At 46.5% G+C, this 144,179-nt stretch overlaps 1 protein-coding gene across 4 annotated transcripts; it reads right to left on the reverse strand.

Moving 5' to 3' along the window:
- Positions 1-28,222: 28,222 nt before the first annotated feature.
- On the reverse strand, positions 28,223-117,599 carry LOC144692865 (choline/ethanolamine transporter flvcr2b-like). 4 transcript variants are annotated; one of them, XR_013579414.1, is made up of 8 exons: positions 117,042-117,599; positions 87,116-87,257; positions 82,090-82,230; positions 75,952-76,019; positions 65,925-66,028; positions 64,269-64,312; positions 29,084-29,269; positions 28,242-28,337 (listed from the first exon to the last, which is right to left on the reverse strand). XR_013579414.1 is itself a non-coding variant. In XM_078561925.1 (7 exons), exons 1-6 carry the CDS (start codon positions 117,570-117,572, stop codon positions 64,282-64,284), a joined length of 1,017 nt encoding a protein of 338 aa, XP_078418051.1. In that variant the 5' UTR covers positions 117,573-117,599; the 3' UTR covers positions 28,225-28,337; positions 64,269-64,281. The 4 variants fall into 4 exon arrangements, 2 of the variants coding, with proteins under 2 accessions (XP_078418050.1, XP_078418051.1); XR_013579415.1 differs by lacking the exons at positions 29,084-29,269; positions 64,269-64,312 and adding an exon at positions 70,420-70,511 and having other exon boundaries at positions 28,225-28,337; XM_078561925.1 differs by lacking the exon at positions 29,084-29,269 and having other exon boundaries at positions 28,225-28,337.
- Between the last annotated feature and the right edge of the window lie 26,580 nt (positions 117,600-144,179).

Consider the following 144,179-nt stretch of genomic DNA (forward strand, 5'->3'; position numbering starts at 1 on the left):
TGGAGAGGCAGTTGGGAGATTGAAAACAGTGCGAGAGGAGAGTCAGTTGGGAGACTGAAAACAGCGCGAGAGGAGAGTCAGTTGGAACTGAGAACAGCGCGAGAGGAGAGACAGTCGTGTGATTGAAAACAGCGCGAGAGGAGAGACGGTCGGAAGATTGAAAACAGAGCGAGACGAGAGGCAGTCGGGAGATTGAAAACAGCGCGAGAGGAGAGACAGTCAGGATATTGAAAACAGCGCGAGAGGAGAGACAGTCGGGAGATTGAGAACAGCGCGAGAGGAGAGACAGTCGGGAGATTGAAAACAGCACGAGTGGAGAGACAGTCGGGAGATTGAAAACAGAGCGAGAGGCAAAGCAGTCGGGAGACTGAAAACAGCGCGAGAACACAGGTGATCGGGAGATTGAAAACAGTGCGAGAGGAGAGTCAGTCGGGAGATTCAAAACAGCGCGAGAGGAGAAACGGTCGGTAGATTAAAAGCAGCGCGAGAGGAGAGTCAGTCTGGAGATTGAAAACAGTGCGAGAGGAGATGCCGTCGGGAGACAGAAAACAGCGCGAGAGGAGAGTCAGTCGGGAGATTGAAAACAGCGCGAGAGGAGAGACAGTCGGGAGATTGAAGACAGCACGAGAGGAGAAGCAGTCGCGAGATTGAAAACAGCGCGAGAGGAGAGGCATTCAGAGGATTAAAAACAAAGCGAGAGGAGATTGAAAGCAGTTAAGAGCAGAGGAAGTTGGGAGATTCAAAACAGAGCGAGAGGTGAGTCAGTCGGGAGATTGAAAACAGCGCGAGACGAGAGGTGATTGGGAGATTGAAAACAGCACGAGAGGAGAGACAGTCGGGAGATTGAGAACAGCGCGAGAGGAGAGACAGTCGGTAGATTGAAAACAACGCGAGAGGAGATTCAGTCGGGAGATTGAAAACAGCGCGAGACGAGAGGTGATTGGGAGATTGAAAACAGCACGAGAGGAGAGACAGTCGGGAGATTGAGAACAGCCCGAGAGGAGAGGCAGTCGGGAGATTGAAAACAGCACGAGTGGAGAGGCAGTCGGGAGATTGAAAACAGCGCGAATGGAGAGGAAGTCGGGAGATTGAAAACAGCGCGAGAGGAGAGACAGTCGGGAAATTGAAAACAACGCGAGTGGAGAGGCAGTCGTGAGATTGAAAACAGCGCGAGTGGAGAGGCAGTCGGGAGATTGAAAACAGCGCGAGAGGAGAGGCAGTCGGGAGATTGAGAACAGCGCGAGAGGAGAGGCAGTCGGGAGATTGAGAACAGCGCGAGAGGAGAAGCAGTCGCGAGATTGAAAACAGCGCTAGAGGAGAGACAGTCGGGAGATTGAAAACAGCACGAGAGGAGAGGCAGTCGGGAGATTGAAAACAGCGGGAGAGGAGAGGCAGTCGGGAGAATGAGAACAGCGCGAGGAGAGGCAGTCGGGAGAATGAAAACAGCGCGAGTGGAGAGGCAGTCGGGAGATTGAGAACAGCGCGAGAGGAGAGACAGTCGGTAGATTGAAAACAACGCGAGAGGAGATTCAGTCGGGAGATTGAAAACAGCGCGAGACGAGAGGTGATTGGGAGATTGAAAACAGCACGAGAGGAGAGACAGTCGGGAGATTGAGAACAGCCCGAGAGGAGAGGCAGTCGGGAGATTCAAAACAGAGCGAGAGGAGAATCAGTCGGGAGATTGAAAACAGCGCGAGAGGAGAGACAGTCGGTAAATTAAAAGCAGCGCGAGAGGAGAGACAGTCGGTAGATTGAAAACAGCGCAAGAGGAGAGTCTGTCGGAAGATTGAAAACAGCGCGAGAGGAGAGACAGTCGGGAGATTGAGAACAGCGCGCGTGGAGAGACAGTCGGAAGATTGAAAACAGCGCGAGAGGAGAGGAAGTCGGGAGATTGAAAACAGCGCGAGAGGAGAGACAGTCGGGAAATTGAAAACAACGCGAGTGGAGAGGCAGTCGTGAGATTGAAAACAGCGCGAGTGGAGAGGCAGTCGGGAGATTGAAAACAGCGCGAGAGGAGAGGCAGTCGGGAGATTGAGAACAACGCGAGAGGAGAGGAAGTCGGGAGATTGAGAACAGCGCGAGAGGAGAAGCAGTCGCGAGATTGAAAACAGCGCGAGAGGAGAGACAGTCGGGAGATTGAAAACAGCGCGAGAGGAGAGGCAGTCGGGAGATTGAAAACAGCGCGAGAGGAGAAGCAGTCGCGAGATTGAAAACAGCGCGAGAGGAGAGACAGTCGGGAGATTGAAAACAGCGCGAGAGGAGAAGCAGTCGCGAGATTGAAAACAGCGCGAGTGGAGAGGCAGTCGGGAGATTGAGAACAGCGCGAGGAGAGGCAGTCGGGAGAATGAAAACAGCGCGAGTGGAGAGGCAGTCGGGAGATTGAAAACAGTGCGAGAGGAGAGACAGTTGGGAGATTGAAAACAGCGCGAGAGGAGAGGTAGTCGGGAGATTGAAAGCAGTTAAGAGCAGAGGAAGTTGGGAGATTCAAAACAGAGCGAGAGGAGAATCAGTCGGGAGATTGAAAACAGCGCGAGAGGAGAGACAGTCGGTAAATTAAAAGCAGCGCGAGAGGAGAGACAGTCGGTAGATTGAAAACAGCGCAAGAGGAGAGTCTGTCGGAAGATTGAAAATAGCGCGAGAGGAGAGACAGTCGGGAGATTGAGAACAGCGCGCGTGGAGAGACAGTCGGAATATTGAAAACAGCGCGAGTGGAGAGACAGTCGGAAGATTGAAAACAGCGCGAGAGGAGAGACAGTCGGGAGATTGAAAACACAGCGAGACGAGAGGCAGTCGGGAGATTGAGAACAGCGCAAGAGGAGAGACAGTCAGGATTGAGAACAGCGCGAGAGGAGAGTCAGTCTGGAGATTGAAAACAGTGCGAGAGGAGAGGCCGTCAGGAGACAGAAAACAGCGCTAGAGGAGAGACAGTCGGGAGATTGAAAATAGCACGAGAGGAGAAGCAGTCGCGAGGTTGAAAACAGCGCGAGAGGAGAGGCATTCAGAGGATTAAAAACAAAGCGAGAGGAGATGTGATTGGGAGATTGAAAGCAGTTAAGAGCAGAGGAAGTTGGGAGATTCAAAACAGAGCGAGAGGTGAGTCAGTTGGGAGATTGAAAACAGTGCGACAGGAGAGACAGTCGGTAGATTGAAAACGACGCGAGAGGAGATTCAGTCGAGAGATTGAAAACAGCGCGAGAGGAGAGTCAGTCGGGAGATTGAAAACAGCGTGAGAGGAGAGACAGTCGGGAGATTGAAAACAGCACGAGAGGAGAAGCAGTCGCGAGATTGAAAAAGCGCGAGAGGAGAGGTATTCAGGCGATTAAAAACAAAGCGAGAGGAGATGTGATTGGGAGATTGAAAGCAGTTAAGAGCAGAGGAAGTTGGGAGATTCAAAACAGAGCGAGAGGTGAGTCAGTCGGGAGATTGAAAACAGCGCGAGAGGAGAGACAGTCGGGAGATTGAAAACAGCGCGAGTGGAGAGGAAGTCGGGAGATTGAAAACAGCGCGAGAGGAGAGGCAGTCGGGAGATTGAGAACAGCGCGAGAGGAGAGGCAGTCGGGAGATTGAGAACAGCGCGAGAGGAGAAGCAGTCGCGAGATTGAAAACAGCGCGAGAGGAGAGACAGTCGGAAGATTGAAAACAGCGCGAGAGGAGAGACAGTCGGGAGATTGAAAACACAGCGAGACGAGAGGCAGTCGGGAGATTGAGAACAGCGCAAGAGGAGAGACAGTCGGGATTGAGAACAGCGCGAGAGGAGAGTCAGTCTGGAGATTGAAAACAGTGCGAGAGGAGAGGCCGTCGGGAGACAGAAAACAGCGCTAGAGGAGGGACAGTCGGGAGATTGAAAATAGCACGAGAGGAGAAGCAGTCGCGAGGTTGAAAACAGCGCGAGAGAAGAGGCATTCAGAGGATTAAAAACAAAGCGAGAGGAGATGTGATTGGGAGATTGAAAGCAGTTAAGAGCAGAGGAAGTTGGGAGATTCAAAACAGAGCGAGAGGAGAGTCAGTCGGGAGATTGAAAACAGCGTGAGAGGAGAGACAGTCGGGAGATTGAAAACAGTGCGAGAGGAGAGTCAGTCAGCAGATTGAAAACAGCGCGACAGGAGAGACAGTCGGGAGATTGAAAACAGCGCGAGAGGAGAGTCAGTCGGGAGATTGAAAACAGCGCGAGAGGAGAGACAGTCAGGAGATTGAAAACAGCGCGAGAGGAGAGACAGTTGGGAGATTGAGAACAGCGCGAGAGGAGAGACAGTCGGGAGATTGTAAACAGTGCCAGAGGAGAGTCAGTCGGGAGATTGAAAACAGCGCGCAAAGAGAGTCAGTCGGGAGATTGAAAACAGTGCGAGAGGAGAGACAGTCGGGAGATTGAGAACAGCACAAGAGGAGAGACAGTCCGGATTGAGAACAGGTCGAGAGTAGAGTTGGACGGGAGATTGAAAACCGAGCGATAGGAGAGATAGTCGGGAGATTGAAAAGAAAACGAGAGGAGGGACAGTCGGGAGATTGAAAACAGTGCAAGAGGAGAGTCAGTCGGGAGATTAAAAACAGTGCGAGAGGAGAGTCTGTCACGAGATTGAGAACAGCACGAGAGGAGAGTCGATCGGGAGATTCAAAACATCGCGAGAGGAGAAACAGTCGGTAGATTGAAAACAGCGCGAGAGGAGAGACAGTCGGGAGATTGAAAAGAACGCGAGAGGAGAGACAGTCGGGAGATTGAAAACAGCGCGAGAGGAGAGACAGTCGGGAGATTGAAAACAACGCGAGAGGAGATTCAGTCGGGAGGTTGAGAACAGCACGAGAGGAGAAGCAGTCGCGAGATTGAAAACAGCGCGAGAGGAGAGGCATTCAGGGGATTAAAAACAAAGCGAGAGGAGATGTGATTGGGAGATTGAAAGCAGTTAAGAGCAGAGGAAGTTGGGAGATTCAAAACAGAGCGAGAGGAAAGTCAGTCGGGAGATTCAAAACAGCGCGAGAGGAGAGACAGTCGGGAGATTGAAAACAGCGCGAGACGAGAGTGAGTCGGGAGATTGAAAACAGTGCGAGAGGAGAAACAGTTGGTAGATTAAAAGCAGCGCGAGAGGAGAGACAGTCGGTTGATTGAAAACAGCGCTAGAGGAGAGACAGTCGGGATATTGAAAACAGCACGAGTGGAGAGGCTGTCGGGATATTGAAAACAGTGCGAGAGGAGAGACAGTCGGGAGATTCAAAACAGCGTTAGTGGAGAGACAGTCGAAAGATTGAAAACAGCGCGAGAGGAGAGACAGTCGGGAGATGGAAAACAGTGCGAGAGGAGAGGTGATTGGGAGATTCAAAACAGCGCGAGAGGAGAGACAGTCGGGAGATTGAAAGCGCGAGAGGAGAGACAGTCGGGAGATTGAAAACAGCGCGAGAGGAGAGTCAGTCGGGAGATTGAAAACAGCGCGAGAGGAGAGACAGTCGGGAGATTGAAAACAGCGTGAGTGGAGAGTCAGTCGGGAGATTCAAAACAGCGCGAGAGGATAGGCAGTCGGTAGATTGAAAACAGAGCCAGACAAGAGGCAGTCGGGAGATTGAGAACAGCGCGAGAGGAGAGACAGTCGGGAGATTGAGACCAGCGCGAGAGGAGAGTCAGTCGGGAGATTGAAAACAGAGCGAGACGAGAGGCAGTCGGGAGATTGAAAACAGCGCGAGAGGAGAGAGAGTCTGGAGATTGAGACCAGCGCGAGAGGAGAGACAGTCGGGATTGAGAACAGCGCGAGAGGAGAGTCAGTCGGGAGATTGAAAACAGAGCGAGAGGAGAGACAGTCGGACGATTGGAAAGAAAACGAGAGGAGAGACAGTCGGGAGATTGAAAACAGCGCAAGAGGAGAGTCAGTCGGGAGATTGAAAACAGCGCGAGAGGAGAGTCAGTCAGGAGATTGAAAACAGCACGAGAGGAGAGTCGATCAGGAGATTCAAAACATCGCGAGAGGAGAAACAGTCGGTAGATTGAAAACAGCGCGAGAGGAGAGACAGTCGGACGATTGGAAAGAAAACGAGAGGAGAGACAGTCGGGAGATTGAAAACAGCGCGAGAGGAGAGACAGTCGGGAGATTGAAAACAACGCGAGAGGAGATTCAGTCGGGAGGTTGAAAACAGCACAAGAGGAGAGACAGTCGGGAGATTGAAAACAGCGCGAGAGGAGAGACAGTCGGGAGATTGAAAACAGCGCAAGAGGAGAGTCACTCGGGAGATTGAAAACAGCGCGAGAGGAGAGTCAGTCAGGAGATTGAAAACAGCGCGAGAGGAGAGACAGTCGGGAGATTGAAAAGAACGCGAGAGGAGAGACAGTCGGGAGATTGAAAACAGCGTGAGTGGAGAGACAGTCGGGAGATTGAGAACAGCACGAGAGGAGAGACAGTCTGCAGATTGAGAACAGCGCGAAAGTAGAGTCAGTCGGGAGATTGAAAACAGTGCGATAGGAGAGTTGGTCGGGAGACTGAAAACAGCGCGAGAGGAGAGTCAGTCGGGAGATTGAAAACAGTGCGAGAGGAGAGTCAGTCAGCGGATTGAAAACAGCGCGACAGGAGAGACAGTCGGGAGATTGAGAACAGCGCGAGAGGAGAGACAGTCGGGAGATTGAAAACAGCACGAGTGGAGAGACAGTCGGGAGATTGAAAACAGAGCGAGAGGCAAAGCAGTCGGGAGACTGAAAACAGCGCGAGAACACAGGTGATCGGGAGATTGAAAACAGTGCGAGAGGAGAGTCAGTCGGGAGATTCAAAACAGCGCGAGAGGAGAAACGGTCGGTAGATTAAAAGCAGCGCGAGAGGAGAGTCAGTCTGGAGATTGAAAACAGTGCGAGAGGAGATGCCGTCGGGAGACAGAAAACAGCGCGAGAGGAGAGTCAGTCGGGAGATTGAAAACAGCGCGAGAGGAGAGACAGTCGGGAGATTGAAGACAGCACGAGAGGAGAAGCAGTCGCGAGATTGAAAACAGCGCGAGAGGAGAGGCATTCAGAGGATTAAAAACAAAGCGAGAGGAGATTGAAAGCAGTTAAGAGCAGAGGAAGTTGGGAGATTCAAAACAGAGCGAGAGGTGAGTCAGTCGGGAGATTGAAAACAGCGCGAGACGAGAGGTGATTGGGAGATTGAAAACAGCACGAGAGGAGAGACAGTCGGGAGATTGAGAACAGCGCGAGAGGAGAGACAGTCGGTAGATTGAAAACAACGCGAGAGGAGATTCAGTCGGGAGATTGAAAACAGCGCGAGACGAGAGGTGATTGGGAGATTGAAAACAGCACGAGAGGAGAGACAGTTGGGAGATTGAGAACAGCCCGAGAGGAGAGGCAGTCGGGAGATTGAAAACAGCACGAGTGGAGAGGCAGTCGGGAGATTGAAAACAGCGCGAGAGGAGAGACAGTCGGGAAATTGAAAACAACGCGAGTGGAGAGGCAGTCGTGAGATTGAAAACAGCGCGAGTGGAGAGGCAGTCGTGAGATTGAAAACAGCGCGAGAGGAGAGGCAGTCGGGAGATTGAGAACAGCGCGAGAGGAGAGGCAGTCGGGAGATTGAGAACAGCGCGAGAGGAGAAGCAGTCGCGAGATTGAAAACAGCGCTAGAGGAGAGACAGTCGGGAGATTGAAAACAGCACGAGAGGAGAGGCAGTCGGGAGATTGAAAACAGCGGGAGAGGAGAGGCAGTCGGGAGATTGAGAACAGCGCGAGAGGAGAGGCAGTCGGGAGATTGAGAACAGCGCGAGAGGAGAAGCAGTCGCGAGATTGAAAACAGCGCTAGAGGAGAGACAGTCGGGAGATTGAAAACAGCACGAGAGGAGAGGCAGTCGGGAGATTGAAAACAGCGGGAGAGGAGAGGCAGTCGGGAGATTGAGAACAGCGCGAGGAGAGGCAGTCGGGAGAATGAAAACAGCGCGAGTGGAGAGGCAGTCGGGAGATTGAAAACAGTGCGAGAGGAGAGACAGTTGGGAGATTGAAAACAGCGCGAGAGGAGAGGTAGTCGGGAGATTGAAAGCAGTTAAGAGCAGAGGAAGTTGGGAGATTCAAAACAGAGCGAGAGGAGAATCAGTCGGGAGATTGAAAACAGCGCGAGAGGAGAGACAGTCGGTAAATTAAAAGCAGCGCGAGAGGAGAGACAGTCGGTAGATTGAAAACAGCGCAAGAGGAGAGTCTGTCGGAAGATTGAAAACAGCGCGAGAGGAGAGACAGTCGGGAGATTGAGAACAACGCGCGTGGAGAGACAGTCGGAAGATTGAAAACAGCGCGAGTGGAGAGGAAGTCGGGAGATTGAAAACAGCGCGAGAGGAGAGACAGTCGGGAAATTGAAAACAACGCGAGTGGAGAGGCAGTCGTGAGATTGAAAACAGCGCGAGTGGAGAGGCAGTCGGGAGATTGAAAACAGCGCGAGAGGAGAGGCAGTCGGGAGATTGAGAACAACGCGAGAGGAGAGGCAGTCGGGAGATTGAGAACAGCGCGAGAGGAGAAGCAGTCGCGAGATTGAAAACAGCGCTAGAGGAGAGACAGTCGGGAGATTGAAAACAGCGCGAGAGGAGAGGCAGTCGGGAGATTGAAAACAGCGCGAGAGGAGAGGCAGTCGGGAGATTGAGAACAGCGCGAGGAGAGGCAGTCGGGAGAATGAAAACAGCGCGAGTGGAGAGGCAGTCGGGAGATTGAAAACAGTGCGAGAGGAGAGACAGTTGGGAGATTGAAAACAGCGCGAGAGGAGAGGTAGTCGGGAGATTGAAAGCAGTTAAGAGCAGAGGAAGTTGGGAGATTCAAAACAGAGCGAGAGGAGAATCAGTCGGGAGATTGAAAACAGCGCGAGAGGAGAGACAGTCGGTAAATTAAAAGCAGCGCGAGAGGAGAGACAGTCGGTAGATTGAAAACAGCGCAAGAGGAGAGTCTGTCGGAAGATTGAAAATAGCGCGAGAGGAGAGACAGTCGGGAGATTGAGAACAACGCGCGTGGAGAGACAGTCGGAATATTGAAAACAGCGCGAGTGGAGAGACAGTCGGAAGATTGAAAACAGCGCGAGAGGAGAGACAGTCGGGAGATTGAAAACACAGCGAGACGAGAGGCAGTCGGGAGATTGAGAACAGCGCAAGAGGAGAGACAGTCAGGATTGAGAACAGCGCGAGAGGAGAGTCAGTCTGGAGATTGAAAACAGTGCGAGAGGAGAGGCCGTCGGGAGACAGAAAACAGCGCTAGAGGAGAGACAGTCGGGAGATTGAAAATAGCACGAGAGGAGAAGCAGTCGCGAGGTTGAAAACAGCGCGAGAGGAGAGGCATTCAGAGGATTAAAAACAAAGCGAGAGGAGATGTGATTGGGAGATTGAAAGCAGTTAAGAGCAGAGGAAGTTGGGAGATTCAAAACAGAGCGAGAGGTGAGTCAGTTGGGAGATTGAAAACAGTGCGAGAGGAGAGACAGTCGGTAGATTGAAAACAACGCGAGAGGAGATTCAGTCGAGAGATTGAAAACAGCGCGAGAGGAGAGTCAGTCGGGAGATTGAAAACAGCGTGAGAGGAGAGACAGTCGGGAGATTGAAAACAGCACGAGAGGAGAAGCGGTCGCGAGATTGAAAAAGCGCGAGAGGAGAGGTATTCAGGCGATTAAAAACAAAGCGAGAGGAGATGTGATTGGGAGATTGAAAGCAGTTAAGAGCAGAGGAAGTTGGGAGATTCAAAACAGAGCGAGAGGTGAGTCAGTCGGGAGATTGAAAACAGCGCGAGAGGAGAGACAGTCGGGAGATTGAAAACAGCGCGAGTGGAGAGGAAGTCGGGAGATTGAAAACAGCGTGAGAGGAGAGGCAGTCGGGAGATTGAGAACAGCGCGAGAGGAGAAGCAGTCGCGAGATTGAAAACAGCGCTAGAGGAGAGACAGTCGGAAGATTGAAAACAGCGCGAGAGGAGAGACAGTCGGGAGATTGAAAACACAGCGAGACGAGAGGCAGTCGGGAGATTGAGAACAGCGCGAGAGGAGAGACAGTCGGGATTGAGAACAGCGCGAGAGGAGAGTCAGTCTGGAGATTGAAAACAGTGCGAGAGGAGAGGCCGTCGGGAGACAGAAAACAGCGCTAGAGGAGGGACAGTCGGGAGATTGAAAATAGCACGAGAGGAGAAGCAGTCGCGAGGTTGAAAACAGCGCGAGAGAAGAGGCATTCAGAGGATTAAAAAGAAAGCGAGAGGAGATGTGATTGGGAGATTGAAAGCAGTTAAGAGCAGAGGAAGTTGGGAGATTCAAAACAGAGCAAGAGGTGAGTCAGTTGGGAGATTGAAAACAGTGCGAGAGGAGAGACAGTCGGTAGATTGAAAACAACGCGAGAGGATATTCAGTCGAGAGATTGAAAACAGCGCGAGAGGAGAGTCAGTCGGGAGATTGAAAACAGCGTGAGAGGAGAGACAGTCGGGAGATTGAAAACAGTGCGAGAGGAGAGTCAGTCAGCAGATTGAAAACAGCGCGAGAGGAGAGACAGTCGGGAGATTGAAAACAGCGCGAGAGGAGAGTCAGTCGGGAGATTGAAAACAGCGCGAGAGGAGAGACAGTCAGGAGATTGAAAACAGCGCGAGAGGAGAGACAGTTGGGAGATTGAGAACAGCGCGAGAGGAGAGACAGTCGGGAGATTGTAAACAGTGCCAGAGGAGAGTCAGTCGGGAGATTGAAAACAGCGCGCAAAGAGAGTCAGTCGGGAGATTGAAAACAGTGCGAGAGGAGAGACAGTCGGGAGATTGAGAACAGCACAAGAGGAGAGACAGTCCGGATTGAGAACAGGTCGAGAGTAGAGTTGGACGGGAGATTGAAAACCGAGCGATAGGAGAGATAGTCGGGAGATTGAAAAGAAAACGAGAGGAGGGACAGTCGGGAGATTGAAAACAGTGCAAGAGGAGAGTCAGTCGGGAGATTAAAAACAGTGCGAGAGGAGAGTCTGTCACGAGATTGAGAACAGCACGAGAGGAGAGTCGATCGGGAGATTCAAAACATCGCGAGAGGAGAAACAGTCGGTAGATTGAAAACAGCGCGAGAGGAGAGACAGTCGGGAGATTGAAAAGAACGCGAGAGGAGAGACAGTCGGGAGATTGAAAACAGCGCGAGAGGAGAGACAGTCGGGAGATTGAAAACAACGCGAGAGGAGATTCAGTCGGGAGGTTGAGAACAGCACGAGAGGAGAAGCAGTCGCGAGATTGAAAACAGCGCGAGAGGAGAGGCATTCAGGGGATTAAAAACAAAGCGAGAGGAGATGTGATTGGGAGATTGAAAGCAGTTAAGAGCAGAGGAAGTTGGGAGATTCAAAACAGAGCGAGAGGAAAGTCAGTCGGGAGATTCAAAACAGCGCGAGAGGAGAGACAGTCGGGAGATTGAAAACAGCGCGAGACGAGAGTGAGTCGGGAGATTGAAAACAGTGCGAGAGGAGAAACAGTTGGTAGATTAAAAGCAGCGCGAGAGGAGAGACAGTCGGTTGATTGAAAACAGCGCTAGAGGAGAGACAGTCGGGATATTGAAAACAGCACGAGTGGAGAGGCTGTCGGGATATTGAAAACAGTGCGAGAGGAGAGACAGTCGGGAGATTCAAAACAGCGTTAGTGGAGAGACAGTCGAAAGATTGAAAACAGCGCGAGAGGAGAGACAGTCGGGAGATGGAAAACAGTGCGAGAGGAGAGGTGATTGGGAGATTCAAAACAGCGCGAGAGGAGAGACAGTCGGGAGATTGAAAGCGCGAGAGGAGAGACAGTCGGGAGATTGAAAACAGCGCGAGAGGAGAGTCAGTCGGGAGATTGAAAACAGCGCGAGAGGAGAGACAGTCGGGAGATTGAAAACAGCGTGAGTGGAGAGTCAGTCGGGAGATTCAAAACAGCGCGAGAGGATAGGCAGTCGGTAGATTGAAAACAGAGCCAGACAAGAGGCAGTCGGGAGATTGAGAACAGTGCGAGAGGAGAGACAGTCGGGAGATTGAGACCAGCGCGAGAGGAGAGTCAGTCGGGAGATTGAAAACAGAGCGAGACGAGAGGCAGTCGGGAGATTGAAAACAGCGCGAGAGGAGAGACAGTCTGGAGATTGAGACCAGCGCGAGAGGAGAGACAGTCGGGATTGAGAACAGCGCGAGAGGAGAGTCAGTCGGGAGATTGAAAACAGCGCGAGAGGAGAGACAGTCGGACGATTGGAAAGAAAACGAGAGGAGAGACAGTCGGGAGATTGAAAACAGCGCAAGAGGAGAGTCAGTCGGGAGATTGAAAACAGCGCGAGAGGAGAGTCAGTCAGGAGATTGAAAACAGCACGAGAGGAGAGTCGATCAGGAGATTCAAAACATCGCGAGAGGAGAAACAGTCGGTAGATTGAAAACAGCGCGAGAGGAGAGACAGTCGGACGATTGGAAAGAAAACGAGAGGAGAGACAGTCGGGAGATTGAAAACAGCGCGAGAGGAGAGACAGTCGGGAGATTGAAAACAACGCGAGAGGAGATTCAGTCGGGAGGTTGAAAACAGCACAAGAGGAGAGACAGTCGGGAGATTGAAAACAGCGCGAGAGGAGAGACAGTCGGGAGATTGAAAACAGCGCAAGAGGAGAGTCACTCGGGAGATTGAAAACAGCGCGAGAGGAGAGTCAGTCAGGAGATTGAAAACAGCGCGAGAGGAGAGACAGTCGGGAGATTGAAAAGAACGCGAGAGGAGAGACAGTCGGGAGATTGAAAACAGCGTGAGTGGAGAGACAGTCGGGAGATTGAGAACAGCACGAGAGGAGAGACAGTCTGCAGATTGAGAACAGCGCGAAAGTAGAGTCAGTCGGGAGATTGAAAACAGTGCGATAGGAGAGTTGGTCGGGAGACTGAAAACAGCGCGAGAGGAGAGTCAGTCGGGAGATTGAAAACAGTGCGAGAGGAGAGTCAGTCAGCAGATTGAAAACAGCGCGACAGGAGAGACAGTCGGGAGATTGAGAACAGCGCGAGAGGAGAGACAGTCGGGAGATTGTAAACAGTGCGAGAGGAGAGTCAGTCGGGAGATTGAAAACAGCGCGCAAGGAGAGTCAGTCGGGAGATTGAAAACAGCACGAGCGGAGAGGCTGTCGGGAGATTGAAAACAGCGCGAGAGGAGAGACAGTCGGGAGTTTCAAAACAGCGTGAGTGGAGAGACAGTCGGAAGATTGAAAACTGCGCGAGAGGAGAGACAGTCGGGATATTGAGAACAGCGCGAGAGGAGAGACAGTCGGTAGATTGAAAACAGAGCGAGACGAGAGGCATTCGGGAGATTGAAAACAGCGCGAGAGGAGAGACAGTCGGGAGATGGAGAACAGCACGAGAGGAGAGACAGTCGGGATTGAGAACAGCGCGAGAGGAGTGTCAGTCGGGAGTTTGAGAACAGCCCGAGAGGAGAGATAGTCGTGAGATTGAATACAGCGCGAGAGGAGAGACCGTAGGTAGATTGAAAACAGCGCGAGTGGAGAGACAGTCGGTAGATTGAAAACAGCGCGAGAGTAGAGACAGTCGGGATATTGAAAACAGCGCGAGAGGAGAGACAGTCGGGAGATTCAAAACAACGCGAGTGGAGAGACAGTCGGAAGACTGAAAACAGCTCGAGAGGAGAGACAGTCGGTAGATTGAAAACAGCGCTAGAGGAGAGACAGTCGGGATATTGAAAACAGAGCGAGAGGAGAGTCAGTCGGGATATTGAAAACAGCTCGAGAGGAGAGTCAGTCGGGAGACTGAAAACAACGCGAGAGGAGAGTCAGTCGGGAGATTGAAAACAGTGCGAGAGGAGAGTCAGTCAGCAGATTGAAAACAGCGCGACAGGAGAGACAGTCGGGAGATTGAAAACAGCGCGAGAGGAGAGTCAGTCGGGAGATTGAAAACAGCGCGAGAGGAGAGACAGTCAGGAGATTGAAAACAGCGCGAGAGGAGAGACAGTTGGGAGATTGAGAACAGCGCGAGAGGAGAGACAGTCGGGAGATTGTAAACAGTGCCAGAGGAGAGACAGTCCGGATTGAGAACAGGTCGAGAGTAGAGTTGGACGGGAGATTGAAAACCGAGCGATAGGAGAGATAGTCGGGAGATTGAAAAGAAAACGAGAGGAGGGACAGTCGGGAGATTGAAAACAGCGCAAGAGGAGAGTCAGTCGGGAGATTAAAAACAGTGCGAGAGGAGAGTCTGTCACGAGATTGAGAACAGCACGAGAGGAGAGTCGATCGGGAGATTCAAAACATCGCGAGAGGAGAAACAGTCGGTAGATTGAAAACAGCGCGAGAGGAGAGACAGTCGGGAGATTGAAAAGAACGCGAGAGGAGAGACAGTCGGGAGATTGAAAACAGCGCGAGAGGAGAGACAGTCGGGAGATTGAAAACAACGCGAGAGGAGATTCAGTCGGGAGGTTGAGAACAGCACGAGAGGAGAAGCAGTCGCGAGATTGAAAACAGCGCGAGAGGAGAGGCATTCAGGGGATTAAAAACAAAGCGAGAGGAGATGTGATTGGGAGATTGAAAGCAGTTAAGAGCAGAGGAAGTTGGGAGATTCAAAACAGAGCGAGAGGAAAGTCAGTTGGGAGATTCAAAACAGCGCGAGAGGAGAGACAGTCGGGAGATTGAAAACAGCGCGAGACGAGAGTGAGTCGGGAGATTGAAAACAGCGCGAGAGGAGAAACAGTTGGTAGATTAAAAGCAGCGCGAGAGGAGAGACAGTCGGTTGATTGAAAACAGCGCTAGAGGAGAGACAGTCGGGATATTGAAAACAGCACGAGTGGAGAGGCTGTCGGGATATTGAAAACAGTGCGAGAGGAGAGACAGTCGGGAGATTCAAAACAGCGTTAGTGGAGAGACAGTCGAAAGATTGAAAACAGCGCGAGAGGAGAGACAGTCGGGAGATGGAAAACAGTGCGAGAGGAGAGGTGATTGGGAGATTCAAAATAGCGCGAGAGGAGAGACAGTCGGGAGATTGAAAGCGCGAGAGGAGAGACAGTCGGGAGATTGAAAACAGCGCGAGAGGAGAGACAGTCGGGAGATTGAAAACAGCGTGAGTGGAGAGTCAGTCGGGAGATTCAAAACAGCGCGAGAGGATAGGCAGTCGGTAGATTGAAAACAGAGCCAGACAAGAGGCAGTCGGGAGATTGAGAACAGTGCGAGAGGAGAGACAGTCGGGAGATTGAGACCAGCGCGAGAGGAGAGTCAGTCGGGAGATTGAAAACAGAGCGAGACGAGAGGCAGTCGGGAGATTGAAAACAGCGCGAGAGGAGAGACAGTCTGGAGATTGAGACCAGCGCGAGAGGAGAGACAGTCGGGATTGAGAACAGTGCGAGAGGAGAGTCAGTCGGGAGATTGAAAACAGCGCGAGAGGAGAGATAGTCGGACGATTGGAAAGAAAACGAGAGGAGAGACAGTCGGGAGATTGAAAACAGCGCAAGAGGAGAGTCAGTCGGGAGATTGAAAACAGCGCGAGAGGAGAGTCAGTCAGGAGATTGAAAACAGCACGAGAGGAGAGTCGATCAGGAGATTCAAAACATCGCGAGAGGAGAAACAGTCGGTAGATTGAAAACAGCGCGAGAGGAGAGACAGTCGGACGATTGGAAAGAAAACGAGAGGAGAGACAGTCGGGAGATTGAAAACAGCGCGAGAGGAGAGACAGTCGGGAGATTGAAAACAACGCGAGAGGAGATTCAGTCGGGAGGTTGAAAACAGCGCAAGAGGAGAGACAGTCGGGAGATTGAAAACAGCGCGAGAGGAGAGACAGTCGGGAGATTGAAAACAGCGCAAGAGGAGAGTCACTCGGGAGATTGAAAACAGCGCGAGAGGAGAGTCAGTCAGGAGATTGAAAACAGTGCGAGAGGAGAGACAGTCGGGAGATTGAAAAGAACGCGAGAGGAGAGACAGTCGGGAGATTGAAAACAGCGCGAGAGGAGAGACAGTCGGGAGATTGAAAACAACGCGAGAGGAGATTCAGTCGGGAGGTTGAAAACAGCGCGAGAGGAGAGACAGTCGGGAGATTGAAAACAGCGCGAGAGGAGAGACAGTCGGGAGATTGAAAACAGCGCGAGAGGAGAGTCAGTCAGGAGATTGAAAACAGCGCGAGAGGAGAGTCAGTCAGGAGATTGAAAACAGCGCGAGAGGAGAGACAGTCGGGAGATTGAAAAGAACGCGAGAGGAGAGACAGTCGGGAGATTGAAAACAGCGCGAGAGGAGAGACAGTTGGGAGATTGAAAACAACGCGAGAGGAGATTCAGTCGGGAGGTTGAGAACAGCACGAGAGAAGAAGCAGTCGCGAGATTGAAAACAGCGCGAGAGGAGAGGCATTCAGGGGATTAAAAACAAAGCGAGAGGAGATGTGATTGGGAGATTGAAAGCAGTTAAGAGCAGAGGAAATTGGGAGATTCAAAACATCACGAGAGGAGAAACAGTTGGGAGATTGAAAGCAGCGCGAGAGGAGAGGTGATTGGGAGATTGAAAACAGCGCGCGAGGAGAGACAGTCGGGAGATTGAAAACAGCGCGAGAGGAGAGGTGATTGGGAGATTGAAAACAGCGCAAGAGGAGAGTCAGTCGGGAGATTCAAAACAGCGCGAGAGGAGAGTCAGTCGGGAGATTGAAAACAGCGCGAGAGGAGAGGCTGTCGGGAGATTGAAAACAGCGCGAGAGGAGAGACAGTCGGGAGATTTAAAGCAAAGCGAGAGGAGAGGCATTCGGGGGATTGAGAGCCGCGTGAGAGGAGAGACAGTCGGGAGATTGAGAACAGCGCGAGAGGAGAGGCAGTCAGCATTGAGAACAGCGTGAGAGGAGAGACAGTCGGGAGATTCAAAACAGCGCGAGAGGAGAGTCAGTCGGGAGATTGAAAACAGCGCGAGAGGAGAGGCTGTCGGGAGATTGAAAACAGCGCGAGAGGAGAGACAGTCGGGAGATTTAAAGCAAAGCGAGAGGAGAGGCATTCGGGGGATTGAGAGCCGCGTGAGAGGAGAGACAGTCGGGAGATTGAGAACAGCACGAGAGGAGAAGCAGTCGCGAGATTGAAAACAGCGCGAGAGGAGAGGCATTCAGGGGATTAAAAACAAAGCGAGAGGAGATGTGATTGGGAGATTGAAAGCAGTTAAGAGCAGAGGAAGTTGGGAGATTCAAAACAGAGCGAGAGGAAAGTCAGTCGGGAGATTCAAAACAGCGCGAGAGGAGAGACAGTCGGGAGATTGAAAACAGCGCGAGACGAGAGTGAGTCGGGAGATTGAAAACAGTGCGAGAGGAGAAACAGTTGGTAGATTAAAAGCAGCGCGAGAGGAGAGACAGTCGGTTGATTGAAAACAGCGCTAGAGGAGAGACAGTCGGGATATTGAAAACAGCACGAGTGGAGAGGCTGTCGGGATATTGAAAACAGTGCGAGAGGAGAGACAGTCGGGAGATTCAAAACAGCGTTAGTGGAGAGACAGTCGAAAGATTGAAAACAGCGCGAGAGGAGAGACAGTCGGGAGATGGAAAACAGTGCGAGAGGAGAGGTGATTGGGAGATTCAAAACAGCGCGAGAGGAGAGACAGTCGGGAGATTGAAAGCGCGAGAGGAGAGACAGTCGGGAGATTGAAAACAGCGCGAGAGGAGAGTCAGTCGGGAGATTGAAAACAGCGCGAGAGGAGAGACAGTCGGGAGATTGAAAACAGCGTGAGTGGAGAGTCAGTCGGGAGATTCAAAACAGCGCGAGAGGATAGGCAGTCGGTAGATTGAAAACAGAGCCAGACAAGAGGCAGTCGGGAGATTGAGAACAGCGCGAGAGGAGAGACAGTCGGGAGATTGAGACCAGCGCGAGAGGAGAGTCAGTCGGGAGATTGAAAACAGAGCGAGACGAGAGGCAGTCGGGAGATTGAAAACAGCGCGAGAGGAGAGACAGTCTGGAGATTGAGACCAGCGCGAGAGGAGAGACAGTCGGGATTGAGAACAGCGCGAGAGGAGAGTCAGTCGGGAGATTGAAAACAGCGCGAGAGGAGAGACAGTCGGACGATTGGAAAGAAAACGAGAGGAGAGACAGTCGGGAGATTGAAAACAGCGCAAGAGGAGAGTCAGTCGGGAGATTGAAAACAGCGCGAGAGGAGAGTCAGTCAGGAGATTGAAAACAGCACGAGAGGAGAGTCGATCAGGAGATTCAAAACATCGCGAGAGGAGAAACAGTCGGTAGATTGAAAACAGCGCGAGAGGAGAGACAGTCGGACGATTGGAAAGAAAACGAGAGGAGAGACAGTCGGGAGATTGAAAACAGCGCGAGAGGAGAGACAGTCGGGAGATTGAAAACAACGCGAGAGGAGATTCAGTCGGGAGGTTGAAAACAGCACAAGAGGAGAGACAGTCGGGAGATTGAAAACAGCGCGAGAGGAGAGACAGTCGGGAGATTGAAAACAGCGCAAGAGGAGAGTCACTCGGGAGATTGAAAACAGCGCGAGAGGAGAGTCAGTCAGGAGATTGAAAATAGCGCGAGAGGAGAGACAGTCGGGAGATTGAAAAGAACGCGAGAGGAGAGACAGTCGGGAGATTGAAAACAGCGTGAGTGGAGAGACAGTCGGGAGATTGAGAACAGCACGAGAGGAGAGACAGTCTGCAGATTGAGAACAGCGCGAAAGTAGAGTCAGTCGGGAGATTGAAAACAGTGCGATAGGAGAGTTGGTCGGGAGACTGAAAACAGCGCGAGAGGAGAGTCAGTCGGGAGATTGAAAACAGTGCGAGAGGAGAGTCAGTCAGCAGATTGAAAACAGCGCGACAGGAGAGACAGTCGGGAGATTGAGAACAGCGCGAGAGGAGAGACAGTCGGGAGATTGTAAACAGTGCGAGAGGAGAGTCAGTCGGGAGATTGAAAACAGCGCGCAAGGAGAGTCAGTCGGGAGATTGAAAACAGCACGAGCGGAGAGGCTGTCGGGAGATTGAAAACAGCGCGAGAGGAGAGACAGTCGGGAGTTTCAAAACAGCGTGAGTGGAGAGACAGTCGGAAGATTGAAAACTGCGCGAGAGGAGAGACAGTCGGGATATTGAGAACAGCGCGAGAGGAGAGACAGTCGGTAGATTGAAAACAGAGCGAGACGAGAGGCATTCGGGAGACTGAAAACAGCGCGAGAGGAGAGTCAGTCGGGAGATTGAAAACAGTGCGAGAGGAGAGTCAGTCAGCAGATTGAAAACAGCGCGACAGGAGAGACAGTCGGGAGATTGAAAACAGCGCGAGAGGAGAGTCAGTCGGGAGATTGAAAACAGCGCGAGAGGAGAGACAGTCAGGAGATTGAAAACAGCGCGAGAGGAGAGACAGTTGGGAGATTGAGAACAGCGCGAGAGGAGAGACAGTCGGGAGATTGTAAACAGTGCCAGAGGAGAGTCAGTCGGGAGATTGAAAACAGCGCGCAAGGAGAGTCAGTCGGGAGATTGAAAACAGTGCGAGAGGAGAGACAGTCGGGAGATTGAGAACAGCACAAGAGGAGAGACAGTCCGGATTGAGAACAGGTCGAGAGTAGAGTTGGACGGGAGATTGAAAACCGAGCGATAGGAGAGATAGTCGGGAGATTGAAAAGAAAACGAGAGGAGGGACAGTCGGGAGATTGAAAACAGCGCAAGAGGAGAGTCAGTCGGGAGATTAAAAACAGTGCGAGAGGAGAGTCTGTCACGAGATTGAGACCAGCACGAGAGGAGAGTCGATCGGGAGATTCAAAACATCGCGAGAGGAGAAACAGTCGGTAGATTGAAAACAGCGCGAGAGGAGAGACAGTCGGGAGATTGAAAAGAACGCGAGAGGAGAGACAGTCGGGAGATTGAAAACAGCGCGAGAGGAGAGACAGTCGGGAGATTGAAAACAACGCGAGAGGAGATTCAGTCGGGAGGTTGAGAACAGCACGAGAGGAGAAGCAGTCGCGAGATTGAAAACAGCGCGAGAGGAGAGGCATTCAGGGGATTAAAAACAAAGCGAGAGGAGATGTGATTGGGAGATTGAAAGCAGTTAAGAGCAGAGGAAGTTGGGAGATTCAAAACAGAGCGAGAGGAAAGTCAGTCGGGAGATTCAAAACAGCGCGAGAGGAGAGACAGTCGGGAGATTGAAAACAGCGCGAGACGAGAGTGAGTCGGGAGATTGAAAACAGCGCGAGAGGAGAAACAGTTGGTAGATTAAAAGCAGCGCGAGAGGAGAGACAGTCGGTTGATTGAAAACAGCGCTAGAGGAGAGACAGTCGGGATATTGAAAACAGCACGAGTGGAGAGGCTGTCGGGATATTGAAAACAGTGCGAGAGGAGAGACAGTCGGGAGATTCAAAACAGCGTTAGTGGAGAGACAGTCGAAAGATTGAAAACAGCGCGAGAGGAGAGACAGTCGGGAGATGGAAAACAGTGCGAGAGGAGAGGTGATTGGGAGATTCAAAACAGCGCGAGAGGAGAGACAGTCGGGAGATTGAAAGCGCGAGAGGAGAGACAGTCGGGAGATTGAAAACAGCGCGAGAGGAGAGTCAGTCGGGAGATTGAAAACAGCGCGAGAGGAGAGACAGTCGGGAGATTGAAAACAGCGTGAGTGGAGAGTCAGTCGGGAGATTCAAAACAGCGCGAGAGGATAGGCAGTCGGTAGATTGAAAACAGAGCCAGACAAGAGGCAGTCGGGAGATTGAGAACAGCGCGAGAGGAGAGACAGTCGGGAGATTGAGACCAGCGCGAGAGGAGAGTCAGTCGGGAGATTGAAAACAGAGCGAGACGAGAGGCAGTCGGGAGATTGAAAACAGCGCGAGAGGAGAGACAGTCTGGAGATTGAGACCAGCGCGAGAGGAGAGACAGTCGGGATTGAGAACAGCGCGAGAGGAGAGTCAGTCGGGAGATTGAAAACAGCGCGAGAGGAGAGACAGTCGGACGATTGGAAAGAAAACGAGAGGAGAGACAGTCGGGAGATTGAAAACAGCGCAAGAGGAGAGTCAGTCGGGAGATTGAAAACAGCGCGAGAGGAGAGTCAGTCAGGAGATTGAAAACAGCACGAGAGGAGAGTCGATCAGGAGATTCAAAACATCGCGAGAGGAGAAACAGTCGGTAGATTGAAAACAGCGCGAGAGGAGAGACAGTCGGACGATTGGAAAGAAAACGAGAGGAGAGACAGTCGGGAGATTGAAAACAGCGCGAGAGGAGAGACAGTCGGGAGATTGAAAACAACGCGAGAGGAGATTCAGTCGGGAGGTTGAAAACAGCGCAAGAGGACAGTCGGGAGATTGAAAACAGCGCGAGAGGAGAGACAGTCGGGAGATTGAAAACAGCGCAAGAGGAGAGTCACTCGGGAGATTGAAAACAGCGCGAGAGGAGAGTCAGTCAGGAGATTGAAAACAGTGCGAGAGGAGAGACAGTCGGGAGATTGAAAAGAACGCGAGAGGAGAGACAGTCGGGAGATTGAAAACAGCGCGAGAGGAGAGACAGTCGGGAGATTGAAAACAACGCGAGAGGAGATTCAGTCGGGAGGTTGAAAACAGCGCGAGAGGAGAGACAGTCGGGAGATTGAAAACAGCGCGAGAGGAGAGACAGTCGGGAGATTGAAAACAGCGCGAGAGGAGAGTCAGTCAGGAGATTGAAAACAGCGCGAGAGGAGAGTCAGTCAGGAGATTGAAAACAGCGCGAGAGGAGAGACAGTCGGGAGATTGAAAAGAACGCGAGAGGAGAGACAGTCGGGAGATTGAAAACAGCGCGAGAGGAGAGACAGTTGGGAGATTGAAAACAACGCGAGAGGAGATTCAGTCGGGAGGTTGAGAACAGCACGAGAGAAGAAGCAGTCGCGAGATTGAAAACAGCGCGAGAGGAGAGGCATTCAGGGGATTAAAAACAAAGCGAGAGGAGATGTGATTGGGAGATTGAAAGCAGTTAAGAGCAGAGGAAATTGGGAGATTCAAAACATCACGAGAGGAGAAACAGTTGGGAGATTGAAAGCAGCGCGAGAGGAGAGGTGATTGGGAGATTGAAAACAGCGCGCGAGGAGAGACAGTCGGGAGATTGAAAACAGCGCGAGAGGAGAGGTGATTGGGAGATTGAAAACAGCGCGAGAGGAGAGTCAGTCGGGAGATTCAAAACAGCGCGAGAGGAGAGTCAGTCGGGAGATTGAAAACAGCGCGAGAGGAGAGGCTGTCGGGAGATTGAAAACAGCGCGAGAGGAGAGACAGTCGGGAGATTTAAAGCAAAGCGAGAGGAGAGGCATTCGGGGGATTGAGAGCCGCGTGAGAGGAGAGACAGTCGGGAGATTGAGAACAGCGCGAGAGGAGAGGCAGTCAGCATTGAGAACAGCGTGAGAGGAGAGACAGTCGGGAGATTGATGTGTACTGTTTCCCATAACTGAGGGGTCAATTACCAGGTGGCTTAGATTTAAGGTGATTGGTAGAAGGATTAGAGGGAACATGAAGAAAAGCTTTTTCACCCAGAGGATGGTGGGTGTCTGGAATTCACTGCCTAAGCTGGTGGTTGAGGCTGATACGCTCAACTCATTTAAACGGTATCTGGATCTGCATCTGAAGTGCTGTAACCTGTAAGGCCAAGGACCAGGTGCTGGAAAGTGGGATTAAAATGAGCGGCTAGTTTCTTTTTCATCTTTTCCTGGTCGGCACAGACATAATGGGCTGAATGGCCTCTTTCTGCACCGTAACTTTTCTATGGTTCCATCGCTAGAACTTTAATTGCAGATTTTTATTAACTTCAAATTTCACCGTCTGCCATGGTGGGATTTGAACCCAGATTCCCAGAACATTACCCTAAATCTCTAGGTTACTGGTCCAGTAGCAACACCACTATGCCACCATGAGGTTCTTCGATGTCTAAATTAGGGCAACGGTTTAAACCGGTACCGAGAAACTATCAAGTGCGTTATTAAATTTACAACTTAGCTTAATTAATAAAATTTCAATCAAGATAAGTATAACAGTAAGTGAATTAAGAACAATATTAGAGCACAGCACATCTAGAGGTATTAATTAAAATCAATCAAGGTACTCTAGATTTTTTTTTATTCGTTTATGGGATGTGGGTATTGCTGGCTAGGTCAGCATTTATTGCCCATCCCTAATTGCCCTTGAGAAGGCGGTGGTGAGCTGCCTTCTTGACCCGCTGCAGTCCATGTGGTGTAGGTGCTGTTAGGGAGGGAGTTCCAGGATTTTGACCCAGTGACAGTGAAGGAACAGCGATATATTTCCAAGTCAGGATGATGAGTGGCTTAGAGGGGTACTTCCAGGTGGTGGTGTTCCCACCTATCTGCAGCCCTTGTCCTTCTAGATGGTAGTGGTCATGGGTTTGGAAGGTGCTGTCGAAGGAGCCTTGGTGAATTCCTGCAGTGCATCTTGTAGGTGGTACACACTGCTGCTACTGTGCGTTGGCGGTGAGTGAGTCAGTGTAAGTCTGCACTGGATAGCTGTGTTTGGCTGCAGTTGAGTGCTTCATTTGGAGTTTGGTGACTGAGGGAGTTCGGTGAGAAGGGAGGAGGTGATCCTTTCCTTTTCTACTGTTGCTCAAAGAAGAGCGACAGCCTTGTTAAGTAGGAACTGGTGAGTAAATTAGAAAAATATAATATTTTTAAAGTTCCTACACTTGGATTTAACTGCAAAGCACCAGGAATAAGGGAAATTTAGGGCCAATATAATAAAGTAATATAAATAATCCAAAGTAGAATAAAGTTGACATAAGAGAAGTAGAGTTAATTCATGGCAGAGCAGCTCAGTCAAGTGGAATGCATGTCCTGTAATATGTGGGAAGTCATGGACGCTACCGGTGTCCTAGACGACCACATGTGCAGGAAGTGCTGTCAGCTGCAGAAACTTGAGCTCCGGGTTTCAGAGCTCGAGCGGCGGCTGGAGTCACTGTGGCACGTCCGGGAGGCTGAGAGCTACGTGGATAGTGCGTTCAGAGAGGTCACACCGCAGCTTAAGGGCCGTTAGAGAATACGTGACCACCAGGCAGTCCAAGAGAAATAGGCAGGTAGTGCAGGAGTTCCCTGAGGTCCCACTCATTATCGGTTTTCTGTTTTGGGAGCTGATGAGGGCGCTGGTTCCTCAGAGGAGCGCAGTCAGAGCCAGGTTTGTGGCACCACGAGCGGCTCGGCTGTACAGGAGGGGAGGAAGAAGAAAGAAAAAGCTAGAGTGATAGGGGATTCATTGGTTAGGGGAACAGGCAGGTGTTTCTGTGTCTGCAGACATGACTCCAGGATGGTATGTTGCCTCCCTGGTGCCAGGGTTAAGGATGTCACAGAGCAGCTGCAGGACATTCTTCTGGAGGAGTGAGATCAGTCAGAGATCGTGGTCCACATTGGTACCAATGACTTAGGTAGGAAGGGGGATGTGGTCCTGCAATCAGCATTTAGGGAGCTAGGTAGAAAATTGGCAAGCAGGACCTCTAATGTAGTAATCTCCGGATTACTCCCAGTGCCACGTGCCAGTGAGCACAGAAATAGGAGGATAAGGCAGATGAATGTGTGGCTGAAAAGATGGTGCAGGAGAGAGGGCTTTAGATTCCCGGGACACTGGGACTGGCTCTGGGGGAGATGGCACCTGTACAAGCCGGACGGGTTGCTCCTGAACAGAGCTGGGACTGAGTTCCTTGCGGGGCGTTTTGCTGGTGCTGTTGGGAGGGCTTTAAACTAACGCGGCAGGGGTGTGGGAACCAAAAGAAAATATTAGAGAGGAATACCAGGGTGCACAAAATACGGGAAGAGACAGATAGCACTAGTATAGAGAATAGTAAGTTAATAGGTAAAGTCGGGGTAAGGGAGAAAATAGCAAAATCTATATCAGGGTTGCTATGCATGTATGTGAATGCACGGAGTACAGTAAATAAGATTGGGGAGTTACAGGCACAGATTGCCATGTGGAAATATGATGATGTGGTGATAACAGAGACCTGGCTCAAGGAAGGGCAGAACTGGATGTTAAATATTCCCAGGTACAAGGAAGAGATAGGATAGGAAGGAAATGAGGAGGGATGGCGGTATTGGTTAAGGAGAGCGTTGCAGTGCTGGAGAAAGAGGGTGTCCCAGAGGGTTCAAGGACAGAATCTATTTGGCTCAAGCTAAGGAACAAAAAGGCTGCAATTACGTTGCTCGGTGTAGTCTATAGACCGCCACATAGTTTTGGAAGGTCTAATACAGGCAGGAATTATACAGTAAATGGCAGAACCCTTAAGTGCATCGACGGGCAGAGGGATCTGGGTGTACAGGTCCACAGGTCACTGAAAGTGGCAACGCAGGTGGATAAGGCAGTCAGGAAGGCATATGGCATGTTTGCCTTCATTGGCAGGGGTATTGAGTATAAAAGCTGGGAAGTCATGCTGCAGCTGTATAGAACCTTGGTTAGGCCACACTTGGAATATTGCGTGCAATTCTGGTCGCCACATTACCAGAAGGATATGGAGGCATTGGAGAGGGTGCAGAGGAGGTTTACCAGGATGCTGCCTGGTCTGGAGGTTATTAGCTATGACGAGAGGTTGGAGAAACTCGGTTTGTTCTCACTAGAGCGACGGAGATTGAGGGGCGACTTGATAGAAGTTTACAAAATTATGAGTGGCATGGACAGAGTAGATAGTCAGAAGCTTTTTCCCAGGGTGGAAGAGTCAATTACTAGGAGACATAGATTTAAGGTGAGAGGAGAAAACTATAGAGGAGATGTATGGGGCAAGTTTTTTACGCAGAGGGTAGTGAGTGTCTGGAATTCGCTGCCAGAGGAGGTGGTGGAAGCAGGTACGATAGTGGTGTTTAAGAGGCAGCTTGACAAATACATGAATAGGATGGGAATAGAGGGATACGGACCCCGGAAGTGCAAAATGTTTTAGTTGACGGGCAATATGATGGGCGCAGGCTTGGAGGGCCGAAGGGCCTGTTCCTGTGCTGTACTTTTCTTTGTTCTTTGTTCTAGTGAGAAGGATGTAGAAGAACAAATCTACAGGGAAATTACAGAGAGATACAGGCATTATAGAGTAGTTATAATGGGGGACTTTAATTACCCGAATGTAGACTGGGACAGTGGTAGTGTAAAGGGTGGGGAGGGGCAAAAGTTCCTAGATTGTGTTCAGGAGAATTTTCTCCAGCAGTATGTATCCAATCCAACAAGAAAAGACACACTGTTGGATCTGGTTCTTGGAAATGAGGTGGGCCAAGTAGATCAAGTGTCAATGGGGGATCATTTAGGAGACAGTGATCATTGTATTGTACGTTTTAGAATGATAGAAAAGGACGATAGGCAATCCAGAATAAAAATAATTAACTGGATAAGAGCCGACTTCGATGGGGCAAGAACGAAACTGGGCCAGATAGACTGGAATGAAAGATTGTCAGGAAAAACTGTGTCTTAACAATGGGCTACCTTCAAAAAAGAATTGGTTTGGGCACAGTCAAGGTATCTATTGAAAGGGAATGGCAGGGCAAACAAATCCAGAGCTCCCTGGATGAAAAAGGAGACAGAAATTAAGATAAACAAGAAAAAGTGCACTTATGACAGGTGTCAGGTAGAAAATACAATTGAGAACCAAGAGGAATACAGAAGGTTCAGAGGGGAGGTGAAAAAGCATATTAGAGAAGCGAAGAGGGATTGTGAGAAAAGACTGGCAGCCAACATAAAGGGGGATCCCAAAGTCTTCTATAGACATATAAATAGTAAAAGGGGTGGTAAAAGGGGAAGTGGGGCTGATTAGAGACCAAAAAGAGAATTTACAAATGGATGAAGGGGCCATGGCTGAGGTATTAAATGAATACACTGCATCCGTCTTTACCAATGAGGTAGATGCTACCCAGGCCATGGTGACAGACGAGAAGGGATCATAATTGATAAGGAGGAAGTGTTGAATAGACTGTCAGTACTTAAAGTTGACAAGGTTGACATGGTGGACAGGCTTTGGGGAGTTAGGGGGTGAGTTATTTGTCACAGGATTCCCAGCTTCTGATCTGCTTTTGTAGCCACTGTACTTATGTGGCTAATCCAGTTCTGTTTCTGGTCAATGTTAACCTTCAGGATGTTGATGTTGATTATAAAGGAGGGATTGGAGACATTTCCTTTGATCATGAATGAGCAGCTGAGATCTGCTGCTTGCAAATCCTGCCCCATCTGGTAAGATCAGGATGCTTCATATATCCGGGGAGAGCACATGTGGAGGACGTGTCTCCAGCTGCTCCAGCTCCAGCCCTGGATCTCCGAGCTTGAGGAGCAGCTGGAGTACCTGTGAAGCATCAGGCGGAATGAGAGTTTCCTGGATCCAGGAGGTGGTCACCCCACAGGCAGAGAGAGTTCAGGATAGTGGAGGAGTGGCTATCTGGAAGAGTAGAAAGAGGCAGGAAGTACAGGAGTCCTCAGGGTGTGTGCCACTCCCAGACAGATACTCAGCATTGGAGACTGCTGCACGTGCCAAAACCTTGAAGGAGTGCAGTCCAAAGCATGGCACCAATGGGTAAGAGGCTGTACAGGAAGGAACAGCAAAGAATAGAAATACAGTCATTATAGGAGATTCCATAGGCAGGGAAACAGACAGGCATTTCTGTAACTGTCATTGTGAATGCCACGTGGTGCATTGCGTCTCTGGTGCCCGGGTAAAGGACGTTATGGAGGAAGTGCAGAATATTCTGTGGGGAGAATGAGTGAGCCACAAGTTGTGGTACACGTCAGGAGCGACGACGTACAGAGAGCAGGTACTGAGGTTCTACGGGAAAATTCAGGAGCTAATGTGTAAGTTAAAAAGTAGGATTCCAAAGATGGTAATTTCTGGATGAGGCATGATGCAAGAGGGAGGGCTTCAGATTCTTGGAACTTTGGGATCCGTTCTGGGGCAGGAGGCACCTATTGAAAATGGATGGACTGCACATCAACAGGACCAATGTGCTTGCGGCAAGCTTTACCAGTATAGCTGAGGAAGATTTCAACTAAATTAGCAGGGGGTTGGGAACCAGTATATAGCAGAAGAGAAGTTAATAAGGTGCATAAAGGAGTGAGTGTGTTGGACAGTACGAGAGAAGGAAGCAGTACTATGTTAGATACTGGCAGAATAAGAAGGAGCATGAGGAATACAAAGACAGCTTTACAATGCGTGTATGTAAACACACACAGTGCGGTGAATGAGGTCGATGAGCTGCAAGTGCAAAAAGCCGTGGGGGAATATGATGTTGTAGCAAGAATAGAAACACGGCTTAAAAATGATGAGAACTGGACACTTAATATTCACGGATACAAAACCAGCGCGAGGAAAGTAGTAAGTGAAATTGGAAGGCAGCAGAAACAAAGCCAGCATCAAATAGGGTCAAAAACTTCAAATTCTCTCTGTTCTATTAATCTATAATCCAACAGAGTAAAAACAATATTACTACTCACCCTAGTAACCCAGCAGTCACAAAGACAACCCACAGGTGACCCAGGTTAAGGGTGAATGTGAAGGCCACCATCCCTGCAAAGGCCAAGAAGTAAACGGCCAATGTGGTCTGTCTAAGAGAAAAGGTAAAAGAGAAACAGTTTAAGATTATTGCTGTTTTATTGGCTAACCATATTTAACAATGGTGTTAATATCAATTAACTTCTGTCATTTTCCACAGGTAAAATACATCACTGATGGTTACTTGCCCACCCATTCTTGCTAGAATTATTTTGTGGGTTTAACATTATCTGTAGATCTCCCATTTTAAGCAGGAGAGATATAGAGCAGATGCACTGGGCATGAAGTGGTCTGGATCTGCTTCATCAAATGTTAAGTTAACTTAATTAATCCCAATGATAAACTGCAGTTGAGTTCCCTTGTGTTTCCTTTCTGCAATGCTCATCAGTGATAGTAATTACCCCTGGAGCCTTGCCCTTTTAAAGAGAGCTGCCACATTCAGTTTTATTTCATCAGCAATATTATTGTCAAGTGAATGAACATTAAAGCAGACGTCATCAGTTGACATGAGCCACACAAACTATCCTAAACTACGCAAACAGTTAAAAGAAGCACATTATTCTGGTCCAGTCAGTCCAGCCAGCAAAGCTCTGCTTCTGTCTACTCTGACTTCATGCAGCCAACAGCTCATGGTTGTGCAGAGCAGGGGATGCTTGTGTTTAATATCTGGGGCAGTGCATTCAAACTGAGGCTGAGATCTCACACTCGACTTTTTCAAGGAAATCCCTGATCAAGATGTTAGCAGCATCAGCATTGCTTTGTTACATGAAAACATTCGGCTGCCTCGCTGTGTACCAACGTGCTGCTCCGCGGAGTAGTAGGCTGCAGGTTCGTGCACTGTGATTCTCCACAAGTCGAATTCCTGATCTCAGCCGGACCACCAAAGGCAAAGGCACCAAGTAGAGAAGAGGGAACAATCGAGGAATCAACTCAGGCTGCTCTTGTGGTCCTTCTAGCCCCCAGTTACAAAGAGGATGGAACTGTTCTAACAAGAAAGAATAATCTATGTTACACTGAGTCCCATGAGTGGGACCTGCTACGAAGCAGCAATTAACCCCAAGAAACACTGCAGAGGCTTTGGATGGAGGTGGCTTCTCTGCCCAACCTCTCTCAGCCAAAGAGTGGACTTGGAAAGGGGAAGAAAAGGAGGCCTAAGAAGGGAAAGAAACAGAAATAAATGTCATTGAGCAGTTCCCATCAGAGTTAGCAAGCAGACATTCCCCACCACAGCAAGTGGTCAGCCTCCCCTAGCACCCATACTGAGTAGTCATCCCACAGCAGAGTGACCACGTGGTATATATCCTGCTGTACTCAGCAGCTTCCCGCACAAGGGAATGAATATCAGCCATCCCTGTCCAGCCCCCCTAACCCCCGACATTACAACGAGTGTTCAGCCAACCCCCACCAGATTGAGCAAGTGATCGGTCATGCTGAATTCTGCAGTGTCCAAACTGTGTAAGTCATAAATGGTTTCACACAGATGCCATGGGACAATGATGCTGTCAGTCCCTGTTAAACAGAGGAAGCATAAAACACTCAAAAGCTAAGTGTTAGTGGCACATTCAGAAATATATAGACACCTAGTTATGCAAGAAGATTTGAGCAATAGGTATAATACACAATGAAGCAAATTTTCATTTTATTCACCATATTTAATGGTAGATTCAAACCTTCATAAAGTAAAAACTCCAATTGTTACACACCAGTGTAATGTCGAGCATCAACTTAAATTCGATTTAAAACTAACCTAATAAACGAGCATGCCAAAGCAGGACATCTTAAATGGTGTGCACATAAATTTAAACAGGAGCATCAAAGTAAGAACTGCTTTTAAAAGTAGTTCAGCTCAGTGGGTAAATGCTTTAGCAATATAGGAGAAAACCCAAAGTGTCAGCGTGGTCCAGGCTCAGTCCTAATTTGTGCTGATAGCTGATCTCGTGTCCAGGTGGAAAAGGCTCCAAACACAATCCTATTCTGTATTAAATTAGCTGATCTCAATTGAGGGAGAAGATAGAACTACAGGAGGACTCAGAATCTGCAGGATGGGGGTAGGGAAGAGGAACAGCCAGGAAAGCCATTGGTCTCTGTGATCCACTGATCTCCACTGAAATAAGCAGATGTGTGTATGAGTAGAGGACAGGGTCTGATGTCTCTGTCAGTCTCAATACTTTTCCCTTACCACCCTTAAACATCCTGCTGACACTCAGTCTAGCAGATAAAAGAATGGATGAAGGCACCAGTGAGTGACTGGTGCCTGTGGAACTGCAGCACGACAGAGTCATCACCTTCAGGGAGGAGAAACAGGAGAAATTATTAACTTGAATATTTTGTTTAATAAATGAGTACTGATGAAATTGCACCGTTACTGATTCATGACTTGGGGAGTTGAACAATAGTCTGATGATGGCAAAGTACTATTAGTTAACATATCTAATAATTTAATCCAACTACTTAACAGAGTAAACCTTTTTAGTAATTGTTCCAATATTATATGGAGATACTGGCTTCAATTAAAACACTTCTAAAAATATATATGGAAGGATTGTATCAAAAGTAGGATGATCTCAATTCAAATGAAGTACAGTGTAATTGGTTTACAGTGAAAAGATTCATGTACACCATTAACATTACACAATGTCTAGTCAAAGAGGTCGAATCAGGCTTATTTGTCTATCACAGAATGGAAGACTGAGGTAGAAGATCATCAGAGGATGGAGACAGACTTTTTTTTCTTCATTTACAGGATGTGGGCTTCGCTGGCTGGGCCAGCATTCTTCATTGCCCATCCCTAGTTGCCCTTGAGAAGGTGGGGGTGAGCTGCCTTCTTGAACCGCTGCAGTCCCTGTGGTGTAGGTACACCCACAGTGCTGTTAGGGAGGGAGTTCCAGGATTTTGACCCAGTGACAGTGAAGGAATGGCAATATATTTCCAAGTCAGGATGGTGAGTGGCTTGGAGGGGAACTTCCAGGTGGTGATGTTCCCATCTATCTGCTGCCCTTGTCATTCTAGATGGTAGTGGTCGTGGGTTTGAAAGGTGCTGTCTAAGGAGGCTTGGTGAGTTTCTGCAGTGCATCTTGTAGATGGTACACACACTGCTGCTACTGTACATCGATGGTAGAGGGAGTGAATGTTTGTGAATGGGGTGCCAATCAAACTTTGTCGTGGATGGTGGTGAGCTTCTTGAGTGTTCTTGAGTGTTGTGGGAGCTGCACTCATTCAGGCAATTGCAGAGTATTGCATCACACTCCTGACTTGTGCCTTGTACATGGTGGACTGGCTTTGGGGAGTCAGGAGGTGAGTTACTCTCCACAGAATTCCTAGCCTCTGAGCTGCTCTTGTAGCCACAGTATTTATATGGCTAGTCCAGTTCAGTTTCTGGTCAATGGTAACCCCCAGGATGTTGATAGTGGGGGATTCAGTGATGGTAAAGCCATTGAATGTCAAGGGGTGATGGTCAGATTCTCTCTTGTTGGAGATGGTCATTGCCTGGAACTTGTGTGGCGTGAATGTTACTTGCCACTTGTCAGCCCAAGCCCGGATATTGTCCAGGTCTTGCTGCATTTGGACATGGACTGCTTCAGTATCTGAGGAGTTGCGAATGGTGCTGAACATTGTACAATCATCCGTGAACATCCCCATTTCTGACCTTATGATGGAGGGAACGTCATTGATGAAGCAGCTGAAGATGGTTGGGCCGAGGACACTACCCTGAGGAACTCCTGCAGTGATGTCCTGGAGCTGAGATGATTGACCTCCAACAACCACAACTATCTTCCTTTGTGCTAGGTATGACTCCAACCAGTGGAGAATTTTCCCCCTGATTCCCATTGACTCCAGTTTTGCTCGGGCTCCTTGATGCCACACTCGGTCAAATGCTACCTTGATGTCAAGGGCAGTCACTCTGACCTCACCTCGGGAGTTCAGCTCCTTTGAAATTTACATCAAAGACTTAGATGAGGGGAGTGAAGACATGGTAGCTATATTTGCAGATGACACAAAGATAGGCCGGAAAATATGTTGTGAAGAGATTGCAGATGGATATAGATAGGTCGAGTGAGTGGGCAAAGATCTGGCAAATGGAGTTTAATGTGGGAAAATGTGAAGTTTTTCACTTTGGCAGGAAGAACAAAAAAGCAGAGTATTACTTAAATGGAGAACGGCTGCATAATTCTGAGGTGCAGAGGGATCTTGGTGTACTAGTATATGAGTCACAAAAAGTTAGCTTCAGTTATACAGGGCATTGGTGAGACCGCACCTCAAACACTGTGTGCAGTTTCGGTCTACTTATTTAAGGAAGGATGTAAACGCATTGGAGGCGGTTCAGAGGAGGTTTACTAGATTGATACCTGGAATGAGTGGGTTGCCTTCTGAGGAAAGATTGGACAGACTGGGCTTGTTTCCACTGGAGTTTAGAAGAGTGAGGGGTGATTGGATTAAAGTGTACAAGACCCTGCACGGCCTTGACAAAGTGAATGTGGAAAGGATGTTTCCTCTTGTGGGTGAGTCCAGAACGAGGGGTCACTGTTTTAAAATTAGGGGTCGCACTTTAAGGTCAGAGATGAGGAGAAATTTTTTCTCTCAGAGGGTTGAGCAACTTTGGAACTCTCTGCCTCAGAAGGTGGTGGAAGGGGGGTCATTGAATATTTCTAAGGCAGAGGTAGATAGATTCTTGTCAGGCAAGGGAATCAAAGGTTATCGGGGTTAGATTGGAATGTGGAAGTCGAAACACTCCTGTTCCTATTTCTTATGTTCTTATGTCCATGTTTAGACGAAGGCTGTAATGAGGTCAGGAGCTGAGTGGCCCTGGCAGAACCCAAACTGAGTGTCAGTGAGCAGGTTATTGCTGAGCAAATGCCACTTGATAGCAATGTTGATGACCCCTTCCATTACTTTGCTGATGATGGAGAGTAGACTGATGGGGTGGGAATTGACCAGGTCGGATTTGTCCTGATTTTTGTGTACAGGACGTATCTGGGCAATTTTCCACATTCCTGGGAAGATGCCAGTGTTGTAGCTGTACTGGAACAGCTTGGCTAGGGGCGCGGCAAGTTCTGGAGCACAAGTCTTCAGTAATGTTGCCGTGATGTTTTCAGGGCCCATAGCCTTTCAAGGGTTTGAATGGTTGGGTTTGCTGTTTCTGGTGCCTAGGTCAATGCCAGGTGGTCTGTCCGATTTCATTCCTTTTAGGCTTAATTGTGTTTGATACAACTGAATGACTTGCTAGGTCATTTCAGAGGGTGGTTAAGAGTCAACCACAATTGTTGTGGATCTGGAGCACTTCAGAAATTTCAGAAATTGCTCCCCTGCCTTTCCCTTTACACTAACATTATGTCAATCGATATTTGGGTAATTAAAGTTCCCCATATAATCTCTCTATAGTTCTTGAGAGAGGAGGATCAGAGAGTTGGGAGACGCACCACTCGGGGGAGCGAGAGTCTGAGATAGAGACACACCATTGTTGGGGGAGAGTGTGAGACAGAGGAGTACCACTATGGGGGCAGAGCTTGAGATAGAGGAATACCACTGTAGAGGGGGGGGAGAGTGTGAGATAGAGGAATACCACTGTGGGGGCAGAGTGTGAGATAGAGGAGTACCACTGTGGGGGCAGAGTGTGAGATAGAGGAGTACCACTGTGGGGGCAGAGTGTGAGATAGAGGAGTACCACTGTGGGGGAGAGGCTGATATTTCAACAATACAGAGTGAGGAGAGTTTGAGATAGAGTAGTATTAGAGGGTGTGCAAACAGACCAAGTAATAAATATAAACACAAACACAAAAAATGATGGAAAAACTCAGCAGGTCTGACAGCATCTATGGAGAGAAAGATAGAGTTAAGGTTCTGAGTCCGTATGACTTCTTCAGAGTGAACAAGAATCATATGGACTCGAAACATTAACTCTGCCTTTCTCTCTCCACAGACGCTGTCAGACCTGCTGAGCTTTTCCATCATTTTTTGTTTTTGTTTCAGATTTCCAGCATCTGCAGTATTTTGACTTTATTTAAGTAATAAATATACTTATGTTATCGTATTTGGTTTGGAATATGTAATCAGCCTGGATCACCCAATTTTATATGCCGCACCCATTGAACATAATGTGCTGATTTTGACTTTTAAAAGATCCTCTTGTGTGTGTAGAATGGAAGACAGAACAGGGAAGGCAGTAAAAACAGCAACATTTAAGATGATAGAGTATAAGGGTTGAAAATAGTAGAGTATAAGAATTGAAAACAGTAGAGTATGAGGGTGAATCTGTGATCTGATGCTTCCAAGAATGTTAGAATAATTCAAACTAATTGCAGAAAAATGCAGTGCTTGGTGCCAGTGATTTTCTAAGATGAACTTGCTATGAATGCTACAAAGCAAAATTACTGTTAAAGAATACAAGTCAGAAATAAATGCATAGAGCTTAAACAAATGATGAAAAAAGGCTTAAAAAAGACAGGCAGACCAGAAATGAAGTTTTACATTTCTCAGTAAGCATGAAGTATATATTTATGATTGGCTTTCTAAATACATGATAGCTATTGCTAACTTCATATTATGTTTCCTGTATTTGGGCATTTTTTTGCTCATATTTTGCAAGCTGAATGTTTTAAGAATCATGATTGATGCAGCAAGCACAGACTTCCCTGGTGCTAGCAATATTAAGCTTAAAGGTTACGTATTTTGATGCTTAACTGTTCTGTGAGTTATGATGCACCCTCTTGTGAAGACAAAAAAATTTCCTTCTCTTTCACAGTGATCTTTTAACCCAGTAGAAAAAAAGACACTTGGTAAACATTTTCATGTGGAAAATGCCCATTTAAATTAAAAGCAAATCCCCGCATTTACATATCAGGCACGAGGAGATGCCTGTGTGGTGATGATAGTTGAAAAATCCACTTCTTGTGGCGATGGATCCCCCAGCTCTGTCACAGGTAGAAATCATAGAATAGTGGGGAGGCGGGGTATCCCAGGGTGTGGGTGGGGGCACATATTGATCTGTGTAAGTGGCCTCAAGAGGGTGAGGGATGAGGAGGCAGTCTCCAGAGGAGATGAGGCCAGATGGAGATGTGAGGGTGTGTGTGTGAGAATGGGTGGTGATGTCCCTTGAGCTGGCAGTGAGTGAGATGCCAGTAACTGTGTGATGGCCTTGTGAGTTTAGAGTGATAAGATGGTTGCCTTACCCTGGCAGCATGGATGAAATCATTCATCCTCTTTTGCACTGGATGGCCAACCTCTTCTGTGCAGTATTGGCACTGATCACCACTGCCACCTCTTCCCAAGCCCGAGTGGTGAGATTGCTGCCCCTCCTGTGGCCAGAGCGGGGGTGGATGACATCACGGTGGGGCCTTCGAAAGGCATTCCAATGACGGGTCACTGAACTCTCCTTGGCTTTCAGGGCCATGTCTTGACTGGAGCAGTCCTGGGATGCAGACATTGAGAACTGTGTGCACGGCTGCAGTTTAGATATGGCACTCAGAGTGAGGAGGCAGTGAGGTAACGGTGTGGAGGGCGATTCAGAGGCTACCCGCCAGCGCGATGGCGTGTTTCCTGTGGTTGCATAATTAATGAGGTGGGAAGCCGACTATATGGCTCAAATACCCGCCATTGCGGCTGGCAAATAAAACGTCGTTTTTCATGCCCGCTATCGCACTTTGTGCAATTCTGGAACGACTCCACCCTGGATGTGTACCAAGGATGGTTCCACCAGTGAACCTCTCCTCAGCTCCCACTACTCCCATCCTTCCTACATACCCTACTGTGCACTCCTACACCCTACCCACATTCCAGTCACTCTTCCCCAACTCCCAGTCTCCCTCCAATCCCTGCCCTCTTCTGCTCCCCTCCACTTCCACTCTCCCCTTCCTCCCAATTACTCCCCCGTCTTCCCTCTCCTGTCTCAATTCCCACTCTCCCCCTAATTTTTCCAGTCTTATCTCCATGTTCCCCTTCCTCTTCACTCATGTCTCCTCCATCCTCCCAATAACTACCCACCTCTTACCCGCAACTTCTACTCTCAATCTTCCCTATTCCATATCCCTCCACTTCCCCACTACACTTAACAAGCCCTCCCACTCTCCAGTTTTCCACTCCCCCTTATTCCTCTTCCCTGCCCCCTCCACTCTTACTCTCTATCCTCCACCCCTCTCATCAAATCTCCTTCCCCTCCTCTCCCCATTTCTCCTCCTCACCCTCTCACTCTCCCTATCTCTTCCCCCCACCCATTGTCTCTTGACACCCAGGTCCCCAGTATCCCTGACTGTCCTTCCCTCCACTTTCTCCATCTCTCCCATCCCTCTCTGACACCCATACCCCAGTCTTCCTGTCTGCCCTCCCTCGCACTCGTTCTGTCTCTCCTTCGTCCCCATTCTCCTTCCCCACCTCTCTTCCCAACCAGCTAGCCACAAACAAGTATCTCTGGAACCTACTTTAAAATGTATGACATTTTTATGTAAGATCTATTCCAGATGTACTTTCAGTTTTAAACTGTTGAACTTGCCAAGTCACTCTGCCGTACTGACTTCAAAGTCCTCAAGGAATCTGAATGTGCTATAAAAACTGCATCGCAGGTCCATTCATTTAGGTGAAAATTTTGAAACACAGCTCCCTTCTTTATTTAATAATGTTGAGTTACTCTCTTAATAGCTCTTTCATTGCTCTGATACTAATTTATTGTTACCGTCAACTTCCTTGGCTACCCTGAATCCTATGGTGCTCTTTTCTCCAAGTATGTTTAATTTAACCTGTTTCAGTACAGGTGGTAAAGCTGATTCCAGTATAGAAACTCTAGCACCTCCCCAGGATTATAGCCCCATCTCTGATTCACACTTCCCCACCATTTAATTGCTGTTGTGTTTATCCTAAACATGTGCTCAGTTGCTAAGTAACTCGACAATTAGCGGAAACAATTTATCATTTATCGTTTCAGAAGTAATCAAAATCTTGCAATAACAAGAGCAGAAAGAGTTACTGGACCACACTAAAGTGTTACTGGGCCAGACGAAAGAGTTTCTGGACCAGATTAAGGAGCTACTGGACCAGATTAAGGAGCTACTGGACCAGATTAAGGAGTTACTGGACTAGATTAAAGAGTTACTGGACCAGATTAAGAGGTTACTGGTCCAGTTTAAGAAGTTATTGGACTAGATTAAAGAGTTACTGGACCAGATTAAGGAGTTACTGGACCAGATTAAGAAATTACTGGACCATATTAAGAGGTTACTGGACTAGATTAAGAAGTTACTGGACTATATTAAAGAGTTACTGGACCAGATTAAAGAGTTACTGGACCAGATTAAGAAATTACTGGACCAGATTAAGAGGTTACTGGACTAGATTAAGAAGTTACTGGACTAGATTAAAGAGTTACTGGACCAGATTGAGAAATTACTGGACCAGATTAAGAAGTTACTGGACCAGATTAAGAGGTTACTGGACTAGATTAAGAAATTACTGGACTAGATTAAAGAGTTACTGGACCAGATTAAGAAATTACTGGACTAGATTAAAGAGTTACTGGACCAGATTAAGAAATTACTGGACTAGATTAAAGAGTTACTGGACCAGATTAAGAAATTACTGGACTAGATTAAGAAATTACTGGACTAGATTAAAGAGTTACTGGACCAGATTAAAAGCACACAAAAAAATGAAGAAATGATGGTACTTGATAAACTTTCCCTCTGTAGTTTCCACTGAGGAATTTTCACAGGAGGAGGTACACAATGAATGCAGTCGATGGTCACATTAATTAAAACATACAGATTTTCCTGAAATGAATTTTTAGAGGGTGTGGAGATTAAAGTTTGTGGAATATGGCACCCATTTCAAATGAGTTTTAAAGGACACATAGATTCCCATTTGTCAGGAGGAGGATTTTAGTAGCTGTGTCCATTTGCTTTAATGGAAGGCACAGTCATCAATGGGTTTGCTCTCAGTGTCCTCTCTGACTGCATTTAATGGAACTGGATAATATGTCAGCAGAGATGGCCTTTCTTCACCTGCATCTATACCAGTCACTGTAGTTACAGGACATTTAGCTGAAGATGTTACTCAGCAACATTGTTTCCCTCCAACTTTCTGCCCTTCCCTTTGAAGTTGCTGACCCATTAGGCTGAGGAACCCTCTGGTACTTCACCCAATAGTCATTCTTTATATATATATGTTATTAATTGGATGTGGGTATCACTGGCCAGGCCAGCATTTATTACCCACTCCTAGTTCAGAGGGCATTTAAGAGTCAACCACATGCTGTGGGTCTGGAGTCACATGTAGGCCAGACCAGGTCAGGATGACAGATTTCCTTCCCTAAAGGGCATTAGTGAACCAAGTGGGTTACTATGACAGTGGACAATGGTTTCATGGTCATCATTAGACTTTTAATTCCAGATTTTTATTGAATTCAAATTCTACCATCTGCTGTGGGGGGATTCAAACCCCAGTTCCCAGAGCATCACCCTAGGTCTCTGGATTACTAGTCCAGACAATACCATTATGCCATCACCTCCCCTTGGGGCAACCAGATAATGTGGTGAAACAATTAACGAATGCAGGGACGCAGAGCCAGAACTGCAGAGTTCAAGCCCACAGAAGATACGTGAAGGTTTGATGTACACCTGCTGGGACAGCTCTTTGGCTGTGCTCACAATATTCCACAAAATGATCTCCATGTGCTGATGAAAGCAGCAATAAGACTGATCCCAAAGCAAAGAGAATGAGAGCTGAGAGGAACGAATACTTTAAGTTCTACAGTCTAGAAGGTCAATGCTTAAGGATGGACCATATCAGCATATTAACTATTATATTAAAAGTTAATGAGATGTTAGAAAGATGAGCCGTTTGTGTTTCTTTCCCATCCCTGATTTTTCTTATCTTCTAGATCTTTAATTTTTGACTACAACCCTACCTCATGGGGCAATTGTATTTGGGTTGCTCCAGGATCTGAAAGGGTAAATAGGGAGTTATGTGTACATTTCCTGATGTCTCTGTTCCTATGTTGTCTCTAACTATCAGCTGGAAAACAATAAACATACAAACTTTGGAGAACAGCAAGTTAAAAAATACCAGCCCGATGAAGGGATACATTAACACACCGAGAAACGCAACTGAAAAATAGGCTGCTGCATTACATTTTTTTAAAAACAGAGTAACTTTAACCCAACCATGGAATAGCTAATTCTCTATAACCAGTGAAGCCATCTCCCACTTGTTTACAATGTGAGACTTGGTAATGTAATCTTCTGGGAACCCTTGTTTTCTTTACACAAAGACTGTTACTTGAAAACCAAAAGTTAACACATCTAGTTGGGAGCCCCATCCATCACAATGTGAAGTCTTATCTCCTTCTTTATCAGTCAGTGCTGGCACTGGCCTTAGGTTATTCAGGCCTGAATTTTCACTCCCAAGTCGGGAGTGCAGAGTCAGGAAAACTCTCAGCTCCGCAAACCCCTCTTGGGACAAAGTGCCCTGGAAGGTCTTATTTTCATTCTGGGTGAGGGGTATGGATGTTAAGGAGAGTCAGGCCCGCTGACCCTGGAAACAGTGTGGAGGCAGCCACAGGGACAGCCGGCTCCGGAGGTAGGCTGTGTGAAAGGCCCTCCTCAGTGATCCGACACTCTGCCCCAGCTAACAGCCCTCCAACCCTTATCCCCCCACCTAACACGCCCACACACTCCCCATGCCCATCCATGCCAACCCATGCCACCTCATGTTCCCACGCAGCATCCCCATGGCCCCTCATACCCTCCATGCAAACCTATGCCCTTCTACCCAACCCCCATGGCCCTTTTTAGCCCTATTCCAACTTAGTGCCAATTCATTCCAACCCATGGCCCCAACCCACCACCATTTGTCCTTACACCCTTAATGCCAACTCGCCTCGTATTTACCATGGGCAGACCTCAGGACCCAGGCTGAGATGAAATAAAATAAGGTTCTAAGTATCTATTGATGACTTCATTTTAAAAAAAACACTCATTCATAAAAACCCATTCACTACATTTACATTCCTTCAAGTGCTTAAACCCTTATAAAAACAAACATTTCATTCAAGTTCTTAATCCCTTATAAAACAAGCATTTTTATTCAGAGCCCCACAAAGACTTTATAACCACTTGGAGATGTCAAACTATGAACTGACAGGCACCACACTGATAATGATAGGGTGTGTAATCAGTCATGCAGCACAAATCTTGTAATGATAACCCTCAGGCTTATGTCAACAGACAGAGTGAAATAGCAAGCACTTATTTTTTGTTTTAAATTGCAGACTGCTTTATATAGTCAGGAGATTTAAATACCTTGAATCTTTAAAGTTCCAATAAGTTCATGTGCTTTTTACACACATTCATGACCTCTCCCAAAGGTGTCCCTGGACCTAACCAAAAGCTTACTTTACCTCTGGAAATAATTCCAACAGCTTCAGACCTTCTGAAAAGTGTAAAGCCCTCTAGTGAAAAATAGATCTGTTTGAAGGCAGCTGCACACGTTGAAGTGCAGCAACCTCTGTGAACCACAGATGTGCAACCTACAACCTGCGCCCCCTCCCCCCAGAACCCCATCCCCAGCAAAAATGGTGGGTGCCAGTGGGTGGGGGGGGGGGTTGGCTCGACCTCCAGTATCGGGGCTAAACCAAAGACCCTGGCTGGGATTTTCCTGGCTGGTCTCTCAAATATTCTGGCATGACGGTTCCCACCACGGGCAGGACCACAAAATCCCAGCACCTCTCTGTCTTTGTGAAAATTCAGGCCCAAGTGTGAGTTAATTGCAAATGGGGATTACTTGTACCTAGAATGGAAGCTTGTACATTGTTACTTTCAGATAGAAATTCAAGTAAAAGATAAAGATTACATCTTAGAATATAAACTCAAAGGAATACCACAGATGTATACTGCTGCACAAGTATTAGTGACTAAGCAGGTCACTGATCTTATCACTCAACTGCATTCAGAGCTAAACTTGTTGGAGGAGATGTTATAACACAAGAGTTTCTGAAGTGCATTTAGGAGAACTTTCTAGATCAGTGAGTTTCTAGTCCAACAAAGAGGCATGAAACAAAAACAAAAATTGCTGGAAAAACTCAACAGGTCTGACAGGATCTGTGGAGAGGAAGACAAAGTTAATGTTTTGAGTCTGTATGACTCTTCATCATACGGACCCGAAACGTTAACCCTGTCTTTCCCTCCACAGATGCTGTCAAACCTGCTGAGTTTTTCCAGCTATTTTTATTTTAGTTTCAGATTTCCAGCATCCACAGTATTTTGCTTTTATAGTAAGGAAAGAGGCATTGCCGGATGTGGTGGGTCAAGTGCCAGTAGGGGAACAGTTAGGGGACAACGTTGATAGCATCATAAGGTTTAGGCTCGGGATGAAAAAGGACAAGGAGCAATCCGGGGAGAATTAATGTTACAGCCCTTCCCCCACCCACTCAACCCTGGGGCAAATTTATTTTAATTTATTGTTTCATGGGATGTAGGTGTCATTGGAAAGGCCAGCATTTGTTAAGGACAGCAGATTTTCTTCCCTAAAGAACATTAGTGAGCCAGGTGGGTTTTTACAACAATCACTGATAGTTTCATGGTCACCGTTACTGAGAATGGTTTTCATTTCCAGATTTATTAATTGAATTTAAATTCCACCATCTGCTATGGTGGGATTTGAACTTGTGTCCCTGCAGCATTAGCCTGGCCTTCTGGATTACTAGTCCAGTGACCTCACCACTACACCACCAGCTCCTCACAAGGGCAGGCTGAATGGGGGGGTGGGGAGAGTGCCTGTCTGTCATTGGACCAATCGAGGCCCTTTGGTGGCCAATGAATGGCCATTTCTGGGCCTCCTCCCACAGCCACTGGAATTTAACCCGTGGCAGGAGAGACCCATGCCAAGTGTTAAGTCTGGCAGCTTTCCCTGCTCGGGCTGGTAGCTGGTCAAGGGAGGGGGGTGGGGTGGTACCTCCTTTATTGGCCCTCTGTGCCCATTGGAGACCATCCCCAAGGTCTTTGCACCCCCCCTCCCCCCCTCACCCCCACCCAGGTTTCCTTCCCCCATGCCCATACTTGCCCCCCACATTCCCTCTAGCTGGGGCCTGCCAGCCTGCCCCTGGTGAGATCCCAGACTTACCTTCAAGTTCGGGATCCATCACAGCACACTTCCCTCAGGCCTGCTGCAGTTCCAGCAAAGGCTACCACTCCTGGTGGCACTGCAAGAACCAGACAGCTGCTGGCAACTTGACTGGCCAGCAGCTCTTCGAGGCAGGACTTCCTCCCCACAGGGGGCAGAAGTCTTGGGTCAAGCCAATTAACGGCCCTGCAAATGTTAAATAATTACCGGGCGAGCCAGCCAAGGTTTACCCGTGACCTTTACGCCAGCCCATCCCCACCCCAGCCCTTAAGACCCAGCCCAGCCAATTGGGTGGGAATGGATCTGGCCTGGGTAAACTGGAATCAAAGATTGGTGGGCAAAACTGTAATTCAACTTTAGAGAGAAGGTGGTTCAGCTACAATCAAGGAATATTCCTATGAGTGGGAAAGCCACTGTGGGAGTGGGAGAGCCCCCTGAATGATGGAAGAGACACTCAGTAAAATGAAGCAGGGAAAGGGAGTGGATGACTGATGTCAGGTTGATAGGTTTACAAGAATGGTTCCAGGATGAGAAACTTCAGCTATGAGAATAGATTGGAGAGGTTGGGACTGTTCTCCTTGGAGAGGAGAAGGCTGAGAGGAGATTTGATAGAGATGTTTAAAATCATGAAGGGGCTGGACAGAGTAGATAGGGAGAAGCTGTTCCCACTTGTAAAAGGATCAAGAATGAGAGGGCACAGATTGAAAGTGATTTGCAAAAGAAGCAAACGTGATGTGAGAAAAAACTTTTTCACACAGCGAGTGGTTTGGGTCTGGAATGCGCTGCCTGGAAGTGTGGTGGAGGCAGGTTCAATCGAGGCATCCAAGGCAGAGGACATTAGATGATTATTTGAATAGAAACAATGTGCAGGGGTACAGGGAAAAGGCAGGGCAATGGCACTAGGTCGTAATGCTCATTTGGAGAGCTGGTGCAGACACAATGGGCCAAATGGCCTCCTTCTGTGCCATTAAGATTCTGTGATTCTGTGATAATACAAGTGAGAAATCCACTGAATATAGAAAATTCAGAGGGAAAAAGAGATTATGAGAAAAGACTGGCAGCCAACATAAAAGGGATTCCAAAAGTCTTCAATAGGCAAATAAATAGCAAAAGCGTAGCATAAGGAGGAGTAGGGACAATTAGGGGGCATGGCTCAGGTACTAAATGAGGACTTTGCATTTGTCTTTACCAAAGAAGAAGATACTGCCCAAGTCATAGTGAAAGAGGAGGCGGCCGAGACACTAGATGGACTTAAAGTTGATAAAGAGGAGGTATTAGAAAGGCTGGCTGTAAATTTGCTAAGTCACCATGACCACTTCAGGTGCATCCAATGATAAGGGAAGCAAGGATGGAAATTGCGGAAGCACTGGCCATAACCTTCCAATTCTCCTTAGATACAGGAGTGGTGCGAGGACTTGGGAATTGCAAACGTTACACTTTTGATCAAAAAAGAATGTAAGGATAAACACAGCAACTACAGGCCAGTCAGCTTAACTTCAGTGGTGGTAAGGCATTGAGAAATGTGCAGGCGGCTGCAGTTTCAATATAATGCCTGGTGTGAGGAAGCGGCATGGCAGGCAAATTGGAGGCTGCCCACCAGCGAGGTGGCACGTTTCCTGTGAATGTATTATTAATGAGGTGGGATGGGGACGATATGGCACGAAAACCCGCCATTGCGGCCAGTGGGTAAAACGTGGTTTTTCATGCCCACTACCTCACTTTGTGTAAATCTGGGACAATTCTGCCCAGAATCATAGACTGGTCACAACACAGAAAGACACAGTTGTCCTCTGGTTCTTGGTCCTTCCATTAATGGAAACAGTTTCTCCCTAAAGGGAAGTTAAAACAAACAAAAGGCAGATAAAACTGTGCTGTTGCCTAGCAACAGGGGTCTAGAGAGAGGGACCCACATAGACAGAGAAACCAAAAGCAGTTTGAGTTCAGTTGGTCATTATGCTGTAAATTGAAGGAAGCAGTTTAAGTCTCTCTCTAGCTGCTCGTACTAGCAGACTGCTGAGGGAAATAAGTCTAAGAATCTTAGATGAGTTGCTCTAAAGTTAAAATAACAGTGAATGTCAAGTGAGTTCTGGATTTCAAGGGAGATACCAAGTTGTCAGCAGTCTACTGGGAGAGGGAACTGTAGGGAGCAGGTCCTAAAAGAATAAGAGAAAGGCCCCAAGAATCCCTTTAAGTTAAATCAAATGACAAGGACAGGAATCTAGAACAAGACCCTGCTCAGTGGAAGTGAAAGCAAGGAACAGAGCGCAAGGCTCCCTGAGTTTAAAGAGAGAAAGCTGCAGGAAGCAGGCTCAGGGCAAACTAGGCTTGTAAGGAGACAGTCAAGGTTTATGACTCCTTCCTATGGCATGTGAAGCAGTGGTGTTCTGTTGGCAAGGCTGAGTCTGAGAGAGAGTGCGTGGAAAGCATGTGGCGATCCAGGAGAGAGGAACATTGGAAGGAGAGTAAAGGCCCTGGAGGCGGACCCTTGTCTGAGAGAACGACCCTTGTCATTTGGGAGAAGATTCCAAAGCAAGTTCTTCGAGAGTGGAGATTGGAAACCCTCGTGTGAAAGACGGAGTTCAGTGAGACCGGTTGGCTCACAGGGTGAGTTGATGAGGCATCCGTAGCATCTGTTTGGGGTGGCATCTGTCACTGGGCTCAGAGTGCCTGACCGCAGGTCATCTATTGGTTTACATGGACTGTGTACTTACTGTGAACATGAGAGTATAAGGTATCTTTTGTAACTTGTGTTATCCTTATGAATCTGTATATATTTGTAAAGGTATAGTTGTGGGAGGAGGAGTATTGTATTATAGTTCATCTTTTCTTGTTTAATAAATGTCTTATTCTTTTATTAATAGTTCACCATCTGACTCCCGTGACTCTGTTCAGTAGCTGCCCTCCACATCTCTAAAATAAAAGTTAGGATCTATCGAGCCAGGTTCCACCCTGGGATCTGGCTTCTCCAGTAGTAACATCAGCTGGGAGCATAAGATCTCCTCCACCCTTTCTCCCTCCTCCACCCTTACTCCCTCCTCCACCCTTACTCCCTCCTCCACCCTTACTCCCTCCTCCCCGCAGACACCTTCCACCCCAGGACACCTTCCCCCACTGAACTCCCTCCCTTATACCTTCCTCCCTCCCCTTACGCCATCTCCCCCCTTGCAACATTTTCCCCCATTACACCCTCCTCCCCCCAGACTACTTTGACCCCCCCGCCCAACCTCACACCCTGGATACCTTCACTACCCCCCACCCCACCAACATCATCCCCCTTGGTACACCTTCCTCTCCCACTGACAGCTGGAACTTCCTCTCCCCTCCATCGCCAATCATCCATAGCAGTCCATGGCCAAGACCGTGCTGTTCCAAAACAGGCCCGAAGCATCAACGGAGACCTCCCACCTTCTGAGAGCTGCTTCGCGGCGGAGCGATGTGCACGAGGATCTACCCAGCATGCGATGCACGTGTTCCTCCAGGGTCTGGTAGCTGTAGGGTTCCAGCATCATCTTCTCCTCAGGTGGCCATGATCTGAGCAAGGTCCTAATGATAAGTCCCAACTTCTGCACGTTACACTTATCCAGACGTGTTCTGGGCTGGGGCGTTTTCCCTCCATCATAACAGTAAATCGGGCGTGGGGGGGGTGGTGGGGGGTACAATTCCAGTTGGGCCTTACTTTGCATCCCATTACTGGGATGCAAATTGCGTTTGTGCCGGCCTCCAGCGGGATTCACGGTCCACACCATCAGGTGACCCTACTGTACTTTCACACTGGCATGAAACCAATTTCCTCCCCACATGCTGAATTCTAACTCCCCCCACTCACCATGACGTCCACCACCAATGGGACCATAAGATATAGGAGCAGAAATTAGGTCATTCGGCCCATCGAGTCTGCTCCGCCATTCAATCATGGCTGATAAGTTTCTCAACCCCATTCTCCCGCCTTCTCCCCGTAACCTTTGATCCCCTTACCAATCAAGAGCCTATCTATCTCGGTCTTAAATATACTCAATGACCTGGCCTCCACAGCCTTCTGTGGCAATGAATTCCATAGATTCACCACTCTCTGGCTAAAGAAGTTTCTCCTCATCTCAGTTCTAAAAGGTCTTCCCTTTACTCTGAGGCTGTGCCCTCGGGTCCTGGTCTCTCCTACTAATGGAAACATCTTCACCATGTCCACTCTATCCAGGCCTTTCAGTATTATGTAAGTTTCAATCAGATACCCCCTCATCCTTTTAAACTCCATCGTGTATAGACCCAGAGTCCTTAAACGTTCCTCATATGTTAAGATTTTCATTCCTGGGATCGTTCTCGTGAACCTCCTCTGAACCCTCTCCAGGGCCAGCACATCCTTCCTGAGATACGGGGCCCAAAATTGCTCATAATATTCTAAGTGTGGTCTGACCAGAGCCTTATAAAGCCTCAACAGCACATCCCTGCTTTTATATTCTAGTCCTCTCGAAATAAATGCAAACATTGCATTTGCCTTCCTAACTACCGACTCAACCTGCAAGTTAACCTTAAAAGAATCCTGGACTAGGTCTCCCAAGTCCCTTTGCACTCCAGATTTCTGAATTCTCTCCCCATTTAGAAAATAGTCTATGCCCCTATTCTTCCTACCAAAGTGCATGACCTCACACTTCCCCACGTTGTATTCCATCTGCCACTTCTTTGCCCATTCTCATAACCTGTCCAGACGATTCCGCCTTCTGTAGAAAGAGATTCAAAAAACTGAGGCTCTTTTTCTCAGAGTGAAGATTATGAGGGGATAAATAGGTATTCAAAATTCTAAAGATTTTTGTCGTGCAAAAATCAGGAAAAAGTATTTCATTGGATGTTGAGTGAGCACAGACAACATGAATTGATGAAAATCTTCAAAAGAATGAAGAGGGAGGTTATTGTTTGGAAATATAATGCCTAACTAGAAGTAGTGACAAGAGCAGCATCTAAATAACTTTTGAAAGGGAAATGGATAAACACTTGAAAGGAAAAGGTGTGGGGCCGGTGGGGAGGAATGGGGCTAAGTGAATAGTCTTTTCAAAGAGTTGTCTTGGGCATCAGTGCTTTAAAATTCTATGGTTCAATGAGGCTCTGAAATCTGTAGGACTGGATACTTATATTGCTTGGTATGGAGATGTATTGAGTGTACTGGACTTCAGAGGTTAGACACATTTGCCATCCTAATTAGTAATGTCTTGTATAAATTAACTGTCACTTCCTTTGAAACATGAAATGGTTTACTTTGTCATGAGATGTCTTGATCATCTTTCACAGGATTTAGAGTTGAAGGATAGTCAAAATTAATCTCATCCCACATTTCACATTTTGCAGAGCAGGCCATTGCAGCAGCATAGTATCCCTAGATAACTCGGTTTGTAATTTCAGCTTCAATCAGCTTCAGTGATCCTTGGAAGCCCATACCTCACTCAGGTTAGTCCTCACTCTTGAACAGGCAGAGAATTGCAACAGGCAAGGTCAGAGGAACTCACACCTCCCTTCCCATGTGGCATTCAATCTTACAGCTTTCATATAGCTCATCAATTGAAGAAGCAAGTGTAAGTGATGGGCAGTCCTGGGACTGAAATGTACAACCTTCCAGTCAATTCGAATTGATGTGGATTTTTAAAGATACACTCAGATCCCCAGCACCACAATGAGGAAGCAGCCAGTCAACTCAATGCCTGGATTAAGTGAAAGAAACATCCTCACATTCCAGTTTTGAGATACACATCCAATTCTGTTAACTTTAGCAAACTCCTCACCATCTTTTGAGGCATGCTGTCAGCCAGATGACTAAAAGCAGTACAAGTAGGTCGTGAGGAAAGGCACACATGGTTGAAGAATGTGGAATGAATAGCATGCACACAATTTGAGTAGTTTTGAACAGAAGTCTATCCAGCATTGCCAACACTTACGATTCACAGATGGTTTTAATGCTTTTGATTCTTGTGAGAAACTGAAAATGCAGCAATGTACGTGAATTAACTGGGAGGCACCGGCAACACTGTGTGCCATTTATTCACAACATTCTAACACAAAATAAAGTGAACTCATTTGCAGTTATAAGAGTCAGAAAATAAGTTGTTGAAGATTAATTATAAGCTCTTGATGTCCACCAATAATTCAATACCATTTAAGTACAACGGTCGACTGTCCTAAGGGTTCACAATGACCAAGAAGGTCCCCACAGTACTGGAATGTCATTTACTGCAGCTAATGGAACACAGTTGCTACAGAATACAGATAGCCAGCCTAGCTAAACCTATCAACTAACATTTCATGTACAGTTAGCAAACTGCAAAGATTACACAGCTTCCACAACATGGCTCTTCTGGGCTAGCAGACCTAGCCCACAGTCATTGTTCAATTTCCGATTGCACTTTTCCAAACATAAAAATAAAATTCTTACCTGCACGGCTTTCCAAGGCAATCCTTTTTGCAAGCAAACAAACAAAAAACTAATAATCATTCTGTACAATGCAATAAGAACAATTAAAGTAATCAGTAATCAGTAATCAGAATAAATACAATGGCAATTAAAAAGTAATTCACTTTTTATAATTTTCTTTGGCAGAACAGAATTTAGAAAGAAAAGATTAAAAATTTAAATAGTGGTCATTTAACTGGCCACTAAGATAGCAGAAGATATTGATACAGGAGCAACCTGCTAACCTTCCTTAAGGCAACTGCGCAAGTAGGAAAATAAATTACAGATTTAAAAAGGAGCAGAACAGGGAGAGAGTCCCAGGGATCGAAAAGAACAGCGGATAAAAAGACAGCAGCCAAAATTGACAATTCCTTTGAATCCTTTTGTGTGGCTTATCTCAGGGAATATCAGACTGTGTTGCAAGGAATATCGCAGTTTGTGTGTGAAGTACTTAAAAAGGCATCACCTTCTCTTGCACAATCCGCAATGGGCGATATTCGCTGGCCTTGCCAGCGACGCCCACATCCCACAAACAAAATTAAAAATCCCATACCTAGCAATTTAATTGGAAATTAAGCAATTATGGATGGGGAGGTGGGATTCCAGATCGGCATACTTGTGTATGGAATGAAGAGCCACATGCACTTACCTGGATATACAGCACAGAAACAGGCCATTCAGCCCATCCAGTGTTTATGCTCCACTCTAGCCTCTTCCTATATTTCCCCATCTAAATCTACCATTGGAACCCTCTATTCTCATCTCCTTTGTGTGTGTGTCTAGCTTCCCCTTAACTGAATCTATAACATTTGCTTCACCTCTCCCTGTGGTAGTGAGTTCCACATTCTCACCACTCTTTGTGTAAATTAGTTTCTTCTGAATTCTCTATTGGATTCCTTGGAGACTATCTTGTATTGATGGCCTCTACTTAGGCTCTTCCCCACAAGAGGGAACATTCTCTCTGTGTCCAGTCTGTCAAAACCTTTCATTGTTTCAAAGACCTTTATTAGTCACCTCTCAGCGAGAGAAGTGAGCCAGCCTGTCAATCCTTTCCTAATATGCATTTCTTGTGTCATCCTTGTCAATCTTCTTTGCACCCTCTCTAGTGCCTCTGTGTCCTTTTTATAATATAGAGACCAGAACTGCACGTAGTACTCTCTAAATCTAATGTAATAAGGGTTTGATACAGGTTTAGAATGATGTTCCTACTTGTCAATGCTGTCCCTCTAGAAATAAAGCCCAGTGTTTGGTTTGGTTTTTTTAATCGCCTTGACTAACCCTGTGATGCAACTTTAATGATTGATGAATTTGTAGTGCGAGATCCCGTTGTTCCTCCTCCTCACCTAAGCTCTTACCTTCCTAGTAAAAAGTGACCTCTGTGTTTTTCTTACCAAAATGTACAACCTCACATTTATCTGGGTTGAACTTCATTTGCCAATTGTTTGCCCATTCTGTAAGTTTATTAACATCCTCCTGTCCTCCTCACTATTGACTATTTCACCCCAATTGTGTTGTCTGCAAATTTAGAAATTGTGTTTTTAATTCCAAAGTCCAAATCATTAATGTAAATTGTGAACAGCAGTGATCCCAGTGAAACACCACTTCTCACCTTGTAAAATAACTGCCCTTTACTCCCACACTCTGCTTTCTGTCTTGAAACCAGCTAGCAATCCGTTCTGCCACTTGTTCCCTGACTCCACATTCTCTGATCTGATTCATTAGTCTGTTATGGGGCGCCTTATCGGAGGCCTTTTGAAAATCAGGTAAATTACATCTATTATATTACCATTGTCTACTCTCTCCGTTACCTTCTCAAATAATTCAATAAGGTAGGTCAAGCAACATGTTACCTCTTGAAATCTATGTTCTTTTTTCTCTCCTTTAGTGAAGAATCCATTATTTTTCCTACCACTGATGTTAAGCTGACTGGTCAATAATTCCCTGGACATTTTCTGTCCCACTTTTTAAATATAGGAATTACATGAGCTATCCGCCAGTTGTCTGGAACCACTTCTTTTTCTAACAAAAGTTAAATACGAATAATGCCCCTCTGCTATTTCTTCCTTAGATTCTTTTAAAATAACGTGGATGCAATCCATCCAGACTAGGGCCTTTATCATCTTGGAGTTTGTTTAGTTTATTCAATACAAAGAACAAAGAACAAAGAAAAGTACAGCACAGGAACAGGCCCTTCAGCCCTCTGAGCCTGCGCCCATCATATTGCCCGTCAACTAAAACATTTTGCACTTCCGGGGTCCGTATCCCTCTATTCCCATTCTATTCATGTATTTGTCAAGCTGCCTCTTAAACACCACTATCGTACCTGCTTCCACCACCTCCTCTGGCAGCGAATTCCAGACACTCACTACCCTCTGCGTAAAAAACTTGCCCCGCACATCTCCTCTATAGTTTTCTCCTCTCACCTTAAATCTATGTCCCCTAGTAATTGACTCTTCCACCCTGGGAAAAAGCTTCTATCTACTCTGTCCATGCCACTCATAATTTTCTAAACTTCTATCAAGTCGCCCCTCAATCTCCGTTGCTCTAGTGAGAACAATCCGAGTTTCTCCAACCTCTCCTCATAGCTAATAAACTCCAGACCAGGCAGCATCCTACTAAACCTCCTCTGCACCCTCTCCAATGCCTCCATATCCTTCTGGTAATGTGGCGACCAGAATTGCACACAATATTCCAAGTGTGGCCTAACCAAGGTTCTATACAGCTGCAGCATTTCTTCCCAGCTGTTATACTCAATACCCCTGCCAGTGAAGGCAAGCATGCCATATGCCTTCCTGACTACCTTATCCACCTGCATTGCCACTTTCAGTGACCTGTGGACCTGTACACCCAGATCCCTCTGCCCGTCAATACACATAAGTGTTCTGCAATTTACTGTATAATTCCTGCCTGTATTAGACCTTCCAAAATGCATTACCTCGCATTTGTCCGGATTAAACTCCATCTGCCATTTCTCCGCCCAAGTCTCCAACCGATCTATATCCCGTTGTATCCTTTGACAATCCTCTTCACTATCTGCAACTCTTCCAACCTTAGTGTCATCTGCAAACTTACTAATTAGCCCAGTTACATTTTCCTCCAAATCATTTATGTATACCACAAACAGCAAAGGTCCCAGCACTGATCCCTGCGGAACTCCACTAGTCACAGCTCTCCATTCAGAAAAGCACCCTTCCACTGCTACCCTCTGTCTTCTATGACCAAGCCAATTCTGTATCCATCCTGCCAGCTCACCTCTGATCCCGTGCGACTTTACCTTCTGTACCAGTCTGCCATGAAGGACCTTGTCAAAGGCCTTACTGAAATCCATGTATATAACATCCACTGCCCTTCCATCGTCGATCATCTTTGTCACTTCCTCCAAAAACTCGATCAAGTTAGTGAGACACGATCTCCCCTTCACAAAACCATGCTGCCTCTCACTAATATGCCCATTTGCTTCCAAATGGTAGTAAATCCTGTCACGAAGAATCTTCTCCAATAATGTCCCTACCACTGACGTAAGGCTCACCGGCCTGTAATTTCCTGGATTATCCCTGCTACCCTTCTTAAACAATGGAACAACATTGGCCATTCTCCAGTCCTCTGGGACCTCACCCGTAGCCAGTGAGGATGCAAAGATTTCTGTCAAGGCCCCAGCAATCTCCTCCCTTGTTTCCCTCAGTACTCTGGGGTAGATCCCATCTGGCCCAGGGGACTTATCCACCTTAATATTCTTCAAGATGCCTAACACCTCCTCTTTTTTGATCTCAACATGATCCAGGCTATCTACACACTCTTCCCTGGACAAATCGACCGCTAAGTCCTTCTCTTTGGTGAATACTGATGAGAAGTATTCATTTAGTATTTCCCTTATTTCTTCCGGCTCCACACACAGATTCCCACCTCTGTCCCTGAGTGGGCCTACCCTTTCCCTGGCTACCCTCTTTCTTTTTACATATGTATAAAAGGCCTTGGGATTTTCCTTAATCCTGGTTGCCAGTGACTTTTCATGACCCCTTTTAGCCCTCCTGACTCCTTGCTTAAGTTTCTTCCTACTTTCTTTATATTCTCCACGGGCTTCATCTGTTCCCAGCCTTCTAGCCCTTACGAATGCTTCCCTTTTCTCTTTGACTAATCTCACAATATCCTTCGTTATCCAAGGTTCCTGAAACTTGCCATGATTATCCTTCATCCTAGCAGGAACATGCCGGTCCTGAATTCTTATCAACTGACGTTTTAAAGCCCCCCACATGTCAGTTGTTGATTTGCCCTCAAACATCCGCCTCCAGTCTAGATTCCTCAGTTCCTGCCTAATATTGTTATAATTAGCCATCCCCCAATTAAGCACCTTAACCCGAGGACTCCTGTTATCCTTATCCACCAGTACCTTGAAACTTACTGAATTATGGTCACTTTTCCCGAAATGCTCTCCTACTGAAACTTCGACCACCTGGCCGGGTTCTTTCCCTAAATCCAGGTCTAGTATTGCCCCTTCCCTAGTTGGATTATCTACATATTGTCTCAGGAAGTCCTCCTGGATGCACGTTACAAATTCTGCACCATCCAAACCCCTAGCACTAAGTGATTCCCAGTCAATATAGGGAAAGTTAAAATCACCCACCACAACAACCCTATTGCTTTTACATCTTTCCAAAATCTGCCTACATAACTGTTCCTCAATCTCCCGCCGGCAATTGGGCGGCCTATAGTAAACCCCCAACATTGTGACTGCACCCTTCCTATTCCGGAGCTCTACCCATATTGCCTCGCTGCATGAGCCCACCGAGGTGTCCTCCTGTCGTCCAGCTGTGATATTCCCCTTAACCAGCAGTGCAACTCCCCCACCTCTTCTACATCCCTCTCTATCCTACCTGAATACATCTCCCTTTTTATTTTACTTGCACTTTTGCTCATCACATCATTCAATGTCATGTCTACTTGTTCTATCTCCCTGGGAAATATCGAAGCAAAATAAATATTTAATATTTCTGTCACCTCTCCATTGTTACCTGTGGTAATTATCCAGTTCTTCCCTTAATGATCCTGCTCCTATCATAACCTTCATTCTTTTATTGATGTGCCTGGAAAAGATTTTACTATTTTGTTTTTATGTTCCTTGATAATCCTTTGTGCCTTCCCCATTGATTTTTTTTGACTCCTCTCCTAATCTCTTTTAACCTGCATTCCTCCTCTCTTTTACTTAATGTTTGCCCCCTTTCCTAACCCTCAATTGTTCCCTTATGTCTTTATTCATCCCTGAAGTCCCACTTGTGTTTAGTTTGTTCTTTCTGTTTAGCGGAATATATTTTCTTCCTCTGTGTTGAACACCATTTCTAAATGTTTCTCGTTGTTTCACATTGTTTTTTTGTCCCATTTTATTTTCCCAAGTTCTATTCTCAGCCCCTCAGACAACTTTTCTCCAATCCATTCACCTAGTTTTCATCATTTTTATGTCGTTCCCTATCATCTTAAAGTGTTTTATTTTATGGTCACTTGTCAGCATCAGCTGTCCTTCAGTTTGAGGATGATGTCTGCTCAGGGTCCTCCCTGCCTGACACGGGTCTTCATGTGACTGAGCCGATTCCCAACCTGCCGATCTTTGGGTGCATGGGGAAGAATGACCCACAAGTTAGTGGGATCGGGAGTACAGGAATTGCTTCCTTTTCGTTCCTTCTCTGCCACTGCTCTGCCTCATCATTACGAGATGATGACTCAAAGTGTGATGCAGCTTGATGGACGAGTTATCACCAAACTCCTCCCAGTCATTAGTGTCATTGCTGCTGTGCTTTTTTTTCATTCATTCACGTGGGCTTCACTGGCTGGGCCAGCATTTATTGCCCTTGAGAAGGTGGTGGTGAGCTGCCTTCTTGAACCGCTGCAGTCCATGTAGTGTAGGTACACCCACAGTGCTGTTAGGGAGGGAGTTCCAGGATTTTGACCCAGCGACAGTGAAGGAACGGCCGATATATTTCCAAGTCAGGATGGTGAGTGGCTTGGAGGGGAACTTCCAGGTGGTGATGTTCCCACCTATCTGCTGCCCTTGTCCTTCTAGATGGTAGTGGTCATGAGTTTGGAAGGTGCTGTCTAAGAAGCCTTGGTGAATTCCTGCAGTGCATCTTGTAGATGGTACACACACTGCTGCTACTGTGTGTCAGTGGTGGAGGGAGTGAATGTTTGTGGATGTGGTGCCAATCAAGCGGGCTGCTTTGTCCTGGATGTTTTTAAGCTTCTCAAGTGTTGTGGGAGCTGAATTCATCCAGGCAAGAGGGGAGTATTCCATCACACTCCTGACTTGTGTTTTATAGGTGGCGGACAGGCTTTGGGGAGTCAGGAGGTGAGTTACTTGCTGCAGGATTCCCAGCCTCTGATCTGCTCTTGTAACCACATTATTTATATGGCTAGTCTAGTTCAGTTTCTGGTCAATGGTAACCCCCAGGATGTTGATAGGGGATTCAGTGATGGTAATGCCATTGAATGTCAAGGGGTGATGGTTGGATTCTCTCTTGTTGGAGATGGTCATTCCCTGGTACTTGTGTGACACGAATGTTACTTGCCACTTGTCAGCCCAAACCTGGATATTGTCCAGGTCTTGCTGCAGTTGGACATGAAGCATTTTCTTTGACCTCCCCTGGAAAGTTGGCCATTTGATATCGGGGTAAGTAAAATCCCCCATGATCATTATTCTATGTTTTTTGCTGAATTCTCTTAATTATCTGCATATTTCTTCCTCCTCCTCCCTTCCACTGTGAGATGGCCAGTAGAGAACACCAATTAGTGTGATTGATCCTGTATTAACTTTTATCTCTATCCATATGGATTCTAGCTTTCTCTTGCTGATAGCTGTGTCCTTTTGTTCTGCTGCCAATATGTTATCCTGAAGAAATAGTTATTCCCTTTCTTTCATTTCCAGCCCTGATTTTTCTGTCGCTGTGGGCTGAATGTTACATGGAGACATTCCCCCCCCCCACGATCCACATCCACCACCCAGCTTTCATTGATTCAGAGTGGGATTTCCACCCGGTCTGGGAGAAGTCCCACCCTAGAGAACTGTCAGCCAACCTGATTGGCTGGCAGCACTGTAGTCCCAGCAGTGCCAGGATCGAGTGGTGGCCACTGCTGGAACTGCAGGCAGTGCCCAAGGAAGAAGTGTCATGAAGCCCGGGCTTCAGGTAAGTCTCTGGTTTTTGGATGGGCCTGCCTGGCAGATGCCAGCAAGGGAGGGGAGGGGAGAGGAGTGGGGGTGGTTTTTGGAGGTAGGGGAGACGTTAAAGGGAGGGGATTGAGCTTGGGGGTTTACCTTGATGGGAATAGGGAACCCTCAAAGGGAGTACCCCTACTTGCTGCCCAATAGCAGCTGGTGCAGTGAAAGCTGCTGGACTGCCTGGCCTTGCCTCTGCCTTCCCCCTGCCACAGACCGGGGGGTTGGGCAGGAAGGTGGTGGGAAGGCCACCCCATGTTATTCTAATGCACTGGCAGGGGATGGTGTAAATTCCAACCCCACGTCTCAGTAATCCCTTCTATGTCTGGTCACTCTCAACATTTGATCACCTCGCGCTCCCCTGTTTTATCACGAACACTGTGTACATTACTGTACAGACATGTTAACTCATTTTTAATAGGATTTATTTTCATTTTATGTTTAATCACCTTTGTACACTCTTGTTCTAGAACTCTATTTATTCCCTTGACATCATTGTCTTCCCTCACTTTATTCTTTCCTACATTCTCCTGCATTGTTCTGTTTACACTGAGGCTGCTTACGTTTCTCGTGGATCCCTCCCCACCTCTTACTAGTTTAAAGCCTTTGCCACGTCCCTGTTTACACTTTCCACCAGGGCACGGGTCCCATCCCAGTTCAGGTGGAGCTCATCCCATCAGCGCAGCTTCCTCCTGTCCCAGGACTGGTGCCAGTGGCCCATGTAGAGGAGTTCCTCTTTCCCACACCAGCCCTTTAGCCACGTGTTAATGCTCCTGATCTGTTTCTTTGCCATTTTGCACATAACTCAGTCAGTAATGCAGAGAGTATTACCCTTGAGACCCTGCTTTTTAATTTGGAACCTAACTCCTGATACTCTTTCAGCAGGACCTCCTCCCTCTTCCTACCTATGTCCTTTGTTTCTACATGGGCCATGACAACTGGATTTACCCCCTCCCTTTCCAAGTTCCTTTCCAGTCACCATGAGCTCTCCTTTACCCTGGCACTGGATAAGCAACACATCCTTTGGGATTCTCGCTCTTGGCTGCAGAGGACACTCTCAATCCCCTAATTATAGAATCTCCCATTGCTGCCACATTTCTATTGTGCTTTCCACCGCCCCATCCTCCTGGACAGCCTTCTAAGCCATGGTGCCTCGGCCTGTATTATTGTGACTATTCTGCCTGTAGTCTATCTTCTGGCCCTCACAGGTAGTGAGTAAACCATACCCACTGGACGGGAGTAGTGTATGTCAGACCTCCTTCTCAATCTTTCCCAAAATCCCTCTACCCAGTGCCTTCCCTTCCCTGAGCCTGTGTTTTCCCCTGGAGTATTGACTGTATCCTGGATGAAACTGTCCACAAACTCCTCCCCTCCCTTATGTATGGAAGTCTCTCCAACGTGCACTCCAACTCACTGACTCTGAGCTGGAGAGATTCAAGTCTAATACATTTTGTGCAGACCTGTTTGTTTGGGACAGTTTTGTCCTGCACAAACTCCCACGCTCTGCAGTCCAGACACATAACCTGCTCTGCCATATCTTAGACTAGCGTTATTTTATTTATTTAATTGAAGTCTTTATTCAACAATTATTTGTTGTTCTGTCAAGCAGTTTAATCAGTTAAGCTATAAATTTAACACACTGCTTATACTACCCTGGTACTAATTTGAACTACTTCTCTAGTTTAAAGAGGAAAAATACCTTAAAACTCAACAACCAATCACCTACCTGTTTCTCTAATTAATCCCTCTCGAGTTCAGTTTTCAGGTCTCACTGTCTCTTGCTCCATCTCTTGGACCACAGTAAAGGACTAGAACAGCATTTCTTCCCTCATATGCAAAACTCACTCAGTCAATCAATTAATCAATTCCCTGATTTACGTAATTACTCCACTGGACTGCATGCTACTTATTTTGTGCTAAGCAAAGCCTCCTGTATTTACCCCAGGTGGAATTCCAAAGACCTGAGCCGGGCCTGGTTGTCCAGGGAACAGGTTCTAAGCAGCCACCGATGAACTAACTGTGCAGCTGCCACTAGTCAGAAACTTATTTCCCACTGACTAAGACTGAAAGAAACTACAAGTTCATGTTAAAGTTCAGTTCAATGCTAAAATGCAAATCTTGACAAGATTTTAGAAAGAGATCAACCCTTCAAATTCCATTACCCACAAATTCCCCAAGTTGAGTAAGTACTCTGCTGAGCTGGACTTTATGTATTTATCTCATTCAAAGCTTAACGTTCTTTGGTGCTTGGTCTGACTGAGCTGGAGCTTATTATTCTCCAACTAGGCAGTGAGCAAACAAAAACAGGAAATGCTGGAAAAGTTCAGCAGGTCTGGCAACATCTGCGGAGAGAAAAACACAGTTAATGTTTTGAGTCCATATGATTCTTGTTCAGAAGGGTCTGAAGAGTCATACGGACTCGAAATGTTAACTTTGTTTCTCTCTCCGCAGACCCTGTTAGACCTCCTGAGTTTTTCCAGAATTTTCTGTTTTTGTTTCAGATTTCCAGCATCTATAGCATTTTGCTTTTATCTTAGGCAGTAAGCAAAGTGCCTTGCACTGTGTAAAGAGGGATCTGGTGTGATATGTATTTCACAATCATGTTGATATTCGTCACTGTTCTACCCGTTGATGACCATGAAAATATGAAAAATGATGGAAAGTGGAAATGTGGATTTCAAGTATAGTCATTGCTTTGCAAAACCATCACTGAAGGGCAAGTAATGAGGATGAGAGCAGCACCCCCATACTCTACCTTTCGATAAAGCGTACACCTCTAATCACTGAGAATAAGGTGTGACATAGGAACAGGGTGAGGCCATTCAACCCCTCAAGCCTCTTCAGTTGTTCAATGAGATCATGGCTGATCTGTATCGTAACTGCATTTACTCACCCTGCATTGTAACTGCATCGTAACTGCATTTACTCACCCTGCATTGTAACTGCATCGTAACTGCATTTACTCACCCTGTATCGTATCTGTATCATAACTGCATTTACTCTCCCTTGCTCCATATCCCTTTATAACCTTGGCCAGCAAAATCAATTGATCTCAGAGTTAAGATTATCGATTGAGCTTTTTTGTGGGAAACACTTTCACACTTTTACCACTCTTTGTGCGGAGAAGTACTCGCTTGAATGGCCTGACATTGTTCACTTGCAAAATCTGTTTCTTTGTATTTACCTGATTCCTCTCAAAATCTTAAAAACCTCAATGAAAACAAACCTTAATCTCTTATATTTCACAAGACATAATCTCAACTCACCATCTAATGATTGGAGCCCTGGTAACATTCTGGTAAATCTGCGCTGCATCCTTTTGCAGACATTACATCTGTAAGGTGCAGCACCCAGATGTGGCCCAACCAAGGTCTCGTTATAAAGGCCAACATTCTGTCAGCCATTATGATTCTTTCTCGTACTTGGCCATTACATTTTAGTTGAGGTGTGGGTTGGGGGGGGGAGTGCCATAAAATCCAGCCCAAGGTTTCAGTCCATGACCAGACCTGTCGGCAGTGGTTAAGTTCACTTATCTCAGCAACACACACTGTCTATATTGACGATGACACACATACAAGAATTGCCAAAGCAAGTGTAGCCTTCAGCAGATTTTGAACTTCAGGCTGAGAATGGAGAGGATTAAGTCTGCCCAAACTGAAACTCTACAAAACAATAGTCCTGCCCACCCAGATTCTGACTCCGGGTCCTGGGAGAAACTCGTCCAAGACTGCTGCACCCAGCACAACCAAATAAAAAAATGGTGAGGCTGCCTTCGGAAGCAAGTGCATGTCAGAGGCAGAGAGAAAGCACAAGGAGAGGAAATCCTGAGCCAGCAACTCACCCAAAACTCTATCACCTGCGGCAAAATCTTTCAGGCGCAGGACAGCCATAGCAGTCACCTACGTACCCACCGGAATGCTACCAAACACCACAGAGCACAGTATCTTCACCTCTAAGGATGAACAAGGATCTATCAATCGCTCTGTAATTTTGTTCTTCTGTCCACACTGCTTACTGTCCCGCCAATTATTTTCACAGAATACAGGGAAGACTCAGTTGATGAAATGAACATTCAGCTCTTCCTGACAGTAAATCACTTAATGCATTCGAAGGTTTAACATACCAGTACAAACTGTAAAAATACTTTAGCAACCTATACATTGGACATAAAGAACAGCTAATAAGAAATGAAAGCTGGACCATCAGGAAGAGTGACAAAGATTGAATAAGAGCATTTGAAATGAAAGGGCTCAGACGGATATTACATGTGTCACGGACGGCCAAGTGGACAAACGGCTGGGGGGGTGGTGCTGAGAAAGCTGGTGTGAAGAGGAACTTGTTTGTGGCAGTAATATCAAGGCAGCTCAGATTTTGGACACGTGATGTGAGCAGGAGGTGAGTGTTTGGAAAAAGAGGTAACGTACGGTAAAACACCCAGAAAACATGCACAAGGAAGACCCAAGATGGGGTGGATGGATAATATCAGAACATGGACTGGTCTCTCTATGGGACAGGCAGTGAGGGCAGTGGAGAATAGAAATCCGTGCAGAAAGATTGTTCACAGTGTGGCCAACCCTTGGAACAAGGACGGATAAAAGAAAAGGCAAGACAATATGACAATAAATATTGTCTTTGTTTATTCGTTCTGAGGATGTGGGCAGGCTCTGAAAACTGTTTGCGTTGCCCATCCCCAGTTACCTTGAGAGCATTAGGATGCATGCATGAATCTCTAAATACCTTCAGACCTTCCTGTTGCTACATTTTTGTTTTTCAAATATTCTGATCTATCCTTTTTTGGTCCAAAATGAATGGACTCACTTACCTGCATTGAAAATCCATCTGCCTCTCACTTCATCTATCAACGTCAAGAGTCAAGGGATGGAGTTCTGAACAGGTCAGTTAGAAGGGTAAGATCTCTTCACCAGCAGATTAGAGGAGAAGAGGGGTGACTTGATAGAGGTCTTTAAGATGTGAAAGGGAATTGATAGGGTAGACAAAAGTAGGGAGGTTATGTTGGAGTTGTATAGAACTTTGGTGAGGCCACAGCTGGAGTACTGTGTGCAGTTCTGGTCGCCACATTATAGGAAGGATGTGATTGCGCTGGAGGGGGTACAGAGGAGATTCACCAGGATGTTGCCTGGGATGAAACATTTAAATTATGAAGAGAGGTTGGATAGACTTGGGTTGTTTTTGTTGGAGCAGAGAAGACTGAGGGGCGACCTGATCGAGGTGTACAAGATTATGAGGGGCATGGACAGGGTGGATAGGGAGCAGCTGTTCCCCTTGGTTGTAGGGTCAGTCACGAGGGGACATAAGTTCAAGGTGAGGGGCAGGAGGTTTAGGGGGGATGTGAAGAAAAACCTTTTTACCCAGAGGGTGGTGACGGTCTGGAATGCACTGCCTGGGAGGGTGGTGGAGGCGGGTTGCCTCACATCCTTTAAAAAGTACCTGGATGAGCACTTGGCACGTCATAACATTCAAGGCTATGGGCCAAGTGCTGGTAAATGGGATTAGGTAGGTAGGTCAGGTGTTTCTCACATGTCGGTGCAGACTCGATGGGCTGAAGGGCCTCTTCTGCACTGTGTGATTCTGTGATTTGTGGAGCAGTCCAACAACTGGTGGTACTATTACAGTTCACTCAGGGAGCCGGAGTTGCTGTGGTAACATGCGCTTTCGCATGCATATTATAGTCTGGAGCTATGGATAGTGATAGTTGAGGCTCCAATTTCTTTTCATCACATGACTGACCAGGAATCTCTCCCACTTGTACCACCTGCTATTGGCATGTGTTGGATGGGTTAGCAGGTTGATAATCTGTTTGGGTGCGTTATGAACGCACCTTCCTTGGCCATCAATTCCAGGAGTAGGACTCGAACCTGGGGCGTCTGGCACAGAGGCAGGGGCGCTACTCACCGCAAGACTGCTTATCTTGAAGTAACTAGGGGTTATAAATAAAGGTTTAAAGGTTATCCACTAATAAATCTAACAGGGGATTTAGGAGAAACTTCATTCAGAGAGCGGTTAGAATGTAGAGTCTGCTACCACGTGGAGTATTTGAGGTGAGTAGTACAGGTGCATTCAAAGGAAAGTTGGATTAGATGAAACAGAGATTGGGAGAAAGTTTGTGTGCAGCACAACCACCACCATGGACCTGTTGGCAAGTGGTCTGTTTGTGTGAAGCAAATTTATAGTTTGGTGAACCTGTGGACTGTGTATAGTTTTTGTTTCCTTAACTATCCTGAGAGGGGGTTCATTAGACTAAATCCTGGGATGAGGGGGCTGTCTGATGAGGAGAGATTGAGTGGAATGTGCCAATATTCTCTGGTGATTAGAAGCCTGAGAGGTGAAACTCTCAGAGGGTTTGACAGGCTTGAGAGTTAGTTTCCCCTGGCTAGAGCCTAGAACTAGGGGGTCATAGTCTCAGGATAAGGGGGCATTTGTTAGAAATGAACAGAGGAGAAATTTCTTCACTCAGAGGGCTGTGAATGTTTGGAATTCTCTTCCCCACAGAAGCTGTGGATCTCAGTTGATGAGTGTGTTCAAGGCAGAGACCAACAGATTTTTCTGGATACAAGGGGAATCAAGGGGTTTACATGCCCCTGCCAGGGGCACGTTAAATAGCCAATCCGATTGGCTGGCAGCTCCTAATGAGAAGCAGAAGTCCCATGCTCAACCAATTTATCCCGGCCGCATCATATTATGGCTTCAGGGTGGGCTTGTTCCAGTCATGTCTCCTTTTGGCTGATTTTCCTTCCACAGGGGCAAGGAGTCTGATTTTTTTTCTTTTTTAAAAATTCATCCATGGGGTGTGGGCTTCACTGGCTGGGCGAGCATTTATTGCCCATCCCTAGTTGCCCTTGAGAAGGTGGTGGTGAGCTGCCTTCTTGAACTGCTGCAGTCCATGTGGTGTAGGTACACCCACAGTGCTGTTAGGGAGGGAGTTCCAGGATTTTGACCTGTGCTCTGTAAAATACAGCCAAGTACTATGTGGATAGGTCAGAAAAGTAGAGGTGAGATGTAGAGTGTCAGCCATGATCTTATTGAATGGTGGAACAGGTTTGAAGGGCCGAATGGACTTTTTCCTCTTATCAAAGCCACAAATGAAATCCTGTGTGACTGTGACAAAGGTAAACTTTCCCTCCTCATCCATCTCAACCTGTCTGCAGCCTTTGACATGGTTGACCACACCATCCTCCTCCAATACCTCTCCACTGTTGTCCAGCTGGGTGGGACTCTCTAACCTGGTTTCATTCTTAGCCAGAGAATCACTGGCAATGGCTTCTCTTCCTGCTCTTGCACCTTTACCTCTGGTTTCCCCCAAGGATCAATCCTTGGCCCCCTCCTATTTCTCATCCACATGCTGCCCCACGGCAGAGTGTTAGTTTTCCATGTACCCTGACAACACCCAGCTCTACCTCACTAACATCTCTCTCAACTCCTCCACTGTTGCTAAATTATCAGACTGCTTATCCAACATTCAGTACTGGATCAGCAGAGCCTTCCTCCAGTTAAATATTAGAAAGACGAAAGCCATTGTTTTTGGTCCCCGCCCCAAACTCTGTTCCCGAGCGACCAATTTCATCCCTCTCCCTGGTCAGAGTCTGAGATTAAACCAGTCTGTTTTCAACCTTGGTGTCACATTTGATCCCAAGATGAGCTTCTGACCTCATACCCATGCTGTTATGTATGCCCTAATGTTACAGCTTTTTAGTTTTTGAAATTGAATTTTAAATGTAAGTTCAGTGGGGAATAAAAAACTGATAAACATCCAACGACCGACAAACTACACAGACTCAAGATAGTTACAATTCAAAAGGTAACTTGCGTTTACTGGATGGGATCAGAGTAAAAGGGTGAGAGTCATAAAATGGCAGATGGCCTTATTTAGCTAAGGAACTGGGGACATGACTTCTGCAGTTATTCCAGTAAAGGGTACAAGTTATTCATGCGGTTTCCCAGAATTAAGGAAAGCTTTGGAATTAAAAGGTAGTTAATTTACATTTCTGCCTGGGAACAGACCGTGTGTGTCACGTTGCCATGGAGATGGGTGGAGCTTGGTGAGATTCATTGTTTTGAGCTCATCTCTGTGAATTCAGTTAGTGTATAACCAGCAGGTAAGACTGCCTGATGTTTGGAAACATTATTAAATTTACAGACATTTTAATAGTTTCAATTCCAGACACAAACCAAAAGGAAATGGATTCTGATTGTTATGGGACTTTAACTCCAACCTTGAGAACTGTTTAAGATACTTACATGTTATTTGTAGTTAAAGTTGTAAGGTTGTTTGGACTACATTCCTTCCCAAGGGCAGCAAAGAGACAAAACAGGGTTGGGAACAAAATGCACACAATACAGATCATCAGTGTTAAACCTCACATTTCAAATTATGTCATCCAAAAGACCAACATTCTACATTTTACAATATTTGTACAACCAATAGGAAGCAAACTACATGAAGCTTCTTGTGCACAGAAGCAGTTTTGACACATACAGATTGCAGGGTACAACAGTTTACTATTATTCTACGGTGTCCTCAATAACTACAGCTTTTATTGGTTACTGTGAATGCATTCAGCCACTTCACACTGAAATGGATGAAACCAGTGGTTTAACCTAAACATTTCTCACATGGTCCAGGATATAGGCAGGGCTAAAAATTGGATTGCTCCCAAAAACTGGCACGGGGATTGCAATGTGCAATTAGCCCCCACCTAATTGTAGCACAGAACTTAACATGCAAGCTTCATGCTGCAAATTGAAATGATTGTAGCATGCAGCCCAGCACTGATGCAGTGAAAGAAGAGTTTGAGGAATGGCACAATAAACCAGAGAGCAGGCCCCAAGGTTCTCTGATGCGGCACTGGAATCCTTGGCACAGGAGATGCACAAGAAGAGAGAGGTTCTCTTTAACTGGGAGTGAGAAGGCTAGGCAGACACTAGGAAAGCAGTGGGAGCAGGAAGAATTCATCAGTAACGGGGGCACCAATTTGGTACCAAAACAGGACCTGTTGCGCCACAAAGCCAAATTTTGTAGTCACTGACTCACGACAAGTCACATGTAGGGATTAACCTGGCTGCTTTAAACATTAGTTCAGCCAGGTTTTCAAATCTCCACTGGTTGCCAATTTTAAACAGCAAAGAAAGTAGTTTCACATTTAAAAGTACACAAAATTAAAAAGTTGTAATAATGCTAGTTATAATGGTCAACTGCTAACAGTTTCGAAATATCAGCCAGGCGGATAAAAAACTCGGTTGGCAGCTCTAACACATACTCAGAGAACTTTAATCTGTCTCAGCACGAAATAAGATTGACTCAGATAACCTATAATGCTGTACGCAGGCAGCAGACAATCAAGACCATTAAACATATGAGGAAAGAATTGTTACAAATTAAAGCTTCATTGGTTGTCATGTATTTTTCTTCCATGTATTGGGGTCTTTGTACCAAACTGAGCAAGAGACATGGGTGTGAGGTACAAATAGCCCCTCCTTCGGGGAAGTACTTCACCATCATTCAACAAATGACTCTGAGTGTAAGTACTCTTCACACAAGGAATCTCAACAACGCAGTGATATCCCTGCCCAGGATAAAACACCAGCACCAGTCATTCTTTCATGATGTTACAGGCCCAGTCTCCTGTTTCTTATAGCTCAAAGTCAGAAAATTCTGCACTAACTGATTTAGGGCATTTGGTTTTGTCAGGTCGTTTCTTTCCCCTGCTAACACGTAAGTGTAAATGAATCATTGTGGATTCATTGTCACATCACATAACCTGTGGTCCCAGCTGGGCAGTCACATACACTTTTGTCCCCCATCTCCAAAGCTGTGCTAATCAGAATGTGGGGAAATAGTTTTGAGAAAGGGAAGCCAGTGCCCGATTTTGGGAGCAGGTTGGATTTAGGTCTTACTTGTATGTTCGTGTTTTGTCCAACCAGATTCCACAGATAATGGAACCAACCATTCCGGAAACCACAATAGTGAGCCCAATTCTCCCAGCGTTCAACTCTTCACCCTGAGAGAAAGCAGAAGATAATCAGCAAGTTCCTCACATTAATGACATCAAACCATTTCAACTGGTGGATGGCTTGAGTTCACATTTATTCATCACACTGTGTCATTTTTCTCACATTCACACATATCTGGTCTGCACTCATACTCACTGTCGGCCATGGAATCAAAAACCAGCTTTCTTTAAAACAGGGTTCATTCAAAAATAAAAATAAAGCCATTGGATATTTGGATTATTTCTGTCTTCAGTTATTCTGTGCCGAAAGTTGATTTCTTCAGATTTCAATCCACTGGTTAGATCTCTTCAAGGTAAAATTGGACTGGTGTAGGACAAGTGCCTTGAGGTTTTCTATGGGCAGCATTTTTCAGATGTGGGATTTCTGGTTCTGCCACCAAAGAATCAGTGAGGAATGCATCTCCTGCTGATACTGGCTGCCCTGCAGCCGTTTAACGTTCAGCGTTAATTGCTAAGGGTAAGACTTTCACTCCATCTGGGAAGGTGGCCCTGCCCTAGAGAGTTGCTGGCCAGTCAGATGGTCAGCAGCTCTGTGGTCCCAAGAGCACCCAGTTCGAGCATTGGCCACAGCCGGGACGACAGCCAATCCCCAGGGAAGAGGAGTTAGTGGAAACTGGACTGAAGGTAAGTCTGGGGTATCAGCCAGGCCCCACCGAGGGGGATGAGGGGGTTGGGGGTCAGGGTTTGAAAGGCTGGCGAGGGGGGGGCAGGAGGGTTAAAGGGGAGAAATGACTTGGGGAGGGTGAAGGGGGGGTACTTTCGATGGTCACAACCCCCTTGCCTGACACCAGTCTGTGCAGCTGCAGGGTTACCCACTTGGCATGGGCTTCTCCACCATGGGTAAAATAGCAGTGAGGCTGGGATGAGACACTTAGGTGGCCATTATTTGGCCACTTAAGAGTCTCAATTAGCCCAAGGGTGGGCAGGTCACTTGATGCCTCAACTGCCCCTTGTAAAATGGGAGACAGATTGGGGACAGATAGGTAGGTGGTGGTGGTGGGTGGGGCATGGGCTTAATTTTATGAGCCTCCACCTTCAAACCTGCTGCGGGGGGGGGGGGGGGGGGGGAGAGGGGGGGGGGGAGAGGGGGGAGGGGGAGGGGGAGGGGGAGGGGGAGGGGGGGAGGGGGAGGGGGAGGGGAGGGGGAGGGGAGGGGGGAGGGGAGGGAAGGGGGAGGGGGAGGGGAGGGGGGGAGGGGGAGGGGAGGGGGGGAGGGGGAGGGGAGGGGGGGAGGGGGAGGGGCCGTAAAATTCCACCCAAGTTTTAACATCTCAGACCATCAACATTCAAGCAGGTTTGTTGGGGAGGAAACCTTTTGGCCCACAGTTCAAATCTTCATTCTTGTGGCTTGATAAGATAGCTGGTTCGAAATGTTTCCAAATCACAAGCAACATCCTGAAGTTCATAATCAGCCAGAAATGCCTCAAGCACCAACTGTATATGTAATGACCCCATCCAGTCAATAGATGGAAAAAGCACAGAATAAGTCAGCAAATCACTTACTACCTTTTCTGGAGCATTACGAACCCTTATTTCAAAAGCAGATCATCACCTCCCTAATAACCAATGAGATGTTTCCATTTCCTTAACTGGAAACTGGACAAATGAAAGGACAGTTTTACGGTTGTACAATGGCATCTACAAGACTGAGCTTGGACAAACTGAAAAAGCAAAATCCAATGTGGCAGTGTTGTGGTAAAAGAGAACGCAGCCCCAGTGCACTGACATTGTGCAAGCTATCAATCCTCAGCACACTCTCCAGAGGCAACAGCAAAATCAAACAGCTGCCCACAAAAAAGGAAGAAAACTTTGTGAAGGAAGAGTCACCCCAAACTCCAGTCATGAACATCTCAACAGCCCATTTCAAGGCTGGGGATGAGGAGTGGGTAACCATTCTGACTCTCAGACAGGGATGTGCAGAGGCCCCACACACAGTACAAACAGAAAATGCATGAAAAAGAATCTTATCCTCAAAAACGAAAGTACAGAGGTATAGATCTATCTTTAATGTGGGTAAGGCAGGTAACATTGTGAGGCTTTCTGTTCATTGGCTCTTACTGCTCAGAAGGTGGCCATTCAGCCCATCATGCCTGTTGTGTGTTGTTACAATGCACCATGCTAGAAACTGGATCATTGTGCAGATGCACTACACTGTACAGTTCCAAATCCCTTTGCCTGATCTACTTATACAGCCTGGCTTCCCCTTTAATGGCTGCTAAGCCCCTCCTACACCTGGCAGGATACACTGATACCTGAGACTCTTTCCCTTCAAAACACCTGGGTTAATCTGACTGTGATTCTTGCTAGGTGAAGATGCTGATGTTTTTAATGAAAACAATCCACATATATGAATCTTCTTCATTCTTTAAATTAAAGCAATGGGGATACAGCACAGAAATAAGCCTATGTTGTTACTCGGGAAAAGCACTGAAGATAGAGTTTTAAAATTAATAACATTACTAATGTGCTCCTCCCTTGTCTCACTAGGTAAAATACATGGCAAACAAATAAGTCACACACTAAATTGTTTTTAGAAAGGAGGAGAGGATTAATAACATTTGTGGTGTGGAATAGATGCTTTAGAGAAGACTGGTATACTGGGATCATGTTCAGCACTGGCTGCTGGTGACCTACTGGGATCATGTTCAGCACTGGCTGCTGGTGACCTACAGGGATCATGTTCAGCACTGGCTGCTGGTGACCTACTGGGATCATGTTCAGCACTGGCTGCTGGTGACCTACTGGGATCATGTTCAGCACTGACTGCTGGTAACCTACTGGGATCATGTTCAGCACTGGCTGTTCATGACCTACTGGGATCATGTTCAGCGCTGGCTGCTGGTGACCTACTGGGATCATGTTCAACACTGGCTGCTGGTAACCTACTGGGATCATGTTCAGCACTAGCTGCTGGTGACCTACTGGGATTATGTTCAGCACCGGCTGCTGGTGACCTACTGGGATCATGTTCAGCACTGGCTGCTGGTAACCTACTGGGATCATGTTCAGCACTGGCTGCTGGTGACCTACTGGGATCATGTTCAGCACTGGCTGTTCATGACCTACTGGGAGCATGTTCAGCACTGGCTGTTCATGACCTACTGGGAGCATGTTCAGCACTGGCTGTTCATGACCTACTGGGAGCATGTTCAGCACTGGCATCTTGACAATCGTATGAGAAGGAAAGCTGTGAAAATCTTACAAGGGATACGCAGACCCTTGTGACCAGTTGCCTTGCACTAGCCCTGTCTATTGATGGTGAAATTCCAACCCTACTGCCTACTGTAATCCAATTTCCAAATCAAAATTGAAGCTGAAACTATCTGACACTGTTGTCTGGCTCTTGCCCTAAGCTGATATTTCCCCATGTTTCATATGAACTTGGTAGTCACTAGTCGCATCCATTATCTACAGAGATGCTTTGACTTTGGCAATACAATCTACCGGGGCTGTTTTTGACAACTGTTCATCCATACCTTTGTGCTGATGGGGAATTACCCAAAGGGCCAACAGTTGCTCAGTGTGCAGCACCAGATACTGTGCAGCATAAACATAAACCAGCAGAGAGGCTGCCCAGTGTACATCACCACTTGTGTCAACCCAGAGTGAGCATCTGAGTAGCTGCTTCTTTCCATCTTCCCTATTCTGCTTGCAAATTTCCTATTGAAACAAATCAAGATTGATGTATGTTGCAAAATCAAAGACTGGGTTCAGGGTCATGTTTTGACCACGGGAGAGAAAACACTGACTTCCCTGTCCTCATTCCCAATATCACTGCCTCCTTTTGCCTGAGATTTTATGCCTATATTCAGACAGGTTAGACAGTGCACCACATCTTGCAGAAGAAGCAGCACTGAATAAATTTTGGCCTTGGTGACAGACCTGAAGCGGATTTTAAAGTTATGGACCTTGACCTGAAGTAATTCTTGTTTTTAAATAAAAATCAATAAAGAGGAAATAATCGTCCTACTAAGATTGAGAAGAAAGGCTGAGTGCCTGCCCAGATAAAATACTGTTGTGTGGAAAGGGGTGACATCTTACTGATAACTGACATTACACACAAGGGGTGATATCCTCAAATTTTCCCTGGTATGACATGGGCTTATCCTAGTGGTATGCCCTGTGCGCTCGAATGAAGAAGAATCATTTATTCACCATCAGAAAATTTACCATTAAAAACACAAAGCTCCTTTAAAATGCATTTAAAAACACTATGCCTGGTATTAAACCCTATATGATTGCTGGCAGAACATTTAAACACATTCTGCTCCATTTGGGCAATTTGAGTTTGTGATTCATTCTGAATTGGTTAATAGCCCTTATAAGTTTTACCATTTAAAATGAATGTGAATTTAATGAACCATTTCATCACTTCCTACCAGCACTCTTCCAGCTGCGTTGTACGTCTGTAGAAACCAACACAGTAGTAATGCACTCCAGCTACCCGGCATCCACTGGAAGAATCTGTTTGCTGGGTAAGATGACACTATCATTTTGTACAATATATGGATGTCCCAAATAGACACTCAGGAGTTGCAGTACAAATTGTAGTCACATCAATTAAATGAAAAAATGAAGAAGTTACATTTCGTTTATAGATTTCCACCAGTGCCAAACCTCTGGCTAAGAGAGTGTGTAAAAACAGGCTGCAGCACCTGCCAGTACTGCTATGTAAGCAGCTGGCAGGCAGTGCACAAAAGGCCAGGACTTGCCCTTGGATTTCCTTCTGCCTGTATGGGGAAGCACCTTGTATCCACTATGTGTCTCCTCTGGATCAAACAATCGAGGTGGTGAAATTTGTGGGAAAATACAGGTGTAAGTTGTAGTCCTTTTATTTCATGGCACAGCACTCAGATACACTGACGTGTCTAAGAGTGCTGCACAATCAATCCATCTTTTCTAAATTGGATGGTAAACTAGCAAAGGAAAAAGATTGACCACTGAAACCAAGACAGAAGAGTTTGTCCTCTGGACCAGCTTGAAAAAATAATTAAAAGAAATTATGATCATCTTTAACAGTCATTCTATTTTTTCAACAAATTGTGGCTTACATAACAAGAGTGAAGAGCAGAAACTGCAATAAAAACATTTTCATAAAGGATTACATAGTGAATTTACAAAAAGGTTAGTGAAATGGCTACACATTTCCACTTTCACACAGAGCAACCTTGGCCAATTACACATGCCTTAGATTTATTTGCTTTATGTTACAGATATATGATACTCCCAAATGCATTTGTAGGTTTTCAAAGATCAACAATATGTTTTTTTAATACTTCTACCATTACAATCAGCCCTTGATCTTGTTTGACAGCCATTCAAAATACTTGTTTTCAGCACTGGGTGAATGAGCTGAGGTGATGGTCTGAGTGACATATGGGCACCAACCAGATATCCCTGGCATCAGCTGGGAATATTGGCTGGATTGTTTTTGCTTCAACAATTCTACTTAGAAATTTTCTATTGTAGCAAATCAAGATTGATGTGGGTTGCAGCAAATATGACTGAGTTTAGGGTTGTGTTTTGGTATAAGGACAGAAAACATCCACTTTCCAATCTACACTTGCATTTGCGTATTGTTTGGAACATGGAGGTTAACATTGTAATGGTGTAGGTTGTGGAGGTTAACGTTGTAATGGTGTGGGTCATGGAAATTAACATTGCAATGTTGTGGGTCATTGTATTGGTGTGGGTCATGGAGATTAATGTTGTAATGGCGTGGGTCATTGTATTGGTGTGGTTCATTGTAATGGTGTGGGTCATGGAGATTAACGTTGCAATGTTGTGGGTCATTGTATTGGTGTGGGTCACTTTAATGGTGTGGGTCATTGTATTAGTGTGGGTTATTTTAATGGTGTGGGTCATTGTAATGGTGTGGGTTATTTTAATGGTGTGGGTCATTGTATTGGTGTGGGTCATTTTAATGGTGTGGGTCATTTTAATGGTGTGGGTCATTGTAATGGTGTGGGTTATTTTAATGGTGTGGGTCATTGTATTGGTGTGGGTTATTTTAATGGTGTGGGTCATTGTAATGGTGTGGGTCATTGTAATGGTGTGGGTCATTTTAATGGTGTGGGTCATTGTAATGGTGTGGGTCATTTTAATGGTGTGGGTCATTTTAATGGTGTGGGTCATTGTAATGGTGTGGGTCATTTTAATGGTGTGGGTCATTTTAATGGTGTAGGTCATTGTAATGGTGTGGGTCATTTTAATGGTGTGGGTCATTGTAATGGTGTGGGTCATTTTAATGGTGTGGGTCATTGTAATGGTGTGGGTCATTGTAATGGTGTGGGTCATTGTAATGGTGTGGGTCAGCAGTGACTGAAATGAACATACATAAATCGGTACAGGGAAAGTTATCAAGAAGATGCCAGTAAGTACAATGGATGAGAAAGGTAATGAAGGTGATGAGATCAGTTGATTAATTAGATTAAAGCAGTAACATTCTGGGGTGGGGTATTGCTGGGGGCTGAGGGGTGGGGTTCTTCAATGAAATTGAAATAGATGTGAATTTTACTGTTGGAAAAAACTGAGACTGAAACTGACCAGTGTGAAGATGACAGTAGTCACAGAGCCAGTGAGCTCTTCCAACATGTGTCCATGGCTACCGTGTGCTGTAGGAATGTGGGAACCATGGCATTATTTATTTGGGATCAGTCGCAACATCGGCCACTACCAAGTTTCCCCCGAATGAGTTTGAGGCTGGGTTCATTGAGATAGTGTGTGTGGAGTGGCTGAATGAGGAGGAATGTCAGACTATGCGAAAGTGTTGATTCAATTTTCACAGGCATTGAAAACTCACAGAAGTACAGAAAATATTAAATAAATATAAAACAAACCTGATTAATAGGATTAGTGGAAAGTAGTGAACACATCGACCAACACAAACCTCTGTACTGAGAAAGATTTGAAACACTCTGGGAGGCAGAATACTAGAGGGATGAGTTCAGAGAGGTTAAACACCCTATTCTTATCGCCAGTTTTTGTTGTATTCAAAGGCAGGAGGCATCTGCAAGGGGCTATGTGAGGACTACATAAATCCTCATTTATCATTCAAAAATCACCAGAGGCTGTAAACTGGCCTAAGATCTATCATGGGCTGGTTTCTGTTTTTGTGTCAGTATAATACTGTTACTGACAGCAGTAGTGACATGTGGTAGATCTTTTTCTTTCTCGTGCCTTTTGTCACATAATGATTTTATTGCCATGACTAAATAAAAGACATTTTCAGCAGCAATAATATAGTCCACCTTTGGAATGCTCACCCCCACCTCCAGCAATGTTATGGTAATGAGTCTGCAGGAGTGCAGTGCCCCTCCCCCCCACAACCGGGAAAGCTGATAAACCACTCATCTAAGTAGAGGGAAACTCTCTTGGAATCTGCTCTCCCTGAGAACTTGGATATGTCAAGCAGGAGGGCATTAACCAGCTGGCTGTTCATTTCTCTCCTCACTCTCGAAATGCACCCTGCTTCCTTTCTCTGTTGACAGCAGTTCCCCCTGTTCTCAGCAGCTCAAGAAAAATTAGCTGACACCATTTTTTGCAATTATTTCTGTTTCTAGTTCTAATCATACGCTTTCACTTAGTGGAGTATTGATCTGGGTCTTTAAAATATTGAAAAGAATAGATAACATGCAAATAGGCGAGGTCTTTTCTTATTTACGGAGATAATTGCTCTACCAACTGTAACCTTTTATGTAAATGCAGTTCTGTTGATGTTATTGGGCCAAAGTTAAGGTGGTGGTGGGAGAAGCTGCAAGGAAATTCCTGGCATTGGGGGCTCATTTCAAACATTCAATTTGCCGCAAATCCAGATGAATATATAATTTCATTTCTCAACATCTGCCCTATTGAAGTCCTTCATATTTTTAAAGACCTTTATCAGATCACCTCTCAGCCACCTCTATAGAAGACAGCCTGTTCAGCTTTTTGTGTAAAAATATTCCTCATCACTTGCATTTTCCTTATTTCCATGATAATGTTTCCTTATTATTAATTTGTTAACTATGTAGGAAACCAAAACTGAGCAACGGTAATCCAGTTATTGGTGAGTGGGTGTCACTTGATGCCTCTGTTGATGAATCCTTCCATCAATTAACTGATGATTTGAAAGAGGCAATAAGGGCAATAATTGGCCAGATTAGATTTTTACTGTGTTATGTGGGGAGGACACATCTGGACAATTTTCTTTGGGTGGTTGCCTGGTTGCCAGTATTATAGCAGCACTTAAACAGCTTGCCTGTTTTGATATGCAGGTCTTCGCTGAATATTGTGTTAGCATCAACTGTAACTATTATTGACACTTAACCAATTCGAAGCTCAGGTGATATTTGAAGGATCTTCTGAAAATTCTTCAGTCATTTCAATGACTTACACTTGATAGATACCAGAATGCCCACCGCATTCTGGAATACCTGACGACTTCAGGCATTATCCATGGACATCACAGTTGGTAATCCAAAGGAATGATGACCAGTTGGATTTCTTGAAACCGGTCCAGTACAACAGTGAAGCAATATAAACCTCGACTAACCAATTTCAAACATAAATCCATAAGCACCTCCCACTTTCCAAAGACAGTGGGCTATGGAGTTAAAACTCTACCCAAATTTTACAAAATGACTTGCAAAAGAAACTACAGAAGGATAATTTAAAGGTGCTTGATGTGCTAACAATGGAACTGCTGTCAACTGAAGGTGAAAAAAAAACAGGGTGTATTTCCAGAATATGCTTATGATACACTCACAACTGGTAAGGAAGACAACCAGAGAGTCGACACTCCAAATAAGCTATGTTCATGGAAGTGCAGCTGCTCTCCCCATTTCGTTAGCTAACTATAGGTACAGGTTCAAGTGTCAGAATGCAGCAACCACTGAACTGATCTCAGTCAAGGTTGCTTTTGCATGTTAAGGAACATATTTTTTTTAAATGAATAAAATTGTAAAACAGCTCTTAAGCAGAAATGTAAAATTTGCAAAAATTAACCTGTTTTATGCAGAAGCAGGTGGTATTTGCAGAATCATAGAATATCCAGGTTAGCATAGTAGAAAAAAACTATTGAATAGTGTCAGCCTGAATGGATCAATACATTGTACATCAGACCCAGTCAGGGCATAGATTAACCATCAGTTTTTGCTTTTCTCCCTCCCTCACCACCTCTAACCAAACGACATCTGCTGCTCATATTAGGTGCAGTATCCTTTCCATTAGTACTGTATGCAATTTAAGCCAATTGCCTCTGACTTCTATGCCACTGCTTTCCCTGTGCTCAGTAATGGGATATTCACACACTGAGATGTTCCCTGTGCTCAGTAATGGGATATTCACACACTGAGATGTTCCCTGTGCTCAGTAATGGGGTATTCACACACTGAGATGTTCCCTGTGCTCAGTAATGGGGTATTCACACACTGAGATGTTCCCTGTGCTCAGTAATGGGGTATTCACACACTGAGATGTTCCATGTGCTCAGTAATGGGGTATTCACACACTGAGATGTTCCCTGTGCTCAGTAATGGGATATTCACACACTGAGATGTTCCCTGTGCTCAGTAATGGGGTATTCACACACTGAGATGTTCCCTGTGCTCAGTAATGGGGTATTCACACACTGAGATGTTCCCTGTGCTCAGTAATGGGATATTCACACACTGAGATGTCGTGGTTTAGGTCAGCTTCACTTCCCTTCCCATTTTCCTAATCCAAATGAGAAACTGGGATCATCTGAGAGGGAACAGGCTGTGGGACATGTCAGTCTGGGGACACTGATCTATATCCACCTGACTGATCAGACTGAATGTTTGGTGTACAATATGTGAGATTAAAAAATACACTTCAATCGCAGTCACAATTTCTCCTGACATCGAAACATTATGAGTAAGAAAAAGCCCATGAGAGGACAGGGTACATACTGGGTAATGTGTTAGCACCATCTTGTTCAGAAGCGTTGAAACTGCATAATAGGAACCGGTGTTAATCCCTGTGGAAAAACAGATATAAAGAGTTTTCTCCATCTTTCGTTAAAGTTAACTCAACTTTCTTTTGGCTGATCAGAACTTAGCTCGTGCAGCTCAGATACAGGTATAACTTTCATGTCAAGGCACTCATATCTTCTATTTCTGGCATATCAGGAGAACCACTGAAGCAGGATTAGAAATATAAACTAGAGTTCTACTATTCCATTTCTTATTTTACCAAGCTGAAAAGATTTACAGGATTACAATCGTCCCTATTGTTTACTTGAATCTCTTACGTCCTCAGCTCTTTCATTATTAAATCTTCTGAGTAAACTACTCCATGTGGTGAATTATAAAATTATCAATACGTGAGTAAAATAGTGATCATGTGATGAATGGAGTACTGTAATAATTCAGTTGAGAACATGAGTAGGCTATTTAACCTTCCAATCTGTTCTACCATTCAATGAAATTATGGCTGATCTGTGACCTAACTCCATACACCCACCTTTGGTCCAAATCCCTTAAAACCAATGGAGAACAAAAACCTATCAGTCTCAATTTTAAAATTAACAATCGATCTAGCATCAATTGCCGTTTGCTGAAGAGAGCCCCAAACCTCTATGACCCTCTGCATGAAGAAACCTCTATCACCCTCTGCATGAAAAAGTGTTTCCTAATTTCACTCTTGAAAAGTTTGGCTCTAATTTTTATTCTAGGTCTAGATTTCCCAACTAGTGAGAATAGTTTCTCCCAATCTACCCTGGCAGTTCCAATTAATATCTTGAAAATTTCAATCAAATCATCCCTTAACATTCTAAACTGCAGGGAATACAACCCTGGTTTGTGTAATCTCTCCTTGTAATTTAACCCTTGGAGTCCGGTTATCATTCTGTTAAATCGACACTGCACCCCCTCCAAGTAGAATATCTCCTTCCCAAGGTGTGGTGCCCAAACCGAACCCAGTAACTCCAGGTGTGGTCACAGCAGAGCTTTGTACAGCTGGAGAAGGACTTCTATCCCCTTGTACTTTAGTCTTCTTGACAAAAGACCAACATTCCATTCGCCTTTCAAGTTATTTCTGTAGCTGTTTATGATATTTTAATGATCTGTGTACCTGGATCCCCAAGTCTCTTTGGACCAGCGCTTTTCTAGTTTATCATTTAGCAAGGACCCTGTTCTATGCTTTTTAAGTCAAAATAGGTGACCTCACATTTGCCTAATTTAAAATTCATTTACCATAATTTTTTCCCAGTGACTATTAATGTCTCTTCATAATGTTATGCTTCCCCTATTCTGCTTACGATACTGCCCAACATTATCATCAATATTTGCTCTCACGCCCACATGTCCGTCCTTGGCCTGCTGCAATGTTCCAGTGAAGCCCAACGCAAACTGGAGGAACAGCACCTCATCTTCCGACTAGGCACTTTACAGCCTTCCGGACTGAACATTGGCCAGGGTTTTAAGGTCCCACTGTGGCGTGTCTCCCCATGGCAGATGCGGCAAGCCATTTAAATTCAGTTCAGCAGGACCATAATATCCCGCTGGCCATGGGCGGGAGGGGTCATAAAATCCTGGCCATTGAGTTCAACAACTTTAGACCATGAACTCCCTCCTCCATCTTTACCCCCTTTTTTAATCCAATTTTTTAATTTTTTATTTCTTATCCCCAAAACCACCCCCCCGCAACAGAGCCATCTGTCACTTGATTCTACATTTTGCTTTCACAAGTGCTGACCATTGTTCTTGTTAACACCTTCTGCTTTCTTACCTTTTTGCCACTATCAGCACCCTCTTTAGTCTTTACCACTACCATTAACACTCCCTTTGTCCTGTGTCCATGACATCCTTGTCAATCTCTCCTGAGCTCCCACCCTATCCCTGACCTTCTCTTTTGCTCCACCTGCTCCTCCCCCCTTAACCAGTATAAAATCCATCACATTTCTACTTCTCTTTAGCTCTGAAGAGTCATATGGACTCGAAACATTAGCTCTGTTTTTTTCTCCACAGATGCTGCCAGACCTGCTGAATTCTTCCAGCATTTTTTGTCTTTATTTGTCATCAGCAAATTTGGATATGTGCCTTTCTATTGCATCATCTAAATCATTAATGAACGCACTGAATAGCTGAGGGTACAACACGGATCCTTGCAGGACACCACTACTCACATCTTGCCAATTAAAGCTCATTATCTCTACTCCCTGCCTCCTGTCACTCAGCCAATTTTCTAACCAAGACAATCATTTGTTTTCAATTCCATGAGTTTCAACTTGAGCTGAAAGTCTCTTATGAGTTGCCTTCTAGAAGTCCATAGAAGCAATCTCCAGAGACATTAACCAGTCCAATATTTTAGTCACCTGTGTTAATTTGTGAAACTGTCAGCACAGTGCTTGGCTGCAGCTAGAAAGGAAAGTTCAGTAACAGGGTGTACTAACAGAGACAATGCTTCCTTCTTAGAAACAGAAAGAATAATCTTGATCAACAAATTTAATTGTGCATTTTAGGAAGTTAAATTATGAAGGTTAAAGAATTCAGGAACCAGAAATAGAAGAGTAATGCCTTAAACTATGCATTTACTTTCAGAGAGTTGGGGTCTCAAACATAACTAATTAGCATCTCTACCTGGATACAAGGTAAATGTGATTCATGTTGCCATGGTGATGGGTAGGGTGCAGAGGAAGCCATTGTGATATCCGGTTATAAGCTTTCTGACAATATCACTGAATATCATGGGCAGGTTAGTCCAGCAGGGTCCAGGAGAGAGAGAGCAGCTAAAGGCCAAGTGTTTCTAATGGCTCACCACACTGGAATACAACTGTTTTCAGATTGGAGGATGGTAGACCAAGGGTCCAAGGGACCAAGAGTTCCCCAAGGGTCAGTGCTAGGATGCTACTTTTATTGCGATATATAAATGTTTTGGATTTTGGAATACAGAGGAAAGTTTCAAAACTTGCTGACAATACCAAACTTGCTGATAATACCAAACTTGCTGATAATACCAAACTTGCTGATAATACCAAACTTGCTGATAATACTAAACTTGGAGGAGTGGCAAACAGTGAAGATGATACCAATAAACTGCAACAGGACACAGATAGGCTAGCAGAATGGGCAGACAAGAAGCAGATGGAATTTAATACAGAGAAGTGTGAGGCAATGCATTTTGGCAGAAGAGATAGGGAGAGGCAACACAGACTTAATGGCACAGCTCCAAAGAGTGTGCAGGAGGAGAGGGACCTTCTCTTTGAGTCAATCTTTGAAGGTGACAGGATATATTGAGAGAGTAATTAGCAAAGCAGATGGAATCTTGGGCTTCATAAATAGAGACATTGAGTACAAAGCAGGGATGTTATGCTGAAACTTTATAAAGCTCTGGTTAGGCCCCAACTAGAGTATTGTGTCCAGTTCTGGTCATCACACTTTAAGAAGGATGTGAGGGTCCTTGAGAGGGTGCGGAGGGAATTTACCAGAATGGTTCCAGGGATGAGGGATTTTAGTTACAAGGTTAGGTTGGAGAAGCTGGGGTTGTTCTCTTTGGATCAAAGGAGAATGAGGGGGGATTTGACAGAGTTGTACAAGATTATGACAGACTTAAATAAGATAGATATGGAAAAGCTGGTCCTATTAGTTGATGTTACAAAGACTAGGGGGACACAGATTTAAGATTTTGGGTAAGAGATACAGGGCAAGTGTGAGGAGGAACATTTTTACACAGTGAGTGGTAATGACCTGGAACTTGTTGCCCATGAGGGTGGTGAAAGCAGAGATGATCAGTGATTTTAAAAGGAAATTGGATGGACACTTGAAGGAAATAAATTTATAGGACAACAAGGATAGAGAGGGGGAATGGGACTGACTGGAGAGCTAGCATGGATTTGATGGGCCAAATGGCCTCCTTTAGAGTCACAAACAACTCTATGAAGGCCAAACATCAGGACCGGTTCAAGAAACAGTTGATTGCTGAAATGGTGGGGGGAGGGGGTGGCAAGGGGTAAGGTGACTGGGATCTCTCTGGATGGTTGAATTAAGATAGGATAAAAGACCTTCCCTGACCTTGTTAAGCAAAAAATGATCAGATTGTAGAAGAAAAACAAGTTAAGAGGAATCTTGTGTTAGAACGCACATCAAACAGACAAGTTACAAGATCTCTTGGAAACAGAGATGAGAAACAGCTCAACCAGAGTGATTCAGAGATTGGAAGCCAAGAATTTCACAATAGCACAAATTGGGTGGAGAGGAGGAAGGTGGCCTTGCCTGTCCAATGCAAAAGGAGTGGAGTCACAGAACCCCAGGATTCTAAAATAATTAGCAAGGTTAATTATCCAGAGAGGATTAAGGTTCTTTGTGTAAGGAATTAGTCCATGGTTTGCTTTGAAGAGTGGATGGAAAAAGAGCAGTACAGTTTAGACCTAGTTAACAGCATAAACATTTCATTTATTTTCTTTTTGGGATGTGGGTGTTGTTGGCTAGGCCAGCATTTATTGGGCATCCCTAAATGACCTTGAGAAGGTGGTGGTGAGCCAACCTCTTGAATTGTTGCAGTCACCTACAGTGCATATTTTCTGTAATGGTTTGGTACAACTGAGTGTCTCGCTCAGCCATTTCAGAGGGCATTTAAGAGTCAACCACATTGCTGTGTGTCTGGAGTCACATGTAGGCCAGACCAGGTAAGGACGGCAGATTTCCCTCCCTAAAGGGCATTAGTGACCCAGATGGGCTTTTACACTATCCAGGAGTTTCATTATTAATTTTTAATGGGACCAGCATTTTATTCCAAATACATTAATTCATTGAATTTAAATTCCCCCAGCTGCCAAAGTGGGATTTGAAATTGTGGTGGGGGAATTTTACGCTGGTTGGGGTGGTGACATTGATGTGTCCGCTTCCCTCCCAGTCCTGTGGTCTTGCTGGGATTAAGTACTGGGCGGTCGAACAGCAGGACTGCCAGCAAATCAGAGGCTCAAGGCAGGTAACCCGGCAGCAACAGGTCCCTCAATCAGGCAGCAGAATGAGGTGCTTAAGTGGCTACTTAATGGTCTCAATTGGCCTCCGGGTGGCAAAGCTGTCCTCCTTTTTGCCTGCCCCAAGCTTGATCGGGACAGGTGGAATTCCTCAAAGCCACCGTCTGATCAAACTCCACCTCCGAAATGGCTTCAAGAGGTGAGGGGAGCATTAAATACTACCAGTTAACTCTGGTTCTCTCCACACACGCTGTCTGACCTACTCAGTATTTCCAACATTTTCTTTTATTTCATTTATTCATTCACGGGATGTGGGTGTCGCTGGCTGGGCCAGCATTTATTGCCCATCCCTAATTGCCCCTTGAGAAGGTGGTGGTGAGCTGCCTTCTTGAACCGCTGTAGTCCATGTGGTGTAGGTACATCCACAGTGCTGTTAGGGAGGGAGTTCCAGGGTTTTGACCCAGTGACAGTGAAGGAACGGCGATATATTTCCAAGTCAGGATGGTGAGTGACTTGGAGGGGAACTTCCAGGTGGTGATGTTCCCATGTATCTGCTGCCCTTGTCCTTCTAGATGGTAATGGTCGTGGGTTTGGAAGGTGCTGCCGAAGGAGCCTTGGTGAGTTGCTGCAGTGCATCTTGTAGATGGTACACACGCTGCTGCTACTGTGTGTCAGTGGTGGAGGGAGTGAATGTTTGTGGATGTGGTGCCAATCAAGCGGGCTGCTTTGTCCTGGATGGTGTGAAGCTTCTTGAGGTGTTGTGGGAGCTGCACTCATCCAGGCAAGTGGAGAGTATTCCATCACACTCCTGACTTGTGCCTTGTAGATGGACAGGCTTTGGGGAGTCAGGAGGTGAGTTACTCTCTGCAGGATTCCCAGCCTCTGACCTGCTCTTGTAGTCACAGTATTTATATGGCTAGTCCAGTTCAGTTCTGGTCAATGGTAACCCCCAGGACGTTAATTGTGGGGGATTCAGCGATGGAAATGCCATCAAGGGACAATGGCTAGATTCTCTCTTGTTGGAGATGGTCATTGCCTGGCACTTGTGTGACCCGAACATTACACCCGTTTTTATTTCAGATTTCCAGCATTTGCAGTATTTTGTTTTTATATTGGATTGGAAGCTTACCATAGGTAATAATAAGAAGAAAAAATGGCGTATTTCTGACCAATTGCAGAATAGACTGAATGTAGGAGTAATCCCGCGATGGGTTGGCGAGGATAGCCGCCTGCGCTTGACTTGGTGGAATATCTGGCTTCTCCTGAAAAACTGATATAAAAGAGCACAGTTACAGAATAGGCCACATTTGACCCTTTAACTGCAGGTCTATGTTCAATGCACTGCATTAAAAAGCTGTTTAAAAAACAATGGGCATTAAACATTAGCACAACCTTTACTAAACTCCAGCTTTGATCAGAAAGCAGAAAAATCCGGAATTAAAATATAAAATAATGCTTACAACCACCGACTGTCATGGATCACCTGATTTATATTTTAATGAGTCCACATCTTTATGGGGAAATTGTGGCATAGTGGTATAGTTACTGGCCTAGCAATGCAGAGGCTCAGGCTAATGCCCCAGAGTCCAAATTGCACCACAGCTTGCCAGCAAAGCCCACATCCCATGAAAGAATAAAATTAAGCCGCTATGTACATTAATATATTGCACCAGCTCTTCTTCAATCTCTGAACACATCATCAGAGTCACACTCACTGGGGAGAATTCTCCCATCTGGTGGGGATGGGGAGTGTATCCCACTGCAGAAGCCAGTGGGAAATCCCACGGTATTTCCTGGCCCCGGTGTTATTAATTATGCAGCTGGGGTTTTTGTGGCCTACTCCATGGTGGGGTGGGCTGAATGGCACACACCCGCTGTCGTATCCAGACACCATCTTTAAAAGATGCCCAGACATCCTCAATGTCAATACAAACTACAGAAATGTGTGGAAGGGGAGGTGAAGGCTCAGTCCTGAAGTTTAGCGACACCTCCCTGCGCGTCCTCCTAGACCATGTGGAGGTCCAGGGGAGTATACTTTACCCGGCTGATGGGCACAGGTGCCTGGGCGGTACAGAAGAGATCAGTGACACAATGCCACAAAAGGATGAACAGACTCATTCGCTCTGCTAGGGTGAGTAACTCCTCAGCTGGTCACATAAACACAACAGAACCAATATGTCAGGGTATGTGGGCCTCAGTGGCAACGGCACAGTCATGCTTCACAACCCGACTGCAGCGCATCCACCCTACAGCAGAGTGACCACTGTGCCTCCTTCACCCTTCAACAGACAGAGAACACTGTATGGGGAGGAGGGAATGGGGCTTAAACGCAGAGGGTACCAGCAACCTCCCCAAATCAGATGCCTGTCTGAGCCTTCTCCTTGCATGTGGATGGGCTCAGCACTCTGCAGGGTGCTGGCCCACAACCCTTCTGGACAACTCGTGGCGCAGTTCTGCCCTGCCACGCCACAGTGGGCTACCTTACTAGTGGAAGTATGAGAAATGATCCAAATGGCAATGTTCAAATGGACGCAACATGCAACTCCCCTCAAACCCACGTCCTGTTCTCTTTCAGCAGGAGAAGATGAGGCACAACCAGAGAGAACATCTGAGACACCTGACAGAGTTTGAAGAGAGGGCAGTTCAGAAGGCAGGTGTGGAGCGGGTACAAGCCATTGGCAATGGGCAGCTCAGACTTGGGCGTCCACACAGTAAGGATCCATCCATGGTATAGAAACTTGAGGATCAAATGTGCCTCCATGTTAGAGGCAGCTCATGTTGTCACTCACTCCGTCCTCTCTCACTTACAAGTGCCACCAGAAAGAGGCAAAGGCCCAAGGAGGAGGAGGACTCCCTGTCAGGCCTCAGTCCAGAGAGGAGCCAGGAGAGAGAAGAAGAGGAGAGATGTCACAGCAGACACCTACACCCTCCACCAACCCAGGGACGCACACCTTGGCTGGTATTGGTTGTAGCTTAGGGAGGATCTCACAATCTGGTGTTCACCACATGGACACATGTCCCCAGCAGGAGGAGGCAGGTACAGTCGAGCTCCCTGGCACTCAGAGGACTGCTGTAGAAGAGGCATCTGTGAGGTTTGAGTCTGATGACGAGCCTCTGGAATCGGCCTTCCAATTCATGGTGGAGAGTCAGCAAGTGGTGGGAGGACATCGGGCAGAACTGTTGGAGGCCCTCAGCAGAGTGGCACGCGAGTTGAGCAGTCTGTCCACCTGCTCTCTGATAAACTGATGCCCACATGTGTACGCACTGAAGTCACCATGGGGAGGGTGGTGGATGCCATAGTGACCCTTGTCCAGCAGAACGGCCACTTCCTGCTGGAGATGCATATAGACCTACATTGCATCGTGGTAGCCATGGGTGAGTTCCTGTAGTGGTAACGTGAGGGGGAAACGGGGCACCTCGACCTCCCTCCAGGTGTTCCTTCCCTCGAGTCAGACCGGGGCCCTCAGGCACCCAGAGGGAGGAGGAGAGGCAGCTGGGCACCACTGGGTTATCCGCTCAGGCATCTCAGAGGCTCTCCTCTCCCTCTGAGTCCCCTTTGCCTGTGACCCCTTCAAGCCCGTCCTCTGTCACAGCAGAGGGAGTAGCAGGCCCACAGGAGGACAGTCAAAGCAAGCTGGGGCCCTCCAGGCCTCAAATCTCCAGAGGACAGCCGCCAAAATCATAGGCAATCATTGCACAGGCTGTCTCCACCTCAGCTGCGGATGTCAGGGCAGCACCTAGAAGAAGTGGTAGGCCTCAGAAAATCAAGAACCTTTGATCACAGCTGGTTGTGTGGGTGTACAAATGTTGTCACAAATCTGACCTCTGTAAATATAATCACTTTCACTGCCATTTTCAACATTGTTCCTAAGGCTTAGTGAGCACACCCACCACCCTCTCCCCCAAGCCCCACAAGCACCTCTCGTGCACCCCATGGGCGATTCTGCAGGGAGGTAGGGAGAAGGGGCTGTGTCAGGGCCTTTCAGAGCCAAGTGCAGGCAGAGCCTTCACTGTCAAATTCATACCACTGGTCCCCAGCATAGTCAATACTGCCTCAGCTGTCCAGCTGAGATGACCTGCATCTCTGCCCATTCACTGATCTAACTCCCACGCAGCATCTTTGTCCATCCAACACGAGGCTCTGGTCACTTTTCAGTTGACCAGCATGGTTGTTGTCTGCACTCTCCCACCATTTCCCTCCCCTAGTCACCCACACCCTTTCCCCCATCACCAATGATGCCCCCTTCCCACCCCGCATCACCTTCGACCTCCCCAACCTTCCAACCTGAACCCTTTTCCTTTGAGAATGTCCAGGTGAATGTGCATGTTCCCTTCCAACCCAAAATCCCACCCCGTTCACACTGACCTTCCTGACCACCTCCTGCCCAACCGAGTCCATGTCTACCTCCGTGTCACCACAACTGATTCTTGCTGCATCCTCAACTGACAACCTCCCACCCCAACCCCCACCCCCCCACTACCCTACCGGCTCCCTCTGCCCCCTGTAACCTTAACCATACCCTGAGTTCAGTCCCCAGAAGTCAACAATTGAATCCACTAACCCCTCCCTGTGGGCACGTTCGCTTGGACTTTCTCCCCGCTGTGCCTCCCCAACCCCGGCCCAGCTACCAACATGGCCCATTCCTAACCTCCCCCTTCGTTCCCTGTACTCTGTGAAACCCTTTCCTGGACCCCCAAACACAATGTCCCCCTCCAGGTCCCCACCACACCTGCAGAGCTCCTAGACTTCCTTAACAACCACCCCCCGCCAACCCTCCTTCACTGCCTATCAGTACCTCCTGCTGCTTCCCATCCCACAGCCCAAGGATCCGAATCCCCATGGAAAAGGCCCTGGGAGAAGCGTTGGAGGCTAAGTGAAGTTGCGGCTTGGAGAAAGCTCCTTTGTGGAAAAGCCACGTGGATGAGGCTCCACCCACCCCTGTGATGCACGGGTTGCTCCAGGGTCCAGTAGATGGAGGCCTCCATCTTCTTATCAGGTGTCCGTGAGCTGCAAGGCTTTTAAGGTAAGTCCTGACTTTTGCACACCATATTGGTCCAGACTTGTTCTGGACCAACATGTTTTCCCACTGGTGTCATGGAGAATTGGGCGTGGGGGGAAGATTCTTGTCTGGTCTTCATTTGCATCCCATTAGCAAGATGCAAATCACTTTCACATGGACGTCCAGCAGGTGAATCTCGATCTGCTATGACAGTATTGGAAGATTCTGCCGTCATTTCACGATGGTGTGAAACTGATTTTGAGACCTCCTGCCTAATTCTCCCCCTTCCTGCCCACCATTGATCCCGCTGGCGTGCACATGGAAGGATTGCACACATTACTGCTGTTTGGCTTAATATCATAGAATATAGTTGCCCTAATTCTAAAATAAATGCCCAGTCTCATTTTCCTTTACATTGAAGTTGCCTCACGCTGGCACTTAGAACACCACCTAAACTCTTCACCCACTGGGCTTATCACAATCTCAAAGATTTTAATTTAGGGAAGAGTGTGAATGGATCTGGAGAAAAAGCTGGTAATTGGGACTGGGGTACAGATCAGGCATGATCTTCCTGAACAGGTTTGAGGGGTGAATGGCCTCTTCCAATCCTGTAATTCTCAACTACCATCGTAAGAAATGAATTAGTCAATTATTGTTTGTGGAAGATTGATATGTTTAAATTGTCTGTCCCATTTACTCACATAACAGTGACTAAATCTTTCAAACATAATTCATTGTCCACGAAGTGTTTTGGTACAGAGGATATGAAACGCATTATATAAAGGCATTGTCTTCTCTTTAAAAGGAATATTAAATGCAATCATAGTCTTAAAGTAAAGGATAACTCAATTTATTTGTTCATGACTCACCACTTAACAGTATCATGCTCTACTCATTTTACATCCGCTTTTTGTATACTCTAACAAACATCTTAACTTTCTATTACCTAACACTGTTTATCTTCAGCAGGTTGAAGGACCGTGCACTGTAATACTGTCTGCAGCACTACACAAGGAAGCAGTGGCAGCCAAACTGCAGCTGTGGAAGCAAAGCCAAAATCCGTTCCCAGCTCCACCTACAATACGTTTTTGATCATGGAACTCTTTTTTTTAAAGGCAGCATGTCTTTTTTTAGCTCATTTCACAGGCTCCTTACCTAGGATAACAAGAATGAAAAGCACAGTTGCCACTGCAGCAGTGCCATAAAACATGGTGTTGATATGGTAAGTCAGCTGATCCAGGTCATCCACATTTGGTACAAGTATGGGAGGAATTAGAAACCCCAGAGCCACTCCCATCTGTGGAGAGACAGAATAGAGTGAAGCGTTATGAATAGAAAACTATATACAGGTTACACATACTTTACTTATTGATGATTTACATCTCTGAGAGGAGGGAATATGACAGGAGGTGGGAGAGGAAACCATGGGTAGAATTTTCCGCTTGGCGTGCGGGCGTGTGCCTGACACCCTGGGGTGTGAAACCGCGCAATGACGCCAGGCAAGTGTCCTAACGCCATCGCACACTCCTGTGATATTTTGGTCGGCAGTCGCATGTGAGAGTTGGCAGAGCACCCGCCAAATTAAGGCCATTAAAGTAGCAACTGACGGTGATTTTTCGCTGCCCGTCCAATGTTACAGTTGGCGGGCGGGCGGGCGAATCACCTGGGCGGTCTTAGCCTTTTTGAGGAAACCTCATCCAAGGGCTGGATGAAGTTTCCATGATTAATTTTTTTAAATTTAAATGTTTCGAAAAAATTCCATCATCCATCTGTTGAGGTGTCTCATTCTGACACATCGCTGGACATTTTTTCCCAATTTTACTTTCTGTTTTCATTGATTTTAATTTCGTCAGCTCTTCGTCAGGGAGCTTTCATTCTGCGTTCCCCCAAGCCCGCGCTGACTTCAGCGCTCGCCCTCCTCCCACCCCTATCCCGGCAGTGCTGAAATCGTGGCCAGGGGCCAATCACGGTTAGCAGTCTGTTCCCCGGCTGCTCCCAGGCCCGCCAACCCGAAAATTCTGCCCCATATGTCATACGAACATACAAATTAGGAGCAGGAGTAGGCCATTCGGCCCCTCGAGCCTGCTCTGCCATTCAATAAGATCATGGCTGATCTGATTGTAACCTCAACCCTACATTCCTGCCTACCCCTGGTAACCTTTCACCCTCTTGTTTATCAAGAATCTATCTAGCTCAGCCTTAAAAATATTCAGACTCTGCTTCCTCTGTCTTTTGAGGAAGAGAGTTCCAAAGACTCATGACCCTCAGAGAGACAAAATGTTCCAGTCATATTCTATATCACTGAAAAGCAGGTTGTTTTTTCACCGAGCTCAGCCTCTCCATACCTGCTGCACAATTGGAAGGAATTACCAGAGCTTATAGGGTTAACTGTCCTAACAAGCCACTCAGTTCGCAAGGGCAATTAGTCATGGGCAATAAACGTTGGCCCAGCCAGCAACACTCTCATTCCATGAATGAATAAAAAACAAAATTACAAAGACAGGTTTCACTTTGAACTTACGTGAAAACCAGCTATTTGGCTCGACTAACCCTTGTGAATGCTTATCTTCCACATGTACATGTACTGTTGTCATATCCCCCTACCCACTTTCCTTCAACTATAAATGGAACCTATTATTAAATGTTGATGTTATCTCTGTTTCAGTCAAAGAAATTTAGGACACACAGTCAGAGAAACTAGTTTCCATTTTTAGGTTGAAGTTTTCAAGGTATTAAGGAGAGATGGGGTAGATAGAGAGAAACAATCCCTGCTGGGTGGGAAGTCTAGAACTAGAGGGAAAGAGCTAAACATTAAAGCTTAACCTTTCAGGAGTGAAATTACGAAACACTTCGACACACAAAGAGGTAGAAGCTTGGAACTCTCTTCTGAAAATGGCAATTGATGCTAGGTCAATGGTTAATTTTAAATTTGAGATTAATAAAATTTTTATTATCACAGGAGCAGGGCTAGGCCATTCAGCCCCTCGAGCCTGCTCTACTATTTAATTAGATCATGGCAGATCTTCTACCTCAACACCATCTTCCTGCTCTATCCCCGTATCCCTTGATGTCATTAGTCTCCAGAAATCTATCGATTTCTATCTTGAACATGCTCAATGACTGAGCCTCCACAGCCTCTGGGGTAGAGAATTCCAAAGCTTCACCGCCCTCTGACTGGAGAAATTCCTCCTCATCTCAGTCCTAAATGACCTGCCCCTTATTCTGAGACTGTGTCCCCTGGTTCCAGACCAAGATACCATGCCCCTGCCACCCACCCCACCCCCAAGCCAGAGGAAACATCCTTCCTGCATCTACCCGGTCGAACCCAGTAAGAATTTTGTACATTTCAATGAGATCACCTCTCATTCTTCTAAACGCTGGAGAATATAGGTCCAGTCTCCTCAGTTTCCTTATCCAAGGGTATGATGGGATACCAGGTAAAGCTGGGCATATGGAGTTTGGCCATAGATCAGCCACGATCTCAGTGAATGGTGGAACAGGTTTGAGGGGCTGAATATCCTTCTCCTGCTCCTTTGTTCCAGAAGGTTGAGTCTCTGGACTTTATTTCTAGGGTTAATGGCTGAAATCTCACCAATATTCCTCCAGCCACCAGAGAAGTGACCACCTCAAAGAAGTTGGTCCATGTTTGATAAACTTCTGGATATTTAAGTAGTTTCATCTTTAAATAAAATTTTCCGGACGGCAGATGTTGACTAATTCCTGGGTTAGTTTAGTGTCTCTTTCTGAGGACGGGCATTACTTTGATCACTTTAAAGTTTTCCAACACACAGCCACTTTCAATAAAACCCTGCAATATAATTTCTAGCGATCTGCTATTCCTTCCAGCAGCAAATGTGTCGTGAGAAAAAACATTTTCACACAGCGAGTGGTTTGGGTTTGGAATGTGCTGCCTGGTAATGTGGTGGAGGCAGGTTCAATCGAGGCACTCAAGAGGGCATTAGATGATTATTTGAATAGAAACAATGTGCAGGATACGGGGAAAAGGCAAGAGAATGGAACTAGGTCACTGCTTCTCTGGAGGGCCAGTGCAGACACAATGGGCCAAATGGCCTCCTTCTGTGTGGCTAAAATTCTGTGATTCTATGATTCTGTTTCCTCAGAATGTAAAACTGCTCTCACTGATAAAAATCTTTATATTTGTGGGTTAGAAAATTATCCAAACAGCCCATTAAAACAGTCCTAGAATCAATGTTCAGGCCTTCCCCTGCCAAGTTAACTGTATCACCAGTGATCACTGAGGATAGTACAACTGCCATTAATGTACACAGGGGTAGTGGCCAAAATCGGTTAAGTGCTTCTGCTACCAACACTAACCAATTAGAAAACACACACGTGGATGTTAAATACAGACAAAGTGGGATCAGCTCTTCACTGATGTGAGGAAAAACTTTTTTACCCAGAGGGTGGTGAGGGTCTGGAATGCACTGCCTGGGAGGGTGGTGGAGGCGAGTTGCCTAACCTCCTTTAAAAAGTACCTGGATGAGCACTTGGCACGTCATAACATTCAAGGCTATGGGCCAAGTGCTGGTAAATGGGATTAGGTAGGTAGGTCAGGTGTTTCTCACGTGTTGGTGCAGACTCGATGGGCCGAAGGGCCTCTTCTGCACTGTGTGATTCTGTGAAATAGTCTGTCATGGTTCACTGTCTTAGACTCACATAAGAATGACACTTGGGCAAGACTCTGGAGTGCTGTCAGTGCCTGAGGAATTGTATCCCAGTTAAAATCAAAACCTTCAGGAGGAGAGGGAAAAAGTTAAGTGAAGAGACAAAACCTGCTTGTTAGGAATTACAACTTGTAATTGTCGATTATCTTGAACTGCACACTCAATATTATGTGAATGTCAGGTTCCGATGATTTTTAACTACCTGTAAACATTGATAGGGGTCACTGGGCTGGAACTTATGAGTTTAGCTTTAGGAGAGTATTCATTGACCTGAAAATGGTGGATCAGTAACTACAGAGTTCGACTTGGGCCAGAGTTAACATTCACCTGCTCAGAATGTCTTATGATGAGGTGAAAATGAATAATAAATGGAACATACTGGATGTACACAGCACGTCTGCCAACATCTGACAAACATCTTTTCTCTTCACAGTTTTCAACCCCAATTGGCAGTTTTTGTCTCAGCTTTTCCCTATCTTTACAAAGGATATTTTGCTTCAGATTAGCAGAGTGCTGATTGGGGAAAGGACGCAGTACCACAGTGAAAATTTAAACAATGAAACCTAGAAAATAAAATCAAAAGAAAAGGGTGAAGGAATGACAGTAATAACCATAAGGAGAGGGCTGGAAGTATTAGACTCAAAGCAGCAAGTCTCTTTTCTATGCACGTGGGGATTTTTTTTGCAAGAAACCTTTGTATGAAATTAAAAATTGCTCCGAATTAGTAACAGATGCATTCTGAACTGAGCTGTTCCAAGTTCCAATGATGTCAGGCAGAGTGAGGGTTGCATACTTGCCTCTAACATCACAGGCCAAATTTAATCTTGGTAATGGGCATCTTGCCTGCTGATTGGGGATGTAGGAGTCCTGCACAGCCTCCTTTGCAGGGGGAGCACGATGGGATTAACAGACCTTAGCCAGCCAGCCAGCCTTAGACCTTGCCCAGGATCTAGGACACGGGGGAGGACATCCCCCAGCCCCACCCCCACCAAGAGCTGCCGATGAATCAGAGGCTGTTGCTGGCAAAGCACTCAGAGAAAGGCCTGGGATCGCTGAGGGACCCAGGCCACAGCTGAGTGAGGGCGGGATAGGGGTGGTAGGGAGGGGGGAGGTCAGAAGAAAGGTCAGCGAAATGGCTTTCAGTGGACGCTCCTCCCACCCCCACACCGCCCCATGCTCCCTGGTCCCAGTGCCTTTGAAGGAGGGGTCCCCGCACCCAGAGGTCGTATGCAAACCCAACAGTGTTTGCTTGTCGGGCTCCCCGCCCATTGCTAGTTAAATACCAGCGGTAATGGGAAGAGAACTTTAAACGGGCATTAATTGGAAAGAAGTCACTGCTGGGAGTGGGTTAGAGAGTAATAAAATAAAATAAAAGCAAAACACTGCAAATGACGGAAATCTGAAATAAAAACAGAAAGTGCTGGAAAAAAAGGTTGCAGATGATACAAAATTTGGAAACATTGTGAACAGTCAGGAGGATAATGTAGAACTTCACAAGTTGGTGAGATGGGCAAACAGGTGGCAGATGGAATTTAATGTGGAGAAATTTGAACTGATTCATTTCGGTAGGAAGAATATGGAGAGATATTATAAAATAAAGGATACAACTCTAACTGGGATGTAGGAGCAGAGGGACCTGGGTGTACATGTGCATAAATCATTGAAGATGGCAGGACAGGTGGAGAGAGCGGTTAATAAAGCACACAGTATCCAGGGCTTTATTAATAGGGGCATAGAGTATAAGAGCAGGGAGGTTATGCTGAACTTGTATAGGAGACTAGTTAGACCTCAGCTGGAGCATTGTGTACAGTTCAGGGCACCACACATTGGGAAGGATGTGAAGGCATTGGAGAGAGTGCAGAAGAGCTTTACAAGAATGGTTCCAGGGACAAGGAACTGCAGTTATGAAGAATATTGGAGAAGTTAGGACTGTTTACCTTGGAGAAGAGAAGGTTGAGAGGAGATTTGATAAAGGTGTCAAAATCCTGAGGGGGCTGGACAGAGTAGATAGGGAGAAGCTGTTCCCACTCGTGAAAGGATCAAGAACGAGAGGGCACAGATTTAAGGCAATTGGTAAAGGAAGCAATAGTGATACGAGGAGAAACCTTTTCACACAGCGAGTGGTTCGAGTCTGGAATGCACTGCCTGAGAGTGTGGGGGAGACAGGGTCAATCGAGGCTTTCAAGGGGAATTGGATTATTATCCAAAAAGGAAGAATGTGCAGGGTTACAGAGAGAAGGCAGGAGAATAGCATTAGGTGAATTGCTCATTTGGAAAGCAGGTGCAGACATAATGGGCCAAATGGCCTCCTTTTGTGCTATAACAATGCTGTGATTTCTGTAATCCTTGTTACACCTGTACAGGGCATTGGTGAGACCACACCTGTACAGTTTTGGTCTTCTTACTTAAGGAAGGATACACTTGCATTGGAGGCCATTCAGAGAAGGTTCACTTGGCTGATTCCGGGGATAAAGGGTTTGTCTTAAGATGGAAGGTTGAGTAGGTTGGGCCTGTACTCATTGGAGTTTAGAAGAATGAGAGGTGATTATTGAATCAGGTATGATTCCGTGGGGTAGATGCTGGGAGGATGGTTCCAGACATGGGGAAATTTAGTATTAAGTGCCAGAGTTTCAAAATAAGAGGTCTCTATTTAAGATGGAGGTGAGGAAGAATTACTTCTCTCAGAGGGTTGTTAGTCTTTGGAGTTCTCCTGAGAGCAGTGGGGGCTGGGTTACTGAGTATATTCAAGGCAGAGTTAGAGCTAGATTCTTGATTGACAGGGGAGTTGAGGGTTTACGGGGGCAGGTAGGAAAGTGGAGTTAAAGCCACAATTGGATTAGCCATGATCTTATTTGGCAGAGCAGGGTCAAGGGGCTGAATGGCCTACTCCTGCTCCTAATCCTTACGATTTTATTTAGCTCTTCCAATTTTGGCACAAGCCCCCTAATGTTAGTAAGGAAGAGTCTGCATGGTGAGTTGTACTTGCTGAGTGTCAGCTCAGACACAATGGGCCAAACACTCCTTCTATAACCATTCAATGACTAGAAAGCAGTTCACCCTTCCCCTGTAGAATTTTCTTTGGTCTGTTTTTGAAACCAAGCAGAAATTTCTAAAAAAAATGTTTATCCATAACACGTTGTAAAATCTTCAGGACATTGCTCAATATTTCACATCTAATAAATCTAATCATTATTGTTCTGTAGGCACATTGACAGTCAATTTGCACAGAGTAACTTTCCACAAAAGCCAAATAGGATACAAACATACAAAATAGACAGGCAGGTCAAGACTTACTGGTCCATCCAACTTTGCAACTTTGTGCATCAAAATACAAAGCTCCCCAACCCACCTGGAGACAGATAACACTGGGCAATTAGTGGGGAAATTCCTGTCCTCTCCCTCAGGTGACTGAAAATAGTCCCAGAGACCATTCTAGCTCTGGTTAACTAAACAAGACAGTCACGAGGTGATCTCGTCTCCAGCCAGAAACAGGTACTTGTCGGAACACAGCGTGAGCCAATATCAGATGACACAAGTCACTATTCTCTGGCAAAACATCGCAACATCCAACCTAGATCATTTATGTCAACTGTGAACCTGACGCTCCATAATTTAATTAGTCTACACAAAAAAAGTAGTCCTTTAGTTGTCTTATAAACCTCAATCACATTACTGTTATGTCTTTGATTTCCCAAAGTATAGAGACCCAACACTTTGAGTTTAACAGAATAAATATTATAAATAATCTAGGTTAAGATATGGCAGAGCTGCTTGTGTGGCTGGGCTGCAGAATGTACAGGTTTGTAGCTAGTGAGACTGTCACAAGCAAACAGGTGCAGTGCATATCTCCGTCTCAGATCTCTTGGTTTGGAATGGGAGTTAGAGACTGACACATAAGAGAGGGTGAGCAGCATCTGGACAGTATGCTCCAGACTGTAGTCACCCTGTAGAGAGGCATAGGTTCAGAACAGGGTTGCTGTGACCGATAGTGTAGAGTAAGGTGAACCCAGATGAGCTAGAGAACAAGGAACAACAGAAACCAATCCTATTCAGCAGGTACACAGGACACAAGAATTAGGAGCAGGGGTCAGTGGGAATCATTGGGAAACCTCTCCACTGGTTGGAGTCATACCTAGCACAAAGGAAGATGGTTGTGGTTATTGGAGGTCAGTTATCTCAGCTCCAGGACATCACTGCAGGAGTTCCTCAGGATAGTGTCCTAGGCCCAACCACCTTCAGCTGCTTCATCAATGACCCTCCTTCCATCAGATGGTCAGAAGTGGGGATGTTCGCTGATGATTGCACAATGTTCAGCACCATTCGCAACTCCTCAGATACTGAAGCAGTCCATGTCCAAATGCAGCAAGACCTGGACAATATCCAGGCTTGGGTTGACAAGTGGCAAGTAACATTCGCGCCACACAAGTGTCAGGCAATGACCACCTCCAACAAGAGAGAAACTAACCATCACCTCTTGACATTCAATGGCATTACCATTGCTGAATCCCCCACTATCAACATCCTGGACGTTACCATTGACTTGGACGAACCATATAAATACTGTGGCTACAAGAGCAGGTCAGAGGCTAGGAATCCTGTGGTGAGTAACTCACCACCTGACTCCCCAAAGCCTGTCCACCATCTACAAGGCACAAGTCAGGAGTGTGATGGAATACTCCCCACTTGCCTGGATGAGTGCAGCTCCAACGACACTCAAGAAACTTGACACCATCCAGGACAAAGCAGCCCGCTTAATTGGCACCCCATCCACAAACATTCACTTCCTCCACCACCAATGCACAGTAGCAGCAGTGTGTACCACCTACAAGATGCACTGCAGGAATTCACCAAGGCTCCTTAGACAGCAACTTCCAAACCCACGACCACTACCATCTAGAAGGACAAGGGCAGCAGACACATGGCAACACCATCACCTGGAAGTTCCCCTCGTTGGGTGAAAATCCTGGAACTCCTTCCTAACAGCACAGTGGGTGTACCTACACCACATGGACTACAGCGGTTCAAGAAGGCAGCTCACCACCACCTTCTCAAGGGCAACTAGGGATGGGCAATAAGTGATGGCCCAGCCAGCGAAGCTCACATCCCGTGACTTAATGAAAAAAAGTAGGCCATTTGGCCCCTCGAGCCTGCTCCACCATTTGATAAGATCATAGCTGATCAGATTGAGATCTTAAATCTATTTTACTGTCTGCACCCCATAACCCTTGACCCTCTTGTCGATCGAAAATGTTTCTAACTCAGCCTTGAATAAATTCACTAGCCCAGCCTTCAGTGTATCCAGGAGGTGACAGATGCCCTGTTCAGGACAGCAAACCAATTTGTCCAATTCTACCTGGGCCCCGAAAGCCAGGCTACAAGAGCGTTGGGTTTTGTAGCAATTGCAGGTTTCCAGCATGTGCAAAGGACTATTGACTGCACACAAGTGGCCTTGACAGCGCCCTGGCAACAGCCAGTCACACTAATCAATTGGAAGTTTTCCACTCTTAGAACATGCAACTGATAAGGCAAATCCTGCATGTTTGTGCTTGGTGCCCAGGGAGCTCTCATGACGCCTACATTCTGACCTACTCCCGTGTGCCATTGGTTTTTGAAGGACCTTGGGGATTGCAGGGCTGGTTCCTTGGGGACAAGGGATACCCCCAGAAGACCAGGAAGATGACACCAGTCACTGTCCACAGAGTACTGCTGAGGAGAGGTACAATGCTGCACATGCCTCCAAGGTGCACAATTGAGCAAACAACAGGCCTCCGAATGAGGTTCAGATGTTTGGACTGCTCAGGCGGGGCTCTCCAACACTCACTAGAGCGTGTCCTGGTCATCATTGTCTGTCGCGCCCTGCACAACCTCGCACTGCAAAGGGAGGATGTCTTGGCTGAGGGGGACATGGAGGACTGAGATGTCTCCTCTGACGATGAGGATGGTGAACAGGATGGAGTTGACAGGTGCCAGGATATCGTGGAGCCACATGCAGTAGCCATAGCAGGCGTACAATGAAGCAGACAGGCCTAAGACAATCTGACAGCTAACAGTTTCCAGGCAGAGTCATTTCCTTTCCTTTTTGGTTTTCTATCCTCTTCTGGCAGGCAGGCTCCTGCAGCTTTTTGGGTCAGACATTATACTTTGCTCTCATGTACCTTGATTCATGATAGTTGAACTAAATTGCACTACTTAACATCTGAAACAAAAACAGAATTACCTGGAAAAACTCAGCAGGTCTGGCAGCATCGGTGGAGAAGAAAAGAGTTGATGTTTCGAGTCCTCATGACCCTTCAGCAGAACTGAGTATAGTTAGGAGAGGGGTGAAATATAAGCTGGTTTAAGGTGGGGGGGCGGTGGGGAGAGAGAAGTTGAGGGTGGGGTGGTTGTGGGGATAAGCAAGCAGTGATAGGAGCAGATAATCAAAAGATGTCACAGACAAAAGAACAAAGAGGTGTTGAAGGTGGTGAAATATCCAGCCCTGGCACTAAACGCACACATTAGATCCTGCACAGCACTCCATTCTCCCACAACCTCGAGCACCAGTAAGTAGAATTGAGATTTTACCCATGCCCTCACAAGTTTATTTGCATGGCAATTTGGAAGTAATATTAAACCTTACGTGGGTAGGGATGCACTCATGTCACCCTCACACCTGCTACCAGTGGGGACTGCCCTGGCTGACAACTCTTTCCGGCAGAACCAGGTAGCTGGGTCCACAGGGAGGAGCAGCATGAGAACACCATTGGGCCCCTCGAGATCGCTCCTCCATGCAGATTGATCAGGGAAGATCATGTTCCTGTACCCACCCCGATCATCACTCACCCAGGGTAAACCCATTTGCCCTGACATCTTCATCATGCCCAGAAGTGTCGAGGTTACTTTGGGTTCCACCCCTGAGAGTACCTCAGCTGCACTATGGGTTACTGAGCAGCAACCACTCCAGATGCTCCAATCACAGAGGCTCCTTGTCATGAAGCTATTAATGTATATAATATTTTAGAAAACATTTTTCTTTTAAAATAGAGGTTTAGTCTTCAGGTCTGTCTTAATTGGATTAAAGACAGCTAATCTGGGTGTTTTGATGTATACTAGTTTGATATGTAAGAGAGGTAGAGGGCATTTGCATTTTTTGAATAGAGCAGTTAAAATGTGGGGTGAAAACTGACACCTTTCTAGCAGCTACCAAGCCATATGTTTATATTACTAATAAAACTGGTACAATGAAAGGGGTTTCATTGTTAAAAGGTAAAGTTCAAAGAGGCTGGTGATACAATGAGAATTTGAATTCAATCAGTGGTGGTAGGTATAACTTCAGTAGTTTTCGGGTGTGCAGAGCAGAGGCAATGTGAGATCAAAAGGCAGCTGTAAGCCTCCAACTGGCTCCACAGTGAAAAGAACCTCATTTTGAATTTGTCAGGTGAAAATGCTTTGCCTGGTGTCTGGTTAAGTCTATGGGTTGTTGTTGCTTTAATGGAGATTAGTTTGGGTATTTGTTAAAAGTTGTGATAGTAGTAATTTGTAGTCAAGTGTATATATTTTAACCTGTGTAAATTAATAAAATGTTTCATTTAGTTTAATGTAAAACCTCGAGAACTGGTGGTTATAGGTTATGACAGTTGTTTAAAGTTTCCCTCTGGGATTTTTAAATAACTCAGCTTTACCAACTGCATTGTCATAACACTCCTGCAAGTCTCAGTCCGAGGTGGCCTTAGCATTAGTGTGAGACTATGACCTGGAATTGCGGAGACTGCAGCCAAGGTAAACATCTTTCCGGCATGGACCCAGCAGAGGCCTGTTCGAGCTGCTAATGCTTCACGTGGATGGCCTCACAGCCCTTGGCACGGTCCAGGGCACAGGCCCATTCCACTTTCCTGCACCTCATGGGCTAAGACACTGGTCATAAGACCATAAGACGTAGGAGCAGAAGTAGGCCATTCGGCCCATTGAGTCTGCTCCACCATTCAATGAGATCATGGCTGATCTGATAATCCTCAACTCCACTTTCCTGCCTTTTCCCCATAACCCTTGATTCCCTTACTGATTAAAAATCTGTCTCTCTCAGCCTTGAATATACTTAATGACCCAGCCTCTACAGCCCTCTGTGGTAAAGAATTCCATAGATTCACTACCCTCTGAGAGAAGAAATTCCTCCTCACTCTGTTTTAAATGGGTGACCCCTTACTCTGAGGTTATACCCTCTGGTCCTAGGTTCTCCCACAAGGGGAAACAACCTCTCAGCATCTACCCTGTCAAGCCCTTAAGAATCTTATATGTTTCAATAAGGTCGCCTCTCATTCTTCTAAACTCCGGTGAGTACAGGCCAAACCTACTCAACCTCTCCTCATAAGAAAATCCCTCCATACCCGGGATCAACCTAGCGAACCATCTCTGGACTGCCTCCAATGCCTGTATATCTTTCCTTAGATAAGGGGACCAAAACTGTTCACAGTATTCTAGGTGTGGCCTAACCAGTGCCTTGTATAGTTTTAGCAAGACTTCCCTATTTTTATACTCCATTCCTTTTGAAATAAAGGCCAACATTCTATTTGCCCTCCCTATTACCTGCCGAACTTGTATATTAGCTTTTTCGGATTCATGCACAAGGATCCCCAAATCCCTCTGTGCTGCAGCTTTCTTCAGTCTTTCTCCATTTCAATAATATTCAGCTCCTCTATTCTTCCTGCCCAAAGTGCATAACCTCACATTTTCCCACATTTTATTCCATCTGCCACATTTTTCCCCACTCACGTAATCTGTCTATATCCCTCTGTAGACTCCTTGTGTCATCCTTGCCTTCCCACCTATTTTTGTGTCATCTGCACACTTGGCGATAGTACATTCATTTCCTTCATCTAAGTCATTAATATATATTATAAATAATTGTGGCCCCAGCACTGATCCCTGTGGCACTCCACTAGTTACAGGTTGCCATCCTGAAAATGCCCCCTGCACCCCAACTCTCTGTCATCTATTAGTTAGCCAATCCTCTATCCATGCTAATATACAACCCACAACAACATGGGCTCTTATCTTATTAAGTAGTCTTATGGGCGGTACCTTATCAAACGCCTTTTGTAAATCCAAATATATTACATCTACTGGTTTTCCTTTATCTACCCTGCTTGTTACTTCCTCAAAGAATTCTAGTAAATTTGTCAGGCATGATTTCCCCTTCATGAAGCCAATCTACATGAAGATTAAAGTCACCCATGATTAATGTAATGCTTTTTTTACATGCCCTCATTATCTCCTGATTTATTCTCTGTCCTACAGTATAGCTTCTGTTAGGGGGCCTATAGACTACTCCCACCAGTGTCGTCTTCCCCTTGTTATTTCTTACCTCCACCCATATCCCAGTCCTTCAATGATGTCCAATGCACTTTGGTTGTAAATCCTTTATGCAAGATCTACTGCCACCTTTGATAAGGAGATGAGCAAGCCAAACAAATCTCCAAGTGAGGTCTCAACCAGGCTTCAGTCAACTGCACACACATCTCGCTAACCCTACACTCAATCCCTCTTGCAGTCAAGGCTATCTTGCCTTCTTACTCGCTGCCTTCACCTGCCTGTAGCTCAAAATGACAAATCATCACGGAAGATCAGTAATGATTGGACATGCCCTCGACAGCTTCCTCCCATATGTAGGGCAGCCTCTGGTTTTCTACTGTTAAGGAGGCAGTGTTGAGCTGCACTCTCTCAGCTCTGAAACTGCATCTACAGCGTTCGTTGCCAATCACACAGTAGATTTAACTCCTCTCGAATACTCGTGCCATCGACCCACATCTCACATCAGGGCAGTAGCAGCAAGAGCTGCAATGACCTCGCTGAACACGTTCTCAGAGGTCAGAACATGGTAAGCTGTAAGTAATGGATGCAAGATGCGTGCCCAGACCGCACACTCACAAATGATGGCCGGTGCTTAATCCTGCACATGTGGGAATATTGAGTAATCACTATGTTGACAATGTGAGACAAGTGAATCTGTAGAAGTTCATTCTCAGGCTCTGATGGTGGCCCAAATACCAGACCCTTAACTGCCTGTGATCATTAAAGCAACAAGCAGCAAGATGGAAACCTGAAAACTGCCAAACTGTGCAAGTGATTAGATATTTACAAGTGGCAAAACTACACGCATTGGTTGTACACCTGTACCTCCTGTGTGCCTTCAAAACTTCTTAATCTTTCTTTTCTTACCGCTATGTCTAAGAGCAGCCCTGACATCCACCGCTAATGTGCAGACAGCCTTCCGCCTGATATGCCCAGTTGACTCAATGTGTCCTCTGGTGGCCCGAGTGTCCTGGCATGGAGCCCCCTGGTGCCTGGCTGGCACTCCTCCTCCCTGTGGGTGCCTGTTTGCAGCTGCCTGACTCATTGAAGAGAAGGGGCACCTGGGGAGAGGTTGAGGTGCCCTGTCTCCCTCTTGCTGAGACACTGCTGCACTGCACCTCTGGCTAGAGTGATGGAGTGCAGGTCCGAGCACATATCCGGCAGCCACTGTGGGTTCTGCAGGACCTGGGCCTCCAAGGCGGCCACCACCCTTTCCATGGAGGGCAGCCAGGCGCTCGCATGCCGGAGTCACAACAGCAGACAGAACGTGGACCGACTCCTCCAGCCTTCGGTCCAATCTGCACATGGCCTCTGGCACCTCTGCCTGATGTTCCCCTGCCTGTCTCTTCAGGTCAAATTCAGAGGCTCGTCATCTGCATGGGGCTCAGTTTATTAGCATAGATAGAGGATTGGCTAACTAACAGGGAGTTGGGGTAAGGGGGACATTTTCAGGATGGCAACCTGTAACTAGTGGAGTGCCACAGGGATCTGTGCTGGGGCCATAATTATTTATAATATATATTAGTGACTTGGATGAGGGAAGCGAATGTACTATCGCCAAGTTTGCAGATGACACAAAAATAGGTGGGGAGGCAAGTGGTGAGGATGACACAAAGAGTCTACAGGGGGATATAGACAGGTTAAGTGGGTGGGCAAAAACTTGGCAGATGGAATAAAATGTGGGAAAATGTGAGGTTATGCACTTTGGCAGGAAGAATAGAGAAGCTGAATATTATTTAAATGGAGAAAGACTGCAGAAAGCTGCAGCACAGAGGGATTTGGGGGTCCTCGTGCATAAATCACAAAAAGCTAACATACAAGTTCAGCAGGTAATAGGGAGGGCAAATGGAATGTTTGAATTGTTTCAAAGGGAATGCAGTATAAAAATAGGGAAGTCTTGCTAAAACTATACAAGGCACTAGTTAGGCCACACCTAGAATACTGTGAACAGTTTTAGTCCCCTTATCTAAGGAAAGATATACTGCCATTGGAGGCAGTCCAGAGATGGTTCGCTAGGTTGACCCTGGGTATGGAGGGATTTTCTTATGAGGGGAGGTTGAGTAGGTTGGGCCTGTACTCATTGGAGTTTAGAAGAATGAGAGGCGACCTTATTGAAACATATAAGATTCTTAGGGGGCTTGACAGGGTAGATGCTGAGAGGTTGTTTCCCCTTGTGGGAGAGCCTAGGACCAGGGGGCATAATCTCAGAGTAAGGGGTCACCCATTTAAAACAGAGGTGAGGAGGAATTTCTTCTCTCAGAGGGTAGTTAATCTGTGGAATTTTTTACCGCAGAGGGCTGTAGAGGCTGGGTCATTAAGTATATTCAAGGCTGAGAGAGACAGATTTTTAATCAGTAAGGGGATCAAAGGTTATGGGGAAAAGGCAGGAAAGTGAAGTTGAGGATTATCAGATCAGACATGATCTCATTGAATGGCGGAGCAGACTCAATGGGCCGAATGGCCTGCTTCTGTTCCTACGTCTTCTGGTCTTATGTCAATCACCTACATCGATGTCCCTCTTGTTCAATATTCTTCTGTGAATTTGAATTAGTTCCTCCTTAGACCCCTCATGATTTTGAAAACTTAATCTTCCTTTTCCATTAGGAGAACATGCCCAGCTTCTACAATCAATCCACGTGACTGAGATTTCTCATCCCTGGAACCATCCTCGTGCATTTATTCTGCACCTTCTCTAATACTTGCTACATACGGCTGTTAAATTGGAGAGTATCTTTGGAGACGAAGGCCATGATTTCCTGGTCCCGCCCTAGTCAGGGATCATCACAGGCAGATTGGAAAATTTGACGGATCAGCCAAAGGTCTATTGACATTGGGTGGGAAAATCCCAGCCTAAATCTAGTTGGTACGATCAATTAAAAACACACCACCAACAACATAATCATCATACAAACCACATTAGGTAAATATTTGAGCTTCCTGGAGCTAGATGAAATTATTCAGCCGTGTTTCATTAACAGACACCCTGAATCAACAGCTCTTACAAATGCCCACATTTGTCAATCTCATTTTGCCTCAATCCTGTTTTACTTTAAATAAATTGGTTAGCATATTAAAGATGGAAAGAGGATCTTAGCTACAATGATCATCAAGAATTGCAGTAAGATAATTCCAGAAAGTTAAGAGCAAGCTACAAACACGAGTTATGTAACCAGGATGTTGATAAAACTGTAATGCTAGGCACAACCCGATATTACAACTTGGGGCCTCATTACAGTGAACACAAATATTCCTATGCAAGACCCCACAATGCAATGAAATAGCACGTTAGGGTCTTTTATATTCTCAGAGGTTTAATGTCTCATCTGAATGTCAGCAGCTCTGACTGTGTAGCACTCTCTCAGTACTGCCTTGATTTTCATGCTCAAGTGCTGAAGTGAGACTTGAACCCACAAACCTCTGACTCAACAGCTGAGAACATTACCAACTGAACTAGAACTGATACCTAAGGTTTCAGGTCAATGACCTTCCATCAGGATTCAGAAAAGAGTGAGTTGTGAATGGCTGATTTTTCAGATTGGAGGGAGGTAGATTGTGGTCCTCCTTATTGCTTAGGACCACTGCTGTTTTTCATATATATTCGCTAGGATTTGAGGAACAATTTTGAAATCTTCAGATGGCACAAAACTTGGAAGTGCTGTAAACAGTGAGGAAGATCGTAATAGACTTCCAAAGGACAGAAAGGTTGGTGGATGGGCAAATACACAGTTGATAAAATTCAACAAAAAAGTATAAGGTGATAGATTTTAGTAAGAAGGATGAGGAAGGGCAATAGAAGCTGAAGTGAATGTAAGAACTGAGAGACTGTAACTGTACACAATTCTTGAATGTTGTAGGACAGGTTAACAAAGCACTTTGTAAAGCACAAAGCTGATAAATAGAGCAGAGAACAACAGCTAAAGTGATACAAAACTTATATAAAACATGGGCTTGGCCCCTTCTGAAGTTGCTGTGTTCAATTCTGGGCACCACGCTGGAGATGTTTGAGATGAGGTTTACTGGAACAGTTCCAGGACTAAGGGATTCCAGTTACAAGGATAGGCTGGAGAAGATAGGATTGTTCTCCTTAGAGCAGAGAAGGCTGAGAAGAGATTTATTCGGGATTTGAGCTCATGAAGGGTTTAGATAGAGTAAATAAAGAGAAAACATTTCCAATGGGTGAAGGGTCAATATCATAGGGAATGGATTTAACAGCAATTGACAGAAGAACCAGTGGCGAGAGGAGGAAAATATTCTTTTGCAACGAGTGATTCGAATCTGGAACTCCCGCTAGGGTGGAAGATACAACAGTATCTTCAAAAGGAAATTAGACAAATACTTGAAAGGGAAAAAAAATGGGGAAATAGCTGGGGAGTGAGACGAACGGATTGTTCTTTGAAAGAGTCAGTGCGGAGTCAATGGGCAGACTCAATAGCCTCTTTCTGTGCTGAACTAGTTAATGATGCTAAAAGCGAAATACTACAGATGCTGGAAATTTGATACAAAAACAAAAATAGCTGGAAAAACTCAGCGGGTCTGACAGCATCTGTGGAGAGGAAGACAGTCAACGCCTCCAGCCCGTATGACTCTTCATCAGAACCCAGCTACTTTTGTTTTTGTAGTTGATGATGCTGTTGTCCAGGTATAAAGAATGCACCTGAACAAGTTACCTCAGTATTGTTAATCTGGGATGGCTGCAACATGGGGTGGAATTTTACAGCCCTTCCCACTGGCAGGATTTCCCAGTCCTGCTGAAGTCAATGGGCTTCTGACCAGCTCGCCACATTGTCTGGCCCTGCCCTGCCCCCATTGCAATGGGGCCAGAAAATTCCACCCGTCAAACTGCTATAAAACCCTCCCACACCCCAAAAAATGGACAGCAGGTGTCGCAATCTGAAATAAAAGGTCACATTGTGTATCACTTCTTCTTGATAATACTTCTCATTCAACTCCGCATTCCTCAACCCTTTCTCCTCAGGCAAATGTCATCACGGTCCTTTCCTGAGGCACCGTCATTCCCTCCCCAACAAATACATCCCCTTCAACTATTAATCCACATCTAACCTCCCCTCCCTCTCCAAAATCTTTCAATGTATTATCACCTCCCAGGCCTGTACCCTCTCAAAAAGCCAAGACCAACAAACAGTAATGTCTAGTATACGGAAATGCTACCACAGCATCATTCTTCAAAAACTTCCTTTAACTATACAGAAAAAAAATGAGCAGAATTGTGATTCATATTTAAAAACAATCCCAGTAACATTAGCCTTTGTGTTTTACTGGTACCTTTCAGTTACTAAACCAGTTGGGCTGCTTTTGAAGTGATATAATTCGCTCTTATCAATGCTAATTGGAATGTTTGCATGTGGACTCAAATTTCCACTGAGTCTACAATAGCCTGTAACAGGAACAGATGTGTGGTATAGTCACAACTTAAAGAACACCTTTAACAATCAGGGGCTATAACATGGTCAGCGCATTCATGAACTGACAGTCCTTTAAAGAAGGTTGATACTCCATGATATGTTTGCATCATTGTAATAATGAGTCTTTAAATAGTTTGTGCTTTCACAAGAGAGGCCTGGGCCCTCTGGAAATAGCACTCAGCAGGTTTCAAAAGTCAACACAGCAATTTGAAATATCCAGTAGCATGGTGAGATCACACAGTGGATTAAAGGTTAAAAACAAGCAGATTGTGAACTGCTGTTCCATCCTGGGTGGGACACTACACACTATCCTTGCAGGATTTCAGAAAGGAAAAGTAAACAACATTCTGCTACTACTTGCTATCCAATAGACATAATGGGCTGAATGGCCTCTTCCTGTGCTGTAACTATTCTATGATTCTACTCTATAAGTTGCTGGGGTACAGATGGGAGAGAAGTGGTCAAGATGAGGTGTTCAAAGATGGAGAAGGGGCTGAGAAGTAAAAGGGCAGACGTTTTCCTATCCCATAGAGTTACTGTTATTCAGGACCACAATGATAATTCACAACATGAATGCAAAACAACCGTGGACTTGAGGCTTTCTGCCTCTCAATTTTAAAATTCTCCATGACCTCACCTGCCGTATCTCTCTCATCTCCTCCAGCCCCAGAACCCCTGAGATATCTCTGCTCCTCTAATTCAGCTCTGAAGAAGAGTCATACGGACTCAAAACATTAACTCTGTTTCTCTCTCCACAGATGCTGCCAGACCTGCTGACTTTTTAATAGCATTTCTTATTTTTATTTCAGATTTCCAGCATCCACAGAATGTTTCTTTTATTTTCCTCTAATTCTGACCTTTGAGAATCCCTGATTTTAATCACTCCGCCATTGGTGGCCATGCCTTTGGCTGCCTGGGCCCCAAGGGGAGACGGTTTTGTAGTGGTGATGTCGCCGGACCAGTAATCCGGTCAACCAGGCTAATGCGCTGGGGAGACAGGTTTGAATCGCACCATGGCAGCTGGTGGAATTTAAATTCAATTAATTAATAAAAATCTGGAAGTGAATGCTGGTCTCAGTAATGGTGACCATGAAACAAATATCAACTGTTGTAAAAAACACACTAATGCCATTTAGGGAAGGAAATCTGCTGTCCTTACTTGGCCTGGTCTACGTGTGACTCCAGACCCACAGCAATGAGGTTGACTCTTCACTGCACCTCTGAAATAGTCTAGCGAGCCCCTCAGTTGTATCAAACTGCCACAGAAAAATCAAATGAAATAAAACTAGATGATTCACCTGACATTAAGCTGGGCACTGGAAACGACAGCAGCAAACCCAATCCTGTCGACCCTGCAAAGTCCTCCTTACTATCTGGGGGCTTGTGCCAAAATTGGGAGAGCTGTCCCACAGACTAGTCAAGCACTTTCACGCGCATGAGAGTCAGGCCCTGACTCTCCCTCCTCCAACCACCTGCACAGGTAGCGCTGAGCGCTTCCAGGTGTGCATCCCGCTGGGCGGGCCTTAATTGGCCCGCTCACATAAAACAGTGGCAGGCAGCCCATCATGAGCGGTGATCGGCTGCGCGCCCGCCTGTGCCTCCTCCCAACTGGCCTGCCCGATGGGGAGAAAATTCTCCCCAATGTCCCTGACACCAACAGCATCATCGCTGGGTACGTCACCATCACCATCCCACCGGCAGTGCATACAGTCGGGAGGGAGTTGCCTTCGCAGTCCTCAACACTGCCTCTGGACCACATGAAGTCAAACATGGGCAAGAAAACCTCCTGCTGATTACCACCTACCTCCACCCCCTCCTCGCCCCAAGCTGATGTTGAACACCACTTGGAGGAAGCACTGAGGGTGGCAAGGATGCAGAATGTACTCTGGGTGGGGGACTTCAATGTCCATCACCAAGAGTGGCTCAGTAACACCACTGCTGACCAGCTGGTCGAGTCCTAAAGGACATAGCTGCTAGACTGGGTCTGAGGCAGGTGGTGAGGGAAAAACATACTTGACCTCATCCTCACCAACCTGCCTGCCGCAGATGCATCTGTCCATGACAGTATCGGTAGGAGCGACCACCACACAGTCATTATGGAGATGAAATCCCACCTTCACATTGAGGATACCCTCCATCGTGCTGTGTGGCACTACCACCGTGCTAAATGGGATAGATTTCGAACAGATCTAGCAACTCAAGACAGGGCATCCATGAGGCACTGTGGGCCATCAGCAGCAGCAGAATTGTACTCAAACACAATCTGTAACCTCATGTCCCGGCATATCCCCCACCCTACCATTACCATCAAGCCAGGGGATCAACCCTGGTTCAATGAAGAGTGCAGGAGAGCATGCCAGGAACAGCACCAGACATAGCTAAAAATGAGATGTCAACCTGGTGAAGCTATAACACAGGACTACTTGCGTGCCGAACAGCATAAGCAGCAAGTGATAGACAGAGCTGAGTGATCCCATCACCAACGGATCAGATCTAAGCTCTCTGGTCCTGTCACATCCAGTCATGAATGGTAGTGGACAATTAAACAACTCACTGGAGGAGGAGGCTACACAAATATCCCCATTCTTAATGGTGGAGGAGCCCAGCACATCAGTGCAAAAGATAAGGCTGAAGCATTTGCTACAATCTTCAGCCAGAAGTGCCAAGTGGATGATCACAGATGCCAGTCTTTAGCCAATTCGATTCACTCCGTGTGATATCAAGAAATGGCTGAAGGCACTGGATCCTGCAAAGGCTATGGGCCCTGACAATATTCTGGCTTAAGTACTTAAGACTTGTGCTCCAGAACTCGCCATGCACCTAGCTAAGCTGTTCTAGTACAGCTACAATACAGGCATCTACCCGGCTATGTGGAAAATTGCCCAGGTATGTCCTGTACACAAAAAGGACAAATCCAACCCGGCCAATTACCGCCCCATCAGCCTACTCTCCATCATCAATAAAATAATGGAAGGGATCATTGACAGTGCTATCAAGTGGTACTTGCTTAGCAATAACTTGCTCACTGACACCCAGTTTGGGTTCCACCAGGGCCACTCAGCTCCTGACCTCATTACAGCCTTGGTCCAAACATTGACAAAAGAGCTGAACTCAAGAGGTGATGTGAGAGTGTTGGCCCTTGACATCAAGGCAGCATTGACAGAGTGTGGCATCAAGGAGCCCTAACAAAACTGGAGTCAATGGGAATCAGGGGGAAATCTCTCCACTGGTTGGAATCATGCCTAGCACAAAGGAAGATGGTCATGGTTGTTGGAGGTCAGCCATCTCAGCTCCAGGACATCACTGTAAGAGTTCCTCAGGGTAGTGTCCTCAGCCCAACCATCTTCAGCAGCTTCATCAATGACCTTCCTTCCATCATAAGGTCAGAAGTGGAGATGTTCGCTGATGATTGCACAATGTTGAGCACCATTCGCGACTCCTCAGGTACTGAAGCAGTCCATGTCCAAATGCAGCGAGACCCAGACAATATCCAGGCTTGGACAGTCAAGAGGCAAGTAACATTCATGCCACACAAGTGTCAGGCAATGACCATCTCCAACAAGAGAGAATCTAACCATCACCCCTTGACATTCAAAGGCATTACCATCACTCAATCCCCCACTATCAACATCCTGGGGCTGCCATTGACCAGAAACTGAACTGGGCTAGCCATATAAATACTGTGGCTACAAGAGCAGGTCAGGTGCTGGGAATCCTGTGACGAGTAACTCACCTCCTGACTCCCCAAGGCCTGTCCATCATCTAAAAGGCACAAGTCAGGAGTGTGATGGAATACTCCCCACTTGCCTGGATGAGTGCAACTCCCACAACACTCAAGAAGCTTGACACCGTCCAGGACAAAGCAGCCCACTTGATTGGCACCACATCCATAAACATTCACTCCCTCCACCACCGACGCACAGCAGCAGCAGTGTGTGTACCATCAACAGTTCTCTTTTTAACCTTTCTGAAAACGCAGAAGTTTACAACATTGATAATGTTCAAAACAACTTGCCTGTACCAGCTTGTTGCTCGAGCAATTGAAAACTAATCTAACTGCAGCTCTCTCAGTCCACACTCCCTCACTTTAAACACTTTTCCAAGTTTCCTTAAATGCGTAGCAGTATGTCTGAAGCACACATTCTCATTCAACATCTCTCCTTACTCCTAGTAACAATCTCAAATTCATAACTTTTTGTTATTGACTCCCTAGCCAGAGCAAAGAGCATCTTCCCAGTTACTACCAATATTTCCAGAATTTTCAAACTTTATTAAATCTGTTTCAAAGAAACTATTCCCAGTATCTTGTGTCTTCTCATAGTTATAGTTTCTTATCTTCTAAGCAGTGAGAAACATTGGAGAGAGCTCTCTCCTAAGATGCTGTCTCTTCTGCTGAATGTTTCCAACATTTTCTGCTTTTATCTCAGATTACCAGCATTCACTGTATTTTGGTTTTGTTTTATTTTAAAATTGCTTTTGTAAGGCATGTTGGCTAAACTGAACACAATTGCCTAGAATTTCTGTGACATCACAATGTTAGTGGCCATGTGCCAACTTTACCTGTGTTAGGGTGTGCCTCTCACACCAACCTTTTTATGGAATATTAAAATCACTTCGGTATGCTACCCAACCCCCACCCCCACCCCCACCCCAACCACCCCCCTCCCCAAACCCTACCCCCGCAAACCACTCCCACCAACCCCCCGAAGAGTCTGTCTGAAACAGAGGGACAATGATAGGCGGCTGTGACAGACATACATAGGAACAGTAATAGTCCATTCAGCACCTCGAGCCTGTTCCGTGTAGTTATGCCTGCAGCCTCCAATGTCTAGTAAAAATTCAAAATATCCAAGTCCACCACTTTGAGAATACCTCCACACACTTTGTGATCATTTAAATTTCAACAGGCTCCTGTTGACCCATTGGAAATCCCTAAGTAATGAGAGTAGGATTGAAACCCAGCAAGTCCTGTAGCACCAGGACACCAGCCTGGACTTAGGTTTGTGAGGAGTTAATTGTGGTTGAAATTAATTGAAATTTTTGTCACAGAAGAAGAGTTTCTTGAAAGGAGCTTTAGTTAGAGAAGAGATGAATGGGAAAACAGGGGTACAGTGATCTAGTGGTTATTGTATAGTATTACTGCATTCACAATCTGGAGCTCAAACTCCACCATGGCAAGTTGAGAATTTTAATTCAATATACCGAGGAATTTGTGGACTGGCACCAGGTAAAATGGCCATGGACACTTCTGGATTGTCATAAAATGCAAGGAAGAGTTTCTGCCACCTAGCTATGCCTACATGTGATGACAATACCGTACTATAGAAGTGACTCATTGCCTAGTAGGGCCTTGTAGTGATATCAAGAAGGATGTTCCATTTGAATTTAAATCAGTGAGATAACTGAGATGCGGCAATGTTCAAAACTCTTGAAGGACAGTCTAAAGGAGCAATATTAACATTCTATGGAGAACGTTGTGTCCTATAGACGTCCACCTCACCACCTGTACAGAATTGCATGGTTGAAACAGCAAAACTGGCAGATTGGGATTTTCTCTGGATCTGACAGCAGTTTAAGCAGCATTTCTCATGCATGAAACCCTCTACTTCCACTTAAAAACAATTATATTGTCTTTCAGGCCAACTGAGGGCACACTTTCTGGAGTTTTTACAATGTTCCAAATACAAATTAAGCGCTGGAGTTTTCAGGGGTATCAGTTTATCCCTTCACTGATTTTCCTTTGGTTTTGATAATAAAACCTGGAAACAATTTTAAATTTTTAAAATGTTTTTAAACCTATAATTCAGATTGCTTTAATGACCTTTAGCTTATTACTGCTACCAATGCCCCTAGTTCAACCATTTTATTTTAACTCTGACATACATCTAATTTTGGCCCTTTAACCACCCTATCTGACTGTTCAAGTAATGTGACACTCCTTGTGGTGCTGCATTCTTGGCCAAGTCCTGATCATCGCCATCACCCTGTTTGTTTGTATGCACTGGCTCGAGGTCACCCTGTCACTCCCTTTCCCTCCCACCACCTCAATTTGGTTTAAATGCTGGGCAATAGCTATTTGTATTCTTAACAAACCCCCAGCTGCCCCGATTATTTAGCTGACAAGTACCAGCAGAATTTTTCATCTTTATTTTCAGATGATTTTGATACATATACACCCATATAACACATAACATACAAAACACATAACATACATAACATATATATAACATATATACAACATATATAACACATATATCATACATAACACATATAACATATATATAACATACATATGGCACCCATGTAAGAGAAGCTGTCCAGCTACTTTCTAAAACCAGCTGAGCAAGGAGGCCGGAATCAGAGGGACAGAGGCTGGTGCGCTCTGGAAGATTACAGCAGCAGAGAGGAGCAATGTCATGGAAGAATTTAACAGTGACAATAAAAATGTAAAATTTGAGGCCCCAAGAGTGGCCAGCAAGGTCAAGAATGATGAGCAATACTTGACACAGGATATCACCTGCACAATTTTGGATGAGCAGAATAAAATGCCTTCAGTATTCCCAATCAACTGATTCCTGGGATGGAGGGTTATCTTATGAGGAAGTGTTGGGATAGGCTGGGCCTATATCCGCTGGAGTTTAGAAGATTGAGAGGTGATCTCATTGAAACGTATAAGATCCTGAGGGGATTTGACAGGGTGGTTGCTGAGGGGATGTTTCCCCTTGCAGGAGAGTTTAAAAAATAAGGCACCCCCCCCATTGAAGTTGGAGATGATAAAAAAATCTTTCTCGTAGAGGGTCACGAATCTTTGGAACTCTCTTCCTCAGAGAGCGGTGGAGGCGGGGTCAATGAATATTTCTAAACCAGAGGTAGATAGATTCTTGACTAACAAGGGAGCCAAAGGTTATCAGGGGTGGGAGGAAAGTGGAGTTAAAGCCACAATCAGATCAGCCATGATCTTATTGAATGGTGGAGCAGGCTCGAGGGGCCGAATGGCCTACTCCTGCTCCCAATTCATATGTTTGTATGTTCGTATTTGAAGGAAATTGTTGCTATAAGCCAAAGACATTATACTTGACCTTGATAGCTAACAAATGAGAGAATATTTACTGTGTTCGGTTTTTAGGTAGGCAGAGAGGGGTTTTACCAGAATGGTACGGGACCTCAGTCCTGTGGACAGCTGGGAAAAGTTGGAGGGATGGTTAAGAGACATTTGATAAATAAGTTCAAAATTATGAGGGGTTTTGAAAGAGAGTAAATTAACCATCTCCAGAGAGCTGGCACAGGCACATTTAGCTGAATGGCCTCCTCCAATTCTGTAAGATGTTAACTAAGATTAAAGATGCTGACATGAAAAAAGAAGCCACGGCTCAATCTCAAAGCTTTAACGATGAAATGGGTTAACTGAAGAAAATCTGGTTCAAACCTTGTAGAAACCGGAAGAGGGCAGAAAACTGAAAATTACTGAAAGCAAACTTAGAACAAAATGCATAATCTATCAATCAAATATTTGTATTTCAGGTCAAAGGTCAGAAGGCATGACTGAAGTACTAAATGAGTACTCTGCATCTGTCTTCAATAAAGAGGGTGCTGCCAATCTAGCAGTAAAGGATCAGGGATAGAGAAATTGGATAGGAGTGAAATTAATAAGGAGAAGTTATTTAAAAAGCTGCCAGAGCTCAAAGTAGAATAGTCACCCGGTCCAGATGGGATGCATCCTCGGTTACCGAGGGAAGCGAGGGTGAAAATTGTGGAGGCTCTGAGCACATCCTTCCAATCCTCCTGAGATATGGGCAAGGAGTGGCCGAAGACAAAAAGGAACATTTTTAATGATGAGAATCATGTAATTATAAACCTTTTAATCATCTGTAATGAATGCAAATGCTTCCAGGCCACTTTAGAGGGTTGAAATTATTAGACTTCAAACGGGCAGAGATATTAGTTTTCCCTTTGTTTACCTTCTATTACCATCAATACTGTGGACCAATGCATTTGTATCAAATCACCAGTGACCCCAGCATTTCAGCATTCAATGCAGTTAGTGCATCGATCTCTTGGTCCTCCTTTGCTGAATTCTAAACTGCTCCCAATCCTCAGGTTTGCTACTTTTTCTAGCGACTTCATATGACTCTTCTTTGGATCTAATACTATCTTTAATTTCTTTTGTTAGCCCCGGTTGGGCCGTTTTTCCTGTTGTGTTTTTATGCCAGGAAGGAATGTATAACTGTTGCAATGCGTACATTCCTTCCTTAAATATTAGCCATTTCCTATCCACTGTCATGCCTTTTAATGAGGTTCCCCAATCTGTCTTAGCCAACTCACACCTCATACCTTCGTAGTTTCCTTTGTTCAGATTTAGGGTCCTATTTTCAGATCGGACTACTTCACTTTCCATTCTAATGTTGCTGGTTCTGATATGGACCACGACCCCTGGCTGTTCACCTACCCCCTTCAGAATGTACTGCAGCCGCTCAAGTGCCATCCTTGACCCTGGTGCCAGGGAGGCAACTTTACCATCCTGGAGTCACATCTGCAGCCGCAGAAACGTCTGTCTGCTCCCCTTACGATAGAATCCCCTATCATTATTGCTCTCCCATTTGTCCCCCCCACTCCCCCACCCTCCCCTCACAGAATCACAGTGCAGAAGAGGCCCTTCGGCCCATCGAGTCTGCACCGACATGTGAGAAACACCTGACCTACCAACCTAATCCCATTTACCAGCACTTGGCCCATAGCCTTGAACGTTATCCCCTGTGCAGCTGAGCTGCTCATTGTGCCACGGACTTGGCTCTTGCTGCATTCCCCTGAGAAACTATCTCCCCCAGCAGTATCCAAAATGGAAAATCTGTTAGAGATGGCGATGGACCCAGGGGACTAGTGCATTACCTGCCTAGTGCTTTTACTCTGACTGGCTGTCACCCATTCCCTTTCTGCCTGTGCACTCTTTACCTGCAGTGTGACCACCTCACTGTACGTGTTATCCACAAAGATCTCATCCTTGTGGATATTCCACAGTGACTCCAGCCCCAGCTCCAGCTCAGAAAAGCGGATTTCGAGTAGCTGTAGCTGGAGACACTTCCTGCAGATGTGGCCACCCTAGACACTGGAAGTGTCCCTGACTTCCCACATCGCACAGGAGGAGCATTCCACGTGGCCAAGCTGCCCTGACATGACTTACCCTCAAATTACTCCCTTAACTTTTGCTTCCTCTAGTTCAGAGAATATTAAGTACAATAGAAATACTCACCAGGTCTTACTTACTAAGGCTGCCGCTCTTCTTTCTGAGGAAAGGTAGAAAATAAAAGGTTCACCTCCTTCCCTCTTCACTGAACTCCCTCACTCACCAAACTCCAACTTAAACACTCTAACGTAGCCCAAAGCAGCACTCCAGTACAGACAAGGCAACACATCAGATGCCCTGCTTTTATGCTCTCTGAGAGCGATAGTGAATAGTTGAGAACAATAGTGAACAGTTGAGAGTCATAATGATTAGTTGAGAGTGGTAGTGAACAGTTGAGAGCGATAGAGGATAGCTGAGAGCGATAGAGGACAGCTGAGAGCGATATAGAACAGTTGTTTGAAATATCAATAAGAACATAGAGCAGGGGTAGGCCATTCGGCCCTTCGAGCCTGCTCCACCATGCAATAAGATCATGGGTGATCTGACTGTGGTCTCAACTCCACTTTCCTGTCTGTCCCCCATAATGAGGCTTAATGTCGAGGGCTAAAGCCGAGGTTTAATGCTGGGGGTTAATGCTGAGGTTTAATTCTGGGGGTTAATGATGAGGTTTAATGCTGGGGATTAATGTTGATGACTAATGCTGAGGGTTAATGCTGAGGGCTAATGATGGGGATTAATGCTGGGGATTAATGCTGGGGATTAATGCTGAGGGTTAATGCTGTTGGTTAATGCTGAGGGTTAATGTTGAGGGCTAATGCTAAGAGTTAATGCTGAGGTTTAATACTAATGTTTAATGCTGAGGGTTAATGCTGAGGATTAATGCTGAGGGCTAATGCTGAGGGCTAATGCTAAGGGTTACTGCTGAGGGTTACTGCTGAGGGTTAATACTAATGTTTAATGCTGAGGGTTAATGCTGAGGGTTAATGCCGAGGGTTAATGCTGAGGGCTAATGCTGAGGGTTAATACTGATGTTTAATGCTGAAGGCTAATGCTGGGGATTAATGCTGAGAGTTAATACTGATGTTTAATGCTGAGGTTTAATATTAATGTTTAATACTGAGGGTTAATGCTAAGGATTAATGCTGAGGTTTAATACTAATGTTTATTGCTGAGGGTTAATGCTAAGGATTAATGCTGAGGTTTAATACTAATGTTTAATGCTGAGAGTTAATGCTGGGGATTAATGTCCAATTTTGTGATCCAGAGGACGGAACGCTACCAACTGACCAAAACAAAATTAACTTCTAAAATGCTCAAATAATTCATTGAAAAATGCACCAGAAAAGCAGATAAAACAGAAACGAGCGAAAAGTAACTTTCCCAATGACTCGCTGTGTGGACCTGGGAGAAACTCTGTCCGGACTGGATTTATTGCAATGAACTTTAATCGGTGATAATGTACAGGTAAGGCAGAGGGAAACACTGAGTGTTGCAAATAGGAGGATTGCCGAGTGGGGCCGGCGCCCAGAGACCAGGCGAAAAGCCTTTTCTGCTGTTTGACTTTTCACCGATTGCCCAGTCAGTGAAAGTGTGAATCACTCTCAATGTTTCAGTACCACCCGAGCTGGTTTGGGAAGCTGATGTGGAGGCTGGAGCTCAAACTGGAGCAATGAGATCCTCCGGTGCTAAAATGTGAGCGTTTTGCAGGGTTGGGACACACTTGCCTGTTTCTGACGGGTCTGGAATAGTCTAAACATAAACCCATTCAAACCAGGGATAACCCTGAATCAAACCAGGAATCAAACCCTGAATCAAACCAGGAATCAAATCCTGAATCAAACCAGGAATAACCCTGAATCAAACCAGGAATCAAACCCTGAATCAAACCAGGAATAACCCTGAATCAAACCAGGAATCAAACCCTGAATCAAACCAGGAATAACCCTGAATCAAACCAGGAATAACCCTGAATCAAACCAGGAATAACCCTGAATCAAACCAGGAATCAAACCCTGAATCAAACCAGGAATCAAACCCTGAATCAAACCAGGAATCACCCCAATGCCCCCCCGACAGGACCGGGCTGAGCTCCTGCCCCAGGGGCTGAGGGAAATACTCGCTGCCAATGTGATCCCTTCAGCTTGTGCGGAGGGAGAGGGTGGATTTATTGCCCTGTTATGGGGAGGGTTCGCTCAGCAACATCTCCGCCACTTTTCTCAGCGTTTTTCCCGCTCCGACCCCGGGGTTTTGGAGACGGAATCGGTGAGAGGCAGGGAAAGGGACGCCGCTCGGCCCGTCCTGTCGCTGCTGGCCCTGGGAGACGGAATTGGTCAGAGGTGGGGAAAGGGACGCCGCTCGGCCCGTCCTGTCGCTGCTGGCCCTCGGAGACGGAATTGGTCAGAGGCAGGGAAAGGGACGCCGCTCGGCCCGTCCTGTCGCTGCTGGCCCTCGGAGACGGAATTGGTCAGAGGCAGGGAAAGGGACGCCGCTCGGCCCGTCCTGTCGCTGCTGGCCCCCCCGCTTACCTGGTTTCCGAAGACGGCGATGGAACAGGCGGTGGACACCTCGTGTGCCCCGAACCAGACGGAGGCGATCCGGGACGGCATCCCCAGGATGAAGACCTGCGCCACCCCGCACACCGCCTGGCCGAAGAAGGTGACGGCGAAGAGGTCTGGCCGGACACTGGCGATTTTGATCCAGGCCCCGCAGCAGTTGAGGCCGCAGCCGCAGAGCGCGATGACCCTCAGGCCCTTCTTGTCCAGCAGCCAGGTCACCGGGAAGATGATGGGAATGTAAGCCACGAAATAGATCATGGAGAGCCAGTCTATGGTGAAGGAATCGACATTGTAATACTTCATGATAATGTTATTGATGATCCCATACTGGATCCACTGGAAAGCGTTACACAGAGAGTAGGAACTGAAGAGGAAAACGATCACCCATCTCCTCCTGTACAGCCTGATGCTCAGCTTCTGCTGCTTGGGGCTCGGCTTCTTCATGTCGTTCAGGTAACCAGAGCCCGGGGGGCTCCTGCCCTTCTCCTCAAACTGGAACATAACCAGCAGGAAAGGCCTGGGAGAGCTCGGTACCCTCACCTACCCTCACCTACCTCCCCCTCCTCCTCCAAACCCCCCCCTACCCGCCCCCTGCACACACCCGGGGCTTTGCCTGACTGGAGGGTTTGAAGGGGCGGCTGTGGCTGTGGCTGGGACCGGGACCGGGACCGGGACCAGGCTCTGCCTCTCTCCTGCCGGGCTGAGTCCTCCGCCTGGTCTCCCTGCCGCAGTCTCGGCTCCTGCAAGCGAGTCACAGACGCGAGTCCTGAGTGTGTGTGTGAGAGAGAGGGAGAGAGAGAGGGAGAGAGAGACTCCGCCTGCTCACACAGCCACTGCCAAGCTCCTTATAGCTGCTGTGCTGGGAGAGGAGGGCTGCACAGCGGGTCAAATTCCAGCAATAGATTAAACACCTCCAACCCATCTGATATAAACAGCACCTCTCTACCCTCTACCCTGCACTAAAGCAAAAATAACCACCGAGACTTAATGGGACTGAAATAAAACCATATTCCTGATCTATAAAGGATACACGTGGCAACCAGGGTTAGACAAGAATATCAACCTGGCAAACCAGCCCCAGGAAATTAACTCAGGGTGTGACTGCAAAGCGCGATAACCATTTAAAACACAAAGCGCCTTAAGAGCTGCCGTAACTGTGAGTCTTTACAGAGGAATGTCAGGGTGGATTGGGAAGGAGTTTGTGTTAAGGGGAAGAAACCCGGTCAGAAATAAGAGTCACCAAAATGAGAGGCAGCCTCCCCCCCGCCCCCAGCCCTGTCCCCAGTGGAGCAGCTGTAAGGTGCGGGCAATGCCTGTCCCACACTCAGTGCCACCTGATATTATAAACAGGATTCACTGTCCTCCAGTAATCCAGCCTTTCAATGCATCTACCCCCATTCCCAGAATAAAATTCCCTCCACCCCTCTAACTTTGCATTTTGTCTCCTTAGTCCTGGAAAGTATGATTGCATCTTTCCCCGCAATCCATCTTCCAATCTCTTCAACCAGGATAGGGCCATTAACAAAGTTACAGTAAACTATCCCTCCTTGTCCTTCTCAACCTGTCTGTAACCTTTGACCTGGTTGACCACTCCACTATCCTCCGCTGCTGATCCACTATTGTGCAGCTCGGTGGTACAATCCTCACCTACTTTCTTTCAGATTTGTTCAATTTCATAGCCAGAGAGAGAGAGAGAGAGACGCGTGTAATGTTTACCCGCCCTGATCCTGCACTATTACTTCTGGATCTGTCCTTCACTTCCTTCTATTTCTCACCTATAGGCTGCACCACAGCCAAACCATACAAATAACATACCTTTTCACACATACACTGATAACATGCAGCATTACTCCATCACCACCTCTTTGGACCTCCCCACTGTCTCTGATCATTGGACAGAATGTTTGTCCGATTAGTTATTGGGAAGACATTGTCTTTGATTCCTGTTTCCCAGTCACTGACTCCATCTCTCTCTCGGCCACTATCTGAGACTGAACCAGACCACTTTCTACATTTTGGCATCCAATTTAACCCTGAGGTGAGGCTCCGACCCCATCTTCTCTCCAACACCAAAACCGCTTAACTTCCACTTCCATGTAATTGCCCCGACTTCACCCCAGTCTCAGCTCATCTGCTGCTGAAGCCCTCATCCATGCCTTCATTATCTCTGGACTTGTCTATTCCATGGCTCTCCCAGCTGGTCTCCCACATTCTACCCAATGTAAACCTAAGGTCTGCCTGTGTCTGAACGCACACCAAGACCTGTCTCCCATCATCCCTGTGATCACTGATCTACACAGGCTCCCAGTTAAGCAATGCCTTGGCTTTAAAATTCTCATCCTTGTTTACAAATTCCTCCATGGCCTCACCCCTCCCTATCGCTGTAATCTCCTCCAGCCCCACAACCCTCCGAGGTATCTGTGTTCCTCTAACTCCACCATCACTCCACACCACTCCACCATCGGAGGCTATGCTTTCAGTTGCCTAGACCCCAAGCTCTGGAATTTTCCTGCTACATCACCCTTTCTCCTTTAAGATACCCCCTTAAATGCTACCTCTTCGACCAACCTCTGTCCACCCCACCCAATGACCCGGTCTTTGGTGTCGCCCCCATTTTCTCACCAATAAAGCCAGGGGCATATTTCTGTCCATGTGCATGGATCAGAGTGTGGTTGATTTGGATAAAAACAGAAAATGCTAGAAAAACTCAGCAGGTCTGGTAGCATCTGTGGAGAGAGAAACAGAGTTAACATTTCAAGTCCCTATGTTTCTTCTTTGGAACACAAAGAGTCATATTCAAATTGCAGTGTTAACTCTGATCCTCTCTCCACAGATGCTGCCAGACCTGCTGAGTATTTCCAGCATTTTTTGTTTTTATTTCAGATTTCCAGTGCCTGCAGTGATTTGCTTTTATTACAGTGGTTGATGTGAATGTTAGAGATAGGGATGAAACTGAACAATTTAGGTACAGCAAAAGCCCCAACCCCTTAGGACCGAGCCAGACTCTGTTAGGACTGGAATCACATCCTAATCTGCCTGAGACTCTGTATTCCCTCAACTGAATCAATTACCTCCATCACCTTTACAATGCTGGGCATCAAATCAAACTGTCGATAAACCCTCGACCCCCTGAACCCCAACATCGAATAAACCCTCATTCCTCCGAACCCCAACATTTTATATTATTATTTAAATTAAATCAATGAAACCTGCTGCTCCCTTCACATTAGTGTTGCCAACTCTGGTTGCATGTATTCCTGGAGACGTCAGTACATAATCTCCAGCCACATGCCCACCATTGGTCACCTGACATACATCCATCCTCGCCCCATCACACCTCCCCTCACCAAGAGAAAAGCAGAGAAAAACTCTTCATTGTCCCATTGGACAATGCCTAGCCATCCGTCAAAGAGATTTTTTTCCCTCATCTCCAATAATTTTATCACTAATAAAAAGTTGTGTTCAAAGAAAATGAAAAAGAATCCGCACACGCACAATTATTTTTAATGTCTCAGTGATTTTTCTCTAGGTTGCACACAACAATATTCTGGAGTTTAACCTTCAATCCCCAGAGATTCCCGGCCAATCCTGGAGGGTTGGTAACCCTAGTTTGCATGCAATTCCATCCACCAATCACAAAGCTGCCTTTTCCTGCTGCTCATCATTCAGCCACTGGGTCTGAAATCTCAGCTTGTGCATGCTCAGCCTCACCCAGAACCCCATGGCCTCGCCCACACACCACTGGCCTCGCCCACACGCCACTGGCCTCGCCCACACACCACTGGCCTCGCCCACACGCCACTGGCCTCACCCACACACCACTGGCCTCGCCCACACGCCACTGGCCTCGCCCACACACCACTGGCCTCGTCCACACGCCACTGGCCTCGCCCACACGCCACTGGCCTCGCCCACACGCCACTGGCCTCGCCCACACGCCACTGGCCTCACCCACACACCACTGGCCTCGCCCACACGCCACTGGCCTCGCCCACACACCACTGGCCTCGTCCACACGCCACTGGCCTCGCCCACACGCCACTGGCCTCGCCCACACACCGCTGGCCTCGCCCACACACCACTGGCCTCGCCCACACACCACTGGCCTCGCCCACACGCCACTGGCCTCGCCCACACACCGCTGGCCTCGCCCACACGCCACTGGCCTCGCCCACACACCACTGGCCTCGCCCACACGCCACTGGCCTCGCCCACACGCCACTGGCCTCGTCCACACACCACTGGCCTCGCCCACACGCCACTGGCCTCGCCCACACACCGCTGGCCTCGCCCACGCACCACTGGCCCTGCCCACACGCTACTGACCCCACCCACAGCGCTCTTGCTTCCACTTCTGCCTTGGGGGTGGGTTAGGAGGGTCAGGGTGGTCAGGTGGTGGGGATTAGTTGGCTGGTCAGTGGGGCAGGAAAGTAGCCAGGGGGTGGAGGTAGTTGGGATGGGGATCACAGGGGTTGCCAGGTTAGTTGGGGGGGTGGCCAGGGGAGTAGTTGGTGGGTTGTAGGTTTAGAGGTTCGGGTTTTAGTGGGGTGTCGGGGGTGGGATGGTTTGAGGGGGTTAGTTGGGGGGTAGTCGGGGGTGTGGGACTATTTTGGATGGTTCCTTTGATCTGTGGGCTCTTGGCATGGTTCTTGTTTATTGGACTGATTGTAGCCACAGAGATAAGATTGTAGCCACAACCTGGTATCTTGTTTATTGTTTACTGATATTAATAAACTCTTGTTTATTAATACTTCATCTAAACACATTACAGAGTCCGCACGTTGCTCCTGACCAATGGTGTTCCAACCTCTCTCTCTCAAGACCGATGTCAGTGATACACAATCATCTACGTTACACATTAGCATATCCATTCTGTTAACCCTTATATTACACCTCCCTCCAAGTATGCTATCTACTTTTTAACAACGATATGAACCTATGGGTGGAAAGTGCAGTAATGGGCAGGAAAAGAGGTGTTTTAGCCGCTGGTCGCAATGGTGGCTTTCCGCGCTTTACTGTCCTCTTCCAACCCCATTAACTATGCAGCCACAGGAAATGTGCCGCCTCGCTGGTGGGCAGCCTCCGATTCACTCACCATGTCAGTACCTCACCATTTCATCACACAGGGCACCATATTCAAACTGCAGTGGTGTGCACACTTCCCAATGCCCAGGACAGCTCCAGTGAAGACATGACCCCAAAAGCCAGGAGGATTGCAGCCCCCTGATTCGGTCCAAGGTATCCAAGGTATGCCTTCTGGGTGGCGTGGAGGCCCCCGTGATGTCCTCTACCCCACTCTGGCCAAAGGAGGCCCAGCGATCTCACCATTCTGGCTTGGGAGGTGGTGGCAGAGGTGGTCAGTGCCAATGCTGCACACAAGAGGTCAGCTGTTAAGTGCAGAAAACAGATGAATGATCTCATCCATCATCCGTGCTGCCAGGGTAAGTCAACCATCTCATCACTCTAAACTCACACACTCACAAACCCATCACACATTCACTGGCATCTCACTCACTATCAGCTCAAGGGACATCACCACTCACTCTCTCACACACCCCCTCACATCTCCATCTGGCCTCATCTCCTCTGGAGGCTGCCTCCTCAGCCCTCACCCTCTTGAGACTGCTTGCACAGATCAACATGTGCCCCCACACACACCCTGGGATACCCTCCTTCCCCAGTACAGCCCTCACCCTGCAGCTTCTTCCCTTGCCTGAGGCCACTTCTCCCCCTTCCCCAAGCAAGCCCTAGCCCTGCAGCCATTGAAAAGCCACCCCCACCTTACGGCTGGTCTGGTCAGTAGAGACCTGCCCATGAGCCTCCCCTAAAAGTGATGTGGTGCTGCCTGTGAAGCCTGGCGCTGATGGCCGTGAGTGCTGCCCGAAGCGAGGTAGGCAAACAAACCTCGAAGTCCCGAGTGAAGTGCAGCTCACCGGGTGCAGGTCGCTAATGTACATTTGTGAAACACGTGTGTGTGGAATCAGGCTGATATGCCTGGATGATCCAGCATGGAGGGGCGGGGAGGGGATGATTCCGGTGAGCAGGGCTTATAATGAGATGCAGATGTATTAAAATGACATTCCTGACATGCAGTGATGGGAAACGCGGCCTGTCATTGACGGGTAGAGCAGACGATCGCAAACTGGTTTTACGAAGGCTTGAAACCAATTTTTGGCCGTCTCGCCATATTGGCCGCCCCTCCCCTCCGCCATAATGCCTGACGCCAATGGGGCTGGGAAATTCCAGCCTATGTCTTTAACTATTTCATTAAATTTCTGTAACCCCAGATTCTACCCTACTCCTACTCTTCCCCCTCTCCAAGTCACGGTCCTGAGGGATTTTGTCTCCCACAGTTTCCTCGTCCCTCAGGGAAGGCCCGAGGAGCTTCCTCTTTGCCTTGGAGGAGATCACTATCCGTGGAATGGGACAGCGAGTTTGCAGCATTACTTGTGAGCAGGTTTCAGGGTGACTGAACTGCAAGGACAATGAGTCTTTTGCAATGAAAGACTGATCCAAGAAAGAAGACTAAAGGATATCAACCTTTGGACTCTGTAGGATTAGAAGAGAAGAAATATGGATTCTCTGAGGAATGTTCTGCACCCTCAAAGCACACAAGGAAAGGCCTTCAGGAGATGAAGGATACTGAACTCCAGTGAAGACTCTCTCCGGCGTATCATTCACTGCTGCACCGAAGATGGAAAAGGTTTTGAAGATCTGAGATTCCAATGAGTCTGGAAGACAAAGAAAAAAAAGAAAAAAAATCCAGTAAGCCTTTCAGGAAAAGAAGAAGAGATGATTTCCTGATGGTATTTCAGAAGGAATGTCTACTTTCTATAGGCACTTCTCTCTGTGTGAGGCTCCTCCACCATGAGCAATGGGAAGAATTGTTGAGGGTATGGAGACAAGACAGCCTCATCTTCTGTAATGGGATGAATTTTCACAATAAAATGAAGATGAATTTCCTGTAGATGAATAACTGAGACATCTTTGCTGTACAGGATTGCAAAACTTTATAAGTGTGAAAGATTCTGCTGCAGCTTCTGTGCTGACATATAGCTCTAGAAGGAAGATTCTCAGCTGGGACTGAAGTGTGGGCATCAATTGACTTTCACCCCTGGAAATAGGAGCTACCATGACAGTGCCAGGGTGATCTTCCACAGACTCTAACATGGAATCAGGTGAGGCATTCTCTCTGGAAGACTCTTCATGGACAACTGGTGATAGATGAGCTATTACATTGGCAGGTTCATTGGACTAAAGATCTAAATACTGCTCAGCCACTAGAAACACAGCTGACTCCTCAGAAAATACATCAGAGACTTCATATGGTGCATCTATCAATTGGAAAAATGGACCAACCTCTAGCACATCAACTTCATCCTCCAACAGGTCACTCAGTGCTGCAATGGCCTCTTCCTCATCACTTCCTTCAGGGAAGAGCCAACTCAGGTCCAGCAGGTCTTCATGGGGATGGTCACCGTCTGTTGCAGTGCCTTCTGGATCTGCCATCTCTGGCCTAGCTTCATGAAGAACTGAGAGATTCATAACTTCAATCTCCACCTCGTTGGTGTCTTTGTGAAAGAAAGGAACTCACTGCTGATTGAACAAACCTCCTCAGCTGCTGCAGGCAGACATCCCACTGGTTCAAAATAAAAGGTGGAAGATTTTTCCATGAATGACATTGAGTTGTTCAAATGCTGGACATCATCTGATTTTTCCAGAATTCCTGGAAGTACGCCAACATCTCCACTCAATAAGGATGTGCATTGATTGTGGGCAACATGGAGAGAATCACTGATCTCTTGCCTCTTGGAACAAAGAGGAGCAATAAACCTGCCTTTGATCAGAAGGTCTGAGCCACCTGGACTTTGTAATTTGATATCTGGTGGATGAAAGGATATTGGCTGAAGCCGGTCAATCATCTGCCAATATGTTAACACCAGCTCCAGTATCAATTTTGAAGGTAGTATCGAAGCCTTGAACTTGCACTCTAACTGACCAGTTGTCTGGACTAAGACTATTAACTTCCCCTAGGAACACTGTCATTTCGTCTTTGCCTTGATTTCCAATTTCTTGGATGGAGTGTGTTTCATAAATATTTTCATAAGTATTTTCATAAATATTTCCTTGTCTTTCACCTCAATGAAAGTTGGTGGATTTTCAAAAATGTTTACAATGTCCAGTCACAGAATCACAGAATTGTAATGACACAGAAGGAGGCCATTTTGCCCATTGTTCCTGCACCAGGATGTCCCACATTGGAAGCATTCCGCGCCCCCTGCTGGGCACTCCTGGCATCTATGTTGGTTCTTTGCACCACAACGTAAGCATTGCAAAATGGCTGCTGGTGTGGAGTTTCCTGCCCTTTCGCCTGGTTTGCTGGGCTTTCTTATGGGTGGGGCCGCTGCCTGTGGGCCTACCCCATTAACGGAGTTATGTGAAGCCTCGGAGTTGTGCTGAATTATAGCCCGGTTAAGTTCTCTAAGCTCAGCCTGCGTCACACACTGGACTGCTTGGTGCAAAGTAAGGACATCTTTGGTCTGCAGAAAGACAGAGAGTTCTTCATCTTGGACGCTCATGACAATGTGATCACGGACTGGCTCGTCCTTCAGTGCACTATATCTGCAAAAACTAGCTGGGCGATATAATTCGGTGAGAAATAATTCAATCAATTCCCCAGGTCATTGGAACCTTTGGTTAAAACTTGCTTGTTCTATAACTAAGTTTTGCTTTGGGCTAAAATAGGTGTCAAAGGCCTTCAGAACGGTCTCAAAGTCTGTAGTGGATTCTTCCACTCCCTGCCTTGGGAGAACATCATCTGCTACTGGACCTACAGCGTAAAGGAAAATGCTGACTTGATGCTTTCGCTTATTTGCGTGAAGGCCCAATGCTGCTCAATGTCGAAGTAAATGGCTTTGGGGAGTCAGGAGGTGAGTTACTCATTGCAGGATTCGTAGCCTCTGACCTGCTCTTGTAGACACAGTATTTATATGGCTAGTTCAGTTCAGTTTCTGATCAATGGTAACCCCCAGGATGTTATTAGTGGGGGATTCAGTGATGGTAATGCCATTGATCATCATGGAGCGATGGTTAGATTCTCTCTTGTTGGAGATGGTCATTGCCTGACACTTGTGTGGCACGAATGTCACTTGCCACTTGTCAGCCCAAGCCTGGATATTGTCCAGGTCTTGCTGCATTTGGACATGGACTGCTTCAGTATCTGAGGGGTCCCTTTGGTGCTGAACATTGTGCAATAATCAGTGAACATCCCCACTTCTGACCTTATGATGGAAGGAAGGTCATTGATGAAGCAGCTGAAAATGGTTGGGCCGAGGACACTACCCTGAGGAACTCCTGCAGTGATGTCCTGAGGCTGAGGTGACTGACCTCCAACAACCACAATCATCTTCCTTTGTGCTAGGTATGCCCCCAACCAGCAGAGATCTTTCCCCCTGACTCCCATTGACTCCAGTTTTGCAGGGGCTCCTTGATGCCACACTCGGTCAAATGCAGCCTTGATGTCAAGGGCAGTCACTCTCACCTCATCTCTGGAGTTCAGCTCTTTTGTCCATGTTTGAGCCAAGGCTGTAATGAGGTCAGGAGCTGAGTGGCCCTGGCAGAACCCAAACTGAGCATCAGTGAGCAGGTCGTTGCTAAGCATGTGCCGCTTGATAGCACTGTTGATGACCCCTTGCATCACTTTACTGATGATCGATAGTAGACTGATGGGGCGGTAATTGGCCGGGTTGGATTTGTCCTGCTTTTTGTGTACAGGGCATAGCTGGGCAATTTTCCACATAGCCGGGTAGATGCCGGTGTTGTAGCTGTACTGGAACAGCTTGGCTAGGGGCACGGCAAGTACTGGAGCACATGTCTTCAGTACTATTGCCAGAATATTGTCAGGGCCCATAGCTTTGCAGTATCCAGTGCCTTCAGCCATTTCTTGATGTCACATGGAGTGAATCGAATTGGCTGAAGACTGGCATCTGTGATGCTGGGGGCGTCTGGAGGAGGCCGAGATGGATCATCCACTCGGCACTTCTGGCTGAAGGTTGTAGCAAGTGGTTCAGCCTTATCTTTTGCACTGATGTGCTGGGCTCCTCCATCATTGAGGATGGGGACATGTGTGGAGCCTCCTCCTCCAGTGAGTTGTTTAATTGTTCACCACCATTCACGACTGGATGTGGCAGGACTGCAGAGCTTAGATCTGATCTGTTGGTTGTGGGATCACTTAGCTCTGTCTATCGCTTGCTGCTTATGCTGTTTGGCACGCAAGTAATCCTGTGTTGTAGCTTCAGGTTGACACCTCATTTTTAGGTATACCTGGTGCTGCTCCTGGCATGCCCTCATGCACTCTTCATTGAACCAGGATTGATCCCCTGGCTTGATGGTAATGGTAGAGTGGGGGATATGCTGGGCCATGAGGTTACAGATTGTGTTTGAGTACAATTCTGCTGCTGCTGATGGTCCACAGCGCCTTATGGATGCCCAGTCTTGAATTGCTAGATCTGTTAGAAATCCATCTCACTTAGCACGGTGATAGTGCCACACAACACAATGGAGGGTATCCTCAATGTGAAGGCGGGACTTTGTCTCCACAACGACTGTGCGGTGGTCACTCCTACCGATACTATCATGGACAGATGCATCTGCGGCAGGCAGGTTGATGAGGATGAGGTCAAGTATGTTTTTCCCTCTGGCTGGTTCCCTCACCACCTGCCGCAGACCCAGTCTAGCAGCTATGTCCTTTAGGACTCGGTCAGTAGTGGTGTTACCGAGCCACTCTTGGTGATGGACATTGAAGTCCCCACCCAGAGTACATTCTGTGCCCTTGCCACCCTCACTGCTTCCTCCAAGTGGCGTTCAACATGGAGGAGCACTGATTCATCAGCTGAGGGAGGACGGTACGTGGTCATCAGCAGGAGGTTTCCTTGCCCATGTTTGACCTGATGCCATGAGACTTCATGGGGTCCGGAGTTGATATTGAAGACTCCCAGGGTAACTCCCTCCTGACTGTATACCACTGTGCCGCCACCTCTGCTGGGTCTGTCCTGATGGTGGGAAAGGACATACCCAGGGATGGTGATGATGGTGTCTGGGACATTATCTGTAAGATATGATTCCGTGAGGATGACTATGTCAAGCTGTTGCTTGACTAGTCTGTGAGACAGCTCTCCCAATCTTAGCACTAGTCCCAGATGTTAGTAAGGAGGACAAGGTCTCAGTCGATGCTGGGTGGTCTGTCATGTTTCATTCCTTTTTTTGAGGTTTGATACAACTGAGCGGCTTGCTAGGCCATTTCAGAGGGCTTTAATGTCAACCACATCGCTGTCGGTCTGGAGTCACATGTAGGCCAGACCAGGTAAGGCCAGCAGATTTCCTTCCCTAAAAGACATTAGTGTACCAGATGAGTTATTACAACAATTATCATCATTAGACTTTTAATTCCAGATTTTTATTGAATTCAAATTCCATCATCTGCCAGGGTGAGATTCAAACCCGGGTCCCCAGAGCATTACCCTGGGTCACTGGTCCAGTAACAATGCCACTGCACCATCGCCTCCCCAGGGAGGGGAGCTTTCAAGTGGTGGTGTTCCCATGTGTGTACTTCGCTTGCCCGTCTAGCTGGCAGTGGTCATGGGTTTGGAAGGTGCTGTCAAAGGAGCCTTGGTGAGTTGCTGCAGTGCATCTTGTAGATGGTACACACTGCTGCTACTGTGCGTCGGTGGTGGAGGGAGTGAATGTTTGTGGATGTGGTGCCAGTCAAGCGGGCTGCTTTGTCCTGGACGGTGTTAAGCTTCTTGAGTGTTGTAGGAGCTGCACTCATCCAGACAAGTGGGGAGTATTCCATCACACTCCTGACTTGTGCCTTGTAGATGGTGAACAGGCTTTGGAGAGTCAGGAGATGAGTTACTCATCACTGGATTCCCAACCTCTGACCTGCTCTGTCCTCAAGTTCCATTTCCACATAGTTCCATGCACACTGCAATGCAAAGAAATGACACTCTTTGATCTTTACAGCACTGTACCCATCAGCATATTAAATGTAAAATCCCTGCCTTCATCTCTAAGTCCTTGCAAACTGTTATACCACTCTATCTCTGTCAGTCCTCCAGCCCTCCAAACTCTTCAAACTATGGCCTATCATTTTCTGGAGTTTTTGTGATGAGACTTTAGTCTCCCTCTCTCAGGAATTCCAAGACACATTTGCCTTTCCATTTCTCTGCAAATCCTTTTTAAAAACATTCTAAACCCCCCCCCTCTTCTCACAGCCAGACACTATATCAACTTTCCTAATCTCGCTCTTGGTGTCCATTTACCTTGGCGTCGCTTTCCATCAGGACATTCCTTCCATTTGAAATACTGAGGACAAATTGAAGATGATGTTGCTCATGATAAAACCAACCAAGGAAAACCTTGATCGGTTCAGGTTGATGAAAAGCTGCTGTTCGCAATCGCAAACAGATAGATTCAAACAGCTAGAGTCATACAGTCATTTACTGCACAGAAGGAGGCCATTTGACCCAGCGGGTCCATGCCAGTGTCCCACAGAGCTGATCAGTCAGTCACACTCCCCCTGGAGCCCCACAAGTTTATTTCCTTGTTCTGCATCCATCACCCTCGTGGGCAGTGGGTTCCAAGGCATTACCAGTTGCTGTGTAAAACTGCTTTTCCTCACAATTCCCCCTGCATCTCTTACCCAAAACCTTAAATCTGTCCCTAGTCTTCATACAATCAGTTAATGAGAAGAGTTTTTTCTTGCTCACCTTATCTAAACCTGTCATATTATTGTATACTTCTGTCAAATCTCTCCTCAGTCTCCTTTACTGGAAGGAGAAGAACCCAGCTTCTCCAGATGAACCTTGTAACTAACCCCACCCCCCCGCAATCTGTGGAAGCATCAGGTCAATCTCTTCAGCACCAGCTGTGTCTGAATGAGGAAACGGTACTCTTTATAGTGAAGTGTTTTCCATCAGTTGCACAAAATGAGCTCATAGTTGATGGGTAGCTTGCTTTAAACCATGTCTGACTCCAGTGCAAAAGGAATTGGGCAGGGTTTAAAATGGACTGCGGAGTCACTATGAACCCAATTCACTATACTGTAGAGAAAGTTCAAAGGGGAGGTGGCAAAAGAAATAAGAGAAGTAAAGAGAGGGTATGAGAAGAGGCTGGCAACTAACATAAAAAGGAATTGAAAAGTCTTAGATTGTCAGATAAATAGTGAAAAGAGTGGGGCTGATTAGGAACCAAGAAGGCAAATTACAGATGGAGGTAGAGGGCATGGCTAACATAGTAAATGAATACTTTGCATCTGTCTTTATGAAGGAAGGAGATGCTCCCCAGGCCCTGGTGAAATAGGACATAGAGACACTGGATAGGCTAAAAATTAATAAAGATGAGGTATTAGATAGGGTGTCTACTTAAAGTTAATAAGGCACAAGCACTGGATGAGATGTATCCAAGCATATTGAGGGAAGTGAGAGTGGAAATTGTGGAGGCACTAGCCTTAATTTTTCAGTCCTCCATAGACTCAGGGGTGATGACAGAGGACTGGAAAATTCCAAACATTACACCCTTATTCAAAAAGGGTGTAAGGATAAGCCCAGCAACTACTTACCAGACTGGCGTGCGACCTCACGGAGTGCTGGGAGTTTGGTGAGTTGAGGGAATTCAGTGAGGAGGTGAGAGAGGTGCTCCTTTGCTTTTTCTTACTTTTTCACCCTGTAGGAATAGCTTCTTGCTCTGCCACAGGGGAAGAAGCTAGCTGTTTGGTGAGTATCTGGTGAGTGGTTAAGGTCTATTCTATTCCTGGAGTTTAAAATAGTACAGGAATTTGTGATAAGATTAATAGAATACATACTATAAAATAAATCATTGAATACAATAATTAAGTAGTTAATTAAAACACAGAAGGATGGCAGGACAGATGATGTGTCACAGCTGCAGCATGTGGGAGCTCCTGGAAGCCAGTGTGATCCAGGGTAAACACGTCTGCAGTAAGTGTCTGCGGCTCGAGGAGCTTCAGCTCAGAGTCATTGAGCTGGAGGCTGAGCTGCAGACACTGTGACACATCAGGGAGGGGCTAAGTTACCTGGATGCTTTATACCAGGAGACAGTCACAACACTTAGGATAGAGTCTTCTGATTTGGAAGGTGGTCAGGGACAGGAGAGTGTGACTTCACCTGAGGCAGGTAAGGGAACCCAGAGGACAGGAGTGTAAGAGTCTCAGCCTCTGCAATTGTCCAACAGGTTTGTTGTTCTTTCAGCTTGTTTAGATGAGCGCAGGGGCTGCAGGGTGAATGAGCTGACTGACCATGGCACCGTGGTACAGGAAGCCATTTAAGAACAAAAAGGAATGTAGTGGTAGTAGGGGACAGTATAGTGAGGGGGATTGACACTGTTCTCTGCAGCAAAGAGTGAGAGTCCAGATGGCTGTGTTGCCTGCCCAGTGCCAGGGTTTAGGACATCTGCTTGGGGCTGGAACTTGGAGTGGGAGGGGGAAGATCCAGTTGTCGTGGTCCACGTAGGTACAACAACAGAGGTAGGACAAGGAAGGAGGTTCTGCATAGTCAGTATGAGGAGCTAGGTACCAAATTAAGAAGCAGAACCTCAAACGTAAATTGACATAGGGCAGCTAAGATTAGAGAAAGACTGGTGTGGGAGAAGTGGATTCTGGTGGAGCGCTAGCATCAGTACTGAGGAAGGTGGGGGCTGTACCATTGGGGCGGACTTCACCTGAATCGCGCTGGGACAAGTGTTCTAGCGAGCTGCAAAACTAGGGAAGTGGAGAAGACTTTAAACTAAACAATGGGCATGAGGGATCAAGCTTGGGTAGAGGTAGCAATTCACGGGGTAGAGTCAAGACAGGAGAGTAAAATAGTAATGTGAGAAATGAGGGTCAGAGAATGGCAGGAAGGGACAGAGAGAAAAAAACTAAGGATACATCAAAATCAAGACTAGATGTTACAAAGGTAACAAAAAGACAAAACTGAAGGCTCTCTATCTGAATGCACATAGCATTCATAACAAAGTAAATGAATTGATGGTCCACATTGAAGCAAATAGATATGATCTGATAGCAATTACGGAGACATGGCTACAGAACGATAACGTTTGGGTCCTTAATATTGAGGGTACATGACATTCAAGAAGAATAGGAAGCTAGGTAAAGGTGGAGGGATAGCACTGTTAATCAAAGAGGGCATTGGTGCAATAGTTAGAGATGGTCTTGGTTCAGGAGATCAGGATGTAGAATTGGTTTGGGTGGAAATGAGGAATAGGAGGGGAAAGAAGTCACTAGTGGGAGTGGTGTACAGGCCCCCTAACAGTAGCCACAGTTTAGGACAAAGTATTCAAGAGAAAATATTGTGTGCTTGTGATAAAGGGACAGCAATAATCATGGGTGATTTTAATCTACATATAAACTGGAAAAATCAGATTGGCATTAGTATCCTGGATGAAGAGTTCATAGAATGCTTTTGAGATAGTTGCTTAGAGCAGCATGTTCTGGAACCAACCAGAGAGCAGGTTATATTAGACTTGGTATTGTGTAACATGACAGGATTAATTAATAACCTCAGAGTAAAGGCACCGCTAGGTAGCAGCGACCACAATATGATTGAATTTTACATGCAGTTTGAAAGGGAGAAGAGTGGGTCTAAGACGAGTATTTTAAACTTAAATAAGAGCAATTATGTGAAAGCTGAGCTGGCTGAAGTGAACTGGGATACTAGACTAAGGGAGAGATCAATAGAGAAGCAGTGGCAGACACTTAAAGGGATATTTCAGAATACTCAGAATAAGTATGTTCCTACTATAAAGAAAAATTCTGAAGGGAGGGACCAGCATCCATGGTTAACTAAAGAAGTTAAGGAAAGCATCAACCTTAAGGGAAAAGCATACAACTCCGCAAAGATGGGTGGAAGGTCAGATGATTGGTCAGAACATAAAGAACAGCAGAGAATGGCTAAAAGGTTAATTCTAGAAATGATAACCCGGGACAAAATTAACAGTCACTTGGACAAATGTGGATTAATTAAGGAAAGCCAGCATGGATGGTGTTAAATGTGAACTGAGTTTAACTAACTTGCTGGGTGTTTTTTGATGAGGTAACAGAGAGGGTTGATGAGGGTAATGTGGTTGATGTGGCTCACATGGACTTGCAACACCCCCGTACACACTTGTAATATGTGAGACACCATGTGACAAACCATTTGGGTGGTAGTATTGAGGTGTGTATCTGAACAGTCTTCGGTCTGCTCCTTCATCACCTCTTGACATGAAAGATATGAGTATTGCTGAAAGTAGAGGCATGTCGAACCTTTTCATCTTTACCTTTATCAATCGAGGCATAAATTACAAAAGTAGGGAGGTCATGTTGGAGTTGTATAGAACCTTGGTGAGGCCACAGCTGGAGTACTGTGTGCAGTTCTGGTTGCCACATTATAGGAAGGATGTGATTGCGCTGGAGGGGGTGCAGAGGAGATTCACCAGGATGTTGCCTGGGATGAAACATTTAAGTTATGAAGAGAGGTTGGGTAGACTTGGGTTGTTTTCGTTGGAGCATAGAAGACTGAGGGGCGACCCGATCGAGGTGTACAAGATTATGAGGGGCATGGACAGGGTGGATAGGGAGCAGCTGTTCCCCTTAGTTGAAGGGTCAGTCACAAGGGGACATAAGTTCAATGTGAGGGGCAGGAGGTTTAGGGGGGATGTGAGGAAAATCCTTTTTACCCAGAGGGTGGTGATGGTCTAGAATGCGCTGCCTGGGAGGGTGGTGGAGGCAGGTTGCCTCACATCCTTTAAAAAGTACCTGGATGAGCACTTGGCACGTCATAACATTCAAGGCTATGGGCCAAGCGCTGGTAAATGGGATTAGGTAGGTAGGTCAGATGTTTCTCACGTGTCGGTGCAGACTCGATGGGCTGAAGGGCCCCTTCTGCACTGTGACTCTGTGATCTTTCACTCATAAGGACACTTGCAAGAATACCAATATAAGGAGGAAACAACAATTTACACTGCATGTGAAGAGAGTGCTGATTGGTTGGCAAGTGGCATTGCCATGGGGAATGCACCACTGATGGTGACTGACAGTTAACTGCCAAGCATTGTTTGAAATTTAAACCAGGCAGCTTGACCCTGATTGGTCAAGGCATTGCCCTGAGGAGTGAGTCAGTGAATGGATGTCACTTGTTTAGCTGAAATAGGCACAATGCATGTACATGTTCTTTCTATCTGCAACGAACATGTACAAAGGCATGAATTGGAACTGTCAAGGTAAGAGGATGATATATCATCATTGTGTTGATTATCATTTTTCATTGCCTGCTGACATCATTAGTGAGTATTGTATGTCATGTGGTATATTTAATTCAGTCTCCAGGTATCTGGGAGACTCCCATCTCTCCATCTCCAATGACCAGGCATGTGGAGACCCAGCTAATCTGCAGATCCTCCATTTCTGCAGCTGCCAAGGTAGCGATGACTGCACAGCCTCCCCTGGTTGACTACCTCCCCCTGCCGTTCTGTGTACCCTCTTCTCCTGCAAGGGGAGAAAGAGGATACCTACAAATCTGTGTGAAATGGGATGTTTTACGAAGGCCCACTGTGAGTGATGGGTGTGACATTGCAGAAAGATGATGCTGAGTGGCAGTGGTGGCTGCTCAGATGGGGATATGAGGAGATATTGAAGCAGAGACAGAAGGTTACACCTGCAAGGTTTGTTGGTTTGAGGAGTGATGTGCGGAAGGCTGAAGCAAGTCAGATTGAGGGTTGTTATTAGACCCACATCAGGGCATAGTTGAATTGTTCTATGCTGCTCCCTTTTTATGCCCTGGTTAGATCATTGAACCTCTTGCGGCACTGCATTCAGGAGTGTGGCACCATAGGCCTGCTGCTGGACTCCTCGGTCATGCCTACTTGTTTTTGGAAGCAGGCTCCTTACTGCTGCCCACAGGAAACAAACTCTCCCTGTGGACCACTCTCAGCCTGAAGCATCATCTCCAGATACACAGCACTAAAGCGTGGTGATGTCTTACTCCATCGCGTCTTCATTTCTGTGGCTTGCAGCTTTACCTGGAAACCTCTACCCCGCTTGAACTTTGATCCTTGTGGTGTCCTGTAAATAGTTGAGCTGAAATGGATAGTTGTGGATCATCATTCAGCCCACACTCTCCGATTGTCAGGAATTACAGGATTCAGATACAGGTAAAAACACACTGACAAACATTTTGCTGAAACTTCTGGGATTCTTGTGTGCTCTCAGGCTCACTTGCTGCAAATGGGTCAGGTAGTTAAAATTCAGCTGTTTGTGTTTCTTCACTAAGATCATTAACAGTCATTTCTAGCTTGTGCTGTGAGCCACAGAATTCTGTAATACCTCCAAGCCTTTCTGGAAATGACTAACAAGATTCTGTATTGTGCTGTAATCTCTATGTGAAATAATCACTTTGGAATATTCTAATGGTTAATCATTTTGGATAATATACCTCGCATAGAAAACTCTTTTATGACCTTCAACATCAAAATAGAGTTAATCTGAAATTGAAAAATTTAAGGTCAGGGAAGCAATTTATCAAAAATAAGTCACTGCAGCATCTGAGATGTGGTAATTGAAGCCAAGTGACTAATATTTAAACATCAGATTTTATGTAGAACATATTAAACTGTAACAATTATTGAACAGGTGATGAATGACCCTATCTTCTGATACAGGGTAGGATCTGTTAAAATTCTACCTTAATTAATATGTAGATAAATTAACTGTACTTTCAGTTTGGGAAATTTCCACTGATGCAGAAATTTCAGATCAACAAGTATTATTTTGCAGAACGAGCTGTAGCTGGGGCCATCATGGGAACAGAAGAGGCCATTCAACCCCTCGAGCCAGTCAACAGGATGATGACTGATCTGTAATTCCCTCCATCTACTTGTCTCTGCACCCCTCAATATCCTTGGTTATGATAAAACTAACTATCTCAGATTTAAAATGATCACTTGAGCTAACATCTGCTGCTTTTTATGTGATAAAGTTCATTACTTCTGTAATCCTGTGAAGAAGCGTTTCCAAGTTTCTCTCTTGAATGGCCTGGTTCTGCTTTTAAGACATCAGCAGAAATATTTTCTCTCTATCCTGTCAATTCCTTTCAAATCCTAGAAACTTTAATCAAATCACCTCTTAACCTTCGAAACCCAGGGAATACAAACCTATTTATAGAATCCCTCTTCATAATCTAACACTTGGAGCCCTGGTAACATTCTGGTAAATCTGCGCTGCATCCATTATAACCTTTCTAAGGTGCAGTGCCCAGAATAGACACAGTTATTCCAGATGTGGTCTCACCAGGGTTTTGTATAGCTGCAGCAAAACTTCCTCCACTTTATATTCTAGTCCTCTAGTTAAAAAGAATAACATTCCATTTGTCTTTTACATTCCTTTTACGCCTGATATGTCTGAACATAAGAAATAGGAGCAGGAGGAGATCATTCAGCCCATCGAGCCTGCTCCAGCATTCAACACCATCACAGCTGATCTCAGGCTTCAACTCCATTTTCCCACACACTCCCCATATCCCTTAATTCCCTAAGAGACCAAAATCTATCTATCCCAGCCTTAAATGTATTCAATGATGGAGCATCCACAACCCTCTGGGATAGAGAATTCCATAGATTCGCAACCCTTTGAGTGAAGAGTGGGTAAGGGTCCTTAAATCCCTTTAGACTTCCACTATACCTAGAACTTCACCACTTAAATTATACTCAGGTCTATTCCTTTTTGGATCCAAAATGGATGTGTTGAAATCCATCTGCCACAGTTTCACCCTCTCACTTAATCTATCCATGTCTCTTTGTAATTTTATTCATCCATCTCCACTGCTTACTACATCCCCAATCTTCCTGTCATCAGCAAACTTAGATCTTTCTACATTACAACTCTATCTACACTTCCAAAAGTACCTTTTATCATTTACTCTTTTCTGCCTTTCACCCTATCACAGACCTTCCTGACCATTCTTTTCCCTGACCACCCTTTCACTCACTCAAAATCTATTACATCTCTAACTTTTCTCAGTTCTGATGAAAGGTCATCGACCTGAACCTGCTGAGCACTTCCAGCAGTTTCTGTTTTTAGTTCAGAATTCTAGCATCTGCAGGATTTTATTGTTTGTCAGAAAATAAGTCATTGGCTGGAAAAAAGACCTTCATTTATTTGTACATCTCGGCCTCCTCTGGAGGTTCCCAGCATCACAGATGCCAGTCTTCAGCCAATTCGATTCACTCCACGTGATATCAAGAAACAGCTGAAGGCACTGGATACTGCAAAGGCTGTGGGCCCTGACAATATTCCAGCAATAGTACTGAAGACTTGTGCTCCAGAACTTGCTGCGCCCCTAGCCAAGTTGTTCCAGTACAGCTACAACACTGGCATCTACCCGGCTATGTGGAAAATTGCCCAGGTATGTCCTGTACACAAAAAGCAGGACAAATCCAACCCGGCCAATTACCACCCCATCAGTCTACTCTCGATCATTAGTAAAGTAATGGAAGGGGTCATCAACAGTGCTATCAAGCAGCACTTGTTTAGCAATAACCTGCTCACTGATGCCCAGTTTGGGTTCCGCCAGGGCCACTCAGCTCCTGACCTCATTACAGCCTTGAACAAAAGAGCTGAACTCCAGAGGTGAGGTGAGAGTGACTGCCCTTGACATCAAGGCAGCATTTGAACGAGTGTGGCATCAAGGAGCCCTAGCAAAACTGGAGTCAATGGGAATCAGGAGGAAAACTCTCTGATGGTTGGAGTCATACCTAGTGCAAAGGGAGATGGTTGTGGTTGTTGGAGGTCAGTCATCTCAGCTCCAGGACATCACTGCAGGAGTTCCTCAGGGTAGTGTCCTCGGCCCAACCATCTTCAGCTGCTTCATTAATGACCTTCCTTCCATCATAAAGTCAGAAGTGGGGTTGTTCGCTGATGATTGCACAATGTTCAGCACCTTTCGTGACTCCTCACATACTGAAGCAGTCCATGTCCAAATGCACAAGTCAGGAGTGTGATGGAATACTCTCCATTTGCCTGGATGAGTGCAGCTCCCACAACAATCAAGAAGCTTGACACCATCCAGGACAAAGCAGCCCGCTTGATTGGCAACACATCCACAAACATTTAAACCCTCCACCACCGACGTATAGTAGCAGCAGTGTGTACCATCTACAAGATGCACTGCAGGAATTCACCAAGGCTCCTTCAACAGCACCTTCCAAACCTGACCACTACCATCTAGAAGGACAAGGGCAGCAGATAGATGGGAACACCACCACCTGGAAGTTTCCCTCTAAGCCACTCACCATCCTGACTTGGAAATATATCACCGTTCCTTCACTGTTGCTGGGTCAAAATCCTGGAACTCCCTCCCTAACAGCACTGTGGGTGTACCTACCACATGGAATGCAATATTCCTACTCCCTGCCTCCTATTGCTTAACCAATCTCCTACGAGGTCAATAATTTAGAATCATAGATTCTTACAGCTCGGGAGGAAACCATGCATCCCTCAGAGCTCTTTGAAAGGATTGTCCAGTTTAGACCAGCCAACAGCAGCTGATAAATCAGCATGTGGGGCATGGGGAGAGTGAACCTTCCACAGTGTAAAAGCAAGGAGGGACATCACAAGATAGCAAATCATTGAGGGGGATATGGTCGAAGACACCAGAAGTGTGGAGAATAAAAGAGAGAACGTGAGGGAACAATGCACACCTGAAAAAGCAAGAGCGATGTTACACGACTGTGGGTAGGTGATTGGTTGCTGAGCACTAGATTTTTTTAACTCAAGTTAGGGCAGTGGTTTAAGCTAGGACCAGGAAACTAAAGTACCGTGTTAATTTTATAGCTTAACTAGTTAAACTAATTAATAGCATTTCAATCAGTTAAGTGTAAGAGTAAGGAAATTAACATTAAGTGGATAAATCTCCAGGTCCGGATTATTTGTGTCCCAGGCTGCTGAGGGAGGCAAGGGAGGAGATCGCAGGGGCTCTGACCCAAATTTTTAATTCCTCTCTGGCCACGGGGAAGGTGCCAGAGGACTGGAGAACAGCTAATGTGGTTCCACTATTCAAGAAGGGTTGTAGAGATAAGCCAGGGAACTACAGACCAGTGAGTCTCACGTCAGTGGTAGGGAAACTATTGGAGAAAGTTCTGAAGGAGAGTATTTATCTCCACTTGGAGAGGCAAGGTTTGATCAGGGATAGTCAGCATGGCTTTGTCAGAGGGAGGTCATGCCTAACAAATTTGATTGAATTTTTTGAGGAGGTGACCAGGTGTGTAGATGAGGGTAGTGCAGTTGATGTAGTTTATATGGATTTCAGCAAAGTCTTTGACAAGGTCCCACATGGGAGACTTATAAAGAAGGCAAAGGCACATGGGATACAGGGTAATTTGATAAGGTGGATTCAAAATTGGCTTAGTTGTAGGAGGCAGAGGGTGATGACAGAAGGCTGCTTTAGTGACTAGAAGCCAGTGTCCAGTGGCATACCACAGGGATCTGTGCTCGGTCCCCAATTATTTGTCATTTATATAAAGGACATAGATGACTATGAGGGGCGTAGGATTAGTAAGTTTGCGGATGACACAAAGATTGGTTGGGTGGTTAACAGTGAGGTTGAGTGTCTTGAGCTACAGGAAGGTATAGACAGGATGGTCAAATGGGCAGATAAGTGGCAGATGGAATTTAACCCTGAAAAGTGTGAGGTGATACACTTTGGAAGGAGTAATTTGACAAGGAAGTATTCAATGAACGGCATGACACTAGGAAGTTCTGAGGAACAAAGCGACCTTGGCATTTGTGTCCATAGGTCTCTGAAGGCAGAGGGGCATGTCAGTGAGGTGGTGAAAAATGCATATGGGACACTTGCCTTTATCAATCAAGGCATAGATTACAAAAGTAGGGAGGTCATGTTGGAGTTGTATAGAACCTTAGTGAGGCCACAGCTGGAGTACTGTGTGCAGTTCTGGTCGCCACATTATAGGAAGGATGTGATTACACTGGAGGGGTTGCAGAGGAGATTCACCAGGATGTTGCCTGGGATGAAACATTTAAGCTATGAAGAGAGGTTGGATAGATTTGGGTTGTTTTCGTTAGAGCAGAGAAGACTGAGGGGTGACCTGATCGATGTGTACAAGATTATGAGGGGCATGGACAGGGTGGATAGGGAGCAGCTGTTCCCCTTAGTTGAAGGGTCAGTCACAAGGGGACATAAGTTCAAGGTGAGGGGCAGGAGGTTTAGGGGGGATGTGAGGAAAAACCTTTTTACCCAGAGGGTGGTGACGGTCTGGAATGCACTGCCTGGGAGGGTGGTGGAGGCGGGTTGCCTCACATCCTTTAAAAAGTACCTGGATGAGCACTTGGCACGTCATAACATTCAAGGCTATGGGCCAAGTGCTGGTAAATGGGATTAGGTAGGTAGGTCAGGTGTTTCTCGCGTGTCGATGCAGACTCAATGGGCCAAAGGGCCCCTTCTGCACTGTGATTCTGATTCTGTGATTCTGTGAAGTGTATTAGCACAGAATAGATCTTGAGGCAGTAATTAAATTTTCGACAGCAGTATGTTTCCAGTCCGGTGAGAAAGGAGGCATTGCTAGACCTGGTTCTTGGTAATGAGGTGGGCCAAGTGGATCGAGTATCAGTAGGGGAACAGTTGGAGGACAGTGATCATTGTATTGTAAGGTTTACACTGACTATGGAAAAGGACAAGGAGCAATCCACAGTAAGAATAGTTAACTGGGGGAAAGCCAATTTCAATGGGGTAAGAATGGATCTGACCGAGATAAACTAGAATCAAAGATAAGAAAAAAAAACTGTAACTGAACAATGGGCTGCTTTTAAAGAAGAAATAATTCAAGTAACATTATATTCCCACAAAGAGGAAAGATAGGGCAAACAAATCCAGAGCTCTCTGGATTTAGAAATAGAGATAGAAATTATGATAAAGGAAATGTGTGCCTATGACAGATGTCAGGTGGATAATACAATTGAGAACCAGGTTGAATATACAAGGTTCAGACAGGAAGTTAAAAAGTAAATAAGAGAAGCAAAGAGAGAGTATGAGTAGAGATTGGCAGCCAACATAAAAGGGAATCCAAAAGTCTTCTTTAATATAAATAGTAAAACGGTGGTAAAAGCAGGGGTAGGGCTGATTAGGGACCAAAAAGAGGGTTTACACATGGAGACAGAGGGCACGGCTGAGATATTAAATGAATATTCTGCATCTGTCTTTACCAAAGAGGAAGATGCTGCCCAGGTCATGGTGACAAGGGGAGGTAATTAATACACTTAAAGGGTTTAAAATTGATAAGGAGGTGGTATTGGATAGGCTGTCTGTATTTAGAGTCGATAAGGCACCAGGACTGGATGAGATGTATCCCAGGATACTGAGGGAAGTGAGAGTGGAAATTGTAGAGGCACTGGCCATAATTTTTCAATCTTCCTTGGACTGAGGGGAGGTGTTAGAGGACTGGAGAATTGCAAACGTTATACCCCTGTTTAAAAAAGGGTATAAGGATAACCCCAGCAACTACAGACTAGTCAGTTTAACTTCCTTGGTGGAGAAATTTCTAGAAACAATGGGCAGAATTTTCCATGCCCACTGACATCAGGCGTCATGGTGGGCATGAGCGGACAATATGACGGGAAGGCCAAAAATTCCTTTCACGCAGTCATGAAACCAGTTTGCAATTGTCCACTCCGCCCATGTGGTGGGCCATGTTTCCCATCGCTGGTTGTCAGGAGCTTCATTGTAATACATCTGCACCTCATTATAAGCCTAGCTCACCAGAATCATCCTCCCACATCAAATCTACCGCCCACGTCAGCGGGAAAGTACATCGGTGCAGAACATGTCTTGACAAGTGTGACGTGTGGACGTCAGGACTTACCGTCAGGACCTTGCTCACATCGCGGACTCCGAGGAGCAGAAGATGGTGGAGCCCAACAGCAATGTGACCCTGGAGGAACATCCATGGCATGCTGGGTGGAATCTCACGGACAAAGCAGCTCTCGGAAGGTGAAAGGTCAGCATTGAGGGTCTGCTTTGGGGTGGAGTGGAAGGTCCAGCTGTGAGTGGGAGAGGCAGATGTACCTGGTGGGAGGGAGTGGGAGAGGGAGGTCTAGGTCTGACTGGGAGAGGAGAGGAAGGGTATCAGGAGCGGGGGTTGAGGTTGGAAGGGGAGGAACGAAGGTGTCAGGGGAGTGAGGTGGAGGGGGGGGGTGAGGGAGTATGGGGTAGGAGGGGGTAATGGCAGAAAACATGGCAACTGGGGAGATAGGTGTAAGGGAAGGAGTTCAGAGGGGGGAATGAGCACCAAGGGGGAGGGAATTCCAAGTGGGGGGGGAATGTCCAAGTGAATGTTCAAGGGAGGGGTCTGTTGAGTCAATGACTGCCTCCTGTGGCACAAAATGAGGGTGGGCGTGGTAGGAGGGAATGGTGAGAATGAGAAAGGGCAGAGAGAGGCAGTAGGGTGGAAGGGTGAGGGTGCGATGATATCAATAGAGGGATCAGCGAGGGTGGTTGATGGGAACTTAGAGGCAGACACAGACCCTCAGGATGGGGTGGAGGAGGTCAGGTAGGTCATTGTGGATGGGGTGGGACTTTCGGGAAGGAAGGGAATGTGCACGTTCACCTGGACATAACTGAAAGAAAAGGGTTCTGGTTGGTAGGTGACGCTGGGGAGGTGGAAGGTGATGCTGGGGGCTGGGGCGTGACAGTTGACAGTGATGGGGGAAAGGACAGGGGAGTTGAAGAAGAGTGTTAAATGCACCATGCCTGTAAATCCGAAAGTGAAAGGAGATTTGTGGTGGGTGGGAACAAGTTCTGTATGGGAGTGTAATCAGTGGGCGGAGATACAGGGCGGCTCAGAGAAAGGGGACCCCAGCAGGACACTGAGCTGAGTGTGATGAAGGAAGGGTCCACGTACGTGGGAAATGCTGGCACGAGGCTCCGAAAGACCCTGCCACACACACACTCCTCTCTCCAGAATCACTGGTGGGCCGGCTGTGTGCAGCTGACCTGCTAGTTAGGGGGTGGATTCAGGGGGAGGACTCGCCTGTCAATGAAGCTGAAAGACACCATTACACATTATTCAGTGAAAATTAATATATTTTCAGATTATTAAGTGACAAAATGTTCACCTGTGCAACCACTTGTGATCAGAAATTCTTAACTTTTCTTGGCCTAGCACTTCTAGGTGCTGCCCTGACATCTGCAGCAGGTGTGCAGTCAGCCTGTGCAAGGGCTTTGCTGCCTCGGATGACTTTGGCGTGGGTCCTCTGGAAAGCCGAGGCCTTGAGGGCCCCAGCTTGCTTTGGCTGTCCTCCTGTGGGCCAGCTGCTCCCTCTGCAGTGATAGAGGGTGAGGTTGAGAGGGGGTCACAGGCAAAGAGGACTTGGAGGGAGCAGACAGCCTCTGAGATTCCTGAGTGGATGACCCAGGGGTGTCCAGCTGCCACTTTTCCTCCTTTCGGGTGCCTGAGGCCTGACTGCTTGAGGAGCAGGAGCACCTGGGGGGATGTCGAGGAGCAACTGGGGGGATGTCGAGGAGCAACTGGGGGGATGTCGAGGAGCACCTGGGGGGATGTCGAGGAGCACCTGGGGGGATGTCGAGGAGCACCTGGGGGGATGTCGAGGTGCCCCGTTTCCCTCTCGCATTGCCACTGCAGGAACTCACCCATGGCTTCTGCGATGGAGGGCAGGTCTGCACACATCTCCGCATTCTGCTGGACCAGGGTCTCCATGGCGTCTGCCATCCTCCCCATGGAGACCTCCAAATGTGCACATGTGGGCACCACTTCATCTGAAAGCAGGCAGACGCACTCCTCCGACTCACACCCCACTCTGTTGAGGGCTTCCAAAGGCCCTGCGTGATGTTCCCCCACCTTCTGCTGACTCTCCAGGATGAGTTGGAAGGCCAAATCCAGGGGCTCGTCATCTGACTCGGGCCTCACAGATGCCTCTTCCCCAGCAGCCCTCCGAATGCCGGGGAGCTCGGCTGAACCTGCTTCCTCCTGCTGTGGACATGTGTCTGTGCAGCAACCACCAGATTATGAACCCAATCCTGCTCTAGA

This window comes from Cetorhinus maximus, chromosome 18, assembly GCF_964194155.1.
Source record: "Cetorhinus maximus chromosome 18, sCetMax3.hap1.1, whole genome shotgun sequence".
Classification (NCBI taxonomy): Eukaryota; Metazoa; Chordata; class Chondrichthyes; order Lamniformes; family Cetorhinidae; genus Cetorhinus; species Cetorhinus maximus.

Coding starts and splice junctions, on each gene's coding strand:
- LOC144692865 (XM_078561924.1), bottom strand. CDS start 117,572: ATGTTCCAGTTTGAGGAGAAGGGCAGGAGCCCCCCGGGCTCTGGTTAC. Junction 87,258..117,041: donor TCGCCGTCTTCGGAAACCAG/GTAAGCGGGGGG, acceptor GTCTCTCCACAG/ATGGGAGTGGCTCTGGGGTT. Junction 28,338..65,924: donor GACAAAACACGAACATACAA/GTAAGACCTAAA, acceptor CTTTTCTCTTAG/ACAGACCACATTGGCCGTTT.